This window comes from Rhinoderma darwinii, chromosome 7, assembly GCF_050947455.1.
Source record: "Rhinoderma darwinii isolate aRhiDar2 chromosome 7, aRhiDar2.hap1, whole genome shotgun sequence".
Classification (NCBI taxonomy): domain Eukaryota; kingdom Metazoa; phylum Chordata; class Amphibia; order Anura; family Rhinodermatidae; genus Rhinoderma; species Rhinoderma darwinii.
The window spans coordinates 129,741,038-129,862,933 of NC_134693.1; the positions used below are offsets into that span (position 1 = coordinate 129,741,038).

General features: G+C 44.1%; 5 protein-coding genes across 12 annotated transcripts; 1 reads left to right on the top strand and 4 right to left on the bottom strand.

Annotated features, from left to right (window-relative positions):
• Window positions 1-2,015: 2,015 nt before the first annotated feature.
• On the bottom strand, window positions 2,016-33,406 carry EOGT (EGF domain specific O-linked N-acetylglucosamine transferase). The gene is made up of 16 exons (XM_075834014.1): window positions 33,127-33,406; window positions 30,607-30,819; window positions 28,696-28,796; window positions 26,881-26,989; window positions 26,716-26,810; window positions 24,558-24,662; window positions 18,573-18,679; window positions 16,073-16,176; window positions 10,949-11,041; window positions 9,767-9,838; window positions 9,571-9,657; window positions 8,766-8,834; window positions 8,505-8,566; window positions 5,918-6,037; window positions 4,262-4,364; window positions 2,016-3,118 (listed from the first exon to the last, which is right to left on the bottom strand). The coding sequence occupies exons 2-16, from the start codon at window positions 30,802-30,804 to the stop codon at window positions 2,972-2,974; spliced, it is 1,572 nt and encodes a 523-aa protein (XP_075690129.1). The 5' UTR covers window positions 30,805-30,819; window positions 33,127-33,406; the 3' UTR covers window positions 2,016-2,971.
• Window positions 33,407-37,737: 4,331 nt separating this feature from the next.
• On the bottom strand, window positions 37,738-66,995 carry TMF1 (TATA element modulatory factor 1). The gene is made up of 17 exons (XM_075834015.1): window positions 66,702-66,995; window positions 62,612-63,822; window positions 58,171-58,274; window positions 56,881-57,007; window positions 55,594-55,699; window positions 54,825-54,967; window positions 49,457-49,623; window positions 49,147-49,303; window positions 47,042-47,134; window positions 45,562-45,718; window positions 44,832-45,024; window positions 42,096-42,165; window positions 41,918-42,010; window positions 40,508-40,627; window positions 39,756-39,914; window positions 39,330-39,455; window positions 37,738-38,186 (listed from the first exon to the last, which is right to left on the bottom strand). Exons 1-17 carry the CDS (start codon window positions 66,841-66,843, stop codon window positions 38,043-38,045), a joined length of 3,312 nt encoding a protein of 1,103 aa, XP_075690130.1. The 5' UTR covers window positions 66,844-66,995; the 3' UTR covers window positions 37,738-38,042.
• Window positions 66,996-69,930: 2,935 nt separating this feature from the next.
• Window positions 69,931-91,843, bottom strand: UBA3 (ubiquitin like modifier activating enzyme 3). Of its 8 annotated transcripts, none has more exons than XM_075834016.1 (18): window positions 91,749-91,816; window positions 91,589-91,627; window positions 88,516-88,636; window positions 86,728-86,808; window positions 84,954-85,036; window positions 84,226-84,306; window positions 83,055-83,098; window positions 82,891-82,955; window positions 81,505-81,660; window positions 78,663-78,765; window positions 77,921-78,034; window positions 77,428-77,481; window positions 75,025-75,061; window positions 74,849-74,930; window positions 74,318-74,418; window positions 72,487-72,550; window positions 72,317-72,371; window positions 69,931-70,680 (listed from the first exon to the last, which is right to left on the bottom strand). In XM_075834016.1, the coding sequence occupies exons 1-18, from the start codon at window positions 91,799-91,801 to the stop codon at window positions 70,592-70,594; spliced, it is 1,422 nt and encodes a 473-aa protein (XP_075690131.1). In that variant the 5' UTR covers window positions 91,802-91,816; the 3' UTR covers window positions 69,931-70,591. The 8 variants fall into 8 exon arrangements, with proteins under 8 accessions (XP_075690131.1, XP_075690137.1, XP_075690135.1 ...); XM_075834022.1 differs by lacking the exon at window positions 91,589-91,627 and adding an exon at window positions 89,200-89,282 and having other exon boundaries at window positions 91,749-91,764; XM_075834020.1 differs by lacking the exon at window positions 91,749-91,816 and adding an exon at window positions 89,200-89,282 and having other exon boundaries at window positions 91,589-91,620.
• A 4,081-nt stretch (window positions 91,844-95,924) lies between these two features.
• Window positions 95,925-106,629, top strand: ARL6IP5 (ARF like GTPase 6 interacting protein 5). Its single transcript, XM_075834024.1, has 3 exons — window positions 95,925-96,143; window positions 102,618-102,835; window positions 104,062-106,629. Exons 1-3 carry the CDS (start codon window positions 95,929-95,931, stop codon window positions 104,232-104,234), a joined length of 606 nt encoding a protein of 201 aa, XP_075690139.1. The 5' UTR covers window positions 95,925-95,928; the 3' UTR covers window positions 104,235-106,629.
• Window positions 106,630-113,577: 6,948 nt separating this feature from the next.
• Window positions 113,578-121,581, bottom strand: LMOD3 (leiomodin 3). Its single transcript, XM_075832403.1, has 4 exons — window positions 121,291-121,581; window positions 117,660-117,713; window positions 116,100-117,569; window positions 113,578-114,288 (listed from the first exon to the last, which is right to left on the bottom strand). Exons 1-4 carry the CDS (start codon window positions 121,579-121,581, stop codon window positions 114,262-114,264), a joined length of 1,842 nt encoding a protein of 613 aa, XP_075688518.1. The 3' UTR covers window positions 113,578-114,261.
• Window positions 121,582-121,896: the final 315 nt, after the last annotated feature.

A 121,896-nucleotide genomic window follows, 5' to 3' on the forward strand; every position in this document is an offset into this window, starting at 1 on the left:
AAATTGTTTGTGAACACATCTCTGACAGTAGAAGAAAAGTGACCTGGAAAGAATAACGTTACACACCATTATGTATGTATCTCATGTATCTATATTGGTCTAATCTGTCTACCTATCCAAATCGATCTCTATATCTATCCCGCATACCTATCTAATCTAAACCGTGTCAAAAACCGATGTGGCGGTTTTTTCAGTCTCCCATTGATTTTAATGGGGTTTTTGAGGCGGAAAACACCTCAAGAAAGGACATGTTGCTTTTTTTTTTACCGCGAGCGACAAAACGGCTCAGAAAAACCCACCTCTGACTCCAATTGAAAGCAACGGGAGATTTGGGAAATTTTTGGCACGGATTCCGACGCAGTTTCCTCGTCAAAATCAGCGCCAAAAAACTGTGTGAACAGGGCCTAATATTTAGATCTATCCAATCTCTAGCTGTCGGACTATCTACTTACTTCCATCTTCCATCTATTGCATCCATCACACTCTGAACCCGTTTAGGACATTATCTAGTACAAACACGGGAATATAAATCATACATTACCCAATAAATTACAACCATGCAACAAAATCAAATAAAAGAGAGACACAACCTGTAGGTGGTAAAACGTGGCCTTCTTTATTAATCAAAATGTTATAAAAGGAAAACATTTTATAAAATTACACACATTATATTTCTATATATATATATATATATATATATATATATAGAAATATAAACATACATCATATAACTTAGACATAAACTCAATCCATACTCAATAAAACAATCTACTTCAAAGACTGATTTTATCCCCAGTCTAATAAAAAGCTGTGACATAACAAATATATAACATAAGGGAGGATAGGAGTGGTGCTTCCAAGTATCGCCTTCTTTAGGCTGCGGGTTTGATACAAGCCACAATTTAAACCCAATCAGGTAAGTCACATGAGCAAAAGAAGCCCAATGACCTACCAGTTACTGGGTACCAGGGAAGATCAGCCCTTGTTGCTGGGTCACATGAGACCCCAGCAGCATCCAATAGCCAGCTGTTGCTACCCTGGGCATATCTGACCAGAGAACAACAACAAAATTGGCGGGAAAATTCCCGCCAAAATCATAAGAAATCCACATAAGGGATGACTATAATCCCATGTGGATCCCTCCTTATGGTCTCGGATCCTTCCATTCTATGCAATTTTTTTCATTTTTTTTTACATGGATGGAAAAATTTGAGGTGTAAACAAAGAAAATAAAAACTTTATGTTAAAAAGCATTAAAAATAGGGATAGGATAGGCCATCATTTCCTAAACGGTGGAGCACAGTCCAATTCACTTAAATGGAGATGTTTCCGTTCCGTGCTTGCGGGTGGACGGTGGCCTTGTTGTGCAGGAGAGGTGCCAAAAGGGATCTTTAAGGGTATGCTATACTCTTTTGATAGTGCCATGTGCATGAGGACTTAGTCAGATCTTGACGGGACGCCAGTTCATTGAGCAAAAGTACGAGATATATCAAAAGCTAACTAAACTTTCAAAAAACTTCCGACATGTCATAGTGACAAGTCAGAAATTTTGATCAGTGGGGTCTGAGCCCCCCACCGATTACTTAAATGAAGCGGCAGAAGCGCTCGGGTGAGCCACTTCGTTTCTGATCGGCTTTTGTCGGCAAGATGAGAAATTGGTGTACGGGCACAATAGAAAGTCTATGAGCTCGTACACCAACTGCTTGGCTTTCCGAGACAAGCCAATCAGCTCAGAACTCACCGTAGCACTTCTGCCGCTTCATTTTAGCAATCGGTGGGGGGCTCTGTGCTCAGACCCCCACCGATCAAAACTTCTGACACGTCACTATGACGTTTTAGTTACCATTTAATCATGCTGTATTCACAAAGATGTCTTACAAAATAATCACTTTTTTATATGAAGTTTTTTCATTTTACAAAATGATTTCCATCTAATCCAATTTTTTTTTTTTATTACAAAATCGACCAATAATAATCATATAACCAGCCTCCCATAAGTGTTTTTTAGCTATACGTATATATATATATATATATATATATATATATATATATATATATATATATATTATCGGACAGAGCTGAATCCAGGACTTCAGTTACAAACATGAGATTTGAAGATTTTTTTTTTTTTTTTAATATATAGTTTTTTTCTTAATAGAAACCTTAAAAAAAAAAAAAAAAAAAAAGGCACCCCATTCCCTTATGAAATCCTATGGGGCAGCTAAACACAACGGTCGTGGTCATGTGCCCATATCTCTCAATGGTTCTAAAGCCACTGGATGATACAGGACCAATGGTAAGTCTAGCACAAAATATTTAAAGGGGTTGTGTCGCCTCATTACCATGAGACCGGGTCTGGTTCCCCGATGCGTAGCAGAGTTTGCTAGGAGGGGTTACCGTCGGCTGCTCACTTCCCCGACAGCGGCCACTACAGGTGAAATTAAGTATTACATCTAGCCAATCAAATGAATGGCCTTCCTTGTGATACATGGATGACTGGGTCAGTCAGCTTATCAGAAGCGCTCTGTTCTAGAGCATATAAGGGGTCTTGAGCAGGGTACCATCCCTCTGTAACGTCAATAGGGCCTAATAGGCAAAATGGGGATTGGTTGTCGAGAGGAGACAATCCCTTTAGTTACAATTTATAGGTAAGTGGATTTTTTTTTTTAACCCATCTGCTGTACTTTAGGAAAATGGTTATGAATTTTACTGACGCAAGTTGGATTTCTGCTTGTGTGGAAAATTACGCATGTACAATACTGCCTGTTCTGGATGAATGAACGTGAGGAGAGCAAAAAAAAATAAATGATAAAATACAAAATACAAGCTAAAATGGATTTAATGCATTTGCTTCAAACTCACCAAATTCCAACAATTATAATTAAAAAACTTTATAATAAATAAATAATTTATTATGTTATAAAAATAGAACAGAGGACATATTCTTCGAGGGAATTCCTTCTTTTTACGATTACAGTTCATCACGACCTCTTCGGAGCGGCCACTCAGGATGACGAGACACGTACTCTGCCGCAGTGCTGACCAGCCGTAAAAATTCCGCAACATCGAAGGCGTAATTGGTGAATTTTGGGTGTTCTCCCAAAGTCGGGTGATGTCCCTTAATTAGACGGCATAACAAGCTTTGTCATTCTCGGGCACGTTATTCTCTCCATTGAAGGACAAGTTAATTAGGTAATTCTGGTTACAGAAAACAACTTTCATTTAAAGCCCCCAGGACATATTGATCTATTTTTTTTTCTACACGGGACACGGGGGAGAATTATTGACAGGTTGAACTAATGACCAATTAATTTACTTTTGATCCTGCCACAGCCTGAAATGTGTCACAACTCAATGGAAGAAGCCTAATAATGGGAGAGAACAATATAATCTAACGAAAAAAAAAGTGTGAATGGAAAGAGTCAAGAGCGACACCATGTGAACGTGCGGGGAGTAACACACAGCAGCGAGGGCTTCATGTCCGAATATTCTCATAAAATCACTACTCGAAAATTAAAAAAGGGGTATTCGGTTTCTGCAAATAAATTTTAGGCCGAGTTCACGCAGGGCGAATATGCTGCGTAAAGTGACACAGCGTAAAGATTTGTTTAAATCTCATCCACTTTGCCGCTACCGTAATATGCTGTGGATTTTCCGCAACGAATTCCGTTGCAGAAAATCCACAGTATTTACGCAACGTGTGAACTGACCCTTATTCTTTGTATAATGAAAAGTTATATAATTTTCCAATATACTTTATGTATCAGTTTCTCCCGGTTTTAAGATCTCTGCTTGCTGTCCTACAATAGAAACCGTCATTTACTTGCAGGAGAGAAAAAAATATCTGTCCATGGTCATGAGCAGCAAAAATGTTGTCAATGAAACATAGAAGAAAGCGGATCCCATAGCAAAGATCGAAATGGGCCCTTAATATGGTGCTGGTTTTGCCATCCAGGACAAAAAGAACAGTTTGTTTCCCCTCCACATCCTCTCCATGACACTTGGGTCAATGCCCACTCTCCTGCTGCTAAAAATTCAGTTCCTCTGCAGGGGGGAGTCCTACACAGGTTTTCGACACCCAGTAGCGAAGAGATGGGACCAACCAACCCGGGGCCCCCTTTCTCTTAGGGCCCCATAGCAGCTGCATAGGCTCTCTCTATGGTATATCAGCCCTTAACAAGACCTCAGCTGGCTAAAGGAGTCATTTTTAATGTAAACCCTCTGATCGGGTAATACCCCTGGTATCGTGAGCAGTACTTACCTTGTCCTGAGGGAAAATTTTATCTGCTTTCTCCCATGTGATGTAGTGAATTCCTCGAAGTCGAGCCAAGTCCAAGTAACACCTCTCATCCTGACAATTATATCTAGGGAGAGGAGATCACACATGTACAGTATTCTACGCAACGGCGCCCTCTGCAGGGTAAACACATGCAATAATATAGTAGAAGACAAAACTATTATCTGCCCTGTTCACACTTGTACTCTGCATTATTCGCTACTAACATGCCCGAATCTAAACACAACATTTTACCCATTCACCCCTCTAGAGGGCGCACAGCACAACTGATACTGGAGGTGAATTAGTTATGCCACGCACCCACTGAATGAGTTTTGCAAAAACAAAAAATGGCTACTATACTGCAATGCCACGTGTTTACCGTGCATGAATTCCGATACAAATACATAATGGCAAAGGTTGGTCCTGAAATCTTCCTAAAATTCTCAAAATTAGCGGTTCTATACGTTTTGTCTTGTATATTAAATGCTATGTGTATCAATACAACATGTAAAATTCTCATCATGCCTATTCTAAATATTTGATATAACCCTTCTGTTCTGAAGTGCCCTTAAAATAAGATTAATAGGGTAAGATTACTAATACACCAAGTCAGAGGTGCACATGTACTAATGGATCTGGGACATTGTCATTGTGATTAATGGACGCTGGTATACGCAGATTCTGATAATCCACATACAGATATGGGCTGCGTGAATGCCGAGCTGACCTTGCACAAATGACTCGTGGGAAAAGAACTTAGCTTTTATTTTTAAAGTCTATAAATATTTATTGAAAATTCCATTCGGTGTCGTCATGGTAGGCCATTTCTAGAAATGTGAATATATGGACAGGTCAGCACGCTTGCTTAAAAAAAAAAAAACTAGCTCTAAAAGCTGTACTGCTGAAACATTTGCACCAACAGGACCATTAGTATAATGTCATCATCAGGGGCATACACAGAAACCATAGTGCCCCATATCTAAATTCAGAATTCCCTCCCCCTACTGAAAGCTCCAACTATTTTTTTTTTTAAGTTAATGTTCACTGTTCTTTTGAAAATAGGGATTGGAGCTCTGCTTTTCACAAACTCCAAATTCCCTGCTTCCCCTACCGCCACTAGGGGGAGCTCACTGTATTTGTATTGAACTCAATGGGAGTTGTATAAATCTATATGCAGTGAGCTCCCCCTAGTGGTGGCTGCAAGTAAACACTGAGACAGTGTTTTAGGAAGCAGTAGAAGTTGTTCAGTTCCGGGCCCTCTTTTACCATGGGCCCGTTAGCGTGGTCATAGGGCCTGCCTCTACAGTAGGTACGCCACTAGTTGTTGCGCAATAGACATTAAGGATTGTCTAGTGTAGCAATGAAGGCCGACTTTCTGCAGTCAGACACACATAGTAATTCTTAAATATAATGTTGTTATGGAAAACTCTCCCTTTACAAACTGGTGCAATCCAATCAGGACCCTTCAGGGACTCACACTCCCTGTATTTGCAGCACAGGGCCCCTCACCCGAATAGAAGACGATGACAATAACAATATATGAAGGAATTGCTAGTCATGCAATTTCCTAATGCAAAAGGAGAAGACATTCTAGGAGAGGCAACCATATTACACACGGGAACATAGACAATGACTTACAGCTCAAATATAACTGCCCAGTTTGGTAAAAAGAGTAAATGAGTCAGTCCGGCCCCGTGCAGCCCAATAAATATGTCAGAGTTATGTGTGATCTTCATCTGTTCAAGGAATCCAAGAGATCTAGAGAAACATACAATGAAGGGTTTGCAGTTATGGAGAGAACTATCAATACGTTGCCTTTTAGAACGTCAAATTGCTACATAGACAGAGGGGGGTTATACAGGATTAGAAAATCATGGCTGCTTTTTCCCAGAAATAGCGCCACACCTGTCCCATAGGTTGTGTCTGGTATTGCAGTAAACCTCCATTGAAGTGAGGCTTCGTTCACATCTACCTCGGGGTTCCATTCGTGGTTCCGTCAAACCTTTCCGTCAGGAGAACCCACGAACGGAAACAAGACGGAAACCATAGCCTTCCCGTTAGCCTTACCAGTGATTTCAATGGTAACGCTTCCGTTGCTAATGGTTTCCGTTTGTCTCCGTTCCTTAAGGTTTCCGTTTTTTTGGCAGCATCAATAGCGCAGTCGAATTGATATGTTGTCTGAAGGAGTTGTCTACACAACTTGTTAAAGTGTCATGGTGTCTTACTGGATACGATAATGTTTTCTTTTATTGATATTTAATAAAGAATTTAAAATGAAAAAGAAAGTGAAAATAAAAAAATAAATATGCCTTTGCAGGGGATTTGGAGCTCTGTATCAGAAAAAACACCATTAATATATATATTAAAAGGTATATACAGGTGACATGTCAGAAATGTTGATCGGTGGGGGTCCGAGAAAGGAGACCCCCCACCAACCCCTAAAACGAAACGGCAGAAGCGCTTCGTTTCTGTTCGGCTTTTTCCGGAAATCAATGAAACAGTGTACGGACTCAATACAAAGTCTATGAGCCCGTACTCCGATACATTAAAAATGGGGGTCCCGGGCCCATAGATGCTCCTCACTGCACCCCCTTCAGTGAGGATGAGCTTGAATGGATCAGCAATCGAACATACACCTGCCGCTTCATTCACTGTCTATGAGAATAATGGGAATGACCGAACGATGAAACTCGGCTGTTTCGGTCATTCCCATAGACATTGAATAGAGCGGCAGCGCGCACGTTCGACCGCCGCTACATTTAATGTCCTCCTGCAGTCAGGCAGTGAAGAACGGGCGTTCGGTGGGGCCCCCAGCGATCAGAAAATGATCACCTATCCTGTAAGGTGTTTTCTTGCAAATAACAGTTATGGCATAGTAGTACTTACTGATTGGTGGGGGTTACTATTAAGTGAGACACATTCAAAATTCATCATCACACCTCGCGCCTCATATTAGAAAACGAAAGAACTTTTTTTTTATTACTGTTGGCAAAGTATCGTTTTGGTATCGAAATCGCAATACTAAACGAAGTATCAGTATCGAAGTCCAAATTTTGGTATCGTGACATCCCTACACTGTGGGTCGCATCCCCCTGGGGGTTCGTGTGAAGACCTCCGGGGGGTCGCGAGTCACTCACCGAGGTCCCGGTTCCATTCAATGCTGGAGCAAGGAGCTGACATCTCCTTGATCCAGCATTCACGGTGCCCTGAGCGGCTCGACGCAGGCAGGCGGGATGTAGCGACATCATCGCGCCTGCCTGCGCTGAGTCACTCATAGCACACACCGGAGGAGGCGAAGGATCGGGGATAGGTAAGCAATTATGCTATTTTTCTATTATGCACATATGGGGGCATTATACTGCATGGGGGCTGCTATGGGGGAATTATACTGCATGGGGGCTGCTATGGGGGAATTATACTGTGGGGGCTGATATGAGGAGCATTATACGGTATGGGGCTGTTATGGGGGGGCATTATACGTTATGGGAGCATTATACTGTGTGGGGGCATTATACTATGGGGGCTGTTGGGCAAGGCGTCTGGGCATAGGCGCGCAGGGGTCCGATGATGATGGTGGTGTTGGGGAGTGGTAGGGGGGCCCAAGCTGAATTCTTGCACCCGGGCCCATAAGCGTTTAGCTACGCCCCTGATCCCATGGTCTCAGTTTACATGTAGGAGCTAACTGGCGTCTGCAGGGAGGTGGGGATAATGGGGCTGTGAATGTGAACGGCTTTCCACAGTGTAGTCTGTCGGAGGTCTATATATGTTGTCCTACGGATATGCTATAAATGTGTTCTGTAGCAATATCCCTTTAATGCAACAAAATATATAAAAATCCTGGTGAAAAACCTGCTGTACTGCAACAGATTTAGAAACCCCCAGTTGTCTGTTGTGATCGACATCCGAACAGATATTTCCCCTACAGAGGTCTCTGCCGGGAAAATGTAGTATTGCATGGCCGCCATTGAAATGAGTGGCCGACCATGTAATACATAGACGGGCCGGCTCTGGCTCATAGAAGGGGTCCAAAGTGCCCCCCCTATGAAGTCTAGATGTCCTAATGTCCTCATGAAACTTCACCTTTCATCAACGGACCGACCATCTATTATTCACATATGGGGTTCCAGATCACGTGGCCTCATTTAGGATTCGTCCTGCCGTGTATTTCACCTTGGATAAGGATTATCAGCTTGTTCTCGGATATTATAAACATAATATTACGTACCTATATTTGTAATCCACCACAGTGACTTGAAAGAGTGGGACAGACTTCAAGGCATGGACCAGCTGAGGGAGAACATCAGTAAGAAATATGTTTAGCGTTATAATCCGTTTGGCTAATTTTTTATTTTACGGATTTCCTGGGAGACTTGTTGCCACAATGTTATTTCCGATGATCACAGAGCAAAGACGAAGCGTCTGTGGTTAGAAATGACCCCATGAAATGACCCCAGGGCATCGCCACCCACAGAAAGGTAATGATTACCTCATCTAAGTTCAGTATTTTCCGAAACTCTGTGCTGCGTATAAGAATGGTGACTCGAATTTTCTCCTCCTAGAGCCAAAATCAAAGTAAATCAGTTAAAAATGGATCTATTCACATGTTGTGGTCAAATGACATTGTTTGCAAGACAAAAAAAACCAAAACACCGCTCTTGTCTATGGGCTGTGCCTGGTATTGCACTTCAGCTCCATAAACTTGAATGAGCTGCAATACCAGACACAGCCTGTGGACAAGATGGCGCTGTTTTAATAGCAGCCATTATTTTCTAACCTTGTATATGTAATCTTTATGCTTTTCCCCACTTCAAGTGCCTTCCTCAATACCCACCAGTAGGGGTCAGGTATGCAGAAGACTGCACTGGAAGAAATCATTGGATCAGCTTGTAACCGGCCTGGCTTTCATGTTGCATCAGTTTAGAAGTTACCAACTCTTATTCCATTTTTATTGCACCGAGGGCTATGCAAATAAGGGCATAAAAGTGGGTACAAGGCCTGATGGCACATTCGCTTCAATAGAGGAATGCAGCAATAAGGACAGCACCTCTTTTATAGTCTCCGGCCTTCCATCTAACGTTATATGTTCCTGAACAGTCTGACAAAAGAAAAAGTACTCCATATATTGTTGGCAGGCTATGAATAATTTTATACATATATAATTTACGAGAATGGTGGCGCTATACTTCATCCCTACAGAAGGCTTTAAAAAAGAAAAAATATATATATATATATATATATGACTGTAATGAACTGTGGCCGGGAACAAACCCTCATGTTGATTTATAGCGCACCTTTAAAGTTTCCTGGGAAATATTCAGCCGGAAAAGCACATGTTGTGAAAACGCTCTGAACAATCCCGTGCTGCGGCAATTTGAGATCTAGAGAAAGAAAAAGCGCTGAAATTTACTGCACTAATAAAGCACGCATCTCCTGTCTTCAAACAATACTTCTTCTGTCACCCGTCACATCTCCGGATAACGAGCTTACCAGCGGCGTGTTGTAAAATAACCCGTATCTCATTCTGGGCAGTAGCGCAAACACAGCGTCCTTAAAGCAGACCTTAAAGGAACATAAATACAAAAGGGGAGATTACCAAATATGTCCATAAAAACATGAATATAGACCCTCAAGTATATAAGGACCCCCAAGTCTAACTTTATTTTATACATCACCATTCCCAATTGGAGCAGTGGCAATTTTTTAAGTGCAAAATACAGATAACACACATTACTGGCAGTCACGCATGCCCGTGATTACAGGGCACTTCCCCTTTAAATTAAAAACAATCACTTGTCCACCTTTGTAACCATTAATATTAATTTCCCCCATTGCATGCAAAATAAAAAATGAATTAACATTGCAAATAGTCTTGATTAAAAATCTCCTAATGTTTTGGCTCTGCAGCTCCAATGAAGAACTGTTTCCATGGTTACAGACTACAAACAAACAATGTGTGTCAGATCCTGCAGTCATACGAATATCTGTCCCCTACTTCTTGCTGTTCCTGCCAAATATATGTAAGCAAGTAGGGGACAGATGGATTGCAATATGACTGCAGGATCCAACTACAGAGCGTTTACTTGTAGCTTGTAACCATGGAGACACATAGGACTGAATAGGAGCTGTAAACACAAAATAGTAGGATATCCTTGGAATGGTAATTTAACATTTCTGTTTCGTCCGGACCCCTGCTGCTTTCTCACCCTCCATGGCCCGATCACTGTGGCATTTTTTAACGTTCTCTGCTGTCTTCCTGCTGAAAATCAGCAACTTTCTACAGTACTTTGTATTTCAACTCTTCATCGTTTTCATGATCTTTCCTTGCTTTTAGTGAATGAAAACATTCAACATCCAGAGGCTGAAAATCTGTTATGATCACGTCTAGATGGCACAGCAAGGATGGCTTATTACAAGAGAAAGCTCTGGTACAATGAAATAGCCCTGCACCTGTGTCCGTTACATACGATCAGGTTTCAGCTTTTGGATGTAAACGCGAATATTCCTATTCACTGACAGTTAGCAGGGATCTTAAAAAAACGGGGAAGAACTGAAGCAGCAAGTATATTATAAAGTTACCAAACTTTTCATTAAAACAACAATAAACTATAAAACCAAAAAAACTTTAAAAATGATAAAACAACAAAGAGAAATACATTTGGAACATCTTACCCGTTTAGAATCGTACGCTTTCAAGTGTGTAACTTCGTAATCTGTAAAAGCTTTCCACGTCTCGCTGAACAAATCGCCATAGCCGTAGAAACTCTGCAGAAAACACATATTTAGTGTTTAGTACAAAGGCATCTAATCCCAAATTCTCTACATTGTACCAAAACCTCTGCTGAATAACTACTGTGCAGACAGGGGTGCACCATCCATGCGGCAAGATGAGAAGTTTACCTCATCCAGGAAGCTTCCCTGACTGCAGGGGACTTGGCAGACATCCCTGAATCTTCTCATCTTCAATTTGGAAAGTAGGGGGCGCAATTTCACTCAGGAAGCAAGAGGCCCCTCTGTACTATATAGAATAACCAGCAGAGTCAATGCTGATCTCTGTCAGAAGCCTCTCAGAAGGCACATTGGCAAAGATCCTAATCCAAATCCCTAAACTTTTCAGGAAAATAGGATATGCTAAATTCTGAAATCCAGCCAATCTGAATTACAACCTGTATTAGGGTATGTGCACACACACTAATTACGTCCGTAATTGACGGACGTATTTTGGCCGCAAGTACCGGACCGAACACAGTGCAGGGAGCCGGGCTCCTAGCATCATACTTATGTACGATGCTAGGAGTCCCTGCCTCGCTGCAGGACAACTGTCCCGTACTGTAATCATGTTTTCAGTACGGGACAGTTGTCCGGCAGCGAGGCAGGGACTCCTAGCATCGTACATAAGAATGATGCTAGGAGCCCGGCTCCCTGCAATGTGTTCGGTCCGGTACTTGCGGCCGAAATACGTCCGTCTATTACGGACGTAATTAGTGTGTGTGCACATACCCTTATAGTCCAGAGCTGCATTCACAATTTTGCAGACTACCACCTGTCGGCTCAGTGTCTGCACAGACATTGCTGTAGAGCCTATAGTGATGTACACTCTGGGAAGGATCATCTTATACCAGGATCTGATATAGAACTAATGTAAGACTAACTGCTCCATTGTATTATAGGAGCTAAACTGTCAGCGGTGGGTCTCTCGACAAGCTTGTTGGCTCATTCCATTGACAATTAGCAGAATCATGAATGCAGCTCTGGACTATAATACAGTCCATACAACCCGTTACATTTCAGTGTGTTGGACTTCTAAGACACTATGCCAGCTATAAGAATATTCAGAGCACCTCAATTAAAGGGGTATTCCCAGAATTGACAATTATTACCTATCCACAGGATAGATGAGAATTGTCAGATCACTGGGGCCCCCCCAACGCTGGTATTCCCAACCGATTGCGAGAACGGTGGTCCGAACCCTTGTGGATTTTAAATAGAGTGGCGGTCAAGCTTGAGGGGGGCACATTTTTATATGATTGATTGATTGAATGATTGTGATATGTCAAACAAAAAAGCACACAGAACCGTCACTTATCAGCCTTGAACTAGACCGTATTAGAGGGAGTAGATGGTCAGGGGCAGATGAGAATGTCCTGCTCGGCTGCTATAATGGTCATTGTGATCCCGGACACAGAGAATTGTTCAGTCTCCATGGAGCTCCACATCTCAATGGTTGAGGAGATTACAGTGGATTATAAATCAGGATTTTCTCCTTTGACACAGTCTGGCCCAGAACACGACAGGTGGCCGGGGACAATTTCCTTTTAGAAAGCAGAACCATCTGCCCAGGGAAGATAAGCCGATTACCTATCCCACTAGACCGCCCATGAATGCACCCAAACCCTATGGGACCAAGTGCAACTGCTGATCGACACGTGAACGCTGGAAGGGGTGCGCCGACCTCTGGCTTTGGTAAATCATTTTTCAATTCTATTGCGGATTGAAAAATAGCGCTCTTTGTGTAGAGATCGCTGGCTCTGGAAGGTCATCTCCACCCTGAACCATTTATTTTGGGAGCTGTGAAGGGAGGATAGTAATAAAGATAAGTATGACTGGTCATCACTTTCTGATAGATCACTTCTCAAGGGGCCAAGAAATTGAACAATAGATACAAGCAGCTCTTAAAAAGGAAGACGCTGATTAAAGTGTAGGATTTATTTTTATTTTATATGTCTATAATTCTGTGCCGATTTATTTGGTTATTTATTTTATAGGGTTTAGGACTACGTTTTTTTTTTTCTTATAAAGAGCCCCAAATGGTTAAAGGGGTTGTCCAGGCACAGGGTGGTTTTTCATACCGATGACCTATGCATAGGATAGGTTATCATCATATAAATCGGTGGGGGTCCGATACCCGGACACCGCACCTATCGGCTGTTCAGGCTGCCTCCGGGCGCCAGATGTTATGCAGTGGCCGGTGTCGGAAGCAGGTGGCTCCGGTCAAAGTATAGTGGCCGTGCTGCAGTACTGCAAGTCTGCTCTAATTTAATTGAATAGGAGAAGAAATGCAGCACGGCCGCTATACTGTGACCGGAGCCATCTGCTTCCGACACCGGCCACTGATAGCTTCTGCCGTTGGACACCCACCGATCATATACGGATGACCTATCCTTTGGATAGATCAGTATATAAAACCGCCCCATGCCTGGACCACCCCTTTAACTTACCTTCACACAGCCATAGAGTTAAAGGGTAACTAAACGTTCAATAAACTTCTGACATGTCACATGTTTTGATTGGTGGGGGTACATGCACTGAGACCCCCACCAAATCGGTAAAACGAAGAGGCAGAAGCGCTCGTGTGAGTGCTCAGCCGCTTCATTTCTGTTTGGCTTTTTCCGGAAATCGATGTAGCGGTGTACGGACTTAATAGAAAGTCTATGAGCCCGTACTCCGATACATCAGCTTTCCGGAAAAAGCCAAACAGAAACCAAGTGACACAGTGCTCACACGAGCGCTTCTGCTGCTTCGTTTTAGCGATTGGTGGGGGTCTCAGTGCTCGGACCCCCACCAATCAAAACTTCTGACATGTCACTATGACATGTCAGAAGTTTGTTGAACGTTTAGTTATCCTTTAGTAATAAAATGATGTCTGCCTGCAGCCACCACTAGGGGGCGCTCCCTACATACACCTACTATTAAACTGCATAATAAATAGATCTTTAACAAACTCACCCTAGTGGTGGATGCAGAAGACAGAAATGTATCATATATAACCCCATAGCTGTGTGAACAGAAATCTGAGATTTTTTGCTCTGTAACAGGAAAAATGGAGCTTCATCCCCTATAAAGATTATGAAATCAGCATCGATTTTTGCACTTCACTTAAACCAAGAGGTCCCTACAAACAAACAGGTTTTCTGATCATTTTTCATGCCATGAACAGTTTCAATAATGTTCATATTTATGAATAGAATGCCAAAACAACAGTGAAGACTGACGCACTGACAGTGTATTAGAAAAATTTAAAAATGAAAAAGGAAATGCTTCAAAAAGGTTAAATTGAACTCAAGTCCATTATACATACTTAGATACCACTTAGGGTCTATGGAAAACCGGGTATTATTTGTTTTTGTTTTTTTGGGGAATTAGGAAAATTAATTTGGGAATATCAGATCTGCCCAGCATGCACAAGGTTAATACAAAATACTGTATAAAAGTCTCCATTTAATAGAGCCTCCAGTAAACTTCTCCCTCCTACTACAGAAAATCTTGTTTCATGCTGGCACAATGTACACTTGGCAATTCACCAGCCGGTGTTCCCAGCGCCGTAAAAAATAGAAGAATTTGCTTCCTGTTCTCACGCCCAAGAATCAGACGATCTGTCCCCGAGGTTGTGTATTACTGGGTCAGTGCTGCAGGTGGTAACAGAAAACTCCAGCTTCTTTATACAGAGGCCACGTCTTGGCCGACAGCATCATATTCCACAAGTAACGGCAACCAAACCAAGTGTATAAATATCCGAATAATCACCGGAAAAACCGTCACCCCCAACATCCGGCCGTTGGATACATTTGGATATTTTTGCTACGCAGGCAGTGGATACAGTCAATGAAGGACTTTCAGCCCCTTCCCATCAAAACAAATGTTTAATATTGGCTTATGAGGGAATAAATCTAGAGCTCGGACACCCTCCGTAAACCATGCACCTGGGTCAGCAAGACACGATTGGGATAAGAATGTTTCCATTCACCGACAGTAAGCAGGGATTTTGAAAATAGAGAGGAGTTGAAACACAAAATATATTATAACGTTGACCTTAGACAGTAGAACTTTTTATTATACACTAATTAAAGTGTATCTATCGTGGTAATGTTTTTGTACTAATCCGTAGTTCATGTGAATATATGAAACTTTGTAATACATCTTACTAGTGGAAAGTAACATGTCGTCCCCCCCCTTACAGCCACTTGTAGTTCCCCTTCCCTGCCTGCAGGCTCTCTGTATATGTTCAGAAAACTTAAGTCCTCAAAATATTTGCAGTAATACAGAAAATAGAAGAAATAGCGGAGGAAGAGGAGGGGGATGCAGCTGCACAGTCTCTGTGTCTGTGAGACATCAGATTGTCTCGGAGTACCGAGCGTAGCCATAGCATCACATAGAGGACAGCGTGATGAACACAGCGGGATAGGCATAGAAAATGGGGGTCATCATCCTTCTGAACTCCAGCTGTTGTAGAACTACAATGCCCAGCATGTGGATAGAATAATAATAAAGTCCTTGGCTGCCAGTGCATGCTGGGAGTTGTAGTTTCACAATAGCTGGAGTGCTGACCCCTGTACTAGGGCATGTGCAACCAGCAATGTTATGAAGTTAAAGGGGTAGTCTGGAGAAAATCCAATCTCAAATCCACAAAGAGGGAATTCTGTTTTATTTGGGCAGGGCTCCTTTTCAGAGCACAAGCCAGAACTACTACAAAGAGTGTCCTGGCATTACAGAGAGAGCCCACTGATTTCAATAGGCAGCATGTAATGCTTTATTTCCCCTGTGGTGGCGCTGCAGGGGAAATGAACACTTGGCATCAGGTTCACAGATGATTGCTGGAGGGTCCTGTAACAAAAAGGAATTGTCCAAAGAGGATAAGTTTCCATGCTGGCAACGCTAAGCTATAGATATCCACGTATGACAGGTTACAGTACTGCTACATTCAGATCAACAAAGGAGGGGGAGGGTCAACAAAGGGACCCCACCGCCTCCATTTTTATAACACATACCCCTTTAAGAAAGAAAAAAAAAAATACTTACTGTGTCCCACATGACAATATTGACGTCGGTGCTGAAGGAGTTGTTAATATGTTGTGTAATATAGAGATTGACAAAATCACAGAAGTGGTGATAGAGATTTACACCTGGGAACAACGAAAAAGAAAATAATTAAAATATTAGTAACAATAAACTCACATTTGCTTCCTAAAATCTACCATCTCTTCCTGTGAACATATAAAAATCAACAAAACCGGATTATCAGACATTCTGGATTATTGGACAGTCACACAATAATATAAAAAAACTCATTTCCAGGGCTGGATAAAAAAGGGAAAAATCAAATCCTAGCAGCCGTGTCCATGTCTGTTAACCAGTCCAGTCTTGTTTTAATCCTCGTTATTCTGCAGCTCTGTGCCGGAAACAAGTGCAGGATGATCAGACTTTCTAGATTATCAGATGGCGGATTAAAGGAATTTGACTGTTTTATGTTTTAGACAGATTTATTCACAGGCCGTGACTGCGCTGTCACTAGACATAACCTCGGCTGTTCTTCATCTGGGGCAAACATTCCGTTTTCTGCCCCAGCCTCGTAAATGGTTAGCACCCCCTGGTACATGCCCTGCCAGCCGCCTCCCAGGCTCCATAAGACTTGTGAACTACACTTCTAAAAATCCTTCCTAGAATATAAATAAAGGGATTGGAGTGCAGTAAACATTTGGCGCATCCCATTTCCCCCCTACCGAGAACAGCAAGTACCCGGAGATTGTTGAGATGCTACATGGAAGAAACCGTAGGCCCTGTTCACAGTTTTTTGCAGGCAGAAAAAAATTTGTGTTTTTGAGGCAGATCTTGACCTGCCTGCGCTTTTTTGACGCGGTTTTCTCGGAAACTAGCGCTGCAGGATTTTTCTGCCTTCCATTGATTTCAATGGGAGGTCAGAGGCGGAACCGTGGCAAGAAAGGACATGCTGCTCTTTTTTTTCCCCCGTGAGCGGCAAAAAGCTGCTCGGGAAAAAAACGCTCTGCCTTCCATTGAAATCATCGGGGGCGATTTCTGCCGTTTTTTGCCGCTGATTGCTATGCGGTTTCCTCATCAAAATCAGCGCCAAAAATCTTTGTGTGAACAGGGCCTTAGGGCTCATGCACACATCAGTTAATTTCTTCAGTGTGCTATCTGTTTTTTTCAGGGATCCGCATTCTCAATCTGAAAAACTCAGGGCAGGTCCTATCCTGGTCAGTTTTTGCAGATCGGTCTCATCCATTCTGGTCTAGGAGTCCGTTAAAGAAAAAACAAAAAAAAAAAACGGACTGCCCATGGAAGCCATCTGTATGCAGTCAGTTTATTGCAGCCATATAAAAGGACAAGGATGTGTGCATGAGCCAAAGGCTACATTCAGATGAGAGTGTCCGATTTGTGCACGTAATAAAATGCAGCGTTTTCGACATTTCGTGTCTGTTGTTCGTTGCGTATTGGCATCAGTATTTCTATGTAATTGTATCGTAGAACACGGATGTCGTCCGTGTGCTGTTCGTGGTTTTCATGCACTCATAAACTTTAATGGGCGACAAGGTCTGCAAACACGGACCAATATAGGACATGCAGTGAGTTCCACGAGTGTGAAAACTCAGGTATGTCTGAATAGACCTTGAAATCAATGGGTCCGCGTGCTGCATGTTATTTCACATAAATGTAGTCAGAGCGGGGCTGCGGCTGTGTAATACACGTGTAATACAGCCATTGCCCCGCTCCTGACAAGTGTGCACGTGGGGTCAGCATGCGATGATGCGGCCAGCGCTGCACTAATGAGCGCCGGCACTGAATACAGAGAACATGGCGGGCGCACTGCAAAACAACCCCATATTCAGTCTTCTGTCCCGGCGCCGCCGCTCATTAGCTGGCCACATCACCTCATGCTAGCCGTGCGCACACTTGATGTCAGGAGCGGTGCAATTTCTGTATCACACAGCCGCAGCCCCGCTCTATTGCCAGAGATCAGAGAAATTTCTGATCTGCGATGCTATTCCCTTGAATGCTGTGATCGAAGCTGACCGCAGCATTGAAGGGGAAAACGAGAAGGGGGATGCCCCCCGTGGATTGCGTCACAGGGAATCCCTGTGATGCTTGAGGGACATACCATATATGGGCAGACAATCCAGGGTCCATTGAAGGACACCAAGGCTGTCTGACCGTATATTCCTGTTGTTAGGACATACTTAGTAAACAGGCAGTTGTTAGGACATACCCATCAGTACACAGTCTAATGTACAGAGATATAGATATATGCCAGTAAATTAAAGTTTAAAAAAGTAAAAAAATTAAGTAATGTGAAATACTTAATGTGCGGCACATGGAGGTTCAAAATTCATCACACCCCGTGCCTCACATCAGTGAATGGAACAACTTTTTTTTTCTTTTTTTATTACAGTTGGCAAAGTATCGTTTTGGTATCAAGAGTCGCAACACTACACAAAGTATCGGTATCGAAGTCCAAATTCTGGTATCGCGAGTCGTGACAATCCTAATCAGATGTGCACATTACCTGCATCTAACTTCATGATATATGTCGGCCTCTCGACGACGACGTCACAATGTCCATCTTCGATGGGTCTGAACGTCAGGGAGCTGAATGTCTGCAGCTCCGCAAACCTGGAATTACAAGAAACCAGAAATATTCACAACATTTCAGAGCAAGTTCAATCAGGAATCTTATAAACTCTGAGCGGAGGAGACCAAAACCAACATTCTGTAGATTATTATAAAACCAAAAGCTCGGCCATAACCAATAAGATCTCCATTACAAATCTTAACTGGCATGTCACCCAGCTTTCCCAAACTCCTGAAAGGTAAATCTGCCAAGTTCTACACTTCTTCCCCTGTATTGCTCGATGATGAGACACATTTGCCATTTGGGACCCAACTGTTATGGGAATTTTAATACTGGTAATATTAGTAGTCACTCAGCTTTCCAAGAAGCAGGTATAACTAGCTAACTAACTAACTAACTAACTAGAGGCTGCGTATAAGACTAGCATTTATTTATCTGTACTTGCCGCCATCTTCTACCAGCGACAATCTGAAGATTAATATTGAAATATAATAAATACATAACCAAAGAATACAGACATCTGCAGATCAGCGGCAATACCAAGGAGGAATGTTTGATAGTCTTAAAGGGGATGTCATACATTGCGGTCATATCAGATTTTTTTCTGCAGTTTGCACTACATGACAGCAAGAACACAGGGGTTTTGCAAAAAAACAAAACAAAACAAAAAAAAACATTTTTGCCATGGAGTCTTGGAAAAACAGTGACATGACTGCAACATGTGAACACAGCCTAAAAGGTCAAGGTAAAACAATGAGAGTGGTGGTGTGAACTTGTATTCAGACTACAGAATCCTGCAGAGACATCATGTAACGAGTATTAGCACATCCTAAATTATCATCAGGGAAAGCAGTGAGTATTTAGACTTACCATCGCCGTCCAGCTATAGTCCATTCATGATTGAGTTTCCAGGATTCTTCTTTTATGTTGGTGGTGACGGAGGTTCTCGGTGGTGATGGGACAGGAGTTTCCATTTCTCTCAGACTTTCAGAGCTGCAGGCCGTGTTGTGAAGACATAATGATGGATGTTTTTGGACATTACTAGTTTGATGGGAATCTCCATTTGTAGGCAATGATCTCCATGTGATGATGAGATTGTGTAAAGTCGTCCAACTCTGGGGGAAGATTTTTCAGCTTTGGGGCCAGTGTTTTCTCTACGGTGGAGACATCTGGAGGCAGAAATCTCATGAAGTCGGTGACTGAGAGACCAAATCCAGGATTCCTCAAAGTCAATTGTGGTTGAGAAGGGATCGGTCTCCCATGTCCAGAATTGTTTTTCTCCATTTCCTAATTTTTATTAATCAGTTCATTCTGTGATTTGGCAATGGTCTCTGATTGGAGCAATTCCTTTTTAGAGAGTCAACAATTTCTATTACATTCTCCTAGTTGCGTCCTTAACAGATGCTTCATGAACTCCGTCAGTCAGCGGAGGATTCTGGGATAAACAAGTCTACTCCATCAGCTGGAATACTGTGAGAGGGAAAGGATGCCTCTTCTATCTTATTAGATGTAGTTATCCCAGTATTGAGGCCCAGAGTAGAGTCAATTACCAGAGTAAGTTGTCCCAGGGATAGGCATGGGCCCGTCAAGAGTCAGAACACCAATATAGGACATTTCCATCTCTCATTGATCAGAGGAAGAGGCAGCGAGTGCTATGACCAGCGGGTTGTGGACCCACTGTGCTACTCCACCGGTTTGGCTTAGGGCCACCTCTAAGGGCGTTGTCTAAGTAGCCTCCCCAGTCTTCACCCTTTAACCCCCGTACGGGGATCTGGACTTCGCTGCGGGGAGACTACCAGGTCGCTACCTCTTGAGGTGGTCCCGGTTTGAGTAGCGGCTGGCCCAGCGGACCAGAATACAACGGTGAAGCACACCAAGGGTACAGGCACTGGCAGATGATACTTGGCAGACGGGTGAGGATCAGAAGACAGTTTGTGATAGGCAAGCAGGGATGAGGGAGTCTCCTACATCAGATAACAGACTGTCAGAGGGAGAGGAGGTCTCTGACCAAGACCCCAGTTGGAGCAAAAGGTAAAATCTGCATAATTCTTTTAAAACCGCCAGGTACCACTCTCAACATTGGTTTTGACATCACCCTGCACATGGGGATCATTATTAGTTATTATTATATTATTTTTCAGGTCCTTTACATTAGGAATACCCCTTTAATCAAATAACTTCCCATTGTCCTGGGGATTGATTTATCCCTTCACCCCTTATCAGCAAGACATGGCGGCTCCAATTAAGCAGGACACCAGGGAGTAGTGGAGAGTTCTGGTGTGAGACTTGGAGTCTGGTTTAGACATTACGACCTGAAGCAGGTTCCATAGTGTAATGGTTAGCACTCTGAATCTCGGCCAGACTGTCCATCAGCAGCATCAGCAGGAGGGAACCAAGGATAATCAGGGCGGGCCAACCTTGAAAATCAGGTAACACTGAAAGTACCCGTGTGCTAGGAGGACCCTTGGGAACATACAATGGGGACACCAGGCAGTAGTGGAGAGTTCTGGTGTGGGACTTGGAGTCTGGTTTAGACATTACGACCTGAAGCAGGTTCCACAGTGTAATGGATAGCACTCTGTGAGAGAACGGGGGATCATCAGTGCAGGCCTGCCTTAAAAGCAGGGGGGAACTAAAAGGTATGTAGCTGGGATCACCCTGAAAAGTAGCACGGCAATGACCCACATCTACAGACCACAAGGTACCAAATCGTCAGGCAGAAGAATAGTCGCTGGTCAAGCAAAGGTCAGGGCAGGCAGCAAACAAGCGTAGTCGATGGACAGGCCGGGGTCAGGGCAGGCAGCAAACAAGCGAAGTCAATAAACAGGCCGGGGTCAGGGCAGGCAGCAAACAAGCGTAGTCGATGGACAAGCCGGGGTCAGGGCAGGCAGCAAACAAGCGGAGTCAAATAAACAGGCATAGGTCAGGGCAGGCGGCAGTCAGAAAGAGTAGTCCAATAAACAAGCCAAATGTCAAAACCAGAAAATCAATCATATGAAATCGCAGCGAGTGCCCTGATGTTACTGGCGCGCTGCAGGAGACTCCACCACTAGATCTTTTTGCAGCGAAATGAAATTTCCCCGTGGAACTCCTTCTCCGGATAGATGGTGTCTCTGGAGAAGGTGTACCGCACATAGTCTCCCTCATCGCTGACATGGCACCTGCAATCATCCGCCAATGGCGTGTTCAGCATGGCTCTCAGCATCCTGCGTGATGCACCACCCATAGTGTCCCATAGTGGGGTCTCATGCACCTGTCTGGCAGTCACTTTAATGCGCGGTGGTAACACATAAGGTGCACTGCGGACCCTGGATTTTCGAGCCACTACTGGTGCCCCCCTGTTTGTGGCAGAGACTAATGGCTTTCTTGCCAGAAACTTCTCCCAGGCAGTTGGTCTCTTGGGAGATGGGGCAGTGGTCTGGTCCTCACCTGATGGTATGGTGGGTATGGGCACCTGATGTTCCTCCCTTGCTGCACGGGTAGGAACTGCAGCTGTTGGTGGCAGCTCCCAGGCTGATGGTCTCCTGGGCAATGGGGCAGTGGCCGGGACCTCATCTGATGATATGGTGGGTTTTGGCACCTGATGTTCCTCCATTGCTGAGCAGGTGGTGGCTGCAGATGTTGGTGGTGGTGGTGGAGTCTTCAGCCTGAGGTATCGGCCCGATTCTTTATCTGGTGTTCTCCACAGATTTTTAAGAAATGGCACGATCCTCAATGCTGCCGTTAGACGTCCAAAAATGCCAGTCTGCCTCTGATGTCTCTCAGGCTCCCGGCTGTACGGGGTCTTCCCGGGACGATGGAGATATCTCCGGGGCTGGAACTTTCCACCAGCCCCCGGTGCAGCCATCTGGCTGCCTCTTCCTCCACACACTCGGAAGTGTGGGTCTGGAAGGACTAACAAAAATAAAAGAAAATAAAAAAACAAAAAAGATATAGAACCAATTAAAACCCAGCCGGGATAATCGCAGTAGTGCTTAGCCGCTCCTCTCTCCTCGATATCTGCCTCGCACTGACCGTTCCTGCTGAGAATTCCGTGACTGGGTGACGACGCTTCTGTGATGCTGTCCATGGCAACAAGGTCCTAAGTGGTGCTGCCCATGGCATCCAATCACATTCTAGCTCCCACTGTACAAGTTGTAGGTTAGAAAATAAAAATGTGTATGGATTGGCATGGACAGATTGTGCCCAATGTGTGTTTCTTCCACCTTCTCTGTTCGATGAGGAGCCAATAGAGATGTTATGGTTTCAAAAGTCTAAATACACCCATGTCATTAATTTCCTTCTGGCAGTAGAGCATGCTGGGATCTGTAGTGCACATTGAACTGGTCAACAGCACAGGTCATTTAAAAAAAAAAAATCAGTTTGATTTTTTCTGTTGAGGGGGATGGGAGAGACGTGATAGCGCTGCCAGCAGTTATTGCTCACTGCCATATGCAGTCGACTCCGCTATTGATTCTGTCGGAAAACCGGAAACCTGCCACAATGGTGACGAACGGAAACCATTAGCGATGTTTCCGTCGCCATTGATATCAATGGTGACTGAAGCGGAAGCTGTGGTTTCACTATCACTTTCCGTTGCGGGGTTCACGCGACGGAAACCTCCGACGGAACCCCGGAACGGAAAGCGAATGGTGATGTGAACAGGCCCTTATAGGAGTTATGTGCGCTGGGATCTTGAAGCCCGTAAAATTGTATTGACAATCATGTCGCTGGTCCCCTGTATAGTTAATATTTTAGTCTCTTAAATAACTTGCATGACTCCACGTCCGAATGTATAATTTTATATAAACAAAGGAAAAATAACCAGAAAAGATTCAGAGATTCCCAGAATCGCATTAATTTGATTTTCATACGTCTCAGTGGAATCATCAACTTTATAAAACGTGTCCCTTAAGCGCCATTAGTCCTAGAAACCATCATGGCTGCCAGCCAATACCGGCATCAACAGACCAATAGGAAACCCAAATGTCATCCAAGGCTGAATGAAGAACTTCCTACGACATGACCCCAGCGGTGATACTTTATAGGATTATTTTTCTGCTGGGAATCCTGTAATAAAGCAGTTTACAAAGATCGGCACGACTCCAGTGTTTTATGCTTTGAGCGCATGGAAAGTAATTCTTGTTGTCCGAAATATTTGTTTGCAGCCGGTAAAGTAGCAGTCGGCAATTTCCACAATCAATGCCCGCTAAAGCGAGACTCCAAACACCCCCATCGATTCCGGTCCATAGGACGTGTGACTACAATAATAACGGCCTCCGTTGTCTGACTGTGATTTATATTGCTGGAGTCGAATTACAAGACTCGGTTTTATTTTATAAAGGGAGAAGAGAAAATTCCTTTAATCGGACGTCCAACAGCCCAGCATAGACAAGCAATGAAGAGACTCCCCTATATAAAAATCATGGTAATGGTGGCATATTTCATGATCACATGCACCGTGTACCTAGAGGTTCTCTACCTCTTCTCTAAAATGCCCATAAAGAGGGCTTGAGAGCACTGGGCTACCCGGATTGGCACAGGATGCCCGCTGTTTTTGCGCTTTATGGGCACATTTAAAGCCCCGTTGTGTCATGACCCAGGAGCGGTAAAACTCTTATTAAATGTGAGGCCTAAAAGAGTTTTGCAATGTTACCAGGAGATGCATAGTACTAGGATATGCGGTCATTAGCGGATGTAGGGGGATCTGACCACTTCAACCCCCAACGATTACTCGATTGAAGCGGCCCCGATTCTTTGTGGAGATTGTTGTGATTTTCCCCTGCACAGCGGCGCTGCCTTCCAGGCGCCGTGGAGGTTCTGCTACTCAGCCCCTTTGTTTTCATGATCGGTGGGGCCTTGTGGTCAGATCCTTGACAGTCAGCAAGTCATTACTAAACATATGCCATCACTTATGAAGACTGGGAAGAGAACACATACCAAGACTGCAGGGGGCTCTTGCGATCACCTTGAGAGAGCAGCTTCTGTGAGTCAAGGTCACAATGTCCTCCCATTTCCCCTTCCTGTATAAAGTCTTCTTTAAATCTGGAAGAGAGAGAGAAAAATAAATGTAAATAGTCCTTCTTTTATTGTCGATTTTTTTTTTTTTTTTAAATAAGTAACAAAATCTCGGCGGACAAAATCTCAGAAGCAACAAATTAAGCTCAAACGCAAGAGGAAAACAAACAATAAAAAAAGGATCTTCCAGCCTCCGGAACGCTTAAAAACAGATTTAAGGTTGTGCTTCTCAATGTGCGGCAGTTTAAAAAAAATAAAAATAATCGTAGGACTCGTAAGGGGGTAAATAATCTCATGATCTTCACCAGTTGGAATGGAAAAGTTGCAATTTGTGCATAAAAAATAAATAAAAATAAATATATATATTATGTAAAAATCTCTATTAAAGGGCCATTTCCAGCTTATAAATTGAGATAGGATAATGATGGGATATGCCATCACTTTATGATTGGTGGGGGTCGGACCTATGGGACCCCCACAGATCCCAGGAACGATAGGGCTGCAGCGCTAATTTAGCTTTCCGTCCCGCTCAAAGGAGGGGAGAAACAGTGAAGGGGACAGAGGAGCTAAATCATTACTGCAGCCCCTTCATTCTCAGGATCCCAGAGGTCAGACCCGTACGGAAGGGACGGAATATCCTAATCTTGTCCAGGTTATGCAATTTTATCACTAGGTCCAAATTTACTAATTTTTCCTTACTTTTTCCTGACGCAAGTGAGATCTGGGAAATATCCACCAAAAAACGGCACAGGCAGAAAATTATTTAATCACGCATTTTTGAGTAATAATATTTAGCAATAACATCTCCAGGTAACTCCTTGTTTTAAGGTTCATCTTCCTTCTCCTGATTGATGAAGAATCGATCCTGTTGCGCGGACCAGTTCCTAATCTGTCAGTGGTAAATCGCTAATTGTCATGTGAAGACAGAGCAGCTCAGACTTGTGAATAATGCAAGTGTATGGGTGCTGCTGCGGGCACAGTTATGGGGGAACTGAAGCTGGACCTGTTATGGAGGCATAAAGCTGGCCATACATATGCAATAGATGTTGGCAGAGTGTTTGTTTGGCCACCAGCTATTTCACCTGATCCCACTATAAATGTTTTTTGTGCCGGTTTATTTAAATGGGGAGAGGGGGAATAAACCGCGGCAAGACCTCTCTAACAGCGGCTTATCCCCCAGGAGAACAGAGGATCGGCATGTTTAGTCTCCATACTACAGAAATCATTGGGCAATTACATTTATAATGAAAAGTTAAAAACGATCTATTATACTTTATGTTTTAACCACCTACCATTTTCAAGATCTCTGCTTGCTTACAGTAATTGGAAATATTGCTTATAATCAGAGGCTGAATCGGTCTTGATCACACCCTGCACACACATTCATGGATCATTAATAGAGAGGGCACTGATAGGCTGAGGGGATATATTCACACATGGCAGATTTGTTGTAGAAATTTCTGACAATGTCCCGTTCATCTGAATGGGGCTTGCAAAAAATCTGCCGTGTGTGAATATGCCATTAACGGGCCATGTATCTTTGTTTGCTATTCAGTGACAGCAATCACAGATCTTAAAAACGGTAAGAAATTGAGGCACTGAACACATTGTTAGGTTACATAACTTTTAATTCTACAGTGAATGAGATTATTATAGAAAACTGGAAACCCTATTTAGAAAGGGGTTGCTTCGGATACCGCCAAGGGACCAAAGTGAATAAGCGGATTACAGGGCGTCCAGTGGCAGCACCCACAGATATCAGCTGTAATCCGAGAGGGAACCTGGAGGAAAGTGTTCAATTTCCCTGCAGCGCCACCACAGGAGAAATGAAGCATTACACAGTTCCCAATTAAATAAATGGTCTGTCCGTGAAATGTGTTGTAGCGCTTTATAGCCGCTTTCCGCTCTGGCTAATAGACGAGGATCCTGAATGAGGGACACCACCAATAACTCAGAATTCCCTAATAAAGTCATTAAATACATATATATTTTAAAACACACATCTTCTTCAATGTGTTTAAATATAATTTTTAATATTATTGTCAACTGGACCAATAATTCAATATGAAGCACTACAGACCTGTCTTGTGATCGTCTAGGATTTCGTAAGTCCAGATAAAGGTTGGTGGCTCGGCAGTGCAGGAGGTGGCGGGAACAGGCCAAGAGAGAGTCTCCCTGTAATAGAGAGACATGTCAGACAATCTGGATTACCAGTCAGAAGAAGCAACGCACAAGACAGACCGACCTGCTCACGTGGATGACAGAAGACTTGTGCTTCAGCCAAACGCTCCATAACGTAACCAAAGTCTGCCTGTCTCCAAAATACTTCTTGGGCGCCTTCCAAGTTCTTTGCCCTAGGGGAACAAGATCACATTAATCATGGAATAACGGCTGGAGTCATTACTTGTTATACTTATTTCTTACATGCCAAGATATCTGCATCAACATCTCTACTGAGCATCTTCTAGCGACCCTATAAACGCTGTACTAATGGCTGCAATAATGTCCACAAGATGGCCAGAGGGCTGGAGAATAACTTGCCATATAGACCTTTCACCGTCTCAGTCTCTCCTGAATGATTACAGAAGCTGCCACCAGGGGGAGCTGGATGCAGTTGTAATCATACAGCTCCCAATGACTTCAATAGGAGCTTTATAAATTTTAACACCGTGAGCTCCCTCTAGTGGCAGCTGAAAGCAGCCAGAATGTTATCATTTAAAGGGAACCTGTCATCTACATTATGCTGCTCACTGAGGGCATCATAATGTACTGAAAAACACACTGATTTCTGCTGTCTGTCACTTATTTGCTAAAGTGAAGCTGTTTTGAAGAACTTCACCACCGCTATAGAAAAGACACCATTATTTACGAGTTGCTGCTACCTCCGCCCATTCGCCGCTGATTGACAGATTTCTCCCTAGAAGGCCCTGTTCACAGAGGTTTTTTTTGCAGGCGGAAAAATCTGCCTCAAAATTCCTTCTGAAAATCTGAGGAAGATTTTGACCTGCCGGCATAACACTTGCCGCAGTTTTTGCCGCGTTTTTCAGCCGTGGCTATTGAGCGCCATGATGTCAATGGGAGGTCAGAGATGGAAACGCCTAAAGAAAGGGCATGACGCTTCTTTTTCCCCGAGAGCGCTTTTTTCTGCTCCCCTCCCATTAAAATCAATGAGAGGCATTTTCTGACATTTTTTGGAGCGGTTTCTGCGTAAAAAAACTCGCCAAAAAACTCCATGTGAACTTGGTCTTACTGTGCATGGGTAAAATGTAACACAAAATGAAAGTGACACAATTACGTCACCACCGTAGATCACCAGGAATGTAGCCATTACTGCCCAAGACCACCACAGATTATACTGCTATATTCTGCAGACCCTATTGTGTATCAGTGGCACTCTGCATGGTACTACATTGTACAGGTGGCACTGATCTGGCATTGATGGCGCTACCATCATGGGCACTCTAGCTCTTACTGATTTATTTCTGTGCTGTATAGCCAGATTATATATTTCTAAAGTGCGTCTGCCACCAAAATGCAGTTTTCCTATGGCTTTGGGGCAATCATTATAGTCATATGATAAATATATCCTGCACCATGTGACTGGGATTTTCTTGTGTCTATCAAGTGTCTGTGCGCTCCGCAGAACATGTAAAAATCCCCCTTCCTTTAGCAAATCATGCGTACACCCCCGATACAGATATTTAGGCTGACTGTATCCATGTAGAACTGGGGTAGTATTGCCCTTTAAGATTCCAGTATCCATACGTTTAGTTGAAAATGAAGAGATTCTAAAGATCATTTTTATTACATTTTACTAATGAAACAAAAGTTATAAAATAGTGTCTCGGGCCCCCTGCACATGACCGTGCCCGTAATCACTGTCTGAAATTTGCGGGCCGTGGTCCATTATAAAGTATGTGAGCACGGTACGTAAAATAAAAAAAAATAGGACATGTCCTATGTTTTACGGAAGGTTTCTACGGCACGGACTGGGTCCGTAATTACGGACGAAATGTACGGTCGTGTGCATGGGGCCTTAGGCTGTAAAACAAGCACATACCAACCAGCGTCGACCTGGTCACAGACCGGATAACTGAACCTGCGCTCCTTCCTGCACGACTTCTCATAACCCCAGCAGTAATCTAGTTGTGTCAGAAATTCCTAAAAGGTACAAAGGTACAAAACCCTTCATGAGTTGAGAGAGAAAAATCACAGACTGATTTCTAAGGATCCGGGTCTCTCCTTGTCTACATAAGAAGCCTTTTTACATGTTCCCCACTATGTACAGATGTAGCCACGTTTATCTTGACTGATAACTTGCTGCAGCGTGAGCTCACACAACAAAAGCCATTGAAAAGGTAAAGTAAGGGTATGTGCACAAGACCAGCGTTTTACGCCTCGAATTCCAGCTGAAAAGACGGCTCCAATACGTCGGCAAACATCTGCCCATTGCTTGCAATGGGTCTTATGATGTTCTGTGCAGACGAGCTGTCATCTTACGGCGCGTAAAATGGCGGCTCGTCAAAAGAAGTGCAGGACACTTCTTGGGACGTTTTTAGAGCCGTTTTCTCATAGTCTCTATTGAAAACAGCTCCAAAAACGTCCGTAGAAAATGCAGCGAAAAACGCGAGTTGCTCAAAAAACATTCCCTTGAAAACAGCTCCGTATTTTCAGACGTATTTTGTTAATCGTGTGAACATTCCCTTAAACTTTCTTGCCACTGTGTATTTAACGCGTTAAAAGTCAAGATAAAGACGGCTACATCTGTATACAGACCACATAAAGCACAAATGGCGTCATGTATGGGACAGCGAACTCCCCCGACTGCTCCATAACCTTGGATGCTGAAACAGCCACAGGTGCATGTTTACTGCTATAGGGAAAAGAGATAAGCGGCAACTAAACAACCGTTTACTATACTGTTTATCTCCAAGGAACAAAGGATTGAAAGAGACCCAATCCCTGTTTCTCAACAGAACAGTTAGGCCTGTTCACATAAGCGTTTCTTTCCGTTGAGGGGTTCCGTTCCGGGCCGTGTTGCCGTTTTTAACAGCCGATTTTGCATCCGTTTTATTCCCTGTCCGTTTTAAAATCGGATGAATTTAATTTGTAATTTTTTTGCCACACACTTCCCTCTGTAGGTAATGCCACACAGACACCCTTGTAGCTAGTGCCACACAGCCCCCTGTAGGTAATGCCACACAGCCCTCCTGTAAGCAGTGCCACACAACCCCCGTCGGCAGTGCCACACAAACCCCCTGTCGGCAGTGCCACACAGCCCCCTTGTACATATAGTCACCCCCCATAGATGGCACCCCCCCTACTTTCATGTAGGGGACGGCTCCAGGAGATGTCCCTCACTTCACTGTCCATATATGGACAGTGAAGTGAGGGACTTCTCCTGGATCGGAGATTCCCCGGCCACAGCGGTGGGGATTCCGCTTTAGAAGTCCCTGACCTCAGGTGTCCATATATGGACAGTGAAGGCAGGGAGTTCTCCTGGAGCGGAATCCCTGGCCACATTGCCGGGGATTCCGCTTCAGAAGTCTGTGGCGTCACTGTGTCCATATATGGACACAGTGAAATCACGGACTGCTCCTGGAGCAGAATCCCCAATCCCCGGCCACAACGTTGCCGAAGCTGTGGCCGGGGATTCCGCTCCTACAGGAAGCAAAAAAAAAACCTCCTCCTCACATGCACTTCGCACTGTGGGGAGAAGGAGGAGAGAGCGAGCAACGGAAGACACGGCCGTCACTTGTAGCACATTCAAGTGATAAGCCGGCTACATAGACTTCTATGGGAGCCGGGTGGCCGGCCGAAAATAGGGCATGTCCCATTTTTTGACGGCCGGCAAAAAATCGGTCGTGTGAATAGACCCATTAGGGGTCTATTGTTCCTACTGCGGCCTTGTGACGGCCGGAAAACCCGGTCGTGTGAATAAGGTCTTAGGCTTAGGAATGGTAGGACTTACTCTAAAAGGACAGTGGGGGTCCTGACTGCAGGATCTGGCCATATCCTGGTTATTGTGCAAGAAGTAGGGTAAGTGCCCGGCTGGTAGATTGATCTTCTGATAAAACAGGGAAGAGACATTCTGGTCTGCAGAGACAATCAGGCTTTGAGCAGCAAGGTTTACTATGTGTAGTAATAGTCCAGAGATTGAATAGACCATGACAGCGCTCAGCTTCTGGAAATAAAACACAACGGAAAACATTAAGAAAAAATGGAGAATACACAAATGGAAAATAAAGGTTCCCTGATGATAGTCTGATGACATGATACCCCCAGCGACCTGCTGAAATCTTGTGGGAAACGGTCAGGAAGTGTTCAATTTCCCTGCAGCACCACCACTGGAGAAATGAGGCATTACACAGTTTCCATTGAAGTCAATGAGCTGTCTGTGTAATGCAGGAACGTGCCGGGTCCTCCAGACCTAGAAACGCTCTCTGTAGTCGCTCAACTCTGGCTAATAGATGCGGGTCCTGAAGAGGAGGATAATCTTCTATTAACTTATAATTCCTTGATACAGTATTTATAAAATTGTCTCATCACAGTCAATCCCCTGTAATATGAGAGCCACGGCGGTAATCCAGTGATCGCCATGGGTCCGTCTCCAGGGACCCCAGTCACATTCAGCTAGTTTACGATCAGCTACTAATTTTTCCTGCAGCAGCCACTACAGGGAGAATGTGGTATTACATTCCAGCTATTCTGATAACTATCCTATACATTTGAATTGCCACTATATATTACTACATTCTCTGTAGGCGAAACGTGCGGCTGTCCCACCACTCCCCCCAGACATAACAGCTGATCGCTGGGGGTTCGAGCAGCTAGACCCATGGCTCCTTCCTTCTGAGAAGGGGTTGGGACACACTTGTCTGGTGGGTTACCTTTAGATCTCGAGGCCAATAAAAAAACGGGGCATTTTTTTATGCCGCAGTTTTAAAGAAAATGGCGCGTAAAATCAATGCGGGTATGTTTACACAGCCTATTTTCAGCTGAAAATACGAAAGGCTGAACGCCTCGAAACAACTACCCATTGATTTCAATGGGAAAAACTGAGTTTTGTTCCAACGGGACGTTTTTTTTTTGTTTGTTTTTTTAAAACGGCGCGTAAAAAAACGCCCTGTAAAAAAGAAGGGAATGTCACTTGAGCACTTTTTCATTGGGTCAATAGAGAAACAGCTGCAAAAAAGTATCAAATAACGCTCGATGCATAAAAAACGGCTGAAAATCAGAGGCTGTTTTCATTTTACAGCCGTTTTTTGATAAGCGTGTGAATGTACCCTGAGCATGTCACTTCTTGAGCACCGTCAATTTCAGCAGTTTTTGATTCTGCATGTGAACATACCCTGAGGCTACGTTCACACGCTAAACAAAATACGGCTGTAAAATACGGGGCTGTTTTCAAGAGAAAACACCCTCTGATTTTCAGCCGTTTTTTAAACCACAAACATTTTTGAGGCGTTTTTTTTACGGCTGTTTTTGGAGCTGTTTTTCTATTGAGACAATGAAAAACGGCTCCAAAAACGGCTCAAGAAATGGCATGCACTTCTTTTTTTACGTGGGAACGGAACGCCGTTTTTCCCATTGAAATCAATGGGCAGATGTTTGGAGGCGTTCAGCCTCCGTATTTTGAGCCGTTTTTAGCTGCATTTACGGCCCAAAAAATGGCTGAAAACAAGCCGTGTGAACATATCCTGAAGGGTATGACATAGGTTTTCCTTCACCTAGGGCAGAGGTTCAGTTTGCTGCACTAGCCCTGTATCTAAATACCCCGGCCAAAGCAGAGTGGCATCTTGGCCCCGGGACCGTGGACACATGACCCAGCAGTCCTCGCGCACCCTACCCTCAGTTACACCTCTGGGCTTTGCACTAGCGTGGCACATGTTATCTAGAGACACTTGTCATACAGGTCTTATAAACAACACAGGTCAGTTCATCATTAACATTATTACACGCCATAAACGATGCTGTATCGTCACTTTCCGCACTTGTACCCATCAATATAACACTACTGAGTGACGCACTTTTTAATACTCTGGTAAAAAAAAATGCAGTTCAGAGAGACCTGCAGGATCTGCTGGGATTTGTAGTCCCCATTGCAGGGCGCACAAGTGGAGACAATATTGAGGATTTATCCAAACTGCTGCAACAGAAAAGTGGAGTAATTGTCCTTAGCAACCAATCAGGTTGCTGCTTTGATTTTCCAAAGTCTCTCCGAAAAACAAGAGCTGGAATCCGATTGGTTGCTATGGGCAACTACACTTTTACATCGCATCAGTTATAAATCAACTCCTCCCTCCCAAAATAATCCTGTACTCTGCAACCTGAAACTGCAACTCTCAGCCTTCGGCTGTCAGAGCACGCTGGGAGTTGTAGTTTCGCCAGAGCCTGACAGCCACAAGTTGCAAATGAATAAATGCAGCGACACTGTTGACGCTATGAGGATGTGTCATGGCTGTGATCCCTTCATCCATTATTCTCTTACCCGGGTCCAGCTGTTCAGTGTCCGGCCGCATCACCCCTCAGTCTCCGGCTCGCTGTGTAGCGGGAGGCAGGGCCGGCTCTAGTCTCCGCCGGAAACCCGGGGCGGTGATAGGGAGGAGGGTAGTCACCCATTGGGAGGGTGCGGAGGAGACCCGCCTTGTGTGTAGTGACGGGTGTGTCGCGGTATAGGAGCGGGGACAGGGACGGTGCCCATAAGAGCGGAGAGCAGGGAGTACCCGGCACAGTCAGGGGGGCACAGATAGCAGGATACCCGTCCCTTTACCGTGTGCATCCAGCGGAGTAGTGATCCCCCCAGCAGTCCCTAATGTTTGGTGCCTCCAAACCATCACACAGATGTCCAGCAGTTTATTGCCCCGACCAGAAGAGGGCGCTAGTGATTTTTGCAATTTTTTTTTTTTTCCCCTCTGCCCCTGGTATCTAGTGGTTAACTGCCCCTTCTCTGTTCCTATTATGTATTGGTTTGATTCCTTCAGCCAATCCCAGGGGAGTACAGACCATCGGACACTCAAGACCGTTCTCTGGTGTGCAGCGGTTTGGGGCCCCTATGCTGGTCCTGGTATCTCTGTCGAACCGTTTAATGGCCCCAGTGTCTTATGGTGTAAAGCCTTTAGCACATTTTTGGTGGGCCTAGACCGTCGCTCGTGGACAGCGGCTTCAGTCTCATGACTGTCATAGTGAGAATAAGTTTGGTGTTGAAAATCTGTAAACAATTCTGACCACCCGTACCCAGCAACACTGGCAATTGCAGAACTACACGGCTACTTTGGGCACGTAACACGGCCAGAGATCGCTGTTATTGCTGGCTGCATCGCTGTACTGAAAGTAAACGTGGCTGCGCTGCAGGCCACAGGTTACCGCGACACGAGTCACAATCTGGGCACTATCCTGTCACAGTTGCGGTAATTGGCGGGTTGCAACGTGGCCACGTTCACTTTCATTACCTGCAATGTAGACAGGCCGACACTGATCTTTCTCAGACTGTACTTGCTGCTATGCAGACAGAATACAGGCTGCCATAAACAAGGCCTGTACTCTGCTAACAGATTCTCTGCACTTTGTATTCAGAACTCTATTAAAGGGAGTGATTCCCATAAGTCTCTACAACATATACTCAGGGCATTGACAGTTACGGCTCTTAACATCTTTAATATTACAAATTAAATTGTTTCCATGTCCTAAAATGGACACTTCTTAATTATACTGGAAAACCAGCAAGACATCAGTGGTGGGGACCGTGAGCTGCACCCCAAACTAGCCCCCAGCTCCTTTGGTTCTAGCACAGAGATGTCTGTGATCAGGTTGATGGGCCAGCCATAGGAGATAATGGGTACAGGCCCATGAAGTCTATAGGAGTGTTGTCAACTTTAGGCTGAATTCACACAAGCAGGTTCAGTCCTTAAAGGACGGAACGTATTTCGGCCGCAAGTCCCGGACCGAACACACTGCAGGGAGCCGGGCTCCTAGCATCATAGTTATGTACGATGCTAGGAGTCCCTGCTTCGCTGCGGGACAACTGTCCCGTAGTATAATCATGTTTTCAGTACGGAACAGTAGTGCGACGAAGAGGCAGGGACTCCTAGCGTCGTACATAAGTATGATCCTAGGAGCCCGGCTCCCTGCAGTGTGTTCGGTCCGGGACTTGCGAACGAAATACGCTCCGTCCTTTACGGACCGAACATGCTCGCGTGAACCCAGCCTTACACTGAGCTCTCTTTGAGAGCGCTTCCACAGACGTCGAGGCAGCAGCCATTACTTCTTACCGCTGGCCCATACACGGGTTTGGAGAAGCCGTCATTCCTGAGGTCTCAGCTGACAGACAGGCATCCCTTTTCCAAAATGTGTCACAGGTTTTAAAAAAAAAAAAAAAAAAAAAAAAGGCAAAGGGTGTCTGCAAATGGGAAATTCAATTGAAACGATCTTGATCCGTCATAAACACAAATGAGAAGATCACATTGGTGAATTTTGTGATCTCAGAGCGACACTGATTTCCAGGGAGATCACACACATTTCGCACTGCTCAGAGATTTCTGTGGGGCTGTATTATCGCATCTGTATTAGGGCTCGTCCACACCTAACGGAATTGCTGCAGAAAATTCCACAGAAATCAGCAGGAATTCCGCTGCAGAAAAACAGCACCATGTCCTGCGTTTTTTACTGCAGAAAATGGTGGGGATTTTGCTGCATTTTTTTCAATGCTGGGAGATGGTGATATCTCGTCTGAAAAACGCAGCAATTCAGACCACTTGCCGCAGCAGGAATTGACATGCTGCGGTACGAAAAATACAGAATTTCTGCTCGGAAAGGTTATGCAGCATGTGGATGAGAATTGTTAAATCTCACCCCCTTTGCTGCTACTGGGGACAGTCTTTCAACCTCAGTCAAGTGAATGGCGGCCTATGGATACATTTACGGTATACGCCGAGAACTTTTCTGGTGCATACTTCAGACGAATACTACAAAAGCTTAATGAAAATTTGACAACATTCTAAGCAACAGTCCATAGTCACATCTGTCAGATTTCTAGGGGGTGATAAAAACAATAGCCCTACCGAAATTATTTTATAGTGATTTTAGCATTTGGACCACCACAGGGTCTATCCATGCACTACAGTTAGGGTCAGTTCACACAGTTTTTTTTTTTACACGGAAACCGCGTCAGAAAACGTGGCAAAAAATGGCCGAAAATGCCTCCCATTGATTTCAATGGTAGGGAGAGGCGTTTTTTTTCCCGTGAGCGGAAAAACCGGCTCGCGGGAAAAAGAAGCGATATGTCCTATCTTTAGGCGTTTACGTCTCTGACCTCCCATTGACATCAATGGGAGGCAGAGAAAGTGTATTTCGTGGCGGGTTTTTTTCCCACAGCGCTCAATGGCCACGGTCGAAAAACGGCGTGCAGGCAGATCAAAATGTGCCCCAAAATTCCAAACTGAGTTTTGAGGCAGATTTTCTGCCTGCAAAAAATCAGTGTGAACCCAGCCTTATGGTATCCATGACTACAGCATCGGGGGGGGGGGGATTCTGAGTTGTAAGTTATGGCATAGCTCTAGAACATGCAATAACTTACTGGCTAGTAGGGTCCAGGTTCTGGAGCCCCCCATGGATCAAAGCACAGATGCCCCTTAGGATTTCATTCCAGGTCCAGCACCACTCAGGACCCAGGTCTCTGCACCTACTGCAGCTCTGAATGGGCCAAAGTTGCCGTTTTCTACCCAGCACCTGGTTGTGCCCATATCAGTAGAACAACTGGCCGAGCGGTAACCCCCAGTGATCAGACCACCACCGATCAGCAATGGCATATCCTAATAATTTCTTCTAAAAGCAGTTGTAGCAAATAAGTAAGCAGTAAACCGGATCTTCTGAATCTGCAGTGTTTATGGCAGTAGTTGTCGTCCGAGATTAGAATAAAGAGTTTCCGTTCTTCAAGAAACAGCGCCACTCTTGTCCATTGGCTGTGTTCGGTATTGCACATTTCATTTGAACAGAGAAAAGATGCGACACCGGAGACAGCGGACATGAGCGGCACCACATACAACTGCAGGGCACAGCAGAGGTAGAACTGCTGGCATTATACAAACCCGCTAAAACCTCCCGTGTAGTCCACAAGACCAGAATTTTTACACTAGGACTACATGTTCATACCGCACCGGTGACGACGCTGATATTGTATAGAACGGACGCTGGTGAAATGATTGGAGAATCTGCCCGCGCTCCGGTGCCCCCACAAGTGTGTGAGGCAATGTTATGGATAAAAACAGACGGGATGTAATATCATGACGGCCTGACATTTTATCATCCTAAAATCCGAAAATGTCAATTGTTGAGAGGAGCAAGAGATGTCCATGTTTTAGTCCTGGGAGAGATGGGTGACAACCAATGTGGACGTCATTACATCTCCCACCAGGTTGTTACCCGGCCCCCAACAGCACAATGTGACCGCTTATACAGTAATAGGGGAATAGGAAAAGAATCACTTCATGTCTCTGTAGATTTCCCATTGAACACCAGGTGACCGCAAGCGGGAACTGCAATAGCAGCAATAATAGAGGTCACCCGGCTTTGACACAAACAGGAAAGAGTAAAAAAAAAAACCTTAAAAGGGTCTCCATTAAAAATGTCCTACGGTCTTCAGTCGACACCTCTTATGCAGATCAATGTTTCCATGGCAACAGACTGCAACAAACCCTGCATTTAGTCTTAAGGTGCCGTCACACCCCCTTCCATTTGTCCTCTACTTCTCGCTAATAGACATACATTCGGTAGATTAGCGAGAAGCCGGAACAGAAAGAAAGTTGCGACTGTCGGATCAGACTACACCGGGTTTGCTTGTAGTCTGTAACCATGTGAGACACATAGATCCGCATAGGATCCCCAAACGGTAGAGGATTTTTATATGTAAAGTGGCTTCATTATTTATTCTAGAAGCTTCGGAGCGATACAAAAGTAAATGCAAAAGGTGGACATAGACTTTCATAGGGGGCGACTCAATGACTTGTATGTGCCGCAGGACAGTCTCCGGTGCGATTCATTCTACATTTTCTCGGCTATATCTGCGCTATACATTATTTCGTTTTAGGCATCAGCTTTGCGCACATTTAGAAATTTAAAAGCAACGGTTTAATAAAAAAAAACAAAAAAACGACATGGCCCAAAAATATAGAACCGATTTTGTATTTTAGGAACCATAAAAGTGTCTAGATTTAGACCCGAGCAAATTTAAATACTACACAAATAATAATTTAACAGCGAGTTAGGGCTTTAAAGGGAGAGAATCAGAACGCCATATCAACATGCGCTAAATAAAGATGATCTCTGAGTGTCCACGGACGGTTTATACCGGACGACTAGGAGCCACATTTACAAACCAAACAAGTTTACAATTAAAATGTGTTCTCTGCACTAATTCAGTCTTTGCTTTAATAGTTCGTCTATTTGAGCCTTGTACATATTTTTGACATCCTCCAGGTCCAGGCGCAGTTCTTCGGCCTCCTCGGCTTTTTCACCGTACATCTGCAGGATGGTGTTGTATCGCTGGTCCAAGTCCTAAAACAGACATTGCATTTTATTACAATACAGTTTTCTAGTCTATCCAGTATATTAAGTATTTGTCAGCGAGATATGAATTACATTTATATGCCTGTACTAAGAATTCAGACAGATAATACAAGTACATAGCCCCCTCTACTGGTAAACAGTGGTATTACATATTGTCAGAATTCCAGTATTCGGTAGAATGGTTTTACATTTTTATTTAAGAGGTTTTCCAAGACAAAAGGAAACCCTGCATTGTCCACCTTGTGATTGGTGGCTGCGGTCATGTGACATGACAACACTACAGAGCAATAAACATCGTACCTATAGCCGAAAACATGATGGTCTGCGGTTGTAAATGGGGGCATGGTTACTGAAGAAGGGAACGGTGACCAGACATGTCGCCAAAAATCCAGACATGTTGTATTTTCGGTCACGGTTGCAAGTGACTTTATACCCATAGAAAAAAAATGAACGTTGCACACGTCAGCAACTTTTCGGCCCTGTTCACATGGCGTGTATTTGATGCATTTTTTGGCGCCAAAAAACGCATGAATTAAGCTTCACATCGATGGGAAAGCGCATTGTTAGCGCAAACAACACGTTTAGCATATTTTAAAAACGCGTAAAAAAAGAAGCGTCAGGGCAATTCTTTGGCGCATAAAATGTGCCGAAAACACGCCTAATTCCCAGAGTCTATAAAAGATCTAATTACGCGCCAAAAAAGCACCAAAATTGCTTACAAAAACGCCCGTATTTTAAAAAGCACTTTATGAAAACGCTAGCATTAGGCCTTATGCGACACGACGTGTGACTTGTCTGGCAAAATTACAAAACCCTCCTCCCAATACAGGTCCATCCCATCAGCTCGCAAACGGAGAATCTACTCCAATAATATCTTGCACTTCATCACGGTCAAAACGCGTCTTACACATCCTAAAGCGCAGCCTCATCAGAACGACATGGCAGGAGGAAAAGTGGCAGGAAAATGTGTTTATTGTTGCACAATTTTAGGTCGGGGTAAAGTCTCGAGTAACTTCTGTCCCGTGACCAATGGCACTGCGGAGCCCGAGCGAAAGACGTGCTCGCAGTATAGTATGTTTCTATCCCTTCTACTAAATATATATATGTGCGATTCCCAAAACTGATACTTACCCTCATCTGAAGTCGCAGCTTCGGGATCTCCTTCACTTTCTCCTCCAGATCATCATTAAGATTATTTAATTTGACCACTTCTTCGGCAAGTATGGAGCGAGTCTTTTCCAAGTACCCAATTTCAAGCTGAAATTAAAGATAGGACAATGGATTAGCAAATATGATGTAGAAGAAAAGACATAAGCTTCAGTGTAAAGTATAGGGGCCTCACTCCTAGATAGACAATCTCATACTGTATACCGGAGCCTAGAAAACAGAGCCGGCGCTCAATCGCCTCCACTACATCATATAGACAAACTAATCTGGTGTCTATCCACAACTGTACTCCGCACAGAAAGCAATGCACAGTAATGTCATATCCCGGAGCCCCCATGGCTGAGGACAGTATGTTTTATATAAGGGACCTGCAATTACAAAGTGCATTACCTGCAACTGCGCAATCTCCCCTTCTCTCAATTTTAACTGAGACTGTAAGTTCTCGATGACGCTGGAGCCGGCTCCCATCCTCACAGCATCGTAGAGGTTGCTGCTGCCGCTGCTGACAGACATATTCATCGGGCCGTGGAGCGGATCATGGGAATCGTCCTAGATTTATAAAAAAAGAAAAAGTGGATGTGAATTCAATATGTATTACGAGCGAGGGCAAATAAGGGCTGCGGATCTTGGATGATGACAGATATACACATTACGCCTCCGCAGGGTCAATCTGTGACTCCATATAGTGAAGGCGCTGCCTGTGGAGCACCAGAATTGCTGTATGTGGCCGGTGGTTTCCTTTATTAGAGGAAGTGACTTCGCTAATAGAGAAGCTACCGGGAAATTAAATTCCCTGCAGCCGCTCTACCTGAGCTATCGGTGCCTATATACTGTAAAGAGGGGAGGGGCTGTTGCAATGTGCTGACAGTCATCATGATCGCATCACTACTGCTGTAAACCCAACCTGTCTGGTGCTAAATGTCATTACTGCTGGTGTCGGTTACCTCAATCCCTTCCTAAAGGGATTAGTTCATCAGTGACTTATTCTCTTCTCATCAGATCCGGAGTCACAGATGCAGCAAATGGTGGCGTTCTCAGCCAAAGAGCACCCCGTATCTCAGCTTCCTGGACCCCCGGCATGACATGGAATGGAGGATTGTGTGTAACCGGAACAGCTTATGAATAAGAAAACATTTTATTACCTGTGATAGGAGAGAGGTCTGTAAACCCGTCAAATCTGCCCCACTAATGGAACTGGAACGTGACAATGTTGGGGTGGCGGGACCAGTCTCCGGGGTGGGAAATCCATAAGATTTACGCTCCTTGGAAAATAACCAGAAAAGTAAGTTAGTTGGGTGAACTAGCAAGGAAAATAAAATGAGAGACTAAGGGAATGTTCACACTGGACGGATACGCTGCGTAAAAGCACACGTGTATCCGCCCTGGACGCCGCAGGGAATTGTTGTTCGTCCGGAATGTCCGCTGGGGAAAACTGCACATAACGAAAAAAAGTTTCATACTTCTGCAGCAATGGCGACGCATCCCTCTGCCGCTCTGCAGGCCGCCTCCTGGGAGGACATTTAATCCTAAGTGACTGCTGCAGCCTGTGATTGGCTGCAGCGGTCACATGGGATGAAACGTCATTCCAGGAGGCCAGCCTGGACAAAGAAGCACAGAATTCTGGGTAAGATTTTTCTTTGCGTTGCGATTTTTGCGGCGGAATCTCAGCTATTTGTTGCAGGTTTTACCTCCCCATTAAATTAAATTACGAAAACCCGTAACAAAAAAGTAGCGATTACGCAAATACAATGGACACGCTGCGGATTAACGCACCGCAGCTCAATTTCTAATCGTTTTTTCCGCTCATCATTTACGCAGCGTGTGGATGAGACTTGTTCAACACTCATCCACTTTGCTGCTACCGTATAATGCTCTAGATTTTACGCAACTAAATCCATTGTGGGAAATCCGCAGTATTTACACCACCTGTGAACTGACCCTTAGGGCATGTTCACATGCAAATGCAAAATACGTCTGAAATTACGGAGCTGTTTTCAGGCGAAAACAGCTCCTGAATTTCAGACGTTTTTGCAAGTACTCACGTTTTTCGCGGCGTCCATTACGGACGTAATTGGAGCTGTTTTTCAATAGAGTCAATGAAAAACGCCTCCAAAAACGTCCCAAGAAGTGACAGGCACTTCTTTGAAGCGGGCGTATTTTTACGCACCGTCTTTTGACAGCAACGCGTAAAATGACACCTCGTCTGAACAGAACATCGTAAAACCCATTGCAAGCAATAGGCAGATGTTTGCAGACGTAATGGAGCCGTCTTTTCAGGTGTAATTCGAGGCGTAAAACGCCTGAATTACGTCTGAAAATAGGTCGTGTGAACTGACCCTTAGGCAGCACTGAGAAGCACGTCTTCTGGCTACACAGTGTACGTCATGGCTATCACAGCTGCAGCTTTGGAGCACTGTGGCCTCTACGTGGAGCTTGTATTATCTATTGCTAATAGTGTGAGATTCCTTCCACAAACCAAAATGTGAAGGTGGAAATGTCTCCACTGAGGACACGGACCAATGTGAATGAACACCAGGGAGATCATGCGTTACCTTCTCTTTGGCCGCCTCCTGGGCCAGCATGACCTTCTTTTTCTCTTGTTCCACTCTCATCTTCTCCATCTCTAGTTGACTGTTTAGCAAACCCTGCGAACAAAGTCCCCGTCACCACCACAAATCCAGTCCAGTTTGCAAAAGATGAACTAGAGAGAAAGCAGAACCACAATCTCACCTTTTCTCTTCTCGCTTCTTCTACCATCTTCTTGTACTCCATCTTAAGATTCTCCAATTCTACTTGGTTTCTGTGGAATAAAGAATGATCAGGTCTGAAATATGCAGGAGAACAAATGAGGAGAAATTTTGTATAGGAAAAAGGACAGGAATTAAAAGGCTTGTACAGGGTTAGATAAACATGGCTGCTTTCTTCCAAAGACCACAGGTTGTTTGTGGTATTGCAGCTCAGCCCCACTCCCCTCAATGGAGTGAGGTGCAATACCAGGTACAACCCATAGACTTTATTTTTGGAACTGAGCAGCCATGTTTTTCTAAGGCCCTGTTCCCATCACTTTTGAGCCTTCCATCCTACCTTGGGTGTATTGCCTGCCGTATAGGCACACATCACCCATAAAAAAAAATTATATTGCACAGTATACTTTTGCGGGATACCTCTGTATAGAAAATTGTAGTAGACTACGCTTTCTAATACAGAAAGAAAAAATAAAAGCCAGACGGAGGCCAAAAGAACACTCTTTTAGCCTCCATTGGGTGATGGAGCCCAATGGAAGCGTAGGGCTCAAACATGATGTGAACAGGGACTAATCCTGAAAAACCCCTTTAAAGAGGCTCTGTCACCAGATTTTGCAGCCCCTATCTGCTATTGCAGCAGATCGGCGCTGCAATGTAGATTACAGTAACGTTTTTATTTTTAAAAAACGAGCATTTTTGGCCAAGTTATGACCATTTTCGTATTTATGCAAATGAGGCTTGCAAAAGTACAACTGGGCGTGTTGAAAAGTAAAAGTACAACTGGGCGTGTATTATGTGCGTACATCGGGGCGTGTTTACTACTTTTACTAGCTGGGCGTTGTGTATAGAAGTATCATCCACTTCTCTTCAGAACGCCCAGCTTCTGGCAGTGCAGATCTGTGACGTCACTCACAGGTCCTGCATCGTGTCGGCACCAGAGGCTACACTTGATTCTGCAGCAGCATCAGCATTTGCAGGTAAGTAGCTACATCGACTTACCTGCAAACGCCGATGCTGCTGCAGAATCATCTGTAGCCTCTGGTGCCGACACGATGCAGGACCTGTGAGTGACGTCACAGTGCTGCACTGCCAGAAGCTGGGCGTTGTGAAGAGAAGTGGATGACACTTCTATACACAACGCCCAGCTAGTAAAAGTAGTAAACACGCCCCGATGTACGCACATAATACACGCCCAGTTGTACTTTTACTTTTCAACACGCCCAGTTGTACTTTTGCAAGCCTCATTTGCATAAATACGAAAATGGTCATAACTTGGCCAAAAATGCTCGTTTTTTAAAAATAAAAACGTTACTGTAATCTACATTGCAGCGCCGATCTGCTGCAATAGCAGATAGGGGTTGCAAAATCTGGTGACAGAGCCTCTTTAAGTAGCACTGTCTGCATTTATCTGTATGAGATGAAGGAAGCACGGTAATAAAATGTATGGCATTAGCACCATCTAGTGGCAAGTCAAATGAACTGCAACACAAACACTAGACTGCAGACATTCGTGTTAGGCCTCATGCACACGACCGTAAAAACTCCCGTTATTACGGGTCGTAATCACGACCCGTAATAACGGGCTCATAGACTTCTATTGGCGACGGGTGCCTTCCCGTTTTCTCACGGGAAGGTGCCAGTTCCGTTAAAAAAGATAGAACATGTCCTATTTCTGGCCGTAATAACGGCACGGACAGTCCATAGAAGTCTATGGAGCTCTCGTAATAACGGGTGGCTACATGTGTGCACCCGTCATTACGGCAGCGTTGCTAAGCGACGTCAGTAAATAGTCACTGTCCAGGGAGCTGAAAGAGTTAACTGATCGGCAGTAACTCTTTCAGCACCCTGGACAGTGACTACCGATCAGTATAAACCTGTAAAAAATAAAAATAAAAGACGTTCATACTTACCGACAACTTCCTGCTTCCTCCAGTCCGGTCTCCCGCCCGTTGCCTTGGTGACGCGTCCCTCTCGACATCCGGGCCGACGTCCTGGATGACGTTTCAGGCCATGTGACCGCTGCAGCCAATCACAGGTCAATCACAGGCTGCAGCGGTCACATGGACTGCCGCGTCATCCAGGGATGTCGGGCTGGATGTGAAGAGAGGGACGCGTCACCAAGACAACGGCCGGGTAAGTATGAATTTCTTTAACTTTTATTACAGAAAAGGCTGTCCCTTCTCTCTATCCTGCACTAATAGAGAGAAGGGGCTGCCGATTAGTGCAGTGCTATTTTGCTGCCAAAAACGTGCTCGTAAATACGGGTGGAATACGGGTGACACCGGACCCATATTTACGAGCACGGGTTCGTAAATACTGGTGCAAAACGGGTGGAATACGTGTGACACCGGACCCGTATTTACGCCAGTATTTACGGGTGTGAAAAAATACGGTCGTGTGCATGAGGCCTTAAAGTTCCTCAGACTAAACGTTAGGGCATCTGAATGCCAAATAGGCAAGTCCGTCCCTCTGTGCGCCATCTATTAACCAGAACAGAGAACAGCCGAAAAGAGCAACTTCCTCTCTGGAGGCCTTGCCACGACCAACATGGTTGCCAATTCATTTGAATTGGCAACTTGACACTACATCTGCCCTGGAGTGAAATCTGTGGCCACAGGGGTTTCAGCAGCCAGACCAGCAGCAACCAGTATATTTAGAGGCCCAGTTCACAGTATGGGGACAGCCCATATATCCATCACATCTGCTCGTATACATACAGTACCTGCTGTGTTCTTCCTCCATCTTTGACAACCTGAGCTTCTCCACTTCTAGCTGAGCTTGGAAGCGGCTCTTCTCTTGGCGGAGAAGGCTATTTTGAGATTCAATGGCTGAAATTTGAGTTTTTACAGACAGGAGTTCCTCTGTTGCTGCTCGTTCTTTCTCTATTGCAGATGCCAACCAGGTCTGTGATTCAGCTATTAGAAAGAGCGAGAGAGAGGAGGGGGTTAATTATGCACACATTCCTGTATAAACCCCTGATACCTGCTCCATATTAAATTTGTGCCATCTAGAATAGGGAGTATATCCTATGCAGGGGCCTTGTAATCCTGCACTTAAGGCAATATGGAAGGAGAGTACCTTGTACCCAGGTAAATAAGTCTAAGGGCCCATTCACACGAACGTGAATCTCGTCCACGTGCTGAAACAACGCACAGCACACGGGCCCATTGATTTCAATGGGGCAATTCACACGTGCGTGTTTTCACGCAGCGAGAGTCCGTTGCGTGAAACTCACTGCATGTCTTATATTTGAAGACATCACATTTATTGTTGGATTCATTTCTCAGCAACGCGCCTCAGATCTGCGACATATTTGACTATCCATGAAATCTACAACTAAACTGGGTGCTCGACGTCTATTTATTTGGAGTCAAACATAAAAGTCTTGCAAATATCTAAGGCCCACGGCCTGTTCTTAGAGGAACATTGCGGAGCTTGTGAACTGTTCTTACTAAGTCGATCGGAGAGATTTTTCTCCAGCTTCTCCCAGGATGCGGTTTGCGCTGCTAACGTTGCTTGGAGGTTCTCAATCTGGCGCAGCAAGGGTCGCGTGGCGGAAGTGACGCTTTGGCTTAGCTCCTGATTCCGAGCTTCATCTTCTTGGAGTCTCTGCAATACAAAAGTCCATGCAATCAGATAAAGGGGAGAAGATATTGGAGGTAAATGATCGAAACGTATGTTTCATTCACACACAAGCATAAAACCATGACATAAAAAGCACCATAAAGATATATGACTGTATATAAAACTTAGTATAATGTGCCTCATGTCTGAAGCTACAGACAACAGCCTCCTGTGAACGGTAGATCATGGTCGGCTTGCTCCCACAGGTGATGAAGACAATACAGATGACATGTTCGAGCAATCTGTGCATTGGGGAACTAAAACTCTCAGCATCCCCCGACGGCCCTGGGCTGACAGTATATGCAGGAATTGGTAGTTTTACAACAGCTGGAGAGTCAACGTTGTAGAACACGGAGTTAAGAATTGCAATTTAAAGGGTTCCGTCGTAAGAATTTGACGGCCTGTCCTCAGGATAGACAATCAACATCTGAGGGTCAGACTACCGGCACACGTGCTGATCAGCTGTTTTGACGGAACCGCAGTGCAGCCCTTCATTCCTTATCTGCTCGTCCCATCTGACATCCATACGTCCAAACAGAGCATATGGAGAGGGGTTGTGCAGGTGGGAGAACATATTTGTAGCGGCGGTTCACAGTATTCCCATATAAGTGAAAGCGATTCACAGTACGAGCAGTGAAGGGGAAGCAGCGCCGCGGCCTCTTCAAAGCAGCTGATCGGCAGGAATGTTATCCTGAGGATAGGCCATCAATTTCTTATGACTGGACAACCACTTTAAGCAATTCCCAACTATATATTAAAAAGTAGTCCCAAAGCAGGGCTACACTTAGACCCTTTCCCTGCCGGGACGATTTCCACACTTTTTACAAACACAAAGGAAACCTGAATAAAATGAAGCCTGAATTATAAAAAAAAAATTATATTATACCTCCCACATTGTGAACAAGCTGTCCAGCACTTTACAATCATGAGCGCCGTCATGCAATTTTGCCTCAAAAGTGTCATTTTTCGTGAAAAAAAATGCATAAAGTCTGACCGCAGCAAAGCCTGAGATGCACAACATCTCCTTTACATAAACTTTCGAGATATTCAGAGTTTATACAGGTCACTTATACCGATGTCTACATACACAGATCTTTACATATTCACCAGAACTGAGGGATTCAGATGCCGGGAACGTCCTGAAGTCAACAAATGGTCTAATTCGGCGCGGGGGATGATTGTGCAACTGCTCATCTTATCACCCCTGTAGTGTGACAATCAGGGAGCACGCACCACGTATTACACATATGGTAGATCCTGGTCAGTGAATGGGTTAAAAAAGTCATAGCTGAGCAATTTCCACGTTACCTGTTGAAACTCTGCAATTTCTTGCCTCAAATAATCCTCCTTCCTTGCAGCTTGTTGCTCCGCTCTCTGGAGTGCCAGCCTCAGATCAGCCACCTGAAAAATGAGCAAAAGATGAATTAGCACAAAGCTTTGCAGAATAAAATGATAAAAAACTAATTTTGTTTCTTCCCACTTTACAGAGACGGAACCAGATTCTGAATATGGGCAAAGAGAAGTTTTCTCCCCACTATTAATGTCCATATGTTTGGAAGTTAATGGAGTTTCTTATACCAACAATTAAGATGCAATTGTGGACTCAAAACCAGAAACACTGTAGCGCTACCCCATGGTGACATTGTGGTATAGCGCTTATCACTGGGGGAAGCTTCTCGTAGCCATTCATTTCCCTATCAGGGTTGCATCGACTTTACCAGAGCAGGAGCCATTGCAGGGGTTCTCCTCCCTGGATCATAAAAGAGGATCCTGAGTGGGAAACTTCCCATCTGACATCCATATGTCCCAACAGAACATATAGAAAGGGGTTGTGCAGGTGGGAAAACACCTTCAAATTTTCCTGGCAGCACAAGAACATGCCCATGTCTATGCCCATGTCTATGTCTCACTGCTGGCCAGAGAAATCCGCCATTCAGGGCAAATATACTTCGGCATTACTAAGATTGCACCTCCTGTGAGACCCACGCAGAGAAGCATTATAGGCTTTATTTGGCCGGAGCCGCCGGTTGTGCATTTGTACTTTAGTATAACAAAACAAAATGATCGATCAAATAATTCAGAACAATAAGGCACATGTTCGGTCCGTAAAGGACGGAACGTATTTTCGCCGCAAGTCCCGGACTGAACACAGGGCAGGGAGCCGGGCTCCTAGCATCATAGTTATGTACGACGCTAGGAGTCCCTGCCTCTCCGTGGGACTACTGTCCCGTACTGAAAACATGATTACAGTACGGGACAGTTGTCCTGCAGCGAGGCAGGGACTCCTAGCGTCGTACATAACTATGATGCTAGGAGCCCGGCTCCCTGCACTGCGTTCGGTCCGGGACTTGCGGCCGAAATACGTTCCGTCCATTACAGAGCGAAAATGCTCGTGTGAACCCAGCCTAAGAAAGTATAATACAAAGCGTAAGAAGAGCCCGAGCTTACAACATTGCTGGATACGGTCATCCTGGAACATTCATAGTCTCTTTGTTGAATGTACATAAGGGCTGTAATACATTGCTTCATGTTTAATTTTACCAGTGACCCACAAGGTGAGGAACTCTCTTCTTGTACTAAAGTTCTCGTAACCACTGCACAATGACATGACGTAAAGAGAAGAAAATCATTCTGGCCAGTGATCTACTTTTTCTTTAACTCACTTTTATGAAAAAAATTTAATGAAACCTTTTAACAATTCAGGTATTGAAGGGGGTTATCCAGGATTTTAAAATTGATGACCTTAGGATAGATCAGTGGGGGTCCGACTCCCGGCACCCCTGCTGATCAGATGTTTTAAGGGGCCGCACACTCACACTAGCGCTGCAGCCTCTCCATTGTTTACATTGGTTTCAGTCTGGATCGTACTTGCACACGCCTTAACTTTTGTAGCAACTATCCATGGTATTGCACGTTGTCCCACTCACAGCCGCTACAAAAGTAAAGGCGTTTTCAAGTACAAAACAGCCTGAAACCGATTTAAACAACGAAGAGGCTGCGTTGCTCCCAAAAGTGTGCCGAAACTTCAAACAGCTGATCGGCGCGGTGTCGAAAGTCGGACCCCCACCTTTCTAATATCGATGGCCTATCCTAAGGATAAGCAGTCAATTTTAAAATCCCGGGTTTACCCCTTAAACGGATTAATTTTGTAGGTTCTTTGAAAATCATATCTTATACAGATTCAATGAGTTAACCTCATATTTCCTTCTCCAGTCACATCCAAAGCTGCACACAACATTCTTCTAGCAGCATAAGGAAATCTGTCTGCATCATGCAAGCAAAAATGACTCCGGGCAGCGCAGCGCACACACACAAATGTTATGAGATCCAAAACTTTAAAAAAAAGAGATACGACCGGCAGCAAGGACATACGAACCGGGACAGATGGTTCATATGTCTTCCCAACCACTTGCCTGAATGGCCAAGGCCTCCCTCTGCTTTTGAGATTCTTCCTTGGCTTTCTCCAGCGCGAAACACATCTCTTCTTTGGCTTTGATTTCACAGCTTAGCGCCACCTCCTGGGCTTCGCTGGCTTTTGTGGCATTAGCTTTGTGTAGTTCTGCGAGTTCTCTGAGACAGATACAGACGACATACATAATAAGGCTTCACTCATTATATATTTATACTATTGACAGACTAGTAGCCCCCTCCTCTGTATGCAGGTAATACATGTGTTATAAGGCGGTCAGATATAAACGACCCCTTTCACTAATCACTTCTGACCTGTAGGAACTGTCCAGCGCTGCCTGAAGACTGCGGTTCTTCTCTTGGATTTCGTCCAGCTCGGCCTGTAGTCGTCCCACATCCCTCTCTTGTCTTTCCACCACACTGTTCAGCTTCCTGATGTTCTCCCGGTGCTGCTTCTCAACCTCTTCTTTGCCATCTAAAGTCTGGACAAAAATAGAAGAGAAACCTTAAAAGTAATACAGTCAATACCGTTCTGCCGTTCCGGCGTTGAAAAGCGTAGCTTGTCGACCCTGCACACCCACCTTAAATTATAAACTTTGCCTAGCCCCTTTGCCTTCATTAGCAGCGCCACTTTGGTTCCATTTTTTAGTTTTGTTCATCATTTTGACAACAAACGCAGTTTTGTAGTGTCTGTGGACACGGCAGAGGCTTTTGCTTTTACACCTTCCCTATTGTGATACCTGCCAGTATCTACAATGAAGGTGAGCAATTTCTATTAAAGGACCAGTGTCACCAACATTTTTTTTTTTATATCAGTTTTATGTTAGGGTTTTATTAAAAACGCTTATATTTATTTGTGTGTTTGTGTGTTACTTTTTTCTATTTTTACACTTTTTCTTCCCTATGGGGGCTGCCATTTTTTTCTCCATTTCTGTATGTGTCGATTAACGACACATACAGACATGGAATACGGCAGCTCCAGTCCCATAGGGACTGCGAACGGGGCCTGTTCCATCCACTATGGTGTACGCCGTGTGTGTGGGAACGGCGCATGCGCCGCTCCCACACAGTCCGATTTGAAATGCGTGCCGTCCGGCACCATTTTCCTGTGGACCGGAAATCGCGGCCGGACAGTAAGATTACTACTTCCGGTCGCGGCTTCCGGACTTGTGCACATGGAGCAGCGGCAGCAGACGGAGCGGATGGACCGGAGGGAGCGGCGGCGACTGGAGCAGGTAAGTGATTTCTATGTATGTTCGTGTTTCAGTGTGTGTTTACTACTGTATGTAAACCTTCTACACTGTGTGTTAGCTCAAAAAATGGCGACACACAGTGTAGGAGGTTAGACCGTTCAAACTCCTCGTTTCTCCCGGCACTAGCCAGGATAAAGGAGGGGGGGATTCTGAGAGCTCACTAGAGCGAGTGCTTTTTACCCAATTTTGCAGCATAAAGCAATGTGGTTGCTTTACCACATGCAATGCTGCAATTTTGGGAATTCCTCCATCTAGTGACCAGCACTGGGAAATATTATAAATTAAATCCAATTTATAATATTTCCCGACTCATGAAAAAAATTAAAACAATGTTTAATCACCTACACACTAATTGTTTAACCCATTAGTGTCTAAGCCTGTTTTGGCCTTCAGGACCAGCCCCATTTTTGCAAATCTGACATGTGTCACTTTATGTGGTAATAACTCCAGAATGCTTTTACCTATCCAAGAGATTCTGGGATTGTTTTCTCGTGACATGTTGTACTTTATGATACTGAAAAAATTTTGTCATTAAATTCAATATTTATTTGTAAGAAACGCCAAGATTTAGAGAAAATTAGCAAAAATTAGCATTTTTCTAAATTTTAATGTATTTACTTGTAAAACAGATAGTAATACCACACAAAATACATACTAGTTTATATATCCCATATGTCTACTTTATGTTTGCGTCGTTTTTTGAACATTCTTTTATTTTTCTAGGACGTTACAACGCTTAGAACTTTAGCAGCAATTTCTCATATTTTCAAGAAAATTTCAAAAGGCTATTTTTTCAGGGACCAGTTCAGTTCTGAAATGGCTTTGAGGGCCTTATATATTAGAAAGTCACCATAAATCACCGCATTTTGAAAACTGCACCCATGAAAAGTATTCAAAACAGCATGCACAAAGTATTTTAGCCCTTTAGGCGTTTCACAGGAATTAAAGCAAAGTAGAGGTGAAATTTACAAATTTCATTTTTTTTCTTCATTTGTAATAAATTTTTTCTGTCCCACAGAAGGTTTTACCCAAGAAATGCAACTCAATATTTATTGCCCAGATTCTGCAGTTTTTAGAAATACCCCACATGTGGCCCTAGCGCGGTCATGGACTGAAACACAGGCCTCAGAAGCAAAGGAGCACCTAGTGGATTTTGGGCCTCTATTTTATTAGAATATATTTTAGGTACCAGGTCAGGTGTGAGGAGGCCTTGTGCTGCCAAAACAGTGGAAACCCCCCAAAAGTGACCCATTTTGGAAACTATACCCCTCAAGGAATTTATCTATGGGTATAGTTAGCATTTTGAACCCACAGTTTTTTTGCTAAATTTATTTGAATTAGTATGTGAAGGTGAAAATCGACTTTTTTTGTGAAAAAATTAGGAAATTTTAAATTTTTACAAGGAATAAAGTAGAAAAAACACCCCAACATATGTAAAGCAATGTCTTCCGATTATAGCAATACCCCATATGTGGTAATAAATTGCTGTTTGGACCCACAGCAGGCCTCAGAAGAGAAGGAGCACCATTTGGATTTCTGATTTTGCTGGAATAGTTTTCAGTGCCGTGTCGCGTTTGAAATGCACTGGAGGGAAGAAAACCGTGGAAACCCCCAATAGTGACCCCATTTTGGAAACTATACCCCTCAAGGAATTTATCTAGGGGTAAAGTTAGCATTTTGAACCCAAAGTTTTTTTGCTAAATTTATTTGAATTAGTATGTGAAGATGAAAATCTACTTTTTTTCTGAAAAAAGGTAGCCATTTTTAAATTTTACAAGGAATAAAGGAGAAAAAGCACCCCAACATTTGTAAAGCAATTTCTCCTGATTACGTAAATACCCCATATGTGGTAATAAACTACTGTTTGGACCCACACCGGGGCTTAGAAGGGAAGGAGCGCTATTTGGCTTTTGGAGCTCAAATTTAGCTGGAATGTTTTTGGGTGTCATGTCGAATTTGCAAAGCCCCTGAGAGACCGAAACAGTGGAAGCCCCCCAAAAGTAACCCCATTTGGGAAACTACACCACTTAAGGAATCTATCTAGGGGTATAGTGAGCATTTAGGCCCCACACGTCTTTTGCAGAATTTATTAGAATTAGGCCGTGAAAATTAATATCAACATTATTTCCACTAAAATGTTGAATTTTTTCAATTTCACAAAGGATAAACGAGAAAATGCACCCCAACATTTGTAAAGCAATTTCTCCCGAGTACGGCAATACCCCATATGTGGTCATAAATGTTTTTTCATTAGAAAGTAATTAACCCTTTACGAACTGATTCATGTTTTGCTTTTTCGTTTTTCCTCCCCGCTTTCCAAGAGCCACTACTTTTTTATTTTTCTGTCAATAGAGCGGTGTGAGGGCTTATTTTTTGCGGGACGAGCTGTCGTTTTTATTGGTACCATTTTTTGGTACGATGCCATATCGGTGGACATAAACGGCTGTTTGGGCACGCTGTAGGGCTCAGAAGGGAGGGACGCCATTTGGCTTTTGGAGCGCATATTTTGCTTGGTAGTAGCTCTGGCGTTTTGCTGGTATTTCAGTTTATAATGTTGGGGCACATGTAGGCTGGGCAGAGTACATCAGGGGCATAATAAGAGGGTATAATAATGGGGTAAATAAATAATAATCCCCAGATATGTGGCCGGTGTCGCACTGATAAATGGTGCCCGATCTTATCCACTTTTGGAACACTCTGCACATTTTGCATCGCCATAATCTGGGAGCCGGAACTTTTTTTATTTTTTCACCACCGGAGCCGTGTGAGGGCTTATTTGTTGCGGGACAATCTGTAATTTTCATTGGTACCATTTTGGGGTACATGCGATTTTGTTGATCACTTTTTATTCAATTTTTCGGCAAGCCAGGTGACAAAAACCATCAATTCTGACAATGATTTTTATTTATTTTTGACGGCGTTTACTCTGGGCTATAAATGACTATTATACTTTATTCTGCGGGTCGGTACGATTACGGCGATACCATTTGTATATACGTTTTTTTATGTTTTGCAGCGTTTGAGCAATAAAATAACTTATTTAGAAAATAATGTATTTTCTGTGTCACCATATTCTGAGAGCCATAACTTTTTTATTTTTCAGTCAAAAAAGCTGTGTAAGGGCTTGTTTTTTGCGGGACGGGTTGTAGTTTGTATGGGTACTATTTTGGCGTACATGCGACTTTTTGATCACTTTTTATTACATATTTTGTGAGGGGTGGTGACCAAAAAATAGTGATTCTGGCATTGTTTTTCGTTTATTTTATTTGCGGTGTTCACTGTGCGGGAAAAATAATATTATAGTTTTATAGTTGGGGTCGTTACGAACGCGGTGATACCAAATATGTGTACTTTTTTTTTACGTGTTCATTTTTTTCCCTATAATGAAAGACTTATTATAGGAAAAAAAGCAGTTCTTGTTTATATCACTTATAACTTTTATTTTTACACTTTTTTTTAAAACATTTTTATTCTTTTTTTTACTTTTTACACTTGTCCCACTAGGGGACACTTAGACTTGCAGCTCTGATCGCTGCTGGAATACATTACACTACACACGTAGTGTAATGTACTCTGACTGTCATTGTGACGTGACGGTCACACTGACCGGAAGCCTACGACGACCACCCTCGGGGTGGTCCTCATAGGCTTCTGTACATGGCAACCCGGAAGCCATTGTCTGGTGTCCGGTTGCCATGGGTACCATCGCCAGCCCCCGTGATTTCACATGGGGGCTGCCGATCGGCGCTAAAGACCTTAATTGTGGCGTTCAAAATCGAGCGCCGCAATTAAGGGGTTAACTGCCGATATCAGCGGCGACAGGCCGCTGATCGGCAACGGGGAGAGCAGGGCTGACACCCTGCACAGTTAACCGCCGCTGCGGTGTAGCGCCGCGCGGCGGTTAACTGTCAAAGCACTGACGTAACTGTACGTCAAGGTGCGCGAACTTACTGCTCACCATGACGTACAGTTACGTCATGGTGCGTTAAGGGGTTAACTAAAAAAAAAAAAAAACATGTTTTGCTGGCAACACATTCCCTTTAACTTAGTTGCTCTCCTTAAATCTCTGGTTTACCTGCACTATGTGGCGCCGTGTCTCCTTTTCTCAATATACTGTGTGGGGCAGTGTCAGGGGGTATATTATATACAGCAGGCACAGGGAATAATTATTAATTCAATGGCGTAGCATGCAAAGAGGGGGTGTGGCCTAAATAATCGTAATCGAGGTCACATGTTCAATTAATCGTGATTTTGATTTAGGTCATAATTGCCCGGCCCTAACACAGAGTTACAAAAATCTCCAACCAAGGCTGAAGGGTTTCAGACAAATTACCAAATGCCCACCCCTTGTCCCGGGATTATTTGGAGATCCCATCGGATGTGTCTGCTCTAGTTGGGCAGGTACACGGCTCATATAAGTTACAACCCACCTGTTTTAGCAACTGCAATTCTTCGTCCAGCTCGCGGATCTTCTTGGTCTGTTTAGTGATTGTGTTTTCATGCTCCTTTTCCTTGGCTCGCAGCTTCTTGATGATATTTGAGTTGTGTAGTTGTTGTTTGGAAAGTTTCTCTCCTGCGAAAGCAGAAAATGTGATGTCATTAACATGGAGTCAGTTAGGGGTGAATGAGATCTTTTTCTTGCTTATAATAAGTGATGAATGACCAATGCAGAACACTAAACAGACTGTAGTGGGATTTCACTGGTGATGTAACTTATGAGATGACATTGCGCATACAGAGGGTCTGTCACCAGAGGGCGGTATATTACAGCCTTCAGCATTTTTCACACCCATTGCATAGGTAAAAAAATAGTAGATTGGTTGGGGTCGGACTACTGGGACCCCCACCGTTTGCCAGAACGGGGGACCCCAGGCCTCCGTTCCCACCAGCCACAAAACAGCGGCTAGGAGTTTGAATGGAGTCGAGGCCGGGCATGCGCGGTGCTGCTCCAGTCAAAGTCTAGGAGATTGATGGAAGAAGCCGAGCTCTGTATATAAAAAAAAATAAATTCCCTTGACTTAAATTTAGTAAGTAAGGTGCCCGTGAGCTGATCAGGTGATATCACTTGGCCAATCAGTGAGAGGGATGTGCCATTTTCCATACAGTATTTGCTTCGCGGTGGTGGCCAATGAATTGAAATCAGATTATTATACATATCTTAATCAGCGAAGGGACACCCTATCCCATCTATCCACTCACCTTCCTCCATGAGCCCTTTAATTTGCTCGTCCTTTTCCCTCATTATTTCAGCGGTTTCACTGGACTTCAATCTGGTAGACAGCTCCTCCTTCGTGGCTTTGATCTCCTGAGAGTATAAGAAGTTATTATCACAGGGTGCTTCTTGGGGTCTAAAGAAGGAGGTGGGTTATTTCAATTTTGTGTGACAGCTTAAAGGGGTTGTCTGATTAAAAAAAAACATTTACAAATACCCTACGGCCTCATTCACACATTGCAGATTTGGTCAGTATTTTGAATCGGAATTTTGAAGCCAAAACCAGGACTGGATCCTAAACACAGGGGTAAAATAATGGAAAGCTTTATACGTCTGCTCTTCGTCGCATCCACTTCTGATTTTGGCTTCCAAATAATGATGCAAAATACTGACCAAATCTGCAATGTGTGAATGAGGCCTATTAGTGAATTAGCGTTAATAGAGGTGAGTCCATTATTAAAGGGTAACCAAACTTTTGACATGTCATAGGGACACGTCAAGACTTTTTAGTCAGTGTTGGTCTGAGCACGGAGACCCCTACCAAGCGGTAAAACGAAGTGGCAGAAAAGTTCGGGCGAGCGCTGTGCCGCTTTGTTTCGGATTGGCCCTCCTCAGAAAGCCGAGTGAGCGGTGTATGGTCTCACAGACCGCACCGAGCAAAGACCATCAGAAACTAAGCGGCAGAGCGCTCACCCAAGCTCTTCTGTTGCTTCGTCGTAGCAATTGGTGGGGGTCTCAGGGCTTGAACCCCCAATGATCAAAATTTTGGACATGTCATAGTTTTTTCAAAAGTTTAGTTACACTTTAAAGATCCTCGTCTTCTTGCCAGAGCGGAGAGCAGCTACAAATATCATCTGTCGCTCTGGAGGATCCGGCATGTCAATAACTTACATACAGCTCATTTATTACAATAGGAAAATGTGTAATGCTTTATTTCCCCTGTGGTGGCGCTACAGGGAAATTGAACACTTGCTGCCGGGTTCCACCACAGATTACAGCCGATCGCTGTGACTGTCCAGAGCAGAAAACATCCTATCAAATTTAGGGAGACTCAACCACTATGGTTAGAAATAGTAGATACAAAACAATGGCGGCTATAGTAAGGCCACCCCACTTTGACGGATATGACCTGCTAAGCCGTTTAGAGTCCAATTGTTGGTACCATGCTCCATTTTTTGTTTGATCATGAACCAGTTTGCCGACTTGGGACAGAAACTCCTCCCTCGGATTTTATAAATTTCCCCAAAACGTATTTAACGATCACATTCATTTACCTTTTTGGCGGTGTCTCTCTCTTTACACGCTTGTTGTGCCCTCCTCTCGGCTTCAGCTATTCGATATGTGAACTCGTCTTTCAGCAATGAGACGCTGCTGCTTTCTTCTTTAACTCTAACAAGTTCACTGCAAACGAAGGCAAATTAAATTCCTTATACATAAACAAGTATAAAATAAAAAAAATTACATTCAGGATTTACGGAAAGCAGCGGACTTGGTCTCCGAATTCTATCGTTCGCTAATAAAAATGGATCAGAAAACTAAAAACACATAGGGGGAGTTTCATCTAGTACAAAGGCAAAGTAGAGTTGTTCATGGCAACCAATGAGGTTGCTGTTTGCATTTTCTAATGGTCCTATGAAGAATGAGAGCTGGAATCTGATTGGTTGCTATGGTCAACTACACCACTTTCCCTATGCACCAGTTTTGATAATTCCCTCCCATAGAGTCTCAATTATCAAAGCTATCTAAAGGCTGGTTTACATGGAGTCGACTGCGCTATTGATTCTGTCGTTAAAACGGAAATCTGCTGGAACTGTAACGAATGGAAACCATTAGCGATGTTTCCGTCACCATTGCTATCGATGGTGACTGAAACGGAAGCTGTGGTTTCACTTTCACTTTCCATTGCGGGGTTCACCCCACGGAAACCTCCGACGGAACCCCGGAACGGAAAGCGAACGGTGATGTGAACAGGCCCTTTGGCTGAGTTCACACACGTTTGTGTTGCGTGTTTTGGTTGATGGAGGCATCACAGTTTATCTACCAAAACACATGGTAAAAACGGAACAAAAACGTAGTGTGAACCCAGCCTTAGGAACGTTCGTTCCGGATTATTGGCCCGGGTAAATTGGGCTTAAGAGCAAAACAGTCCTTGTTACCCATTGCAACCAATCATGGTGTAGCTTTCATTTTAAAAAATGAAAGCCGGGCTCTGCTATGGTCAACAAGGCCATTTTGTTTGTCACTTTCGATAAATCACACACATACAAAACACACAAATAAAAGTCGAGTACTCATTTTACAAAACAGCGCTGTGCCGGAATTACAACACCAGCCTATTCAGACACCTATTCCGAGCACAGCGCTGGGTTTGGAATAAGTTGTGGCGGGCGCTGCACTTTTTGTTTCTAGGCGTCTTACATCTAGAATTCTCACAGAAGAAAAGGATAACGGTCCGCAGATTTTTGGGGCACTGCCCTCACAGCAGGAGTATTGGGGATGGGCAGAAGTCTCACCGACAGTCAGTGTAGAGAATACTCCCATCATCCACGCACACAAGTACTCACTCTCGGAGGTTGTCAAGAGTCTCTTCTAAAAGTGCTTTTTCTTTGCTGACAGATAACAGTTGTGTTTCTCTCTTCTCCAGCCGGCCAGTGAGCTCAGTGATTATCTGCACAAAGCGAGAGAAATGACTTGTTATAAAATCATTGTAAAGTTTTATGGCCTACGATGAATCTCTAGTGTAGACAGAACAGAAAGGACGACCCCTTTAAACCCTATCATGGAAAATCCCTGTCCTTGTTTTATTAAAGGGGTCGTCCGATCAGGAAATCCTTGTCCATGAGTCTTATTAAGGAAAAATAAAAGGGACGGGTCCCCCTCTGAGCCAGAACAAAGGGCTGCTCTGTATTAGTGGCTCCTGCTTTGTCCGTCCACACATGACATGGTCGTCGACCACGTGAATAGGCAGCATGTATGTAATGCTACATTTCTCCTGCAGCAGCCAGAGGTGTCTTCAGACGGTATTGCCAGGGGGGGGGGGGGGGGGCTAGTGAAGCCGGACCACAGCGATCATCTGATCGCCAGTCCGGTTGCCTTTGCGAGATTACCCCTTTGACTGTTCAGGATCTTGTGGTTACTCAACTCTTTTCATCTCTTCAGTGGGAGATTTATCTGCTCAAAACTGGCGCAAAGTAAAAGTGTAGGAACCAATCAGATTCCAGCTCTCATTTTTCAGGGGCCCTTGGGAGAATTAAAGATGCAATCTGATTGGTTGGTAAATGTTTCATTCGCACTAGTTTTGAGTCTTTAGGAATATAAATCGATCCAAAGCTTTACAGAATCCTAATTTCTTGGTCACAAACAGTACTTTCTTTTGCCGCTAAGTCCCTTTAATACAATTAAGCAGGGGTTACATGGCAATGGCCAATGTGAGAGGTCCTATGATATCTTTTATAGCGAAAGTCACATGGATTATTTACATGTCAACCTGCAATGATGTTCTGTGCGACTCCGAGCCATCTCGGGCACCTCCATATTTGTGGACCCAAATGAATGCAGCTCTTTCCATTGTATTTTATGGGAGTAACTCTGGAGTGTCAAACAGGGGAGTAGGGGATCCCATTCTTCTGATAAGTAAAAGTCCTAGAGGTATAACCACCCCACCTATCAGACATTTATGGCATACACTGTTGATGTTTCAGATGGAAATACCCCTTTAAGTTGCATTGCGGCCCATGTGAGTGGTACAATCTGACAATGTGGCCCTCGCACCAACAAAAGATTGTATACAGTGGGTCTAAACTAATGAATTTGCGCGTGTGACATTCGTATGTTGCACTATTTCATAACTTTCTATGATAGTGGGGGGATGGGGACATTTTGAGACAAACACAAGCTACTGTCAACCGCAACCATTGAATCATTTATCAAAACTGTCTCAACAGGAAACCAGGCCTATAGCAACCAATCAGCGCTCAGCTTTCATTTCTCAGACTGCTCTGGACAAATGATAGCCGCACTGTGATTGGTTGCTCTGGGCATCAAGGCCAGTTTTCCTGCTGTGAAAAAAGCAGCACACAATATGGTGATACGGTGGAGATGTTGGTCTATGCCAAGTGATTGCTCGCCTGTCCTAGTTGCGCTAGCACAGGCACAACTCTAATGTTGGCGTGGCAAGTAGTCGTTTGGACCGTGGGCTGCGGCAGTGGAATATGGCCGGGTAAATGGCAGGAATACCAGGAGCCATATTTTGGTTCTGGGATGCACAGCCATTATAGAAGAACTTCCGGGTCGGAGATAGTAGGTAGATAAGGATTCCATTTGTAAGGCCTCATGCACACGGCCGTGCTCGTAATCAGTCTGCGATTAAGGGCACGGCCGGCCGCCTGCCCACATTTCCGGCCCGTGCTCCCATACAAAGTATGGGAGCACGGTCCGTAAAAAGCAAAAGATAGGACATGTCCTATCTTTTGCGGAGGAAAGATTTGGAAATTCTTCTATAATGGCGGCACATCCCAAAAACAAAATCATTTACAGATATTCCTCCACTGAAGTTTTCCTGTTGAACAAATTTAAAGAACAACGAAGCCCAATGATATTAACCCCTTCAAGACATTTGTTGTACATATTACAGCCAACATCTCACTGCGGCGGCTGCGATTGGCAATTCACTTATTGGCCCACATTTACCAAGCAGCTGGCATAAAGTCTTCCGGATTTGAAAAGTGACGAGAAAAACAAGTGGGTGTGATCTCCAAGAAAACATGTTCGGCTGCAAGACATTTAGGTGAAGATGGAACAAATTTTGGTGCAAATCTGTCAGCTTATAGTAGGCGTAGATTTGATTTTCTGACTTTAGGCTACATTCACACGTTGCGTATTTTGCTTCGGAAAATATGCAACAAAACCGCAGCAATACGCAGGAAATACTCAGGTAAAAACCGCACCTAATCATGCGTTTTTTTTTATGCATTCTCGGTGCGGCTTTTAAGTTTTGATGCGTCTTTCAGCGCGTTTTTATGTTTTGGTGAGATTTTGCACAGCAATAAGCAGATACAATTCGCAAGCGGAAACGCAAGATAAAATGTCATGCTGCGGATTTTAAAATCCGCACCGAAGGTCAATTTATGTGCGGAAAAATACTGCAGCGTGTACGTGAGATTTCCTGGATCTCATTGACTATGCTGGTACTGTATTACGCTGCGGTTTTGCTGCACGCAAATACAGGTGGCAAAACCGCACATAATACGCATCGTGTGCATTGACCCTCTTAGGGAGTTTGAAACGCTCCAAATTTATTGAGAAGCGTGCACTCTTAAGAAATTTCGCGCAAATCACTCAAACTATCATTTTATGCCCGTAAAGCCTTTGTCTCAGAGAATGCCCATATCTCATTAATTTAGAAACGAGAGCGATAATGATGTTATATTTGCTATAGAGATATTGGTATTTTTCTCTTTCGTTGCAGCAGCCATTTTGCGACAGTCCTAACTGGATCCACCGTCGTATTGCTTGCCAGAACTCGTTATTTTGCTGTTAACATTTATTCACAGTGACAGTTTTCATTAGTCGTTAAGAATCTGATCCAAAAGTGACAACCAATATGGCACCGGATCCAGTTAGGACATTTGCAAAAATGGCCGCCATAATTGAATAGAAAAATTACAAATTGTTTTTGTAATATCCTGTAAATTTGAGTTTTGAGTGGAGGCGCTCTCTAATCTTAGCCTTAATCTCTTTTAACCCTTCCATCGGAGATATACGTCAGGAGGTACACACGTCGCATGAACTCCCTGGGCATAGCGCTACCTGAATCTCTGTGCCCAGGGAAGCCCCTGATGTTACTGTCCATATATGGACAGTGATGTCAGGGGATTTACTCTACAAAGTACCCGGCCAGAGCATCACAAACGCTCTCATCAGAGACTTCTGTCTTGGAAAAGCCCTGGACATTAATGTCATATATGGACAGTGACGTGAGGAACTTTGAAATGCCAGAATCCCCATTGCCGACGCTCTGGCCGGTAACTCCGTTTCCAAGGGAACCCCTGACGTCGCATCCCACATATAGACAGTGACGTCAGGGGCGTCTTCAGTACCGGAGTCTTCGGCCAGAGCGCTACCATTGCTCTGGCAGGCGACTCCGTAGTAAAAAGCCGCTGACATCACTGTCCATATATGGACAGTGATATCAGGGGCTTTCCCGGGCCAATCACTACTTGATCCTCTTCCTGGGGACCCCGGCCCTGGGGTAGCTCCCCAAGGTATACCTGAAAGATGCCATACAGTGGCATCTGTCACACATATACCCCATGATAAACGTAGGGCACAATTGTGATGTGAATCAGGCCTAACAGGGCTACTCTATCCCCTATCAAGACCGCCTACATAAGCTACAGCTTCTGCAAAAGAGCGGCTCTCACTCCGTAGGATTTGAGTGAGATGCCATGTGATGCTGCTTCAGTGCCGAACTCCTCTACAGTAACATCTGATCCTTACAAGGTTTTCTGCAGAGGGATAACCTAAGGCTATCAACTAGATGTCTGGGTACTGTGAGGACCCCTTTAAAAGTAAAAAAAAAGCATTTGCCACACAAACTTCATTTGCAATGTTCTAGGGTAAAATAATTTTCCATTTACATTCCAGAAATGAAAAACTAATAACTTAAAAACAAAACATTAAACTGATCATCAAAATGCTTAAAAAAAAGTAAACATTATAAAAGAGCTGCTGATGTCATTCACACCTATGTATATAAAAGAAATGGGGGACCTGTGAGATGTAGTAGTGAGATTATGGGGGGGGTTTCTGGACTCCCTTTAAATCAACCCATTGATGAACACTGTACATTCAGACACTCCACATCTTTAAACGGCTGATAACAGGGAACGATAGATTGTATTCCATTGCACATTGACTCTTTAATTCACCTGACACTGTAGAGACTCATAAAGCAGAAGGAAACACGATACTTTGCAGCCCGGATGTTTTCGCTGTTTTTATTACCTTTTGCATATCTTCCATTGTATATTGAACGGTTGGCTCACTGTCAATCTCCTGCTCCTCCCCCGACACTCCCTGACTGACTGATTCTGGCTCCAGCGTCTGTAGGGCAGTGACCAGGAGATCCGGTTGTTCTGAATTTACAGGGGTTGCGCTCCTTCCACTCTCCTCCATCTCTATATCCTCGCTGGAGTGCACAAGTAGCGTCGTCTCATTAACTTCTTCATCAGATTGGCTCTCTCTGGAGCTGGTAATGTCCATACTTGGGATAGAAGTGCTAACCGCAATGGCGACCAGTGTGCACCCCCTGCCCGGCAGCTCGTCATCGGAATTGATTTCGCTGACGCTGCGGCTGTCCAGGGACTGTACACTAAAAGAGTCTATCCTCTCAAAAGCATCAGAGGAAGAGCAGCTTTCTGTCAATTTAGGGAATTCATCCAAGCGTCCATATTCCGCAGAGGGTGACAAGAGCTGGAAGGAATTCTGCATCAAGCTGAGGTTTCCCTTGGAATCGGTCACTTCTTGCCTGGAGCTGACGGAGCTCTCGCTTATCACGCTCTCATGGTCTAGCACCTCAATGTCGCTAGTTGTGGATGTGCCGGATGAGAAAGTGCTGATTGGAGGTGACGGGGTGTTAGACTGACGATCCTCAAGTTTTTGGTCCTTAAGGTCCAGCCCATTGTCCTGATCTGGTGGAACCATTGGGGAAGAAGCAATGGCGTCTTCTTCTGACTTAGGTTCTAGATGGTCTTTCAGATCCTCAGAACAGTCACTAGAGTCCTGAATGGTCTTTTCAAGGTCACACTTCTCCTCGGTTGGCTCGTCCGATTCATCGAAGGGCGATTGTTCTCTGGACGAATCTGGTACTTCCAGCTCTTGGACTTGATGTTCCTGCTGCTCCGTCTCTTGTGGCTCGTCCCTGGACCAGTTGTCATTCTTCATTATGATTAAAGGCTCAAGCGCATTTTGCTTTACTTCTTCTTCGGGTCTTTGAGATTTGGTGGGAGGTGTAGAAACCACAGAACTAATCGTCACAGGTTTACCCTCTGGTGAGGAGAGAAAGGCACTGAAGAAATTTTCAGACTCGTCCACTACAGTTCTTCTGACGGGTTTGGTGATGGCTGTTGGTGACAATATGACCTGGGTTTGTGCCTCCTCCGAATTTCCTCCCCAGTTGGAATTTTCCCAACTCCCCTTGATGGAAGGACCACTGCCTAAAGATAAGAGAGACAGTGAACGTCAGCAAGATCTAATATAAACATGAAGCTTTGTTCAACTTTAACTTTTAATAAAACAAGCAATTCTTTGTTAAAAAAAATATTCGTTACACTTCTTTGTTCTACGGTCATCACGTCTCCGGGATTTTAAATGGTTTCCTCAAAAGTCATGTGAACACAACAGCGAATGAAATAAGAGATAAATTATATACCGGCACACAATACACAGACAGAAAGAGCTTAGAAGTGCCGAAAAAATATATATTAACTACTATTAAATCCCCATTGTTTTTATAACAGGTAAGATCAAGGTACCCTGACATTGAGCAATCTACAATTTGTAAGTGCCAGGATCACACATTGGGGAATGGCCTAATATAATAATACAACAAACTCTGCAGAAAAAAAACCACGTCAAAGTCCACACCTGTTTCTGCCTCAAAATGTAAAAACCGCACCGAAAAATGGATTTGAAAAAAAAACAAAGCGCAATATTAAAAGCCTGCTGTGCATGCTGCAGCTTTTGTTGCAGAAATTCCTGCAATGGAAAATCTGTTCCATTGGTTTAAATTGGGTTGTTTCGGAAACTAGCAAAAAATCTGCAGCGTGTGCACGGGGCCTATGTGTGGATTTTACCTGCATTTACCTGAGGTTTTGATGCAGATTTTTCACATCAAATTCCGCAACGTGTGCATGTAGCCTCAGGCTGGATTCACGTTCGGTCTGTGAAATATGGACCCTATGTCGGCCGTATTTCCTGGACCAAACAGTTCAGGGAGCCGGGCTCCTAGCATCATAGTTATCTATGTCCCTGCCTCCCTGCAGGAATACGGTCTTGTACTGAAAACATAATTACATATAACTATGAGACCAGGAACCCGGCTCCCTGAACTGTGTTCGGTCCGTGAAATACGGCCGCCATGCAGTCCATGTCTCACAGAAAAAACTCATCTAAAAACCGCATGCGGTCTTACCGCGATTCGGTGCGTTTTTCTATGTGGTTGCCGTAAAAAACACAATCACATCTCAACCGCAATGTAGGAATGGACCCTAAGGCCTTGTTCACACAGTGCAAATTTTCTGCAGATTTTGGATGTACTTTTGGTGCCAAAACCAGGGACGAAACCTAAACAGAAGAAATATATAAATGGAAGGCCTTATTGGTCTGCTCTCCTGGATTAAATTCTGGCTTAAAAAAACGAAAAGCAAAATGAGTAAAGGAGCACTCTGACAAGAGACATTTATGGCAAATTAACCCCCGTTCAGCTGAAGGAGCGGACCTGCGCCGACCGCAAAGAAGAGAAGGAGGAGTGAGCAGGTGCACATGTGCAGGGCTCTCTCCATTATGGTCTAAGGGAATTACAGAAACAGCCAAAAGCACCCACTCCGCTGTTCAGTAGCCACCTCTTCAATGAATAATATGGAGTGTGGCGGCAGGGAACTAGCAAATGGGGGACCCCTTCTCCCTATAGGTCAGGGTTCTAGAGGTAATACCCGCACCTATCAGGCTTGTATGGAATAACCTGTGGGTATACCAGAACGGCTTAAGATGAGTATACCCCTTTAATGGAAAGCCAACGTACACACGCTGCCACAGGGGACTCGGCAATCTCATTCCCAGAATTGGTGACTGTCCTGGCAGTTAGACCCCCATTAATCTAACATTTATGGTGTGTTCAATCTGAAAACCAAAAACTCTCACAGACTTCATTAGAGACGTCCGTTGTCTTGATAGGCGGGGGTCCCAGAGGCGGGACCCACACCCATCTGGCATGCATATGCCATGAACAGTCAAGATAGGAATTAATACCCCTTTAAATATTAATAAAGGGCACCCCCAATGGTACACATCTCGCACCAGAAGGAGTGGTCCAACCGTACAAAGACAGACCCCTCTCCTGCAAAGGCTTTCCTCTGCTCTTTTCAATAAACTTTATTTATACAAAATACAATATTTACACAGTCCTGGACAACCCCTTTAAATAATTGGTGATGCTAATGCTCTATAATCAACATTACGGCTTGAGCTCTCTTGAAAGTCTCATGTGGTTATTTAATTTGATCCAAAAAACACAGTTATAAAAAGGAGGCGGCCGTCTAATGCAATTATTAAGAGCCGACGTGGTTCAAGAATTATGTCAGGGTGAGAATGTTAAAGTATCAAGTGATGAAAACTAAAATAGTCTGGCCAAACATAACCAACAATCAAACACAACAAAAACCGCAATAATAATAATAATAAAAAAGAATGACCTGGTCAATGAACGTGCATTGGACCCAGGAGCAACTACAACATACAGGGGTAGACCTGCTGACAGTCAAGGGTTTGACCAGGATTAGGGGACAGAGGCTAAAACTTTGTGGGGTAGAAAGGTTTTCCATGCAGATCCAAAATGAAGAATGATGATCTACCTTTGAGGTAAACTCATGGGGGCGACAGCTATCTAAGGTCTATGTCCACCTTAAAGGGGTCTTCCAGTGAGTATTGATGGCCTATCCTCACGATATCCGGGATCTGACTCTTGGCCACCCCTGCCGATTAGCTGTTTTGCACGGTCACTACTCATAATGTGAATCGCTGACAAACGGAGTTCCCCTTTAGGTGCAGGTTGCCATGGGCACACTGAGATTATTCAAAACTAGTGCAAAATGAAAGGTTGCCATGACAACCAATCAGATTCTTGCTTTCATTTTTTTAAAGAGCTTTTGAAAAACGAGAGGTGGAATCTGATTGGTTGCTATGGTCACTGGTCCACTTTTCCTTTTGCACCAGTCTTGATCAATCGCCCCCACCGCCTGCAGAATCAGTGAATATAATTAGTCACATTGGTGACACACAACCCCAGCAGTGACGGTCACACAGACCGCTCACGTACCGTCCTCATAGGGGGTGATGATGGAGTCTGCCCAGGCTGTCTCATCTTCCTTTATATCCAGCACTCGGTCTATGGATTTCTGGGCCTGGGAGAACGCCTGCTTGGCGAAGCTTGAGAGATGAGAGGCGTTAAACCAGCTCATGGTCCCGGTTCTCCTCCTCCACCTCCCCCGGGAACCCGTCACACCGCGACTGCCGATCTTCTAGCACTTCCCGAACACGTAGCAGTAAACAAACAGCGTGGTGACGTCATCATAGCGCGACAGCGGCCTTCCCAGAGGCGTTCTCAATATTGATCATGTGACTGCCCCCTGTAATGACGTCATCGTTGCGCGTTACTGGTATTCCCAGGGGTGGTCTCCGGGCTGGTCATGTGACTTCAGTAAATGATTATTACAAGGGCGTGCTTGTGGTCACTGAGAAACTGTACTTTATTATTTTTCTCTTACTACTTTTCATTTCTATTCATTTTAAGACTAACGTATACATAAGTTCCTTATTTTTGTGGCAGATCCACGGGCTATGGCATAAATGCCTAATAGGTGGGTGTCACATTTGGGATCCCCACCTTTCAAAAGAGAGGGGGTCTTCTGGACCCCCATTTGATGATGCAAAGCAGTCACGTCTTATTGGCTTCCATTGAGATATGAACTATAGAACTTGTACATGGTCCATGTTTGTACTGGAGTCCTCTCAAGGCTCTAGTTCTGGTGTCAACAACTTGCAGGACTCCGGCTTTTGTGAAACTACAATTCCCAGCATGCCCTGACAACCTTTGGCTGTAATAATAAAGCTTTCGTCTATCAAGACATTCCTTCCAGATAAGGTCCTGTTCACATCACCATTGCCCTTCCGTTGAGGGGTTCCGTCAGAGATTTCCAGTAAGGTTAACCCCTCAACGGAAACCTAAGCTTCCGTTTCCCCCACCATTGATATCAATGGTGGCGGAAAGCTAGCTAATGGTTTCCGTCTGTCACCGTTGACAGGGTTCCGTTGTTCTTGACGGAACCAATAGCGCAGTCGACTAGGCTATTCATTCTGTCAAAACCCCGTCACAAAGGTGACAGACGGAAACCATTAGCGACCTTTTTCATCACCACTGATATCAATGGTGAGGGAAACGGAAGCTTAGGTTTCCGTTTGCCTTTCCGTTAATCTACGTCAAAATCCATACGGGTTTCATGTGAATTTTGCCAAAGAATTCACCTTTCACATTTGAAAAGCATGTCCTAAAATCCATGCAGGTTTTGAGAAACCCAATTCACTAGCATTGTAATTTAAATTAGTTGTTGGTTTTTAGGTGCAGACTCCACACTGAAAAGCCTCCATATCTGAATGCAGCTCTGGAGGACCGCCGGCATCCACTGTTTTCACAAACATTATTTTCATTGGTCACCTCAATACATTGCTGTTTTGTCAGAGAATACTCAGTGGTGACCACAATGATGGCTGCGCACATAGTGGGCCAGATAAAGACGCTATTTAGTGTGAGGACTTTGATTAGGAACACGACAGATCCCTGTATTTTCATATTGGATCAAATTTAGATAAACCCACCAAGAGCCAATGACCTAATGTGTAGGAGATCCTCCTATCTGTCCCAATAATGGTCATGTTGGATTTCACATGCCGGATTCTGCTTCGATGGGAGATAAGTCACTGGTAGAAGTGTCTGGCAGTATAAAGGGGGTTTTACACTGGGCGGTTATCGGGCAGGTGAGAGTTCATATAACGCTTGTTGCCGATAATTGTCCTGTGTAAACGGGGGAATGATCAGAAGATGAACGAGCAAACGCACGATCCTCTGCTGGTCGCATCATTTAAAAAAAAGTCAAATATGATCGTTGTCGGCAGCGCATCTTGGTGTGTAAACAGAGAGACGCGCTGCTAACATGATGATAATGTATGGGGACGAGCGATCAGAGTAACGACCACTCGTCCCCATCCATAGCTCCGCGTGACAGGAGCAAATGAGCGCTGATCAATGATGTCTCCTTGATCGGCGCTTGCTGCAACGGCCGCTGTAATAGGGCCTTTACTACGCCCAATATGTTTTCCAGTAGAACCGCTTTAATTGGTCAGTGTGGCACTTATGTTACTTATGTTATTATTACAGAGTTGTGAGGTTTGGGACACCCCTATATCCGCTTAAAGTGGTTGTCCTGTTTAGAAAACCCATTGTCAAGCACCCTATTAGGGAATTCTAAGTTAACAGGAGGGTCTCCTACTCAGAACCCTCATCATTGCATACAGCATTACATGGACAGTCCATTGATTTCAATGGGAACTGTGTAATGCTTCATTTCCATTGTGTTGGTGCTGCAGGTTTCTTGTTCCCCCAAAAAATTATAGTTGATCTCTGGGGTCCTAGAAGCAGGACACACTGTGATCAGCTTATTTTCAGGGCACCCTTCTAACAGAAGGGGATTGACCCCTTTAATGTGCACTTATAGGGTCTTGTTGATTGGCACTCGCTGCACCGGCCGATTGTAAAAGTCCCTTAACTTATTCCCCCCTCTTGTGATTTGCAAACATGGACATCAGAGGGGGCCCTCTACTCAGGACTCCTCTCACAGGGAGAAGCTCTGGCAAACTCGGCACATCCATGTATTACATAATTGGCCATTCATTGTAATGCCCAGCACGCAACACTACATGTATTCAGACCTCCGAGTAGTAGCTCTTAATGTTAGGTCACATTCTGTTTTCCTGTTGGCTTAAAGTGGGAAAACTGGTCTAGACCAGTGCTATGAGCTAGTGGGGGTCTCCTACACAACATGGTATTTTCCATAGGTTTAAATTGAATGGGTGAGACTGAGCCGCAAACACGGACAGGAATAGGACCTGCTCTGTTTTGCAGCTGTCCCACGGCCCGCACAAAAGATCAGTGGAAACCACAGTCACGTGCATTCGGCCATTAGAAATGAATAAAAGTCCATGTGCTATCCGTTGAACAGATAACACACGGACATAAAACAGCCGTGTGCACAGAGCCTTACTCAATTAAAGAAGATCCCATAGCAAAAACATCTCTCCCTACTGAGGTCACAGATTTGTTTTTCCAGATCTCATTACAACCAGAGTATCCATATGAAACCCATGTACACCCAGGAAGAATATACAATTCATGCAGGTGTTGCCCGGGTCAGATTCCAATCCAGGACCCCAGCGCAGTATGGGAACATTGCTACGTCAATAGGAACTGGAAATAAATGTAATCTCATCTCAGATTATTGTCACGCAAACCAGGTAAAAAGGGTTTTATTTTGCCTAATTACATTGTTTACAGCTCTCCCACAAAACACGTCGCATGTTTTGTCATAAGAAAAGAACATACATAAAAGAAACATACAGGCCTTTATACAGTACACAGCAGTAAACGGATCAAACAGAACACTGTACACGGTGGATGTTTCTAAAAGTATATTTAAAATGCTCCAGGGACTTCTTTAAAATCTTTTTGACAGTTTCCCTTTCATAAATAATTACTTAATGGGGGCTATGTTACATGAGCATTTTAACGACTGCATAGATTGGATGGTCGGCCGAATAGGAAATCATTCACTTTCATGATGTGAGAGCCACGGTTATCAGCTCGACCTCCACCTCAGTGCATTAGGACACTTTCAGTCAGGCGTAATACGTGTGCTTTTTTTAGGCCCGTATTATGGACGCAAAACCCGGACCTCCCGGAGTTCATCAGAACTGAAGTCAGGGCACCTCCAATGACACGCGGGAGGTCTGGGTGTTGCCCCGTAATAAGGACGCAAAAAAACCTCCGTATAACACCTGTGCGGCAGCGGCCTGAAATATCATAACTTACTGCACAGTCATGTCTTGTATTTAAATAACTTAAAGTGGCCACATGGATCACATGCGAGGTCTGTCGGGCTAAGTTGTGAAATGCAGCTTGAACAGCACAGTCTGCGGTGTTGTAACGTCGGCAACTGCGAGCTCCTGTCCGTCAACGAGGCCGAGCTCTATAGGGAAAGAAAAAAAAAAAAAAAAGCATTTATTTACAAGTTCATATTGAAAATTGTCTCATAAATGTTACAAGGTGAGCGTGACCGGTACTTTGGGGGTGGGGAAGGGACACTATAGACGGAAGCGTGAGAAATTCTAACAATGTCACATGGAAAGCTGAAGGGAGGTTACACGGCTACATTTTACTCCGGAAGGAAGTCTGTACATTACGCATTTCGGAACTGCTAAGGCCCCCTTCACACCACTATTGTGCCCTACGTTTACCGTGTAAGTTGGGAAGGCTCTTGACCTACACGATAAAGCGTGTCCATAGGATCCATTAGCCCTACAGAGACCAAATGTGTGCGCTTTTGGTCTTTGTCGGGCTGGTAAAGGTCAGTAAAGCTTTTTATTGAAGGCTGTGATAGCTGTACCAGTTGTTTTTTTTAATGTGGGAGCCTATGATGCCACTGTATAGCATACGTCACAGGTATAGGTTTAACATGTATACGTCAGGCGGGAAAGCTCCCAACATCACTGTCCATATATAAACAGTAATGTCAGTGCTGGAGTCCCCGAGCAGAGAGATTGCGATGCTCTGGCTGGGGACTCCGGCATTGTAGCTCCTGACATCACTGTCCATAGATGAACCGTGATGTCAGGTGTTTCCCGGGCACAGCGCTTCAGGTAGCGCTCTGCCCAGGGTGTTCAGGAGTCGTATCCCACTGTATGCCTATACAGTGGGATACATTGCAGCCTTACATTGGAAGTGTACGTCAGCATACCCCCCCGACGTATACCTACGACAGAAGGTAAAAATGTGTGAAGGGGCATAAGCCGTCATTCTACAAAAAGAATCAGCAAATCCTGCACTTGTTTCAGTTTTTGAAAGTCGGTAACATTAAAGCATAACCCATCGGAACAAAAAAAAAAATAAGAAGAAATGGAACGTTCACGCTATTGGGTGCATTTTTTTTTCTTTTGCGGATTTATTTTGAATTGCAAATTTATTTGTATGGTTGTTTAATGTGTTTGTAATTCTGTCATGCGAACATTGTGGTTGTTAACCACTCATTAGCTTAGTTGCCGCATTGCACTTTTACCGCGGTCAGAACGGTGTTTCTGGCCTATTTTTGACATCGTGATAACCGCACGTGTCTATGGAACGCAGGAGAAGCCGTTCTGTGGTACTGAACTTATTTCCGTATTTCATAGTGCAGCCAGAAGTGTAACTTGCATATTTGGGTATTTTTCCCGCCCTCTGCAGGTTTCCGTAAATGCACATTTTCTCTCTCCACGCTCGCTGAGGCTCTTTCTAGTGTGATGTCCGATCTGTGCTATATGCTCTGAGCCCATCAGATTTACCCCCTCTCCTGCTGCTCTTCCCTCAGAGCATAAGAGTATATTCAGACTAATTACCTATTGCCGCAACTTCATGGTAATTTCGTAATAAAAAGCAAATGGACAGAATCGCCTGAATATACTCTAAGTCTCACAGCTGAGGTAAAGAGACCGCAGACGCATATTTACACTAAATAGATTTGCTGGAAGAGCAATTACCTGCGCCAATTAAGAAGAAAAGGTTTTTAAAATATTTGCTGGGTTTACAAGTCGCAGTCAAAATTCACTGCAAATACAAATTTGGCAGCTCACCCTTTAAAGTCTTGCACAGATTGGGTCTTGTTCGTTCCTCTATAGAAGTTACGGTCTGCAAAACAAAGTGATGTTTTATTATTTTGCACTAGTTACATACAAGAACAGATCTGCACCTTTATGTACTATAATATTTATATATGTCAGAAAGTCTCCGCATATGTTTTTACCTGTAAATATAGGGTCTTATTCTTTCCATCCAGAGTTGCGGTGATGGCAGGAGACTTCATCTGTCTATAGGAAAATATAAAAAGACACGTTGGTCACTGGGTTTGGTACAGTCAGGGTATTTCCCCACACACGGGCTACACTGCAGATTTTCTGCAACAGAAAATCTGCAGAAAAATCTTAAAAAAATACATCGGTGACAGAAATCCGCACAAAATAGTGCGTTTTTTCTGCTCATATTGCGGTGGAAACGCGGCATTTTTTTCTTGCGTATTTAGTGTTAAACAATAGTTATAGTGAAGTATATTTGCACTTGCAGATTTCCAGCGTTTTTTTACTGCGTTTCCTCTGCGTATATTCTGTAAAAACCACAATAACATAAATCTGTTGCGGAATTTCTGCTCCCTTCATTGAGCCAAACATGCATCTCCGCACAGAACATGCAGCATAAATTGACATGCTGTGGAATTGAAAAAAAAACTCACCGCAGAACCTTTTCCGCACGACTTTTGTGCGTTTTTTTCCCGCTGCGTGGGCATGAGATCTTCTAAATCTCATAAACTTTGCTACTATATAAAGTTTTTCACCGCTCGAACAGCGCCGAGAAACACAGTCCAATCTGTAGTCTTATAGACGGTTCTGCTCAGTCCACAAGCAATAGACAGATCTACAATCCAGAGAAGGTGTGTGCAGTTGTTCTGGTCCTTGTACCACGGAGATCTGCACCAAAGGAAGCCGGAAGGGCGAAACCCAGGGTCGTGCGAGTTTGTTTGACGTTCTGCTACCGATTTTATTTGTATCACCAATGCTTTTATTCTTCTATTTTCTGTAAGTATGGAATAAAAGTTGCGTATTGCAAAAAAAAAAAAAAAAAAAAACAGGGGGTGTTGCCCTATTTCTCCTCTTCTCTATGGTCATAGGATTTATCCTGCCTGGAGCTTGAACATGGGATACGGTGCAGAGTTCCGTGGTACTACAAGGACCAGAACAACTGCACACACCTTCTCTGGATTGCAGATTATTGTAGATTATTTAAGTACAAAAACAGTGCTCCTCATGGTGATCAATAGGAGGTTGTTTGACATTCTGCTTATAATGAATTCATCCTCATTTACATGCAGTCTATTGCCGGACAGCAGAGAGAGCTTTATAGTCAGTGAGTTTTTGACTTATGCGATGGGAACCACCTTTTCCTTGCCCATTCCATTGTATCTGTATCCAAAAAAAACTTACAAAACGGCTTTGAATCATTTTAATTGAAGTGTTATTAAACTTTTAAAAAACTTTTGACATGTCAGAAGTTTTGATCAGCAGAGATCCGAGCACTGAGACCCCCACTGATCCCTAAAATGAAGCGACAGAAGCACTCGGGTGTGCGCTGTGCCACCGCTTTGTTTCTGATCGGCCTTCCTCGGAGCGGTGTACGGGCACAATAGAAAGTCTATGGGTCCGTACACCGTTTCCTCAGCTTTCCGAGGAAATCTGACCAGAAACGAAGCAGCACAGCACTCACCCGAGCGCTTTTGCCAAAACATTTTAGGGATCAGTATGTGTCTCAGTGGTCGAAACCCCACCGATCAAAACTTCTGACATGTCAAAAGTTTTTATAAACGTTTAGTTACACTTTAAGGATCAAAACTAAGGTCATCTAAGGTTTGGTGCTGCTTGATTGGCAAACGAGACGCATTTCAACCAATCACCTGGCAATAGGCCGGACTACATTACTACCAGTGTCAAATATCTTGCTTGCCACGTAGAAACAGAATGACAATAATGCATTGTCTAAATAATCCTGAATCTTTTTCAGGTCAAGATATAGAATTTATTACTTACAATGATGTGTCATTTATTAAGTAATCCAAGACCTCTTGGAGTTTAGCGGAGGAGGGAAACTGGATTTTCTGGGGGAGTTGACTGCAGGCCGGGCAGTTTTCCTGTTCAAAAAAGGTAAAAACATCAAATTAGAAAAAGTTTTATACCCAAATCGGACTCTCCTGTTTAATGTTAATGCGAAACGTATCCATGCTAATATTCGCAACGTACAAAATGTATGACATTTTACAAATAATTTCTATTCTATTGTCCAGTTGCTGTTGCGTCACCCACAGGCTCCCACGAATACCGCGCAGTATACTTTTTTTTTTTTGCGGAATTGTGCAAGATGGAATATTGTCTACTACACTATTCCATACCTTTTCTTGCGGTATACTGACTTCTATAGGCCAGAGGGAGGCCAAAAGGACACTCCGTATCACAATGGAGCCCTATGGATACGTTAAGAATACACGCTAAATGTGAACGAAAATTGTGATGTGAACAGGGTCTTACTTTGACAGGACACAATGAAAGGGTTACATAACATACCTTCCTTTCTGCTTCAAAGGTGTGAGTGTACAATCCATCCACGTCATTAAACACCAGATAATTATTCAGAGGAGTATACGCACTGCCCCACAAATAAAAACAGAACAAGATGGTTTAGACCTTAATGAAATCAGAATAAATGTAATTAATTTCCAAAGGTCGATGACAATATTTACCTGGTGGCGATTTTGAATACTTCAGTGGCACAGGCAGCTAAGAACACAAACATGGTGTTACAGGCCATCGAGAGAGTTCACACTGTCATTGCCCCTATAGCGGTTGCATGGCTTAGATCAAACCCTTTTCCACCCACCCTATAAGTGCACATTAACCCCTTCCCTCCGCAGCCATTTTTCGGATTTTCACTTTTGTTTTTTCCTCCCCACCTTCCAAAAGCCATAACTCTTATTTTTCCATCAATATTGCCGTACGAGGGCTTGTTTTTTGCGGGACGAGTTGTAGATCTTCAGAGCAGCATTTTTTGTACCATATAATGTAGTGGGAAACGAGAAAAAAAATATATGTGGGGTGGAATAGGAAAAAAAACAGCGATTCCTCAACGTTTTTGGTTGGTTTTGTTTTTACGGCGATCACCGTACGGTAAAAACGGCATGTTAACTTTATTCTGTGGGTCACTAGGATTACAGCGATACCAAATTTATATAGTTTTTTTTAAGTTTTACTACTTTTACAAGGAAAAAACTGATTGTTAAAAAGAGAGCCATAAAGTTTTTATTTTTCTGTCGATTTAGCCGCGTGGAGGCTTATTTTTTGCGGGGCGAGCTGCAGTTTATATTGGTACCATTTTGGGGTACATGAGACTTTTTGATCACTTTTTATTTCATTTTTTGTGGGAGAAGAAGGGACAAAAAAACAGCAATTCTGATGTTTTTAATTTTTTATGGCGTTCGCCGTGCGGACTAAATAATGATATATTGTAATAGGTCAGACTTTTACGGACGCGGCGATACTAGTTAGCTTTTTTTTTTTTTTTACATTGTGCTTGAGGGAAAATGGGAAAAGGGTTTTTTTTTGAGCTTTTCATTTTTTCTTTATTTTATTTGTTAAAAAAACGTTCTGTTTTTTACTTTTTTTTTAACTTGTTCCCCTAGTGGATTTTAACAGGATCCCGCTCGTTACCCTGAAGTGTCGGCTGTAACACACAGCCGACACACTCGCTCTGTGGAGCGGTCTCAGCCTGTGAGCCCGCTCCATATTCCCCCACCCGGCGGATGTCAGGAAGGGTGCCCTGAAAATAAGCTGATCACAGGGTGTCCTGCTGCTAGGACCCCAGAGATCAGCTATACTTTGTGGGGGAACAAGAAACCTGCAGCACCAACACAATGGACTGTCCATGTAATTCTGTATGCAATGATGAGGGTTCTGAGTAGGAGACCCTCCTGTTACCTTACAATTCCCTAATAGGGTGTTTGACAATGGGTTTTCTAAACAGGGCAACCCCTTTAAGCGGACATAGGGGTGTCCCAAACCTCACAACCCTATAATAATAACGAAGTGCCACACTGACCAATTAAAGCGGTTCTACTGGAAAACATATTGGGCGTAGTAAAGTCCCTTTTACACCGGCCGATGCAGCGAGCGCCGATCAAAGAGACAGCTCGTTGATCGGCGCTCGTTTGCTCCTGTCACACGGAGCTATGGATGGGGACGAGCGCTCATTACTACGATAGCTCGTCCTCATACATTATTATCATGTCGGCAGCGCGTCTCCCTGTTTACACACCAGGATGTGCTGCCGACAGCGATAATATTTTACTTTCTTAAACCGATACGATCACCAGATGATTGGGCGTTTGCTCGTTCATCTGCTGATCGCTGCCTTGTTTTCACATGGAAATTATCAGCAACGAGCGTTATATGAACGCTCGTCTGCCCGATAATCGTCCAGTTTAAAACCCCTTTGGGCTCTGTTCACACTGGCGTTAAAGTGGTCCATCAGGGTTTTTATCAGGCTTACAAGTTTTTTTTATGCCAAGTATAGCAACCTTTCCAGCAGTATTTTTGCCATTAAAAATACCAGAAACCCAACGGACCCCATTAATGTCAATGCGCTTCATATTACCATTGGCCAGTATCTGTTCAAATAACAGATCCCGCTCAGCTGTCAGAGCTACGTTATAAACGCAACCCATGACGCTAGTGTGAACACAGCCTTACAGATCCCTATGTATGTATTATGAAGGGGGGATTCATCAATGGCTATATGCCAATATTATGGCCTAACAAAATGCAAGTTATGGCGCATGCCATGTTTGAACAATAATTTGCAACCTATTTGTTTTTGTACGCCGCCTCTATCACTTTTATAAGTGGGAGGAGCTTGGCGTAAGGGGATGGGGCCACTCACGGCCTGACAAATGGACTCCAAAAACCAATGTAAATTGCAGCGGAAATCTACACCGGCACGTAGTTGGCGTAGATTTCCCTCTATGGCGCATTATACTCGAGCACACTTTGAAACCGCCAGTCTTAATAAATTCCTCCCAGACATATTTACACAAGCTTTTCTTTCAGAACACAAAACGGACAGAGAAGTATCGCATTTTACGAGTTTTTACCTGCAATTACTGCGTTTGTAGATGCTACAGCGGGAATGATTCTTTTCACAACACCTACGATAGAACATTAAATATGTGAGACACCGGATACAACAGGAGGAATGTAATGTAAAGGTCATTTGAGAAACTTGCCAAATATGCTGTGATTTAATTTTTTAGCTTTACTGAACCTGGTCACCCGACCCGAGGGTGGAGGACACACATCCAACCAGGTTATAAAATGCGCGGTCAAACTCCTCGGGGAGCAAAATACAATTAGAGAAGAGCCAATCTATGAAAATTCACGGTCACTTTTTCAGCAATGGGCCCATTTCTTATTATTATTTCCGCATTTAGGACAACGAAGGCTGAAATAGGGATCTGCGTTACAGTATTGCAGCCTCCATTGTCTAATATGGAGGAAATAAACCTCCGTAATAAGAAATACACCAGCAAAGTGGATTTTTACAGATTTGCTCATTTGTCTTTACAATGCACGGCTTACTGCACTCACCCTGAGTGAGTCTGTATGTTACTCCTCTGATATTATATTGCGCCGCCCTCTCCAAAGAATTTTTAAAAATCCACTGAATATGTTCAGGGTCGTCTCCATCCAGTTGTACACCCTCTGCAGAAAGAAACAAATTCAGTATTGTAGTAATATACTCTATTTGACACAATAAATGCAGGTTTAAAGAGTGACTGCACTTTTGGCAAACTTTTGATATGCAATAGAGACATATCAGAAGTTTGGATTGGTCGAGGTTCGGGTGCGGCAGCCCCCCCGCTGTCGCTGAAATAAAGGTGCAGAAGCGCTGAGCTGAGCGCTATACAATGATCGTCGATCCGGATTAGGCTGAAGACGGCTCACCTAGAACGTCTATTAGCGGAGCGCTTTGCACCTTCGGCTGTGATCGTCGCTCGTTAGGCTGAAGAGGGGCTCATAAGGGCTTGAATGGGATTGGGACTGCACTCCTAGGCACAGCCGCTACAGAAGTGTACGGTGCTGTGCCTGCACACTGGGAAAAGGCTGCAGCGAACGACGACCCGATCCCATCAGTCAGCTAATTGGCGGGTATGTCGGGAGTGGGACCCCCGCCGTTCTGATATTGATGGCCTATCCTAAGGTTGGGCCATCAAAATAAAATGCCTGGAGAACCCCTTTAAGAACTGCAATGTTGTTTTAGCAGCTTTTAACAAATTATGTGGATATTTTGCAACCCTAATCCTTTAAAACTATACCAGATGTGTTATACCTCCAAACGGCTGATCCTTTGGCCACTGCAATATCCGGACATATTCTATGCAGTGCTCCGGTAACCGGGGCATAGATGCAATTGTGCACATGGGAAAATTAATCTGGAAAAAAAATACACAAAACTGGTAAGGACTGTGACATTTTAAATCAACTTGCATATTATATAAATCATGTAATCATCAGAGCACAGCAGAAAATACAGGAAAGACAGAGACCTGAGATCTCCACTCATTGATACAAGTCTCATGTATAAATGTAAATAATATTGGGACTGTATACTGAGAAAAAGAGGGACACCCTGGGCTACACGACTTGACAACCACGGAGCGCATCGCGAGCTCACAGCTGTGGTCTCCTTCACCAGCCATTAACGCTTATGGGTCGCATGCATCTCTGTAAAAATATTTACCCACCAAAATTACTTTATCTTTTCCACACTTCCCCAATCATGCTTTCTGAGGGTTACTTAAAGGGAACCCGTCACCAGCATTTCACCTATTGAACTCTCCTCACCCCTCGCTGGCCGCTGCTGTCAAAGTTCATTGCCGTTATTCCCTCTCCTTACCTCCTCCGACCGCAAATAACGCAAACAATTTGCGACTTTTATGGAAATAATCCGGCAGTCTCCTTCGTTACTCTTCTTACCCCCGCCCAGCGCCGAAAACTGGCCCATGCTGAGCGCCGAAATCTCGTCTGAGATAGTGCGCATGAGCCCGTCCTGTATGGTCCGACACCCTTCTCTGCTTCGTTCGGGCCTCAAATCTAGTTACTGTGCATGCGCCACTAGTGTCCTGTTGTGCGCACGCACCAGATCAATGCACAAGCGTGGGATTTCGTGTGTGCAGAGCTACTTAGAAGATAATTAGAAGTTACATAAAAAAGATTTTTCTCCTACTTCCACCAGGTATTGCTGGTTTAATAAGTGAAATGCTGGTGACAGGTTCCCTTCAAGACCCCTAAATGGGATGCCTCTTTCTATTGGCAGGGGAAGACGCCAAGACTAAGCCTGGCTACTTTACAGGCACCCAAACACCATGGTGGTCTGGTGGCGCCGAACATGTACTTGATTTCCTTGCCTCTCAATTGGTGCATGACCATTGGTTAGATGTTGACTTTAGTAATGCAGCCCCTGCCCTAGCGGGAGCTCTTATGGGTTCATAGAGGAGCTTAATGTATCTACTGTATCACCAGCCTCAACCTTCCCCGACTCTGCCCCCTCTTAGAACCGGAGCCCATGTCTGGTTAGTGGCGACTATATCGTTAAGGGCAGCAAAGAGGGTGGCCTCCTCCCCCAGGACCCCCCGGGTGGTCTGACCCTCATCTGCCACATCTATATACTCTTCCCTGTGCCACATTCTGGGCAAAAAAGAGGAGGGAGGATTTAATACATGTATTGCCTGACAGTAATGGACTCCCCCTTCTTAGTAGAGTTGATGGATATGGAGTTTCAGGGTCCACTTTCTTAGAATATAGTCAACTTTGGCATGTCATTCAAGCACAATTTCGATCCTCTTCCTTTACAGAACTTGTGTCCTTGGGACTACGGACTTGTCCAAACCCTTTGAAAATGCCTACAGTAAATGTCTGGTTGATATCCCCGATTTATCCGGTCATGGTGGGGGAAGAGGAGTTTGAGGGATCCTATTTCTCTTTGGTTGTCAGCGCCCGAGATTTCTTGATCCAAAGTTTCTGAATAGAGTTTACTATACACCTGAAACGGATAGGTTTTCTACATCGGATACATGTTCTGAATGCCTTGCTGCATGTGGTGTGTGTGTGGTCTTGTTCTAGACTGGTCCCCTTTTGGCCGGCTGTTCTTCAATACCTAAATGTCCACTTTGATATCGCCCCGTAAGTTTGTCTATTAAGGGTTATAGATGGAATTATTCCAGGTATATAAAACAGGATATTCTTTAGGATTTTAACTTTTTTGTACCCGCAAGTTTATAATTATGTAATGAAAATCCACGGAGCCCGCCGAGATTGATCACTGGGTGGCACTAATTAACAGATATGTATCCATGCCCAAAGGGTGGTATAATAATCGCAGGTGCCCGTATGAATTTGATAAAATCTGGTTGAGGTGGATTAAATGTATGGACACCGCTTTGTAGTTCTTCAGGTTAATGCCGGGCCGATAACTTTTTCTAAGTGACACTATATATAGGTTTTCATTTTATTTCTGCATTTTTAGGGTGAAGGGTGCAATGCGACTGTCTATATGGTGTGTGATTTATCTGCTGCTTGACCGGCGGAATTGCTTCCCTTCGGTACCAGTAACTGATGGGGCTCACACTGTTTAACTTCTGGACTATGCCTTTATTGTGACTTGGGTCCATGTTCATAAAGACCTGTTCACACCTGCATCCGTGTTTCCGTTGTTCTGCTCTGTCAGAGGAGAACAACGAAAATACTGGAAGTGCTGGTTCCGTTGTATGACTGACACGGTCAGAACCCGACGGAACCTATTGCCTTTAATGGGTTCCATAGTTTTTCAATCCGGGTGTCCGCGGTTTCCGCTATATTCGGCCTGATCTGTGACAGAGGCCCCTAACAGAGCCTCCAACGCAGATGTGAACAGGACCTTACAAGATGCATGAGCTGCGGTTGTCTATTTTAGATCTAGGTAGAAATCAAAAATGGGTTGCGAGTGTGAATATATCTTTTTTACATGGCAACGCTGAGAGTAAAAAAAAAAGGCACTGCAAGAATTTCCCTCTATTAATTCTCTTGTCTGTTTTTCCTGAATACATGATGTTTAAAATCATCATGTACTTGCACAGGTCTACAAGACTAATCAGTTATCCTTAAAATTATTCAATGAAAACCGCCATCCTAACCTGTGGTGGGTACAATTCGAGAGTACATTCAACACAGGCCGTCATTCCTGGTAAAATAACCCGGGCATTTCCTTTAAAGCCTTCTGTACCACCGTCAATTAGAGGAATTACCGAACTTTGCTGCAATACTCCATCATCATGGTTCAAAAGAGACATCTGCCAAAGGAAAAATGCAATAAAAAAAAAAAGTTAAAATTAAAAAAAAAAAAATATTCATTGTTAAGGGCAACTGCGCTACTTTTCCTTTGCAATTGTTTTGATAAATGTCCGCCAATGTCTCTCTAAGTTAAAGGTAACCTGCAATTATGACAGATCTCTAATACACAGCCAAACAGGGGGGCTGAAAAAAAAAAAAAAAAGCAGTTCCTGGTTCTGAGGAGTCACATGGTTTACCACATGACCCCACCTAGTCAGTAAGTAGCTCTGGAAGTGATTATTTATCATCACATAGTAAATAAGTTTCCAATGGTTAATTTTCATAGAATGAAGTTAAAGGGGTATTCCAACCAAAATAATTCAAGGGGTTTTCCAGCTTCTGACAACTGATTATCTATCCACTGGATAGGTCACCAGTACATGATCTATGGGGGTCCGACACCCGGGCCCCGCACAGATCAGCTGGTCCGGTGTCTCCGTGCACTGGACGTACATGCCGGAAGCATTTGGCTCCGGCCACAGAATAGCTTCCTGCTCAGTACATAGCATTATGTGCCATAACATCCGGTGCCCGCAGGCCACCAAAGCGACTTATCAGTGCGGGGTCCGGGTGTCGGACCCGCACAGATGACATACTGATGACCTATCCGGTGGATAAGTCATCAGAAGGTGGACAACCCCTTTAATCATTTATCCACTGAATGAGTGATAAATGTAGGATCGGTGGGAGTCCGACCACTGGGCCGGTGCTTGGCTGTTTCCATCAGTGCTATTTGCATATATATGTATGTATAGAACGGCAGGGCACATGCTCAGGCAACGCTCCATTCAAAATCCTCCAACAGCAGTCGTGTTGCTGGGGAGGGGGTGAGGGTTCCCATTATAGCCATCTGTGGGGGTCCCAGCAGTTGGACCCACAGCAATTTAACATTAATCACTTATCCAGTGGATAGGTGATAAATGCTTTTGGCTGGAACTCCCCTTTAAAGTTGTTTTCATTAACATTTATGTAAATGTTCGATTACCGGGACCACCACTGATGAAAATTGAGCAACAAGTGCGCTGCCGCTCCATGCAACTCTATCGTAGATATGGAAACAACCGAGCCCTGACTCACTGGGGTCTGCCATACCAATGATCAGTGGGGTCCCAGTGATCTAAAATTAGGCACCTTTGGATAGGTGTTCCTTATAAATGCAGAAGACGTATTTGAATAGATAGGAATATTACCAGCATCCCATTCAACCACCTCCTGGCAATAATGGAATCCAGACCACACACTATAATATGGAACTCTGAAAAGGTAAGAATAGTAGAAACGTACAATTTCCGTCAGAATAAAACATATGTCCTTTTAGAAAATGATGTGATTTGAAACGTGAAGTAAACATTACCTCTGTAAAACGATTCATCGAAGTCTTGAATCTTTTTATAATGACTTCATTTTCCACGTTAAGGGAAAAGTACAATAAGAGGCGGTCCTGGTGAGAAAACGGTGCAAAGAATCGGGACATGCATGAAGTGAGACGGGGTGGCTCTAAAAGCCCAGGAGCTCGATCTCACATCATTTTCCAGCATATTGGAAAAGATCTTTGCAAATAAAGAAACACATCAAAACTGATACAACGGCGCACATTTACTAAGGGCTATTCACATAAGCGTGCGTCAAATCGGACGTGAAAAACTTGAGTCTATTGAGGGATCTGCGAAAACGGGCAAAATCGGGACATGCCGTTTTTTCACGGGCCGTTCTCACGGTCTGTTAAAAAAAAAAGTCCTTTTGAATAGTCCCATAGAAGTACATTAATTTTAATGCAACCAGGTGACCGCCATTAAAAAAACGTCCGTCACACGGCCAATTATCCCATTTGTGTGAATAAGGCCTTACGCAGTCTATAGTAATAGAGTAAAGTAAGACCAGGCAGGCACAAAGTGGTGCATGCTGCATGATCATTTTGAAACATCTTGCATGACCTGTTAGGACTTATTCACACGAACGGTGTATACGTTCGCGTGACGGCCGTTAAACCAATGGCCGTCACACGGACGCATGTATTAAAATGGGGCCGTTCACATGGCCTTTGTTTCAACAGGACGTGTGAAGGGTCCGATGAAGGAAAGAACATGTCCTATTTTCTTCTGTTTTCACGGATCCCTCGATAGACTCAATCTATGAGGGATCCGTGAAAACGGGTCCCGTACGGGTGCAACTCGGATGTGAAAAATGGCCGTTTTTCACGTGCGAGTTTGCACTCGTTCGTTTGAATAAGCCCTTAAACACATTTAATTTCATTACAACACTTTTGATTTGGCTTAGTATAGCAATTTTTTTTTACATTTTAAGCCACCCCCTTTCTAGCAAGTTACGCCAGGGTTGCCCTTTTCGAACAATTATTATGGGTACCCCAATAACAATGATCGCAGGATGTCCCCGAGCTGGGACGCTCAGTAACCAGCTGTAATCTGTGGGGGAAACCGGCAGCAAGTCTTCGATTCCCCCACATGGATTAGAAATGTGAAGTATACCGTATAGACGGTCATATCACTGATGTTTGGAAAGGATACGGTGTGACACAGCAGTCAGGTATTCTGAAGTTTATAAATTCAGCCGACACCTCAGCTTTGGGTCTTCCAACATCCTTCGGCCTAAAAAGTTAAATAAAAAAAAATTAAAAAATGTTAGAATCAGAATAGATGCAGAGATGTAGCCCTGATCCGAATAAGGTTCTGACACTGGTCTTAAAACACCCTTATACAGAGATTTAGGCCATGTTCATACATCCAGAATGTTATCCCCCATTCCTACGCTCTAGAAAAGATCTATGTGGAATAATGAATTTGCTAGGATCGGAAAAGAAAGGATTATATTTGTACTTGTTTTTTTTTTTTTTGTGCATGCCCTAATGTTCTAGGGAGATTACCAATTTAGGCTCCGTTCACACCTGCATTAGGCTATTCAAGAGAATAACGGAAGCGATGGTTCCGTTGAACGATGGACAACACCGGCTGCCGACGGAGCCCATTGACTAATGGGTACCATCGCCTTTCCGCCGGGGTGTCTGTAATTTTACCGGAGACAATAACGCATCATGCTGTGCTATTTTCTCCGGTAAACTCGGCCAGATCTGCGACGGAGGCCCTTAACGGAGACTCCAACGCAGATGTGAATGAAGCCTTAGACGGCATATAAAAATGCCATAGGTTATCTATTCTAACATCTTCAGTTATATGGAATTTATTTAAAAAAAAAAAAAACACACCAAAATTTAAAAATAAATAAATGAATCACTCACCGGAACAAAAACTGCCTGTTTAAATTAGAGACATCTATGGTGTCCATATCGATGACGTGGATCTGTCGAAACCCTGACAGGGCCTGATGAGTAAAAGGAAACCCGTTATTGATAGACGACATCATCCTCACGGTGCACATTCATTTCTCCCACTAAACTACTTTATAGATCAGAGACCTAACAGCTCGAATAGCCCATTACCAGAAGTAGGTCTTGTCCCTACATCAATACTGGGACATTCATCACCATGTAATATCAGTAAATATCTATGGAAGCAGAGCTACTGCAATCAATAGAAAACATCCTTCATGGGTAACATATTAGGGTCACGTCTGCCTTCACCATGTACGTTAAATTGGAATATTTTACCATAAGTTAGGATTTCCAACATAATAATAATGTATTGGGACTTTAGTAAAAGCACAGACCAGATCACTTTTAGGTCCCATGCACACGACCGTAATTTTTACCCGCAATTACGGATCCATTCATTTCTGTTGGTCGCTGACCCCTTGCCGTAGAAAGCATCTGCAAGAAATAGGACATGTCCTATTTTTTTTATTTTACAGACCATGCGCCTCTACTTTATAATGGGAGCACGGCCCGCAAACGCCGACGACTGTCCGCGGCCGGCCGTTCCCATAATCACGGACCGTGATTACGGCTACGGCCGTGTGCAGGGGGCCTAAATATGGAAAACTAGAAGATGTCCCCACCAACATCCCGTCCCAACAGCATCAGCCAAATACAGTCATTCAGCATCTGTCTATACTGTACCTACTACTATTTGAATCTTGTTTGCATAGGGAACTGCAGATAAAGCAATGACCTAATGTCGTCTCACTAGAAGTATTGATCCTACTGAAGCAGGAGAAGTTTGCCGCCCTGAGGAGAGCATATTCCCGACCGTTGCCCATGAGACCTTTACACCCAAACACTATAGACCGCAGGCTACAGGGAAGTAATGGGTATTTGATTTCCCTGTGGATTGTTCTTGTGCTTGTTGAAAAATGAAAGTGAATTAGAGGATTCTATATAATGCACTTCCTTAAAGGAACACTCCAGGCAAACTATATACAGTGTGTTATGTCTAGTGTATGGCTTGAGCATGACATCTCTTTTTGATGTTCTTTAAATCCCTGTGCCATGTACCAGCCCCTCAGCCTTGCACTAGACATAACATAGTGTATCAGTTTTGCCTGGAGTACTCTTAAATCTGGAGTCAGAATACTTCAGGTAAATGGGACTGAGCTGCAGTACCAGACTTATCAAATGGACAAGAGTGGCGCTGTTCCTGGGAGGGAAAAAAAAGCAGATCTAATCTTTGACAATCCCTTTTAGAGGCTGGCGCTATATACTGGGCGTCACCCAATTCTATATACCAGGTGTCACCCACATCTTTATTGTTTTTCTTCGTACCAAGACAGAACATTTAGTTTTTCTATACAAAGAGTCAAACTGTGCGGTACATTACAAGGTGTAGCCCAATCGGCTTGATGAACTCTTACGATAACAAGCCGATTGGGCTACACCTTGTAATGTACCGCACAGTTTGACTCTTTGTATAGAAAAACTAAATGTTCTGTCCTTTAAGGGGTATTTCGATCTTAAACATTTGTGGAACATTCACAGAATATGCCATAAATGTGGGTAAGGGTCCTACCTCTGAAACCTGCACCTATGTGTCCTGCCTGGTGGAGAATGTATGTGGATATGCCATAAACGTCTGAGATGGGAATACCCCGTTAAACATTCAGAAAATAAAATAAATTACCAGATTTTTGAGAAGTTCACACCCCAATCCCCCGGCTCCAACAACTAGTATTTTACAGGTTTCTAAGAGAAACTGCAGAGACTGTAAAAAGAGAAGCAGATTAGGACAAACATGACAAGCAAAGAGCAGAACATCTATTCAAAGAACAAATGATACGTTATATATGGAGGGCAACATTAATCCTACTAACATGCAATGGTTTTTATCAACGAATTCATTATAATGGGCAAACGCACTGGTCTATAGTACAGAAAATCGTATCACGTCTACATACAACACTGCGAGAATGAAATCCTTCAGACTCGTGAATAAAATTACTGCAAGCTCTGGGCTCGTTAGGTTTAGTCTGAATGAGTCTAGGTGGTGGACTAGCAGCAGGATCCGCCCGAGAGGCGATCACCCTGGATCTGCACTCTCCATTATCATTAAAGTACCTGTCCACCCGGTCATGTTATTTTCATAGTTTATGAACTAAAGTGTTGAGAGGTCAGTTTTAACGGTATAACTATGGAAATAACACAACATTTTTTTATCTGCGACCAATTTTTCCTAATGATTCAATGCATTTACAGGTTATGGACACCTTAGTAGAGTTTTTTTTTTAAATTTTTTAGTTGACTTATTAAAAAATTTCAGATGCAGCTTTGTTCACGATAAGCCGATTCAAGTCAGTGAACCTCAACGGACAGCTCGGCTTAGAGCGGGTCCGGGGTGGGGGGGGTGACTAACACACATGATCACCAGAATATCTATCACTTCTAAGCTGATCAAAGATGTGACCAATATGATGGTAAGCCTGTGTGTCAGAGACACAGGGGGACCCGATCTCAGCCGAGCCGTCAGTTCAGCTGAGTGACGGATACATCTGATAGCGAACAATGCAGCTTCTAAGTATAGAGGATATATAGAAGCTGCATCCTTCTAGTGCTCGAAAATTTCTAATTAAAGTCAATTTAAACACGTTTAAAACCACCTAATATATAAAAATATTTTAAAACCACCTTCTAAATAATAAAAGAAAAAGCCTACACAGGGTGCCCATAGCCTTTAAAGGTCTTTTTTCCCCTTCTGACAACCGATGACCTATCCACCGGATAGGTCATCAGTATGTCATCGGTGCGGGTCCGACACCTGGACCCCGCACAGATAAGCAGCTCCAGTGGCCTGCGGGCACCGGATGTTATGGCACATAATGCTATGGACGGAGCCGGAAGCAGTTGGCTCCATATATAGCATAGTGGCCGTGCTGCAGAACTGCAGGTCCGCTCCTATTCACTTGAATACTGAAGTACTGCAGCTCGGCCACTATTCCGTGGCCGGAACCAACTGCTTTAGACATGTATATCTGGTGCAAGCAGGCACCGGACCAGTGGATCTGTGCAGGGCCCGAGTGTCGGACCCCCACAGATCATGTACTGATGACCTTTCTGGTGGTTTGGTCATCAGTTGTCAGAAGGTGGAAAACCTCTTTAAATTATAAAACGAAGCAACTTTGAAATAGTCTTGATTAAAAACATCCTACTGTTTGGAGTCTACAACTCCTATGCAGATCACTGTTTCTATGGTTACAGACTACAAACAAACCATGTGTAGTCGGATCCTGCAATTACACTACCTTCATTAATATTAACAGCAGGTTACGTTACCTTCCAGTCTTGCATTGCTCACACTGGTTTACCTTACATTGGGCAATGACCGGTTTTATTAACACGCAGGCAGAACAAAGTTTATAACAAGACAATAAAGCAACAGCTGCAAATACATGAATGTAAACGTGGGGGTTCTCACTTCGTTGCTTGGTTCGAACTCGGGGTGTGTGAAAGGTCCTGATCGCTCGAGGAACTTCTTAACATGGTTCCAGCGACCTTCCCAGTCTCCAGTCTCCCCACACCCAACATCCACAGCCATTCTGCATAGAACACAGTACATTTCACTGACATTTATTCTACATGGACATGAACTTTACATCAGAAGTTCTGCGATAACCACCACATACATAAGTCCTGAGGTATATGATAGGGTGAGACGCTCACTTACCTACCACTGGGTTATAGTGAGAAGCCTTAGAAGGGAAATTCAAGAACGTATTGGTGACAAGGTGATCTGCAAATATTTATCCTTTAAATGCCATAACCCACTAGTATTACATGGCTACTTATATGGTGCAATGATTGACGGGCTGCAGTATAAGCCGATACAAAGCAGCCAGGCATCAATCACCGCTGAGAGGTGCGCTCCCCTCATGAATACACCGGACTAAATCATATATAGGGCAGAATAGTCTGATGACAGATCTGCTTTAAAGACACACTCTGGGTTTGGGTTTGTCCCACCCCCGTTTGTAAATGTAATGTAGTGACTTACGTGGTGCTTTATTTGACGGGCTGCCGTAGGGTCACGTGAACTTCGTTCTGACTCCCTATATCCTACAGCCTCGATAAAAGTCTCATTATCTTGCATTGAATAACTGACCTGCGGTTCCCACAGTGGACACTGTAGGATCACTGTTGTCAGATCACGTCACCCCCACGACTGCCCGGAAGCGAGTGGCAAACCTGGGAAATACAGCAACAGGTAAGTCAATCTACAGCACTACGTTGCATTGGGAAGGGGCAGAAAAACGCCAATCCAGAATGCTTCACATCACAGCCAGGACCGGCCGTATTAACAGGCCATGTAACCTGCTGCCAGCATCTGTGTTACCACCTAGCTCTAATCTAATTGGGCAAGCAGTAAAAACGAGTTATTCCTTGAAACATTTAGGATGGTCTCGTTCAGCCGTGATATGGCCACATTTTGTGTCCGAAACAACTGGTCCCCCCTGCACCCACCAAACGAACCAAGATTCTCAAATCAGGGAGGGGCATTTGTTTCCAAGCACTGTACACTGATCTTGACCAATCAAATGCATGGAGAGCGCCGGCTTGGTTTTCAAAAGAAAGCAGACATGACTATTAAAGGTGTTACCCGACCTTTATATAAAAAAAAATAAAAATAAAAAAATTTAAAAACGAACACTCACCTATTTTCCTGCCGCTCCAGCGTCGCTCGCTGTTCTCTATTTACATTGGCTGGAGCTGTGACCTCACATGGCACATAGCCAATCACAGGTCGCAGCAGTGATCTCATTGTGTATTGCTCACGACCCATGTGTCGAAGAATGTAAAAGAGCCTTACTACTGCCATGTGAGCATGATCGAGATATGTATGTATGTATGTATGTATGTGTGTATGTATGTGTGTATGTGTGTGTGTATGTGTGTGTGTATGTGTGTGTGTATGTGTGTGTGTGTGTGTGTGTGTGTGTGTCCCAAACCTACCCTCCTGCAGCATGTTAGTGACATGTCTCTAGTGACAGCGGGACGCAGCCTGATCAACAGTAAAAATAACATACTAAACAATATTAACAGATAAAATCATAATACAATTTCCAAATACATTTATACTGATTCATATGGCTGCATTTCAGTTTCATGCGTTATATATCAATACGGCCCCCATAGAATTGTACAGACCTATACTGTATTCCTATATGTGACTTTACATTTAGGGTGGAGGTTCATGGATTCTGTGATATTCCTCATTATGAGGGTATTTAATGCTTCCAGTGGAGAATACGATGGTTTACACGGGCACTATAACAGGGTCAGCAATCTTTGGCACTTCACCTGTTGTGAAACTACAACTCCCAGCATGCCTTGACAGCCAAAGACTTATTATTCCAGCCAAAAGGGCATGCTGGGAGTTGTAGTTTCACAACAGCTGGAGTGCCTTAGGTTGCTGACCCTTGCACTATGTGATGGCACAGAGAGTGCATACAGGTCTGCCATATGTGCACGGTGTTCTCCCCTAATAGCATTAAAACTACAACTCCCAGCATGCCTTGATTGCTGCAAGCAAAGGGTCCATTAAAAATGAAAAACTGATCCGGAACAAAAGAAAAAAAAAACGCCTTGACCCTGCAACGTGATTGATTTTATTCGGAAAAATATAATCCGATCAGAATTGCAAAAAGGAGATCGTTGCCATGACAACTAATCCGCTTCTAGCGACAATTATATATATATATATATTAGGATGATTAACCAGTGTAAAGTGCTTCGCCAGCGAATCAAAAAGTGGGGAATCAATCTCCTGCACGTTTTCTTTTAAAAAAAAGTTATGTTAGGCCTCATGCACACGATTGTGCTTTTGCGGCCGCAGTTTATCCACATTTTTGCAGACCATTCATTTCTAAGGCCCCAATCACATGACCCTGGTTTACACGGTTCTGAGTGGGTGCCGTAAACCAGGACCACAAAAAAACTCAGGACATGTAATTTTACGGTCCGGATTTGCGAATTCACCGATATTGGTGAATTGTTGTGGATTCGTGAGTCCTGATGACAGATGCACAACAAAGGTTTTTTGCAGCCCGATGGACTGCAACGGACCCATGATTCTGCGGACCACAAAACCAATGCGGTCGTGTGTATGAGACCTTAGGGATGATACTGCAAACGCAATTCTCTAGTATAAGAGTCAGCGACCTTCAGCACTGCAGCGGTTGTAAAACTACAATTTCCAGCATGCCCTGACAGCCTTTGGCTGGAATAATAAAGCCCTTGACTGTCAGGGTATGCTGGGAATTGTAGTTTCACAACAGCTGCAGTACTAGCCATAGACATCCCCTTTAAATGCAACAAACCCTGACAAAGTGAAGAGTAATTAATATGCATAAACCTCATGATTGACAGGTGCCTTAGCCCCTCCCCTATTTAGAATCGAGGGATACTATGGTTTCCTCTGCTTTGTAGAAGGTTTTTGTTTTCCTGTTTCAAACCTGTCCATGTCCTAACACCTCCCCTGTGCCAGCACTAACTTGTCAGACAGCTCTTCTATCCGCCTTCTTTTCTTCTCCCTAAAAGAGAGAGAGAGAATAAAAGAAGGGTTTGGAGTGCGCTCTCCTGGCCTGTGACACAGAGGGGAGAGGGAGGAGAGAGAGAGATACGGGGACCCTGACTGCAGACACAGATACTCACGGCTCTGCAGTATCCGCCATATTTGCCTGAGCCTCGCTCTTCCCACAATGCATCAGCGCTCGGGAGGCGTGGTTAGTGTAGACAAGCCATAAGATTCTGTCAACCGTACCGCTCATGCGCTGGTCCGTTGTTTTATTTTCAACAACTTTATTACTAACATGACAAAGAACATTTTCTGGCGATTTAGTTGTAGACGAAAACTAGACAATCTTGGTTGTAGAGCATGTGGCGCATAACAACCAATCTGGTCGCATGTTATATTTTCCAACTTGACAGAAAAAAAATATATTAATTTGCTATGGGCCAGCTAAGTGCCAGCCACAGTGCCCCCTACATTAGTGCCAGCCACAGTGCCCCCTACATTAGTGCCAGCCACAGTGCCCCCTACATTAGTGCCAGCCACAGTGCCCCCTACATTAGTGCCAGCCACAGTGTCCCCTACATTAGTGCCAGCCACAGTGTCCCCTACATTAGTGCCAGCCACAGTGCCCCCTACATTAGTGCCAGACACAGTGCCCCCTACATTAGTGCCAGCCACAGTGCCCCCTACATTAGTGCCAGCCACAGTGCCCCCTACATTAGTGCCAGACACAGTGCCCCCTACATTAGTGCCAGCCACAGTGCCCCCTACATTAGTGCCAGCCACAGTGCCCCCTACATTAGTGCCAGCCACAGTGTCCCCTACATTAGTGCCAGCCACAGTGTCCCCTACATTAGTGCCAGCCACAGTGCCCCCTACATTAGTGCCAGACACAGTGCCCCCTACATTAGTGCCAGCCACAGTGCCCCCTACATTAGTGCCAGCCACAGTGTCCCCTACATTAGTGCTAGTCACAGTACCCACTATATCAGTGCTAGCCCTTGGCATATCTTTAGGGCGTGTAGAGAGAGCCTAACCAACATCAGTGCCAGAAATAGCAGGTGATGCTTAGTGGACTTAGATATAGATTTCCTTCTCGGCCAGGGGTTATCCAGTTTCATCAAATTTATGTTTTTGTATGATTAATAGTTATACAATTTCCCAATATACTTTGTGTACTACTTCCTCACGGTTTTCAAGACCTCTGCTTGTTGTCATTCAGTAGGAACATTCATTATTTACTTCTAGTGGATACAATTCTGTCCATGGTCATGTGTTGGACACACAGGTGCACCGCTCGTTACATGGTCATGTGATGGACACACAGGTGCACAGCTCGTTACATGGTCATGTGTTGGACACAGTTGCACGGCTCGTTACATGGTCATGTGATGGACACAGGTGCACGGCTCGTTACATGGTCAAGTGATGGACACACAGGTGCACGGCTCGTTACATGGTCATGTGATGGACACACAGGTGCACGGCTTGTTACATGGTCATGTGTTGGACACACAGGTGCACGGCTTGTTACATGGTCATGTGATGGACACACAGGTGCACGGCTTGTTACATGGTCAAGTGATGGACACAGGTGCACGGCTCGTTACATGGTCATGTGATGGACACAGGTGCACGGCTTGTTACATGGTCATGTGTTGGACACACAGGTGCACGTCTCGTTACATGGTCATGTGATGGACACACAGGTGCACGGCTCGTTACATGGTCATGTGTTGGACACACAGGTGCACGGCTCGTTACATGGTCATGTGATGGACACACAGGTGCACAGCTCGTTACATGGTCAAGTGGACACACAGGTGCACGGCTCGTTACATGGTCATGTGATGGACACACAGGTGCACGGCTTGTTACATGGGCATGTGTTGGACACACAGGTGCACGGCTCGTTACATGGTCATGTGATGGACACACAGGTGCACGGCTCGTTACATGGTCAAGTGATGGACACACAGGTGCACGGCTCATTACATGGTCATGTGATGGACACACAGGTGCACGGCTTGTTACATGGTCATGTGATGGACACACAGGTGCACGGCTTGTTACATGGTCATGTGTTGGACACACAGGTGCACGGCTCGTTACATGGTCATGTGCTGGACACACAGGTGCACGGCTCGTTACATGGTCATGTGATGGACACACAGGTGCACGGCTTGTTACATGGTCATGTGTTGGACACACAGGTGCACAGCTCGTTACATGGTCATGTGATGGACACACAGGTGCACGGCTCGTTACATGGTCATGTGATGGATACACAGGTGCACGGCTCGTTACATGGTCACGTGATGGACACACAGGTGCACAGCTCGTTACATGGTCATGTGTTGGACACACAGGTGCACGGCTCGTTACATGGTCATGTGTTGGACACACAGGTGCACGGCTCGTTACATGGTCATGTGTTGGACACACAGGTGCATGGCTCGTTACATGGTCATGTGATGGACACACAGGTGCACGGCTTGTTACATGGTCATGTGTTGGACACACAGGTGCACGGCTTGTTACATGGTCATGTGTTGGACACACAGGTGCACGGCTCGTTACATGGTCATGTGATGGATACACAGGTGCACGGCTTGTTACATGGTCATGTGTTGGACACACAGGTGCACGGCTCGTTACACGGTCATGTGATGGACACACAGGTGCACGGCTCGTTACATGGTCATGTGATGGACACACAGGTGCACGGCTCGTTACATGGTCATGTGATGGACACACAGGTGCACGGCTCGTTACATGGTCATGTGATGGACACACAGGTGCACGGCTCGTTACATGGTCATGTGATGACACACAGGTCCTGGGATCATTAGAAGACACAGCTCTAATACACCGTGCGCCTGTGTGTCCATCACATGACCATGGACAGAATTTTATCCCCTGAGAGTGAAAAATGAATGTTCCTACTCAATAACAACAAGCAGAGATCTTGAAAACTGTGAGGAATTATTACAGAAAGTATATTGGAAAATTGTATGACTTTTAATTATACAAAAAATAACATTAAATTGCTGAAACTGGACAACCAGCCAGTGCCAGCCGCAGTGCCCCTTCTCTTACTAGGGCTGCGGTAATGACGCCATAGCGATGGCAGCAGTAAACTGCATTTGTCCCGCCTGCCTGGTGTGTCTACCCTTTGCTTCCAATAGTCCAAGATGTCTCCCAGACAATCCAGGAGGGTAGACATATTTGTGGTAGCTTCTCCGATTTCCTTTGCTACTCTTTACATATTGTTAATGATTAAAGTAAACTTTCTCTGAAATATGTCTTGTTAAGTGTCAGTAGATAACATTTATAAAGCATGTCCACCAACAATACCCAAATCAGAGGGCTCACAGCACTGAACCCATCATTTATAATAACAATGGTATCTGTCTCAGCCAATGTCCCCCCCCCCCCCACCATAATGATGACAGCTACATGGCCTCCATAAGAAAGCCAGCGCAATCCCCCCCAACAGAGCTACCCAACTAGCTCTTTTAACAGTGATAACCATTGCGTAAAGCAGAGCCAACCCCAGGGCCCCCACAACAGTGCTAGTCTCAATATTCCCATAACTGTGACAGTCACAGTGCCCTCATAATAATGCGTGTATGCAAGTCTGTAATATATGTGCTGCAGATCTCACGTAGCGCGGATACAGTTGGGCGCACATCACGTTCAGCAATTAAGAACGTACGCCTAGACGTAAGTTTGACTTCTGGGCACGTATATGTTGGAGATTTTCCCAGTGTATATGCCGACTGTGTATCGCACGTAGTGTGAATTGAGCCTTTGATGGTTTCATTTGTTATCTCTTGTGTTTATAATGATGCCAACCCCTATGCATTATTTATAATGTGTTATTAGCTGGTGCCTCTGCTTGGACCTGCAGTATGGATCTGGATTGAAGAAAAAAGTAGCATGCAAAGGTGGTCCATGCAGCATTTTATATCCCCAAAAAATCTGCACCCGTCAGATCGGCCTTTAATTCTAGATGAGACATTTTATGTATTATGCGAGGTTTGTGTGACATTTCCTATATCTGTGAGAATGTTCCAACATATAGAACGCCCGAGATGTTATAAATTTGAACCACATCGGGTGGTAAATATGAATACTATAATAAACGTCATGTCTAGTCAATGCCCTCCTTTGCCAACCACAATATGGCGGATATATGCCGTTGACACGGCGCCCTCTAGTGTCTATCTTGGTTTACAAGGTAGTGACGGGCTACGTTTTGCGCATGCGCTCCTGAGCTGCGCGATGAGGTAATCGGGCTGCAGAAGATTTGTGCGCATGTGCAGTATCTCTCCAGGGTCTGCTGGCTGCATGAACATGGACGTCCAGGTAGCTCCGCTGCGTCCCTGGGATGACTTCTTCCCAGGCACCGACCGCTTCGGCCGACCGGACTTTAAAGATATCTCAAAATGGAATAACAGAGTTGTAAGCAATCTGCTATATTACCAAACCAATTACCTCGCCCTGGCCGCAGCCGTCATCTGCCTGGTGGGGTAAGTAGGAATGATGCAGCATTTAAAGGGTGGAGGGAGAGCGGATCATTGGGGTGAATCGACAACTGTACCTGCACCGTGCAATAATATCAAGGATAGTTCTCCACCTGATGAGGGCAGCGCCCTCTGGAGGCCATGCTTGTACTTGTAGTTCTACAGTTGCAGCAGAGACCTAGGGTAAGATGAAGCTACTGTAGCCATTGTGTCACACCGCTGACCGCAGCCAGTATTGAGTGTCCGGTAACCGTACGGCGAGGAAGAAGAAAGTTCAAATTGCATTAAGGTTGCGCGGTTCTTTGGCCTGCGCCACACTGCGACTTGTGCAATAAGATGCCCAGGGTACAAGGTTGAGAATCTCAAGATGCAACTTTAATCTTCTCTAATTCAATATAAGTCGCTGTAAATGTTTTCCCGTCGCTGTGTGAGATTGTTGGAGAACAACGGACGTGTGATCGTTCTGCACCATGTTAAAGTTGTAGTAAGGTGCATCTTTTGGCTGCGAGCGCCACCAGGGGCAGATTTGGCGCAGATTTACTTTAGTTGAGAATACCTGAGAATTTTTTTTAATCCATAGGGGGTGGAGTGATCAAGTATCAAGTAAATTTTAACAATACGACAATTTTTTTATTTTATTTGTAATTGGGTGAGAATTGTAGCAGGAGACTGCAGGGTGGAGACCCCTGTTCTTGGACCACCCTGAGCTCCCACCATGCTGAGTAGGTCACTGGGGTTCCAGCTGCTGTGGCGAGCAGTGACCATCGGCCGACCACACGTGGAGTCCATCATATAGAGTCTCTTTTGCAGCAGCAGCAGCAGCAGCAGCTCTACTTTCTGGCTATTGGGGGAGGGAGCAGCCAGGAGCTAAGTAAAGCCGGATCTGCGCTACGAGAAGACATGTAATGACACCGCAACTACAGAGCTGACTAATATCCCAGATGTCCGCCACTGAAACCCATGAAATTTCCCTCTAGAGTAAAAAAAAAAAAAAAAAAGTTCAAAAAATCGAATTATTACTTTTGCGGCCACAATTCCCCCGAAAATCCAAGGGAGAATTGCGGCCCCATTTATTTCAATGGGCCCATGCACACGACCGCGGTTTCCACGGTCCGTGCGTGGCCCAGGAGCCCGGACCGCAGAAAGAACGGACATGTCTTATTATGGCTCATAGAAAATAATGCACGCGGCCATGTGCACTCCCCGCGATTTGCAGGTGACACTCCGCGGCCGGCCAAACCGAAAATCACGGCCGTGCACATGGCTACGGTCGTGTGCATGAAGCCTAATTCCTTTACTCTTGCATCCAATAATCCAGAAAATCTGATAATCTGTCACTTATTTCCAGCACAAAACTGCAATATGCCATGCACGCGATCGTAGAGTTTGTCCGTAATTGCAGTCCGCAATTACGAACACATTCATTTCTGTTGACCACGGACACATTCCCGTATATTTACGGGAAGGGTCCTGGGCCGTAGAAAGCCTCCGCAATACGTAGGACATGTCCTGGGAGCACGGGCCGAAAAATGCGGGTGGCTGTCTGCGATCGGCGGCCAGCCGTGACAGCAATCACGAGCAGTGATTACGGTCACGACCATGTGCTTGAGGCCTCGCACATGCGAACTTGCTGCAGGGTAAAAATACGCCACATGTATTGTGAATCCAAATTCTAATAATCCGAAAAGTCTGATGATCCGTCACCAGTTTCCAGCACAAAACTGCAATAAAATGGTATTTCAGAAGACTTCCTCTGATTAAAATACAAATGTCAGGTTGTATTTACGTTACACGCTTTTTGGCGCGGTCGGTTTTTACAAAAATGGCTCCGTTTTGCCGCAATGAGCCAGGGGAAATTACTATGGGAGAAAAATGTATTTCCTAAATATTTCAATTCTTGTCAAGTCCTCAAGGTGTTAAAAATTTATTTTGAGCTTTCTTATCTGTTTCTGGGAAAGCTGGGTAACGATACCTCTGGCCTCAGTGGTCATCACCCAGCTTTCCTAGTGTCCTGTACAGAAAAGTATTAGCAATACGGGTATTACTGCATATCTCGGCAGATTTGCTGTTCAGTCGTCTGGGAAAGCTGGGTGAAGACAGCGGTAAGAAGAGTCGTGCTGCGTTTTAGGCGTGGTCCTTGTGCCCACTCCTCTGGCATAGGAAATGGATGAGAGTGAGTAACACGCTACGTATTTGGCAGAAGATTTCTTCAGCTCTGACCAACGACGGCGGGGGAGGGTAATCTAAATCCAGCTATTTTCCCTTCAATAGGATTCCTGGCAATGGCTTCCACACGGGTTGTCACCCAGCTTTCTTAGACACCTGAACAGCAAATATGCCTAGTTATGGAGCAACACATCCCACTCTCCTGTATCGCTGCATAACGAGGGGAATGACCACCTCTATTTCCGCTCCCGCTGGATTGGTAACCCAGCTTTCCCGCTGTACTGAACAGCAAATCTGCTTGGGGATACAGAATCGCGCAACATGGGAGCACAGGATGTAGCACTGTATGTCTAGGCAGATTTGTGAGTCAGGAGTCTGTGAAAGCTGGATGTCCTCACCAAACAAACTATAATGGTCACACGTTGCTCGTCACCCAGCTTTCCCAGAAAGATAAAGCCAGTGAATAGATTTTTAGCAAGTTGACAGATTCAAGGACTTATTTTTTTCTGGCTAGCCGCCCAACTCTGTTGGCTGAAAATAGTTACGGTGGACGTGATGTCGCCAGAATTCTGTCAGACAGACATAGATTGCTTCTGTCTGATGGATTTCTCCAGTTCTGCTCTCTGCCTGGCACAGGAAGTGATCGCCACATATAAGTAGCTGCGGAACTGTAACTCAGCCATATACATAAAATAACCGTTCTAGAGCATATTTTCTTAGAACTCTGTTGTGCCGTTCCTCTGTTATTCCTCCTGGAAATGTATGGATAAATTGACAACTGGATGTTACCAGTTGGGGGGGGGGTGTCCCTTCACAGACTGATAATGTCCAATCAGTGCTGACAGAGAGACTGTGTAGGGACACTCCCCTTTGACAAGTGGAATGGTAACACCCAGTTGTCATTTCTAGGAGGAATAACAGAGGAATGGCACAATGTAGAGTTATAAGAAAAGATGCTCCAGAATGGTTATTTCATGGTGATTACAAGTATTTACTAAAACAGACCTGTCAGGATGGGTGACCGGTCCTCTTTAAATTAATGGGGTATGGCGCTCCAGCAAACGCCACCGCCCTTTCGTTCTGGGGACTGTAGGGGTTGGCTCTCCACTGCTCATACATTGATGCCGTATCAGGAGGAAAATCCCGGAAAACCTCTTTAATTGGGCACTGCTACGTGGCTGACACCGGTTTATGGGTAATTCGGTACAGTGGATGCGATAACGTGTGGGTGTGATTACCCAGCTGGCACCTCTGTTTAGCCTGCTATTCTGCGTGGGCGCTGATGTAGATTCTAGGTATATGAGCAGTCTGCTGTGAGCACTATATGGCGGATCTGATGACATCACTAGCTCCGAGCACTCATTGGACGACACAGAATGCATTTGACTTTATGACTAGGGTTGGTCTATGAGGTGTGGCCAAATAAGGGGAGGGGCTTACACCTAAAAACGTGTTGCTGCACCTCTGGCGTATACGAGGTTGTTGCCTAATAAGTATTATACAATATTCCGGTATTGTAGTGAGACGTCCGTAGGGCCGGGCAATTATGACCTAAATCAAAATCACGATTAATTGAACATGTGACCTCGATTATGAATATTGAATAATTATTTAGGCCACACCCCTTTTGCATGCCACGACCCCTATTTGCATGCTACGCCATTGAATTAATATTTGTCGCCCACAGCTGACTTCCATGCAGTATAATGCCCCCATAGCTGCCCCCAATAGTGGCTGATAAAAATAACCTACATACTCGCCTAACCCCGTTCCAATGGCGAGTGGAGGAGATCCCTCTGGTCTGTGCAGCTCAGCGCAGACACGAGCGGTCACGTCCGGGGATACATAGCGAATGGTAGAACACGGACCTTACGGTCCCCTGCTCTACCATTGGGTTCAACTGTATCTGCGTCCTGAAGATCCAGATACGGTTTAAACCGGAAGAAAATTATTGATAAAACCGAAATTCGCAGGATGACTTTGTTTTAATTACGCAGAATTTCTATTATTTTTCGATTAATTGCCCAGTCCTAGGCGGCCGTGCTGCCATATATCACGTTGTGTCAGCCCACCCCACTATGTGGTCACCGCGCATCGCTCTTTAACCCCTTGTCTGCCTGTCACTGACTATTGCCACCGCCAGCATGAGATGCTCGGGACGGCCTTGTTTTATGTTCGTTTGTATTGTCATGACATCCTCCGGGGTTTTCTCTGAGGATCTTGGAAACGGATGCAATCAATAGGTATTGACAAAGCCTGGGAATCCTTTAATGCCACTCTTGATCCCTGGTGCTGTTCTTAATCCGTACTGTAATGCTTGGGGTCATCCACGGATAGGCAAATATAGCACAGATTTCCTTGTTGGACTGCTTGCTGGATTGATTTTTATTTGGCGTTCAGGGAGAAGCTAAAACACAAGCATTAAAACACAGCAAATACAAGGAAACTGTCAGCAAGTTTGTCATCCATGTCTCTGGCAGCATAGCTGAGCTCCTAAAATGCAGGGGGCAGTTTGTTTCTCCTACATCATACACTGTATAGTGCCTTGTGTAAAGACTACACTTCCCAGAATGCAAATCTCCAGATCAAGCTTTGTGCCCACACTAAAGCCAGCAAGGGTTACTGAGAGATTTAAGCTCTGAAGCCTGCAGAATTGTGAATGCAGCTCTGGACTATAATGGTGTGTTCCTACAGAAATCTGCAGCGGAATCTCACTGGACAACCCCTTTAAGCCAAATTAAGCCATTTTTCTTGTGGAAATTGTATCATAAAATAGTTTTTCAGAAGATTTTTGCAAGAGACGCAGATATTTAACCTTAGAGGGAGGCTCGGCACGTCATTGCGGCTATCCTGTACAATGTGGCCACAGACTGTCGGCATGCTGAGAGTTTTGCAGCAGTTGGAAACACTGCCATAAAGCATTTTGTATATACGTGGCTCCGTTTTTTTGCGCAGCGTTCACTCTTCAGGCTGGCTGCGGGGTGTTGCCGTGTGAGCGCACATCTGTTAACGTTCTGTTCCTGCGGCCTCGATGATATTCACTTTTTCCAGGCCGTTCTAAGTAGATATTTGTGATCTATATTTAGCTCGGTGCTTAAGTCCCACGTCGGATTTGCTGTGCGCTGCTGGTGAAGGAAGTTGGCCAAGTTTTCATCGGGTTGCAATGAACGTAATAACAGAGTGACTGGAGCAGCTGGATGGCAAATGTAATGTAAAGGTTTCTGGGGGCTGCAGGAGGATTCTGGGAATTGTTGCCGGTTTAATGATATGTATTGTACTTGGATTTGACCTATATGGGTTTATTTCCAAACACAGCGCCACACCTGTACACAGGTTGTGTGTGGTATTGCTGTTCAGCCCCATTCATTTTAATGCAGTCTAGCTACAAAACCAAACGCAAGCTGTGGACAGGTGTGACGCAGTTTCTGTAAGAAAGAGGCCATGTTTTTCTAATCCTGGATGTCCCATTTTAAAGTGTGGCCTACTTGACGGACGGCAGTCTTTCCTTATATTTGGGACCATGCTGCTGACTTCCTTTCCGATACCAAATTATATTGTGCTTCATCCAGAACACAAATCACATCACAAGAATAGAAAGTAAATATAAGAGTCGTCCTCTTCCGTCAAGTTGCTAAGAGGTTGTATGAGTTTAGAAAAACATGGCTGCTTTCTTCAGGAAATAGCGCCACCCTTACTCACTGGCTATATCTAGTATAGCCTTTCCTTGAATAGAGCTGAGCTGCAATACTGCACACATCCTGTAGGCAGCGCCTATGGGCAGCCGTGTTTTTTTTCAATCTCATACAAACTTTTTAGAAATTCTATTCAGGAGTTCATTATGTCTCTGGGAAAGTTGGGAGGCATCCAGTGCCGGATCGGTGTTCCTCGGGCCCACCAAAGGAAACTATTCTGAATCTATACAGAGCATGTCCACTTTTATTTAATTACATCCCAAATTATGCTGTTATCTCACACAGACCATATAAATAATAAATTATTTGTGAATAAACCTATAAGAATAGTCCTTTAAAAAGTGATGGCTCTGGGGCCCAGTCCGACACTTGCGGCATCCCCTGTGGGTCTGTAAGGGCAGCCATATAAATTGTCCCTGAGTATTCACCATAAGAGAGAGAACTAAGAATTGGGTGAATACATTTTTCTTGAAGAAGTGTCGCTTTTTTTTTTTCTTACAACATAATTAGGGGGCGGTCCAGACTACACAGTCAGACGTTGGGTGACCCTTCACTTTAAATGGTCACCTTTTTACTGCCTTACAATTTCACACTTGCTTTTCTTTCTCTCCTTCTACTACAGGTTTCTAAGTCCTTTCAACTTGATCCTCGGGGCCACCGTCGTCATCCTGGTCTTCATGGGATTTGTGTGGGCGTCACACAATAAGGATTTTGTTCGTAAATTTAAGAAGCAGTATCCCACACTTTTCGTGATGTCTATTATGTTGTCCAGCTACTTTGTCATCTCTCTGTTTGGAGGAGTGATGGTGTTTGTGTTTGGGATAACATTCCCACTTTTATGTAAGTGATTTTGCTGCATTTTTTTTTTTACCTAAGTTCATTGATGGTGTATGTGTTTCCGTATCGTCCAGCAGATTACAATTCAAGCAATACCACCAGCAAAATAGAAAAACTTACCTGTACTCGTGGACTGTGCAGTGTTTCACTCCACGTGAAGTAGATGAATCACCGCTTATATTGTCCGCCATTTTCACATTAATAGGATCTGTCACTTGGTCACTGAAATTAATGTGTCTATGGCCATCTGTAGACAAACTCACACAACAGAGATGGAAAACTCTTCTGTATAGTTGTGGGAAAGCCCAGACGTCCTTTCAAATGTTTGTCCACATGAACATCCTGCCCACGCTGTCAGTGAGGGAGGAAGTAGCTAACTTCCCTGATGCTCCCATTAAATACAATGTGTTTTGTGGCTTGATACAGAAGACATAGCAAGGATAAGCAATATGATTTACAGTGGTATTTCTGTGCCTATCACTAATATATAATGTGTGTTGTCATTTTGGATATACTTGGCCTGCACAGCTTCTTCTCTAGTGCACTCCCAGTCAGTACAGAGAGGGAATAACGTGAGAAGGCCTTGAGGAACCTGCTGACAGCGCTATATACAGGCTAGGGAGAACAGCGTTACGATATCTATATCTCTGTTGTCGGTCATGAAAGTTGCATGACCGAGAAGTCCCATGTGAAGCGGCCTCTTCATTTTCAATGAACGCTCCTAGCTCCTCCCCTCTGCTCGGAGTGACAGCTCCAGCATTCAATCAGGAGACAGCTAGAGCCGTCGCTCAGAACAGAGAGCGGCACTTTTGAACACGGCACCGGGACATCCAAACGGAAACAACCTAGGTGTAGTTACGCTGCTCTGCCCATCCTGTATATAGAGCTGTCAGCCGTTTTGAAGACTTACGCCTCATGCACACGACCTTGTGCGCCGGCCGAGTCCCGTCAGTGATCCAAGGAAAGATAGAACACATCCTATCATTCCTCGGATCGGAGACTCGGATAATTTTTCAGCGGCCGGCCAGTCAACAGATGGATGTCCGTTCATGTAGTACGCTGCTTGTTATCATCTCTCTTCTCTGGCTCATAGATTAGGGTCCCGAATGCCCCCCCCCCCATGGACAACCACTTTAGCATACAAGAGTAGGTTCTCCATAGGTGAAGAGATTTTAAAGGGGACGTGTCATACCTTCTATTAACCTCTTCCTCCACTCTCTGCCCCCTAGTGATGTTCATCCATGCGTCTCTGAGGCTCCGCAACATAAAAAACAAGATGGAGAATAAGATTGAAGGCGTCGGCCTGAAGAAGACTCCAATGGGGATTGTACTGGACGCCCTTGAACAACAGGAGGAAAATTTTGCTAAAATAGCTGACTTCCTAAATAAAGCAAAGGAATGAGCACGACCGACCCACTACCCCACCCACCGAGCCCTGCACTCCTCCATCATGTACCATTTGAGGTTATCTTTGTTTCAGTTGTGTGTATTGGGGGCAGCACCTCACTGCCATATTTCCTTCCCCAAACAATCGGTCTGACATGGAGACCTGGTTTTGTACTGTGTTTCTCGGTGTGACGTGGTAACCCCACTACAATGGGGCCAGCTTACTTTTTTTGATATCTTCTATTAGAACCTAGGTCATCGACACCAAAGCCCACTGATCCATCCTCTTGTGTGGTTTTAGAAGTATGGGGAATACCACTTCACCCTGTCAGGTGCCCCCACCCCCCCCCAAAAAAAGTATTATTATCTCATGGATATGCTACGCGCTGTTAATTTTGCACTTGCTTTAGATACAGAAGAACGTCCCGTTTGCCTTTTTGATGACTCCACCCAAGTTTTCCGGGCTCTTATATCTATTGTAATCACCCATTGGTTCATTTTTTACATGTTTTTTTCCTGTGTGGTACAACAAATTTTTATTTATTTGTTTTCCTTCCTATCATTGCACTTGATTGTGTTAATTATAGAAGTTGTAAAGAATATGTGGCCATTGGTCAATTGTGCGAAATTTAAAGGGACTCTGTGACAATACAAATAAAGTTTATTGAAGAGAGCACAGGGCGTTCTCATCTGTTATCTGTTGCATTTCTGTCTATATGCACTAATATTAAACCATGCTCATGAGGTATATAAATAATGCGGGCAGCCCATGTGTTCCCTGACATCTGTCATTGAGGGAAACAATCAGCATGTTGAATTTCAACATGTCGATCCTTTGTTTTCCCGGGAGAGAAGTGCCGCTAGATATGTCTGGTAGCAGCTTATCTCTTCACTATTAAAATAAACATGCATGCATGTTTATGGGGGGTGTCGGGGTAGCTGTAGTTCGCCCGAAAGCTATCTCTGTGTATGGCCGGCTTTATGCAGGGGTTACACCGCAAATTCATCCATAGGAATGCATTGAGACACATCATGCTACTTCGGTGGGACGCAACTCCCTGCGCCTTTCCCATCGCATGACTTACCATCACTTCCAGCATAGAACTTGATTTGCACGCAGGAAAAATATAATAGTAGTGCAAAGTTCGTCATGACGCAGTCAGTGGGTTTTACACTGGGCGATTATCGGGCAGACAAGGGTTCATATAACACTCGTTCCCGATAATTGCCCTGTGTAAACAGGGCAGCGATCAGCAGATGAACGAGCAAACGCCCAATCATCCGCTGATCGTATCGTTTTAAAAAAGTAAAATATTATCGTTGTCTGCAGCGCATCTTGGTGTGTAAACAGAGAGACGCGCTGCCGACATGATGATAATGTATGGGGACGAGCGATCGGAGTAACGAGCGCTCGTCCCCATCCATAGCTCCGTGTGACCGGAGCAAACGAGCGCCGATCAATGATGTCTCGTTGATCGGCGCTCGCTGTGTCGACCGGTGTAAAAGGCCCTTTGGATGCTGCTGGTTTCACCTATTACTATGGACACACACTATCATATCTTCAATAAACTTTATTTGTCTTGACTAATCCTCTTATATCCGATCACAATAACCCATATGATCACCCATGGTCTGTTCTCCTCCCATTGTACGGGCGTAATGTACTGTCGTCTAGATTACCAGTACAGTTCTGGTATTCCCAATGCGTAACATGGTGTTGGTGCGTGAAAAGCAATTCTATAGAAGCCTCTAGGAACAGAGATGACAAGTGCCCCCGTCGCCATGCTGAGAAAGAACAGTAGATGTGTTGGTCATGTCGTGTGATCAAAATAGGAATGTCTAAATTGAAAGAGGGTGCAGTTTGCAGGAGGGCGCTACTATGTTCTTTAACACTTGTTAATTAATATACCTTTGATGTGTCTATGACAATGAAGCACGGTGGATGGTCCCTGGCAGCCCTCAGTACCTCTGGGTAGGGGCCCGCACACCCAAAAAGAGGCTGGAGGTGCCATTACTTCTCCTTTCCCTTTAATATCTCTATGTTTGGTAATGTAATTCTCGCATTTATATAATTACAATATTAATCAATAATTTAACTTAATATATTCTTTATTTCCTGCGGGTTTCGCACATAAATAAAAGGCAAAGTCTATGCAGAACCTTACGTACTATCGAAACCAGTATTTTGCGCTTTCGCCATTTTTTTTCTGTTTGCACTAAATAAGCTGTGGCTCTCTAGCAGTAGTGAAACCGCAACTCCCAGCATGCTAGGAGTTGTCGTTTTACCACTGGTCGGAGACCACTGCTGTAGGGGAACCCATTCTTCTTACACTCCCTCCCTGACAGACGATTGTGTTGAAGTGTTTCTGTAAAATGTAAACGTGTATAGAAAAGAGACATTTGAAGAATTACTCGTATGGCCTATTTTTATAACGGTGTTTCATAGTGGACGCCATGGTGGTCTGCGGCTCTCATACCTCAACGTCTATTGATGGAGTGGGCGGCCGCTTTGATTACTGTGGCACCTTGAAGGGATCGCCCGTAACTGATCTAGTGTCCAACTCCTTTTATCATCCCAAAGGAAGAAGGTTGAGACTACAAATTGATGACTTTTTAATAACCCTCAGCTTTACTTCCTACGGTGACAATCCCACTAAAGCTCAGTAACCAAAAGCTGGTAAATATGTTGTCTGGTTTAGAAAACTCATTTTCAAATAATGTTATGAAATTCTGAAAGGGAAGCCCCTGGTCCAGGACCCTCATCTATTAGCCAGAGCAAGGATTGGCTACAAAGAGTGTCTCCAGCTCCGGAGGACCCAGCACGTCCATGTATTACATGGGCAGCCCATTGATTTCAATGGGAACTGTGTAATGCTTAATTTCCACTGTGTGGCGCTGCAGGGAAACTGAACACTTGCTTTCCGACTCCCACACAGATTACAGTTGATCCCCGGGGCGGTCATCAGCAGTGGGGACTCCCTGTCGTTGGCTCCTTTTAAGGGACCCTTTTAGGGATTATTCAAAATAGACCGATCCTTTTAGAACTGAGATACATCTGAATATAAGAACTCGGTAGGAAAGAACGACCCCGGGATTTATATTTGTGCTTCTGTGATGCTTTGTTTTTTGCACATAGTTTTCCAGCTTCTCATTTCTGCTAAAAAGTTGAATGCAAAAACCAAAAAAAAAAAACTCTCATAGCCAATCCTTCCTCCATTATTTTTTTTTCACCTCTTTCATCTTTTTCGAATAGTGCCGTCATGTGACCCATAAGTTACGTTATTCTAATCTATTTCCTTAGACCTCGCTAGTCGTCTATACTCAGAAACTTGCAGGCGCCGGTCATGAATCGGACCGTACCGTTCATCAATGATATCAACAGCCCTGAAACCAAGAACTCAAAGAGGATTTGTCACTAACCTGGTGTGCGCCATAGCACCCAATGTATGCGCCATAGCACCCAATGTATGCTCCCCAAAAAGTAACAATGCTTTTTTTCCCCTTCGGGGGAGGGATTTGGAGGCTTGTGTCCTCATGGCTGATTGGCTCAGCAGAAACGTCTGACAGGCTCCACGGCCGTGTCTTATTTGGACTCGTGAAATTTACTGCAGTGGCCAGATATTACATTGTTGCGATGGGGGATTTACACCGGTGGCAATTTTTTTGGGGCATTTTTGTGAACGTTGTTATAGAGTGAAGTCCCCTGCTTGAAACCCCAACCCCCTTTTGTCCAGGACGGAGAATCTCATCGACTCTTCAAAGACTTGGGCTTCCTGAACATTGCCGGTTCATTGAGTGGGTGCCATTGTATTCGAGGTTACTGTTATCGAGGCTTCTCATAGACGTCTTGATTTATAGCGGTCAGTCTGTTGATGGATCCTATTTCTATATGACATTATTCCATTTTATTTCAACCATCCCATATGTAAAACGCTAAACCTTTACTCCTGAAATAGAGCGTCTCTCTTCTTTTCTCTTTTTCAACCCAAACGGGAAACATTTGGTACAAATACTTAAAACGAGTGTAACTTTTTATATATGTGCATGGTGTTAAAAAAACAATTCACCCCCGTCCACTTCTTATATACACATTATAATTCCTGTATTAAATTCCTTGTTCCTCTATCTATGCAGCAAGCCGATGTCCTGGGTGGAACTTTAAGGGTGGCAATACCCATTAGACTTACGTTGGCCGAACCCGCCAATTTCAATGGGACCGGCTGACCATCTAATATGTATTAGATGTACGGCCAACAAGTCGAGGGGGAAGGGGGAGGATCAGGCAATGCTGAATTTCAACATGGCAGATTCTCTGTTCTCGAGGGAGAGGTGTCTGTCAGAGGGTTACACGTGCTTGCGAGGTCTGGAGAATCCGCCTTCGGTTGAACGAGCATTCGGCTGCCCGCTATTAAAGGTGTAATGGCCACCTAAAGGTTGGGATCAAATATGCAGAAGTGGATCTAAAGGGACCGTTAAGTACAATGGAAGGATGGGTGAGTTTCCTTTTTGTTGAATCCACTTCTGGATTTGGCTAAAACAAAAACTGCGTTAAAAACTGCATGTGTGATTCCAGCCTAAGCAAATATTCTGCATTATTTCTTTGCCCGCTATACAATATACATTCCTATGAACGACATCCTCTTAATTAGATTATTAGTGACTGTTAATAATTTAGCGGAGATCTGTAACATTCCTTGTAAGCGAGTGATCGACGACAAGCCTCGTGCCTTGAAAAGCGGCTTTGTTGCCCATAGCAACCAATGAAAATCTACTCACTCCGGGCAAAGATGGGAAAATCCGAGTGGGCCTTTCTACAAGTCTCCAAATCTAATCAGGTCACCGCTTTCAAGATGTGCAGCACCCCACAGCTAGGCCCCCCGAGGCACTGCGCCACTTCCGAGAGGAAGTCAAGGGCGTCTGCATAAAACAAAACTCCCTTTCCTCTCTGTCATGGAATAATGGAAGAGAATAAAAGATGGCTACCGGATGAAATTACATACATGAGACACATCAGACTTTTTTTGTTTGGATGCATTAAAGTGATAGAAACACACACACGCACGCACGCGCACACCCACCCCCCCCCTGGATTTGCTTGCAATGGGCATACTAGGTGCAATAGCGCCACTCTTGTCTGTAGGCTGTGCCTGGTATTACATCACCTTTTACTTTTATATGGCTAAACTGCAAAACCAAGCACAGGCCATGGACTAGTGATGCTGTTTGTAGGGGAAAATAAAATGGACTGTCCCTTTAAGACTCTTGATTTCCGAATATTTTTCTCTTATTGATTTGTACATCAGGGATTTTCTTTATAATATTATACGCCTTGCTGTACATAATATAGTCCAGAACACAGCGTCTATGATTGGTGATGACGTGTTTTATGGTGGACAGATTCCGGTGCATTACATGTTAATAATAGGACAGGCAGTGCTCATTCAATGGCGACTAAGGATCTAGGAATTTCTAGCCGCGATGCTTGTGTAATGTCTAGTATTAGTGCAATATTTCACAGATGTGTATGGAAGCTTTGGAAATGAGAAGCAACTTACCAATAAACTGAAACCTGACCAATCCTGGAATATTTGTGGGTTCTTTTTTTCTTCCAGAAATCCTAATATCCTGTTTAGACTTTTTTATTTGGATTCACACAGAGTTTTTTTAAAACTTTTTTCGACGCGGCACAGCGCCAAAGAACGTCCGAAAATGCCTCCCTTTGATTTTAATGGGAGGCGGAGACAATTTTTTCCCGCGAGTGGAAAAACCTTCTCGCGGGAAAAAGAAGCTATATGCCCTATCTTCGGGCATTTACGTCACTGACCTCTCAATGGGAGGCAGAGAAAGCGTATTTCGCTGCATTTATGCCCATCGGCGCTCAATGGCTGCGGGCGAAAAATGGCGTGCAGGCAGAGCAAAATCTGCCTCAAAATTCCAAACGGAATTTTGAGGCAGATGTTTTGCCAGCAAAAAACTCAGTGTGAACCCAGCCTTAAAGGGGTTTATGGGATTTTCAATTGATGGCCTATTCTTAGGAGCAGTCTGCAGCTCAAGTAACAAGGCACTATTCACATCTGCATTAGGAGCCCCAGTCGCAGATTTTGACAAAAATGACGGAAAGGCGATGGGACCCATTGTCCTTCGGGTGCCGTTGTCTTTCCGCACAGCGTAAAATTCCATTTTTCTGTTCTTATGGTGGAAGAAAAAACGTAATTCTTAGCGCATATGTTAATAGGCTAAGTCTATACATCTGCATTCGGTATTCTGTCAGAGGAGCAGAACAAGGAAATAACCGGAATCACTGGTTCTGTTGCACCACCAGCGGATGAGGAAACTCATTCACTTTTGTCTGTGGTTTTACCAGATACCATAGCGCAGCATGCTGCGCTGTTGTTTCTGCCATTTTCGGTGGACTCTGCAACGGAGACCCCTAACGGAGCCTCCAATGCAGATGTGAGCTAGGCCTTAGAGTACCAGGCATAGCCACATCCTTAAGGATGTCGCTATGCAGTGTTTAGCAGTGAAGGGTAGGTGGCGCTCTACTGCACTATTGCCCCTTAGTTTGCTAATTGGTGGGGGTCTCTAAAATGGCAAAAACTTTTATGTAATTGTACATGTTCTTGTTAGGGTATGTTCACATGGCTTACTTTCAGCAGTTTTTCGGTGCGTAAACACCTCGAAAAACAGCTGAAAATACGGAAGCTGAACGCCTCCAAACATCTGCCCATTGACTTCACTGGAAAAAATGGCATTTCGTTCCGACAGGGCATTTTTATACGCGGCCGTTTAAAACAACGGCGTGTACAAAAATGCGCCGTAAAAAAAAGTGCATGTCACTTCTTGAGCCGTTTTTCATTGTGTCAATAGAAAACCGTTCCAAAAACAGCCGCACAAAAAGTTTGTGATTTAAAAAATGGCTGAAAATCAGAGGCTGGTTTCCCTTGAAAACAGCTCCGTATTTTAGACGTTTTTAGTTTAGCGTGTGAATATACCCTAAGGCTGGGTTCCCTTGGGTCGGATATGCTGCGTAAAAACTATGCAGCGTGTCTGACCTGGAACATGCAGCACATTCCATCTGTAAAACTGCACCAAACCGTGGTGTGGTTTTTCTCGGGCGGAACTTCCGCTGTGGGAACCCGCGATGAAAAAAGCTTATACTTACCCCCTCCCTCTCTTCTGTGCATATTCCGTCCTCCTAAGATGACGTTGCAGGCCATGTGATGCAGCATGAAACGTCATCCCAGGAAGCCGCACTGCAGCAAGAAGGGAGTTTTGGGTTTTCGTCCTTAGTTACGATTCTTGCAGGGGAGTCGCTGCGATTCACAACACTTTTTGTTGCGGGTTTTGCATTCCCATTGAATTCAACGAAAACGCAGCCCCTGGCTGCCATGACACCCCTTCGGAGGCCCGCGATTGCATTTGCGGGCTGCCGATGGGTGACAGAAGGAGCTCCCGCCCACTGTAAACGACTTAAATGCTGCAGTCGCCATTGACCGCAGCATTTAACGGGTTAAATGTACGCGATCGAAGTAAACTCTGATCGCTACCTTTGGAGCAGGAGCCCGGCTGTCATCAGACATCCGAGCACCCGCTCCAGCCTGCTCGGACACCCGTGCGGGACTTAGACTAGGCTGCCTTGAAAAGGCGTATTGGTGGTCACTACTTAACCCCGCGCCTTCTGTGACCACATCGAGACTTTGCAAATATGTATAATGATGGAATAAAATTTTCGACGGGCACATTCAAATGACAATTTTATTACATCCATTTACATTTAACCAAATAAGATATTTCTGTATAAACAGTAAATAATCTGGAGACAACCCGGACGTCGTTTTATTCACAATCACTTAGAAAAATCTTTTCAGAATTCAACACGTTAGTCATTCATCTCCTGGGTCTCTCGCAGCGTCTGGAGATCATCTGTTTCTTGTCAGGTTTCACCTCCTTCTGCTTCCAGATGTTGGGAGGCCGGTGGTGCTTGGTACTAACACTTGGAGATATCTGGAGGTGTTTCTGAGGCCGTCTCACAAAAACATTCCTCATAATGGCAGACTTGGTCGTTGCATGGTTTTTGCCCTCTGAATTGATGGTGTTCTGTTCTTCATGCCAGTCATGGGCTCTCTGCACAGATGATTATGGTGGTGTCCACCTATGTACATTCCAATATGGAACACGTACAGATTGCCCGATGTCCTGCTGTCTAAAGAGGGCAAAAAACTTCCATGTAGACGTACAGGTCCGTTGGGGTGCCAACTTTTTGTGATTTTGCTGATGCCAACCAGGAGCAGTAGACTTATAACACCGTAGAATGAATTGTTCACTTTTCTGCTTCCATACTATAGAACAGTAGTCTCCAGCTGTTTCAAAACTACAACTCCCAGCATGCACAGGAGAACAATAGGTTGCAAATCACTGCTAAAGAAGTTACTTCAGGTTGTAATTTTTTTTCGTTCCTTCTATTCCGAATAGAAGACCTGTGTGTGTGTATATATATATATATATATATATATATATATATATATATATATATATATATACCGGGACTAGACCTTGACACAGATCACCCTGCTGGGATTCCACCACTGATATTATGACATTACTGATAGATGGGGTTCAGCGAGAACAGAGTACTCTCATCCAACATTGACCTCTGCTTTCAACTTGACCTAAAGGGGTTGCCTGGCCACAACAATCCGCTTTCCATATGCCCCCTTCTATAACCAGAGTGAAGAACTGCTAGCAAAGGGTAGCTCTCGCTTTGGCATACTAGGTTTGTCCATGTATTACATGGCTAGCCATCCATTACAATGAGCAGCATTAGAAACTGCAGGGGAAATGTATGGCGAGCTAGTTGCTTGCCAGGGGTTTCAGAAGGTGGACCCTGGGGCAGCATCAGCTTCCATTTAAATAGGGGTTGTCCGTTTTGGACAATGAGCAGATCATAATGTTTCCCCCTGCTGGGACCCCCAGCGATCAGGTGAAACCTGGCAGTAAGTGTTTAATTTCTCTGCAGGGCCACCATATGGTAATGAAAGCATTACACAGTGGCCATTCACATCAATGGGATATCTGTGTAAAGCAGGACAGGACAGGTCCTCCAGAGCGAGAGACACTCTTTGTAAGCACTCTCCACAAGAGATGAGGAACCTGAACAGAGGACACCCCCCCCCCTCTATTAACTCAGAATACCCTAATGGGGTATACAGCATGAAGATGGGTTTTCTAAACTGGACACCCATGTAAACGGGTGGTATGGTTTAGAAAACACATTTTCAAATACCCTATTAGGGAATTCTGAGTTATTAGAGGGGGGTGCTGTAGGAAAATGGAAGGCTTGCTGCCAGTATTTCCATAGATGATCGGAGCAGGACAGATCCTTTTAAGAGATTGATTTTGGTCTAGTTCTATTCTACCTATCCACCAATTTTAATTTACCTATCTAGGATTCATCATGAGATATAGGTAATTACAATAGTGGCAGCCACAAGAGCTTCCTACAATTTTGGTCGCTCATTAGTAGCCCATAACATTCACCAGCCTGATTCATGTAGTCCAAGCCAATATCCTCGCTGACACCACTGCTTTCATTGACCGTCCCGTTATGTGTTCTTAGTATCTCCGATGTTCCGACAGAATGGGGCATATTTATCATATTAGCTTGGGCGCCATATTTATGAAGGCGTGACTTTTGAGCCATACCCAGTGCAGCTTATTCACAAAAAACCTGCCACTTTCCACATGGTAAGACCTGACCTAGCTCAGAAGCTGCACCGTGTTCCTCAAACGGCACGCACCATGTTGATGGTACGGGGCACGCTCGGCGGTGTACCGGTATTAGTAAATACGCCCCATTGTGCCTTGTCTGAATAGGGGGTCGACAGATACATTAACATTTCATACATGTCACTCTTCTTCTCACTCCATGTTCTGTGTTGATCCCATGAAAATAACAGCAGTCTCCCCATTGTCTTTAGTAGTTCACCAATAGCTACATTTGGACTGTCTATATGTAAGTCTCTTCTCCACTTTTCCTGCAGGTGTTACTCCAGCTCTTTGGGGAGCTCTACCTGTATAAAAATAATAATTATTAATCATTGCTAACTTCAGTTTTAGGTTTGTATGAAATTAGACAAAAAAAAGAATCTGCTCCCCCGAGTAACAGCGCCACTCTTTTACATAGGTTGTATCTGGTATTGCAGCTCAGCAGCATTCCCTTGAATTCTGCAACACCAGACACAACCCATGGACCAGAGTCGCACCGTTTCTAGGAGGAAAAAAAAGCAAACACTTTTTTAAAACTTTTACAACCTCGTTAAAGTGACCTACCCTGGATACATACAGGGCAATTAAATGGAATTCTCCTCCATCGCCACCTGGTGGTTATGATTAACACTGCAACTATCGTTAGTATGAATTCACACGCTGCGGAATTGCTGCGGATTTTAGTGCAGATTTCACGCTAAAAATCTACAGCAATTTACAGTACAATACATGTGGATGGGGTTTTAAAAACCACATTCACATGTAGCGTAAAAAAGCTTTAAGATCTGCCTGCTTGTATAGTATTGATTAAAAATATGCTACCGTTCTGTGTCCACAGATCCAATGCAGATCTATGTGTCTCCGTGGCTCTACATTCAGTAGGCTAGGGAAAATTAGGGAATAGATAGAACGCAGTATGACTGTAGAGTCAGTTTAAACAGGGTTTGTAGTCTAACCATGGAGACACATAGGAGCTGTATACACAAAACGGTAGGAAGTTTTTCATCAGGACAGTTTGCAAAGTTACTTTATTTTTATCTTTGATGCACTAGAATAATAAAAAAAAAGTGGCTGCAAAGGTGGACATACCCTTTAATTAGATAAATCCTTTCATACATAGTTTGGATTTGTCATAGGAGGAATTAGGCTCTGTTCACATTATGTTTGAGGCTGCCATCAGAGGTATACATCAGAATTATTTCCCAACGTATATATCTGACGGAAAGCTGCAAAATATGTTACTGTATATAGGCATACACTGGCATATGTCGCCAATAGGCTCCCATTGTAAAATAATGTATACCGTGCAGTATACTTTTTTCTTTACTGCATCCCTGTGTATTGAAAGCATATATATATATATATATATATATATATATATATATATATATATATATACACAGTGGAAAACATATGCCAACGAAAATGACATACGCCGGTTGAATGGGGCCCTATGAATACGTTTCCCATATGCGTCTTGAGTGTGTATTCCAAACGTAGTTCAGAAACGTGATGTGAACAGAGCCTTAGGAGCAAAGCATTCTCCTCACTACACAAAATCACCCACAATTCAGTAATATAGATATAGTTTTACCCGTTGCTTAGAACATTAGTCTTATTAATGGTAGACAGGCCATATTCCCACCTGCGTTTGTAGCCACCGATGCAGATTCAATCAGATTTGATGGGAAAATATCTGCGTGTAGCGCTATTTTTGCTGTCAAAGCGCCAGACACCGGGGCGGAGGACCCCATTAGAAGTTAATGGGATCCATCAGGCACCAGTGGTATCTAATGCACAACGGGACCAGCATGGTGTCCTATTTTCCGTTAGAAACGGAAACCAGAACGGAGATGTGACCAGAGCCTCCATCTTTTATCAATATGGTGATATGTACGCCTTGGTCAAAGACATAGAAGGAGACATTTAGAAAACAAGGGTGGGGGGGATTTTTCAAAACTGGTGCAAAGTGACTAAAAAAATCCTACGTGGACATGCGTGACAATACAATTCCTTTACATTTTGAATATTCTGCTTATCAAAAACCATATCTGTATAGTAACCTACATAACTGCAAATATATATATGCTCTATCTTCATATAAATCATTCCTTACCGCTTTCAGATAGGCCACATTACTGTGGCGAATATCTTTTAAAAGCTCATCTCTTGGCGTCAACTGGACACGAGGAGGTGGACGATTCCTTGGCACGGGCTTCAGGGTTTTTATTACGTCTTTAAGATTGGTTTTCTCTGACAGCTCTGAATTTTGAGACGTACTTGACTTGGGCTTTGCCCTCTTGAGCCGTATCATGTCTCGCAAACTAGTTTTATCCGTTTCCTCCCTTAACTTTTGGGCGGTGGATTTTGTTTGAAACTTTTTCAGTTTGACTTCTTGGAAAGGTGGAGGCTCGGAGTTGAACTTGTTTTCCCAGTTAAGCTCTGGCTTATTCTGTTTACTTTTTCTGAGTGGTGCCACGGGAATTTTTGGCTCCTCTGGAATCGTTGGCATTCTAGAGTTTAGACTTGGTGGGGGCATCCTGGAATTTGGAGTTGGTGGAGGTTGGTTCAACATTGCCCAAAGTTCTGGAGGAATTCCCATACCAAGACCGTTTTCCAACATATTAATGATGTCTTCTTGTTCCTTTATCTGTTGCTGTTGTTGTTCCTCTTTTCTTTTTTGTCTTTGCTTGTCTAGATTTCTACTTAACAGATTAGTGACGACCATTCTTGGGCCTGGCAACTCGAAATGATAACCCATTTTCAACAATGTGTTATTGGCCTTCAGGAGTCTTGCAGTTTCCATCTCTGCGTGGTGACCCAACATATGTCTTTGATTGTGGAACCTCAGCTCGGTCAAGTACTCGTTGAACTGAAGACATCTCACAATGGCCACAATTCCTTTTCCGGTGATAAAATTGGATTCAATGTTTAAGGTTGTAATGCTTCTGTTTTCTCGTAACATATTGGCCAGTGTGAAGGCGACATTCTCATCCGCTCCTACGTTTGCCATACTGAAAGTCTTTACGTGTTTGTTTTTCTTCAGACCATTGACAAAGTCCACCAGCATCTCCTTGGGAATATTCTCAATGTTGTTTAGGTTGACTTCCTTCATATCTGGATTGTTCTCCCGGATTCTCTGTAATGTTCTATCCAAGTTGGTTTGATTGCCAGAAGGCCTGGCGCTCATTTTTATAAAACTAGAGTCCACTGCTAATTTCTTTGGTATATTTAATTTGGAGATCTTCTCGGGAGATTTTTTATCCTCAATTTTTTCTGTCAATTCTGAAGCCTCGTCCATGGTGGGACGGTTCTCATCAGTCCTCTCTTCTTCTGACTCCTCTATAATCTCAGTGGTTTCTTCATTCTGTGGGGATGTTGCCTGACTTTCCTCAAATGCTTCATAGTCCGTCTTGTCTTCTTTTTCTAATTCTGTTTCGTTTGTTTGTGACTCCTCTACTATTTCATCTGTCTTCTGGTTGTCTATGTCACAAACATCTTCTAAGGTTTCATTATTACTTTCTTGTACCAGTTCTTGTATATCTTCTTCATTCTCTTGATCACCTTGGTCACTGGAATTCTCCTCCTCCTTCACCTCCTCCGGCTCTTCCACCTCCTCCTCCTCCTCCACTTCCACCTCAGCCTCCTCCTCTTCCATCTCCTCCTCCTCTTCCACCTCCTCCTCCTCCTCTTCCACCTCCTCCACTTCTTTCTCTCTGGCAATTATTCTCTAATGTGAAAAAATAAAAAGATTTATGATGAGATTTTAAATGTCACAGATGAAAAAAATGATAGCATTTTATATGAAGGAGAAGGACAGTCTGTAGCCTGCACTAGATAGACAAGCTAAAGACCTCTGTCGATGTCTATAGTTTATAAACGGCAAGGAATATAATGCATTTGGTTGCACCATGTCCTCCAGAGCAGGAGACACTCCTTGCATCACTCTATGTTCTGTGTAATAGAGGAGGGTCCCAAGCAGGGGATCCGATTTTATGATATCCATATGCTTTTGTAGGGCATATTGGCAGGGATTGCTCTGATCGAACAGCCCATTTAAGGCTCAAGGTACCATATTCACCAGTATTTAATACATTATAATCAAAAACATATCTTTTTTGAGGGTACGTTCCTCAAAAAGAGGTACTATTGGGAAATATGGACCTCATATGACCCTCAGGCTTATTCCTTCCTTCTATGTTTGTCAATGTTGTTGACCTATGCTAGTTTACAGTGGCCATGGGAAAGGGCCCCTTTTTCATTGGTCCTATAGCATATACTTTCAGTTTCAATCTCTGTTTGCTGTTGGTGAATGAAAACATAGTTTACATTCAGAGTTTGAAAACACGTCCTGGTCATATGCTGCTAATTCAGATACCCGGCTTAGTTATGTGTATCTGCGGGAAACTGATAAACTTAGTGTATTAGACAGTTTCTTAACTTATGATTTTTGAATGATCGAGGTATATTTAGATAAAACTAGAAAACCTCTTTAAAGGACAGAGCTTTATTTGATTAGTATTGTTTATATAGCCAGAAAATATACATAATAGCAGCATCTTTGTAATATATCTTTATTACCTTTTTGCTATTATCACACCTGGAAACCATCAGCAAGCTGCTACTTACAGATCTTTAGGGAATAACTACAACGGACGTAGATGTCGTGACATCCAGGCCTTGGTGTCTAAGCGGACCCAATAGTCCATCTGACTCATAAGAGGACACTAGTATTATAAATGACACAGGGAATGTGTGTGAGGGGGGGGGCGGGGGGCACTTTGCGGGTTTTGCATCAGGGCCAGGAACTTCGAATTAGGACTTTGTAGTTTTATTAAGACTTTATTTTTATTCTAATTACACCTGATATTTCCATGGGGTTTGATAAGGAAGTGTCAGATCATCTGACCTGTTTGTTTTAGTAAATACTTGTATTCCCCATATAATCACAATTCTGGAGCATCTTTTCTTAAAACTCTTTGTTGTGCTGTTCCTCTGTCGTTCCTCCTAGAAACGTATGAATAAATTGACAACTGAGTGTTACCATTCCCCTTGTCAAAGGAGCGTGTGGCTACACAGTCTGATACCATGAGCCCTGATTGCACAGTGTCAGATTTTGATGGGACACACACCCAACTGGTTGTCATTTTATTCATAAATTTCTCGGAGGAATAAAAGAGGAATAGGATATACAAATCCATCAACAGCAGCATGTTGATGGTTTCAATAATATTTTTTTATATGCTGCGTGATTAACAGAAAATTAAGTAAAAAAATAATTGGATAAAACAACGTTCTCATATTCTCTCCCTTGCAGAACGCCGGTATGGTAAAGACCAGACAGCTGGGCGGGTCACGTGACCGGCTGCTATTCTGATAGCTCTGACTATACTCTCTCCATACATTCCATCTAACACATCTCATGCATTCTTATAACAGCGACACCATGTGACTTCTGGGACTACAAGTCCCAGCATGAAACATTTATTAGTGAATACATGATATAAATATATACTGGTGGAAACATTCAGAAATATCCGCAGCAACGTTGCGGCACGCCGAATAGTTAAGTGTAATTGTTTGAGCTGAGCGTGACATGGCTTTTATCTGTGTCTGGGAAAGCTGGGTGACCACCAAGAAGGCCACCATCCATTATAGCCCCTGGGGTACCAGCAATACCAGTGCATTGAAGAAAAATAATTATATCCATCGCTAAGAACTTAACTATGAGAAGATATGACCTATTCATTGGGGTCCCCTTGTCTTTTGAGCAGAGTTCTGTTGGATAGCGCCCCCTACCGTTACAGCAAATATTTTTTTTTAAGTAAACAATATAGGGTGTATTTTTGTGAGTTGTAGAAAAGCGGGCTGATACTCCATATGTCTGTGGTGACAAAATTTGGCAGATGAACCTTTTTGTTCTTAAGTCTAGATTCACACGAACCAGCGCCGTTTTTTACATCCGCATTGCACCTATGCGGGTCCCATTTTCACGGATCCTCATAGACTTGAATCTATCGAGGGACGAGGGAAAACGGAAGAAAATAGGACATGTTCTATTTTTCAATGGACCCTTCACACAGTCCGTTAAAAACAACGCGGACCCTTCACACGGTCCATTGAAATACATGTGTCCGTGTGGCAGCCGTTGTTTTAATGGCCGTCACACGGACGTATGCTACGGTCTGAATTCGGTCTAAGTTTTATAATGTTGATAGCTCCTATTTTGCCAAGTATAAACACAGGGGTAGGACAAGCTCTCATGGTGCCTAGGGCAGGTGCTTTTAAATTGAATTGCCCCGTTGGCCCTCTCCAGCTCTATCCCCCACCTCTCATATATATATATTTATATGTTGTTGTTTTTTAACCCATAAATCATGCCCCCCTAAACTCTACCTTTTTTATTACAAAATTCCACAACCTTAAATTGATAAAAAATAAAAGATGGAAAATTTATTATGGAGGGTTTATGGGTTTACATTTTGAAATATATTTTTATATGTTGTTTTGGTTTAATTTTTTCCGTCCAGACTTGATATTACAGAATTATTTATCGGGGAGTGATTTGATAATTTTTTTTTTTTTTCTTTTTAGGGAGAAATTCTGTCTCTCATGAAACAAAAACAACAACCATAAAATCACCAGTAAATATTAGTCTAAATCTCATGTGAAGTCTTTTTATTCTGTTTAACCATTTCTTAGACTAGGGCTTCATGGTGACTTTTAGTCATGTCACAGTTGTGCTAAAATTGCAGGTTACTCACAATCACAACAATTCCGATATGGTCGCAACTTTTTCCCCCCATAGAGAAACATTGAGGTCACATGAGAGCTACGGTAAACCACAAATTTACCCTTACAGTTGTGTGACCAAACCTTGCCGTGGAGCCCTAGCCGTAGCTATAATAGTACCTGGTAAAAGCTGAGTGACAACCAACATGGCCGCCATAACAGCTCCAATACCCAGATAAGTGGCGACACTGGAACAGGGAACATATCACTGAATAACTAGGGACATTTGTTATTCTGGACTCTGGAAAGTTGGTTGACAACCCCTGTGGAATCCGCCATGGCAGCTGCCGCAACGGTTCATATTTTCAGGTCATTTTTTTTATTTTGAAGGATAAATTCTCTGTAAAATTTTCGGCCATTGGCTTCCTTCCATATAGATCGAAGAAGAATATATTGCATTGGGATCAATAAAACTTTCTTCTTCTTTGATGCATATGGAGGAAAGATTTGTCATTTTTGCTTAAGCCCGATCCTGTCTTTTTTCCGTCATCTCCATCTTCTAAATGAACATTTACCTCAGATGGGAGAAGCGTAACAGGAACTCTCTCTTCCTCTAGCATTCGCTTAGACTCCTTCTCCCAGTGCAGATAGTCAATGAGCGATCTGTGGTCAAATTGCCCGGTCGGTGCCCTTTCGGTCTGGTCCCTTTGTATCATGCCCACCGGTACTTTCGGGTCCGGTGCCAGTACCTCCATTTCACTCTGAAGCTCCTTTAGCTCTTCCGGAGACAAATTGGCCAAAATCTCATCTTCATCGATATCCGCAAACAATTCATCTAAGTCTGAATCTTGGCTGTGCTGAGACATGGTTATCGCTACGGTCCGCGCGGCGAGAGATACAGGCGGTTATGGTGCAGCGTGATGTACCCTCTGAGAGAAACCCACCATGAGTGACTGAAGCGACGGTGACTTCAGCTGAGGCCAGAGCTATATTAAGCTGTGGAAGACTTCATCGAGAATTTATGACCCTGCTGCCATGTTCTGTTTTCAGCAACTGGTGTCAGCTGTGCGAACGCTTTTGACATTTGAGTACAGCTGGTCCCCCCTCCTCATTGTGTAATATGTAGTGGTCATTTTCTAGAGGGTTCCAGGGACAGCGCGGGCATGAAGCTTCCTGCGCGG

What these genes read in the sequence shown, in the direction of transcription:
- ARL6IP5 (XM_075834024.1), top strand. Translation starts at nt 95,929, where the DNA reads ATGTGCAGTATCTCTCCAGGGTCTGCTGGCTGCATGAACATGGACGTC. An exon ending in GCCGTCATCTGCCTGGTGGG is followed by an intron (nt 96,144 to 102,617) that starts GTAAGTAGGAAT and finishes CTTCTACTACAG; the next exon opens with GTTTCTAAGTCCTTTCAACT. An exon ending in GATAACATTCCCACTTTTAT is followed by an intron (nt 102,836 to 104,061) that starts GTAAGTGATTTT and finishes TCTGCCCCCTAG; the next exon opens with TGATGTTCATCCATGCGTCT.
- UBA3 (XM_075834016.1), bottom strand. Translation starts at nt 91,801, where the DNA reads ATGCATTGTGGGAAGAGCGAGGCTCAGGCAAATATGGCGGATACTGCA. An exon ending in AGTTCGAACCAAGCAACGAA is followed by an intron (nt 86,809 to 88,515) that starts GTGAGAACCCCC and finishes CTCTTTTTACAG; the next exon opens with TCTCTGCAGTTTCTCTTAGA. An exon ending in AACATACAGACTCACTCAGG is followed by an intron (nt 77,482 to 77,920) that starts GTGAGTGCAGTA and finishes GTTCTATCGTAG; the next exon opens with GTGTTGTGAAAAGAATCATT.
- EOGT (XM_075834014.1), bottom strand. Translation starts at nt 30,804, where the DNA reads ATGGTCTATTCAATCTCTGGACTATTACTACACATAGTAAACCTTGCT. An exon ending in TCTGTCATCCACGTGAGCAG is followed by an intron (nt 26,811 to 26,880) that starts GTCGGTCTGTCT and finishes TCTCTATTACAG; the next exon opens with GGAGACTCTCTCTTGGCCTG. An exon ending in CCTAGACGATCACAAGACAG is followed by an intron (nt 24,663 to 26,715) that starts GTCTGTAGTGCT and finishes TCTCTCTTCCAG; the next exon opens with ATTTAAAGAAGACTTTATAC.
- TMF1 (XM_075834015.1), bottom strand. Translation starts at nt 66,843, where the DNA reads ATGAGCTGGTTTAACGCCTCTCATCTCTCAAGCTTCGCCAAGCAGGCG. An exon ending in AATTGCAGTTGCTAAAACAG is followed by an intron (nt 49,624 to 54,824) that starts GTGGGTTGTAAC and finishes ATTTTTGTCCAG; the next exon opens with ACTTTAGATGGCAAAGAAGA. An exon ending in AGGAGGCGGCCAAAGAGAAG is followed by an intron (nt 40,628 to 41,917) that starts GTAACGCATGAT and finishes TTATTTTCCAAG; the next exon opens with GAGCGTAAATCTTATGGATT.
- LMOD3 (XM_075832403.1), bottom strand. Translation starts at nt 121,581, where the DNA reads ATGTCTCAGCACAGCCAAGATTCAGACTTAGATGAATTGTTTGCGGAT. An exon ending in TTACGCTTCTCCCATCTGAG is followed by an intron (nt 117,714 to 121,290) that starts GTAAATGTTCAT and finishes TTTTCACATTAG; the next exon opens with AGAATAATTGCCAGAGAGAA. An exon ending in ATGTGGCCTATCTGAAAGCG is followed by an intron (nt 114,289 to 116,099) that starts GTAAGGAATGAT and finishes ATTTTTATACAG; the next exon opens with GTAGAGCTCCCCAAAGAGCT.